Here is a 144,179-nt window from a genome sequence, read left to right as displayed (position 1 = left end):
TAATAAAATACAAAATAACAAAATACAGAATATAGAGGAAAATAAGATTAACCTGCACAACCTTTGAAAACCTTCATGGCTGGTGTGAGGGAGACAAGAGAGAGGAGGGTTATTGTGTAGGACGAATTTCACTATCACTAACAGAATCACTGCTATCTATTGGCTCAATGGAATGTTTTTGTTTTTGTGCAGCTTTAACAAGGAACCTATCCAATGACACTTGCTTTTGCCTCCTTTTGAAGATTTTGCAGATATGTGACATTGCATTGTCATTAAACAGATTCATCGTCCACACTGCTACAGCATTATTCGGGTGGTGCTTTCCTACAAAATCTTGCACTGTTTTCCACATTTTACACATCTCCCTAATTTCATTTTTTAAAAATATTTATTTATTTTTGAGAAAGAGCATGAGCAGGGGAGAGGCAGAGAGAGAGGGAGACATAGAATCTGAAGCAGGCTTCAGGCTCTGAGCTGTCACCACAAAACCCAACACAGGGCTCACACCCATGAACCCTGAGATCATGACCTGAACCGAAGTAGAGGCTTACCCTACAGAGCAACTCAGGCGCCTCTCCCTAATCTCATTTGAGGTGAGCAATTCCTCTGCCTTTCCTCTTCCTCTTCTGCAGATGAGATGGAGATGTAGACTTATAAAATATTCCAATTTTGGCCACTTGCCTACCTCGTTCATACTTCTGATGAACTACTGATTTCCTTCTTAACTTCTACCGCAATCATCTACTTCTTACTGCCTTTCTTTTCAACCTTTTTTTTTGCATGGGGGCCATTGTATACACTCATACAGATGTTGACTGCAGTACAGTATTAATAAACCCTTGTCATATACTGTGTTTAATGTAACTGGCGAGAGAGAGAGAGAGAGAGAGAGAGAGAGAGAAAGAACCATTGGCTCAGTTGTAATCATGTGATTTTTGGCGTCATGTACCATTCATCCTGCAAGACATCACTTGTTTCTCAAGTTAAAATTTATTAGAAATGTTTGCTCATCTTGCAGAACACTTGTAGAACAAGTTACTCACAATCCAGGATTTCACTATGACTGATATACATTAAGGTCCTTCATCTGAGCTTCTCTGTCAGAAATTAGATCTGTTTGATGTTTAAAACAATGGTTTGTTTCACAAATTCATTAAAGAACAATTGGGATACTAAACAATGACGAGTTGAAATTATGTGTTTATAATTCATATACTTGGAGAAAATAGTGTGGCTTGTTTGGCTAGTCAACCATCTAAATGTTATTACATCAGAGAAAACTAGGTGATGGGGATCAAATACAGTCATCATTTCAAAACATTTATAGCTTTAACAATGATGCAAGATTATCTTTTTTAAAGAGAAGTAAACCTTTAGTTCCTTGTCTTACAAATAAAGTTGCCTGAGTCTGTTGGCAAAATAATCTCTTTTGTTAGCAACTTTCATTTGTTCAGTGGAAAAAAAAAAAAAGAAATATATATTAAACTTCTTGAGAATCATTTTTGCTACATTGTAGAACCAAGATTGTAATTTTCTCCAATTTACATATATTTTCCATATAATATTGGGGTAGAGTAAGCAAGTAAGTAAAATGTGAAAATCATAGATACATATCGCAATGGATTTTCACAAACTGAACACGGAAAAAGAAAATATTAAATCCCAAATCCCTCTTTTGCCATCTTCTAATGATTAATTCCCAAGAAAGGGTAACCTCTATCCTGATCTCTAATAATATATGTCCCTTTGCCTGTTTTGAAACTTACACACTTGAAAGTAAATTGTATCTACTCTTCTGTGACCTGATTCTACTGCTCACTATTATGTTTGTGATATTCATACATATTGTCCTTACTGGCAATAGTTTTGTCCTTTTTTACTGCTCACTAGTATGCCCTTGTATGACTGAATAGTTTGTATATTCATAATATTTGAGACAGACAAGTTGGTTCTCTCATTTGGGATTGCCATAAATATATTTGTATTGTACACTTTCTATATAATGAAAAAAATAAAATATAATTTGAACTACATTTGAAATGGACAGAATTGTCGTATGGAGGTATTTATCATAGCAAGCTTATTTTCATGTACGATGGGTTCCTTTCATAATCTTTTCAAGACCATAATTGCCATAGTAACACAGTAATTTACCAATTATAAAATGTTATCCAGATTTCTTCTTAGCACAATATCTAAAATACTTATTTATATAAAGAAGATTATAGAACTTTCCACAAACTGATGTGTTTATCAGTATAGGCTGAACATTTGTTACTGTTTTCTAGCACTATCTTTTGATGCATTTGAATACATTGTGAAGAAAACATAAAGGAAAACATTGATCTGAATCTTTGCTCCAAGGTTTTTAATATGATTCATCTAAGCATAACTTGCCTCATGTATAAAGTACCATCTTTAGGGTTTTGACACAGTCGTCTGTGCTTTTACAAGTAGTATATTGACAGTTATTCGGAAAAACCAATAACCTCAAGTACTTTCTTTTACTAATTATTTCGTAAATAAATGAGCAAACTAGAAAGATAGTATAGTAAATTATAATTCTATTCCTCAAATAATCATCTTTCTAAAACCAATATTTCATATTTTTCTTTTATATATGGCCAAAAATATAGAAATAAATCATGACAGTCATCTACAAGGCCCCCTGCTTCCCACTTTAATATGTTTTCCCATTTAATGTCTTTGGGGCGGCTCTCATTGATTGATTAATTGATTCATTAGGTCAGTGATCTATTATTTTACTTTTATTCAAAGAAGAATTTCTGGGGTTATACTTTGTGGCAGTCTTCATTCTAGATATTAGAAATACACAAATCCTGTAAAGGATTTATTCATTAATATGATATTTATTATAATTTTAAAATGTTCTTAAGCTATATCATTGATGGCTCAGCCAGAACACTAGAGATTTATAATCAAAGGTCCTTGACCTTGAGATCCTGACCTGAGCTGAAATCAGGGATGGCCTGACTGAGCCACCCAGGCACCCCTCCCCTGAGGATTTAAAGTGTTTACCTCACTGTCTGGGTATGTTGAAGACACAGAGTTTGGAATATATTCTCATTTGGAGAATCATATTTACCAAATTTCCCTAACAGAAACGTATTTGTTTTTTCTCTCTGGTTAATTAAATGTTGGGTGTTAAGACTGAAGCTCTTGGATTAGAGAACATAAATTTTGTCTATTCCTTTTACACACCTTGTGGACAAAGCACCCTTCTTTTAAGTATGGCCACCCTTAAAATAAGCATAGTAATAGTGTATTTCTCGTAGTTAAATAGGATGAAATAACTGAAGCATTACACACAATTTTATTATCATAATTTCTGTCATGCTGTAAATTTCCACACAAGGCATTTCTTAGTCCTGACCTTTACTTCAAATAAATAATAGTAACCATTTCTTGGTTATTCATTCTTTGTACTGACTGACTGATGGCACGTATTTTTCCTATAAGGATCTCGCTGGAAGATAATAATCTAACTGGTTTTGTTGGAAACCTAATCTGTAATATCAAACAGCCCAAGCAAAGTTCTGTCAAGGGATAAAAAAGGATGTCTTATTTTATTCATTAGTTCTGTACATCAGCTCTTTGGACACATGAAAAATACCAGTTGGTTTTGCTAATATATATGTAAATTGTTATCTAGGCACAAAACGTGCTGGGTTTCTTGGTGCTGGTGGTGATTAATGTAACCTGATTTATTCGATTTGAGAGAAATGTATTTTCTTCCAGAAGATTAGATCAATTTTAGGAAAACTATTGAATTTACTCTGAGAATGCAGTGCTTCAATTTTTCTTAAATATTCTGTATCCATACTGTACATTCCTTTCAAAGTTACATTAATCTTGAGACCCTGTGAAATACATAGGTAGAAACAAAATCTATTTTGAATTAAATGTGAATCACCTAATTCATTTCTGAGGAATTAGGAGAGGGTTGTAAGATAACTCTACTCTTAAAACATTAACCTAGAATTTTCTTTTCCAAAGAAAAAATTAAGTGTTAAAGGAGTGTACTGCCTCATCCAACGCTATCTTTTTGGGAGAAATATTATTATTTTTTTACTAATTTGCTATGATTTAAAAACAGCAAGAACAAACAGAAATGCCCCTTATAAGATTATACATTGAATCTCATTTTCTACCACCAATCGGAATTTATCTTGAAAAATTAAAATAGTCCTAAAATTATTTAATGATAAAATAAAACTGAGGCAAACTTCAATAATATACCAAATCAACTTCCCTTCAAAAAATTGTATGCCAACTCTTAAAATAAGGCACAGATTATAATGAACAAATTAATGACTGAAAAATGTTTGCTGTAACGTTTTTCATTATTTTCAATAAGTACAGAAATAATCTTTGTGTTTCAGAGCATTTTTCCTATATTCTTATAGAACTAGTAAATTTACAGAAATGTTTTTGTTGACCTTATTTGAAATGAGGAAGAGACAAAGACGGTATAAATTAAGGAAGATTATTATACTCATTTTTAAAAAGATTAATTCAAAACCACAGACATTTAACTTCCATTATGTATGAGACACTCTGTGAGGGGCTGGTGATAGATTCAACAATGAAGGAAATGCTCTCAAGGAATTTGTGGGATAACAGTCAGTGCACACATTTATATACATAGATAATCCTTGATGGGAGCAAATAATTAGTATATCCACCTAAGTACAGTATATATATATATATATGTGTGTGTGTGTGTGTATGTGTGTATATATATATATATATATATATAGCCAGAACCACAGGTCTATAAAAATTAAGTAGTTACAGAATTATAAAACCCATAATTTGCACCTATATTAAGTTTTGCTGTGCTTTTTTCTCCCAAACATATAGTGTTTCAAAGACTTTTTTCTTCTCTAAAAAATATGTCTTAGATTAGCTTTGAAATAAAACTGAAACACATTCTAATTGCCATTATTGCCCATTCTGCTGGTAGTGGATAAATTGACTTATTTTTTTCAATCATAGAATAGAACAAAATATATATTTCTTTCTAATATGTCATGCATTTATTTCCAAGTATAATTTGGAGACGTGAGCCCTAAGGATCCAGAAAGGAAATTGTTAATATTATTTATTATATCCTTAGGGTCATAGATACACAGGGAAGAAGAGAACTAATCATATCAAGAAAGGCTTTTCTCTATGGACCTGACACAATAATGGAGCATCTGATTTCTTTTTGAAAGTATCCAGCCCAAGAGGTTTAGTTGGAACCATTTTTTATTAAAATACTTGGAGGAATTAATGTTTTAGACAGAGAAGATGAAACTTGGAACTTAATTTTGTATACTTGAATTTAAAGTCAGCTTTATTGGTAAAGTAGTAGAAATCTGATAATATGCAAAACTATTGCTTTATATTAGTAGGAAAAACCTGAAGAAATTGTAATAAGACAATGAAGCAGGTACATATTTAAGAGTGAACAGTAACAGCAAAATGCCTTCACAGTGCTTTAAAAAAAAGCCAGTTTAGTTTATAGCACATAGAATAAATCAAAAGAATCTGGATTCCTTCAATATACAGCCAATTAATCTCAATATATCCAATTAAAATTTTAGCTTCTTATCTGGAGGCAAAATAAAGTATAGCATGCATTTGAGAGACTAGAATCAAGTTCGAACATCTAAAATTAAAATCTATGATACTGAGAAATACTTTTATGCCTGTTTTCTCATCTACAAAATGAGGATTAGAAAAAATTATCTATTTAGACACTTGTTTGAGAATAAAATAAAGTACCAAATGTAATGTAGTATAATGCAATATAATTCCTTGTACTCAATGAATGCTATTATCGTGTCTAAATTTTACCTTTGTGTAATCAAGATCTGGTTTATTTCAGTAAATTCTACTAAAGAAATACTTTTTAAATAAATGTAAAATACATTTTTGCATTGATATTCTTTTTTAATATCTTTTCCATTAAATACATATATATTAGAAATATTAATTTCCATGAAAATATATAGACATGGAAGTAAAAGATTTATGATGTGTGTTTGAATATGTATAGTTTCTGTATGTTTCTAGTACTATGGTCTAATTAAAGTTTTTTAAAATTACTTGAATTTTCTTATTAGATGGTTAATTTAGTTTGCTGATTCTGCTTAAAGTTTCCTGCTTAAATATCATCATCACTCCATGTCATCCAGATAATAGTAAACAGCTGAATTTCTGCATTAGTTACAAGTCAGACATAACACAGAAAGTTGTCGGCCAAATATTAGTCTTATGCAATACCAACACCAACTCCTGTATTGCCTGTATATTTCCTACAGAGGAAAATACTAAAGCACATATGAAAGGCACTACTTGAAGCAAGGAAGCAAGATACTATCTATTCTTCTTTACTTGTATCTACATATATTTCCAATATAAAGGCAGTGTTTTGTTTTAAAATAACATCTTTATACTAAGTAGATTCAAATGTATTTTAGTAATAAGAGTCAGAGTTTCAATCAATCAATCAATCAATCAATGTAATATACTATGCTGACAGCAAGGGCATCTCCATTTCTTGACATGATAAGCTTAAAAAAAAAATCACCTGATATCTTCTATTGCCTGGGGTTGGAGAGGGCTGTGCTGCCTATCTCAGGGTGTATAACCATTTCTGTCAACCTTGCCATTTTATTTTTCTATGTGGGAAAAATGCAAGAAAAATTATATCTAATACATCTCCAACAATGTATGCATGCTCATTATTATACCAAAACCAAAGCTGTATCACCTCCAACGTAAAATTTAAACAATAAATGAATTTACAATGAAAATGCAAACCTTAATAATTCAGTTTCTAGGACTATGACTCGAATTCAACGCAATAATTATAAACTGAGAACTACTGCCTGCTGTATTTTAGGAGCTGGAAATAAAAATATGAATAAAATATATCCTGTTCTCAAGAAACCAGTGTAAAAACCTGGCATTTGGATAAATAAATAAAATGGATAGTACATGTAAAATTGTAAATATACGCAATTGTATACATAGTTTTATCTATTCTGAGTGGAGTAGTAGTGAGAAGAGACTGGTCCATCCTGATCAAGGATATCATACAGAAAAGGTAACAATTAAATCAGGCTTGAATGTACGAAAAAGTTTAGGATGGCCATCTGGCTTACTGTTCAAAATAGAAAAAAAAATTTTTTAAGAGTAAAAAGTAAAATAATTATAATTATACTAATTTTGAGCAATTATTTACATACCAATGAACTGATTCTATTAGGAAAAATAATGCTTTTCAAAAATGATTTCCAATATGAAAATTGGTCTTGAAGTAAAATATATGTCAGTAAATTAAGGACAGCTACAATAATTGTAGGATAATTTTATGAATATTAAAAATAGCATAATTCTTATTATATGTTAATGCATTTATTTTTGATTCTTAGTTATATCTGTTTCTAAAATCATCTCAGGATTTTGTATTGACATCATCAGTAAAAATATATTTTCTTTTTAATACAGTCTTTTAGTCCGTCCATAACCTGATTTACAATGTTTTTCACAGTTTGTTTCTATGGTTAATGCATTTAAAATTGTTGACATTTTTTTATAATTTTTCTTTATGGATCATGGTACTTTTGAAAAAATACTTCATCCCTTTTCTATTTGGAAGATAGTCTTCTAATTTCTGAATTGAATATTTTGGTCTAAATATTTAAATAGTTACCAATTTGCTTTTATGCTAAACATTTTTCATAATGACACATTGTTGTACGTCAAAAGCCATCATATAAGATGTCTTTATAATTATTTTGATTGTATATCATGATTAAGTGCTATAAAATCACAGGTCCTCTCAATTTCATCTCATTCCAGTATAGAACATAAATTTCCAGGGGCGCCTGGGTGATTCAGTGGGTTACGGGTCTGATTTCAGCTTAGATCATGATCTCGTGGTCCAGTCCCTGGGTTTGAGTTCCATATCGGGCTCTGTGCTGACAGCTGGGAGCCTGGAGCCTGCTTTGGATTCTGTATCTCCCTCTCTCTGCCCCTCCCCCACTCATACTGTGTGTCTGTCTCTCTCTCTCAAAAATAAACATAAACTATAAATTTTCAATTCAAAATAGAAACTTCATTAAGATATTCTACCCAAGTTCAATTGTAGATGTTCAAATTAAATATTTATTTGGATTCTCATACTTTAATTGTCTGCAATTTCCTGTTAACTATTACAGGGATAAATTTTAACTTCCTTTTTGCAAGGTTTGTTTATAATGAAATTCTACAGAGTCTCCCATGTCTAAAGTTTCTTTGCGGTTCATCCTTTGAATAATTTCAGAGATTTCCCATTGATTTTGAACAAGATTCAAACAAAATGTAGAGAACACAATTACATTAAAAGTTAAATACTGATGACATGATACTCTGCATGGAAACCCAAAAGACTCCACCAAAAAACTACTAGAGCTGATACATGAATTCAACAAAGTTGCAGGATATAAAATCAATGTACAGAAATCAGCTGCATTTCTATCCACCAGTAAGCAACAAACATCACTCATCATTAGGGAAATACAAATCAAAACCACAATGAGATACCACCTTACCAGTGATCAGAATGGCTAAAATTAATAACTCAGAAAACAACAGATGTTGGCGAGGATGTGGAGAAAAGACAACCCTTTTACACTGATGGTGGGAGTGCAAACTGGTACAGCCACTCTGGAAAACCGTGTGGAGGTTTCCTCAAAAAATTAAAATGGAACTACCCTATGACCCAGCAATTGTACCGCGAGGAATTTATCCAAAGGATACAAAAATGCTGATTTGAAGGGGAACATTCACCACAGGGTTTATAGCCGCACTATCAACAATAGCCAAATTAGGGAAAGAGCCCAATGTCCATCAACTGATGAATGGATTATGAAGGTGTGGTGTGTGTATATATGTATATATAGGGAATACTTCTCAGCAATGAAAAAGAATGAAATCTTGCCATTTGCAACAACATGGATGGAACTGGAAGGTATTCTGGTAAGCAAAAGAAGAGAAAGATGTCACATGATTTCACTCATATGTGCAATTCGAGAAATTTAACAGATGTTCATAGGGGAAGGGAAGGAAAAATAAAACCAGAGAGGGAGGAAAACCATAAGAGACTCTTAAATGCAGAGAATGAACTGAGGATTGATGGAGGTGGGGTAAGTGGGTGATGGGCTTGTTGGGATGAGCACTGGATGTCATATGTAAGAGATGAATCATTGAGTTCTACACCTGAAGCCAAGATTATACTGTATGTTAACTAAGTAGAGAATGAATAAATAAATAAATAAATAAATAAATAGTATCCAAAAAAAAAAATCTGTATTTTTAGTGTGCTATTTTCAATTTTTCTCCTTTGCTAAACATTTGCTAAAAAGTCTGTATTTTTAGTGTGCTATTTTCAATTTTTCTCCTTTGCTAAACGTTTCTCCTTTGCTAAACATTTCAATTTTTCTCCTTTGCTAAACATTGTTTATTTTAAAAATAAATATATTAATAGTTTTTAAAAATAAAGTTAATTACTGTTTGAGATAAAGTTGCTAGATTTAGGAAGGAAAATAAAAGACCCCAATAATGTTGATTTTTACTGTGTGATATATGCAATGTTTGGGTCATATTTAACAAATTTAAATTTATTTGATTTTTATCTGAAATTGAAATTTAACTGGCATCCTATTATCCAGCAACCTTAATTACAGTATACTGTTTGATTTATATAGTAATCCTTTGAAAGCTCAGACATTTTCAAACTTCTTTGAAGATGGATAGAAAAAAGAGATATTGCATACTGCTATGCTGATTTGTTTCCTAGCATATATTTAATATCAGCTTTATCACAGAAGTTTTGTACTTTTGTTTCTCCAAAGCAGGGTCAGAAAAATATGCTTCCATATTAAACCTGCTGTGTCACCTGATTTAGAACAGTCAAGCATCTAAGAATGAGGTTTGCATATTTCAATGGTCAGAAAAGTGAAAGAGCACTACTTTGTGACACATTTATAATTATATAAGGTTCAAATTTCAGTATGCATCCATTTTTATCAAAATATATGTATGTTATTCATTTTATGTTATATGTATGGCTATACACATGCTGTAAGAGCAGAGTTCTGCAGTTTAGAGAGACCAAATGATCCTCAAAGTTCTTTACAGAAAAAGTTAGTTCACCTTGCTTTAAAGTGTGCAGGTGGATGAATCTTCCCAACTATAGTTTCTGTTTTATATTGTTAACTATTTCACCTTATTTTGATTCGGTCATATTTCTTAATTGAGTAGGACCTTTATTCACCACAACTTGGTTCTCTACCAAACACTGTGGTATATTATCACTCAAAACCAGTTACTTTCTCTTTATATTAAACTTTTAACTGAATATGAAATAGCCAAGAAAATAATGTCAGATATATCTTTGACTGGAAAAAACCAAACAAAAACCAAAAAACCCTCCAAATCCTCTACTTACATTCATGTTTGGAATGAAAGCAAAAATAGTGCAATTCATTGATAATCTTTGTGAATCTCTAATTATAATGATGTAAAAGTAGAGTCATTAAAATTTTTCTGAAGCTCTGGTTTTAGTAGAACCAGAACGTTAAAGATGGGCAGCACACTTCTTAGGCAGGCACATGATAAATCATGAAATAAAAAAGCATTATATTCCATTCAAAAATCTCATGTTTTTGAGAAGTCCTTATTTAAAAAGTGATAGAGTAATACACCGTTGTCATTGGTACAGTTATTTTGTAAAATAAACACAAATCCAGATAAGGTGGGAATTCATACAGAAAGACTGTTGATTAGGATAATGCTCCTAATTCAGGAACTGCAATTGTCTCAAAATCAAACCAACAAAACAAAACCAAAAAAAAACAAAACATGTTTTTTTTTTCTTTCTTAGATAAGAAACATGTAAGGAGAATTTGAAAAAAAGGGAGAAAGTAATGCATAATTAGTATGGTTTGGCAGGAAATGTGTCTCACTGTGGTCAGGCAATTCTGGGGCTAAGCTCATAAGAGGGGCATATCCTTATTTTAGTGCTTGCCAGCCTCGACGGCAACCTAAAGTCCAGGGATTGGTGTGCATGAGAGAAACCAGACTATGGTTTGGTCAAGACAAAATGGAAGATAGGAAATTGACCACTGTGGATACCTGGTCAACATTAAAATTGACTAATCAATTTTCAAGAAACAAATAATAGTTCATGAGCAGATTTGCAATTTATGCTTTTCATCATGACAAAACACACTACACCAAAGGTTGATGGTAAATTTTGACACACAGTGTGGGAAAATTACATATTCATCATCAATTTTCTTTAGAAATACTTATTAATACATGTTGGAAGGGAAAAATGAAATCTGTTCATACACAGCATAGTAAGTCATGTAGAAAGGCTAAAATAATCTATGTACACAATCTGTGTATTAATTTTTTCTTTTTATAATGGAATCCTCAAATAGTAGCCCTCAGCCAAAAACCAAACCTGGATTTTTAGGCTAGATCAATGATAAAAAAAAATGAAAATGTGAGGCAAGTACTTTCATAATTTTAAATGTCACATATCAATATTAACTATAAGATTGAGTATTGCTAAAATATTAATTCCTCCTGTCAAAGCTATGGATTAAACATTCTCAATCAACACCTAGAAGTCATGTATTGGAATAATGACAAACTAATGCAAAATTGTATGGAAAAGTAAGGTAACTAAGCAAGAGGATTCTGAATATGAAGAATTAAGTTGGAGAACTCCTAAAAATTGATTTCACAATTACCACAATGTTACACTCATCAAGACAGAAGGCTTCAGCTTCTGAAACAAGTTTCAGAGATAATGGAAAAACATTGGAAAGCAAAGGATAAAAGAACGTACAAATAACTAAATACATTAAATTATAGAATTACTTCCTTAAATTTGCCCTTATGAAAAATGGTGTAATAAGCATATGGAAATAATGTTAATATATTCTTAAGTAACAGAATGGCTTGTATTTTTTGCTCCTTTTCCAAGCAGCATACTTGTGTATCAATAAAAAAAATCTTGACTTTATATTCATATTAATACCAAATGTTTCCCTATTGTAAGACTTCTAACATTCCAGCTTTAGTGTATGAGTCAATGAAAAGTGTTAAAACAAGATATACTTTAGATATAGTAATTACTGGGCTCATTTATGAAGTATTTATATAGAAAAATCATACAAAATACTTGTGAATATATTTATGGTGGTAGCAACTATTTGCAATTTCAATAAGGCAAACTCCTCTGAATCCTTAGAAAAATCTAGATAGCTTCTTGACATAGACGTTGAATATTTCTTTTTGGTATTTTTCCTGGGTCCCCACCCACCAATCTTCTCTCAGTTGGAGAAGTCTATCAGCAGTTGATAAAAAGCAAGGTAACAGAGAGAAATTCAGGGCTAAGAAGTAGATGTGTAAAAACACTGATGAGTCCCTAAATCTATTTCTAACATTCTCTCTTGTTAAAGCAATTAAATACATTTTCTTATTTAGTGCTGAATTTCAATCATGTTCCATACACTGCTAAATAATTATTAATTTCAAATTAATTTAATAGAAACTCAAGTCTTTTCATTTATGCAGATTACAAAAGAATACATAATACACATAATAGTAATATATCCCCAATCCCACACGTCAACAATTTAGGAAACATAAGATGATTCTGAAGGGAAAAAAAGGCAGTGGAAGAGCTTATAACATAGGTGTTAGATTCCATTTTTTCTAGATCCGTATAGGTATTGCAGAAGATTATTGATAACAGGAGAACTAGAGCAAAAGGTGTGGGGGGGGGGGGGAGGTCATTGATTTTAATTTTGATTTATATTATTTAGGTTGGATTAAGTTATACTGCCACAGTAATATACACTTTACTCTCAATAACTCTGGTTTTTTCTTATTTCTCACACATGTCAGCGTGTAGGAAGACTGGGAATTTGCTCCACCAGTAACTGAAGGGTACATATTGTAGCTGCATTTTATAGAACGTAGTTCCAGGTCACGATAGCAAGAGAAGAGAAACTCAAAGGTTTTAAATGCATTGTCCCAAAAGTGACAAATGGCACTTCTTTTCACTGACTGTTGACCAGAAACAATCACATGGCTCTACCTAAGTGCAGGAGAGTTGGGAAATAACAGATGAACACATGCATGTTCAGGGACCACCACTGTAATACCTAGTATCCAAGCATATGCTGTCAGGGTTATAAATGGAAGGACTTCTTTTATGTGAGTAAGGGCTTAAATGATACTCTAGTACCTAAATAAATGTGAATGCCATGAAAAATAATCGTGTATTTAAGTATTTCAAAGGTATTGTGCAATTATGTAATAATAATAGATTTAATTACATAATTAGCACAATATTTAATTAGATAATTAGCATAATACAGTATTTGTGAAATTAGCTTAGTATGTCAGTGATGGTTATTGTCCATATTGTCTTCTACATGTTTCCTTTCCCCTAGGGCATAAATTATTTCCAATTTTTTACAGGATCATATAAAACGACTTTCCCATCACTCTCACTAATGCCATCTGGAAAGTTTATCACTTCTTTTGAACCATGTAAGGGGGAAATTAAAGAAGTTGATTATGACAAGAACATGAGTAGTTCAAGGTTATTTGCAGTAATTGCATGTAGTAATTCTTAATTATTAAAGGTAGATGTCATATTAAAATATAATAAATAGTTTATACATTTTATGTGATCATTCATAGGTATAAAATTAATCACTCATTTAAAAATGAAAATACTTCAGGATTTGAAATTTAAATGTTAAGTGTCTATGACATTACTTTTAATAAGTGCAAGAATTAAAAAGATCAATGGTTCCTGAACTTCTATCTTAAAAATTGGAGGAGGAAATATAAGGCAATTTTTAAAATCTGACATTATACCATCATTAATAAAATTAACATGACCAGTAATTCCTTCCATATAAAATTACATTGCAGGCTGACAATAGGAAAACACATAGTAAATTACAGGTTTGGCTAACTCGTTACTTTTAACTTTCATATTATATCACTTATTTTGATGGAAAAGAACTACATTGTAAGTGATTACTAATCAGTAAAACCTGATAATTCATTAAGTAATTAATTAAAAACTTGTCATTTTATTATTTTTTCCATCTCTGCCAAATGGATGAAATAAAATGACTTGCTTTTTGCATTGTAGTCAATGATTAAATAGAAAATAGAGATTTATTCTTAAAAAGACTAAAAAGTGTATGAGGCAACTGAAGGATTTTTGGACATGAAATTGAGACTGTTTTTCAGATTTCTCAACCTGTCACAATGGTTTTAACAGAAGAGGTCATGAAAATCACAGGAAAGTACTCGTGTGATATCATTTAAAGGTAACATTCAAATAATATGGCAGAAATGACTAGTATTCCTCTTACTCTTGGACAGTGATGTTCACAAAAATGCAGTGTTTTCATCTTCATTTCATAAATATTATGCAACAACCTTGCTTCCATTCCTACCTTTGTAAGTTGGACAGAATCCTTGCTTGGCAGCTTCAAATTCAACCATCTTAATTTCTCTGAAAGCTAGTTTCACCATGCAAGTGTTACTTCCTGGGACCACTCACAGAAAAGAAAATCCACTGCATTCAACAGTGAGGGAGAAAAGCACAGTTGGTATTCAAAAATCAATTGTGCCGACATAAATAATTTTTACATATAGAAAGTGATATAGTAGATTAAATTTTAGTACCTAGATACCAATTTTGAATGAAGTGCTAGCAAGAACCAAGCAATGATATAAATAACTAAAGGTTTAAAGAAATGTAGATATATACAAAACTAGTTATCAGCTATTTCAGGTTTGCACCAACATATCCAAAGATTTGGGGGAATGTAAATCAGTGTGTTGAAATGCAATGTTTGTAATAATGTAATTCAGTTTGACTTTAGAAAAATAACGTTTTTATTAAATTATATACTTTTGAATGTGCTTTTAAAATAGAATTTTAAAATGCTCATTCTTTTTTCCTTCCTTTTTTCTTATCCTTCCTTCCCAGCTTCCCTCTCCCTACCCCCATTTGTTGCTCTGCCCTTCCTTTCTCCCTCCCTCCCATCCTTCTCCCTCCCTCCCATCCTTCTCCCTCCCTCCTTCCCTCCTTCCTTCCTTGCCTGCCTTCCTTCCTTCCTTCCTTCCTTCCTTCCTTCCTTCCTTCTTTGATTTCATTCAGGCATTAATTCACTATTCAAAAATGTATTGTGCATGATGTACCACGGACTGTATTAGTTCTTAGGAAAATACAGAGGAAAATGTAAGAATCCATAAGGAACTCACAAGGTAGTTGAATTCACGAATTGCCTTGGAATTCAATTTGAAGAATTTTCCAGAGCAAAAACATGCATGAAACAGCATCCAAGCAAAGAAACTTTATCAAAAATACAGATGCTCCTTTCTATTCCTGATACACATTTCATTAGTTTCCAATTTAAGGCTTTTGTGAATAGTACTGTCATGGGTTCACTTGTACATCTTTCTTGTATATATAGATGTGTAAATTTCTGTTGCTTACTTACCTACTCATGAAATTACTGGTTCATAGTTATCTTTGTGTTCAACTTTTATGGATAATATCAAATAATAGTACCAGCTAGATATGCTACTTTGTGTACTAGATAACAGTGTACTAGTGATCCAGTTCAAAACCTTGGAGACATATGGTAATTTAGTTTTATTTATTTTTACTTCGTTTTTAGTCAGGTGACTGGAAATACAATCATCAGTAGTAGCATTCCCTGAGTTTTGACAAAGTCATACAGTTATCACTACAATCAATATATAGATTATATTCATCAACCCAAAAAGTTTCATGTTCCTGGAAGTCAATCACACACCCCCACCCAGCCACTCATGACTCACCTATTTTTGTCCCTATTGTCTGCATATTCCAGAAAGTCAGATATATTAATTCTACAGTTTAGAACCCTTTGAGTTGAGTTGCATTTACATAGCATAATACAGCTGGGATTCATCCTGAATAGTACAGTACATTTCTATAACTAATAATATATGCTGTTCTACTTTGTGGATATAGCATGATAAGGCTATCCATTCACCAGTTGATTTAGATTTAGGCTATTTCCAGATTTCAGCAATAATACATTAAGCTGCTATAAATACTCATATACAGATTTGTGTGGATGCATATTTATATACTTTTTGTTCTCTTGGGTAAATAGGAGTTCCATTTCTGGTTTATAAAGCAAATACAAGGTGAACTTTATAAGAAACTGCAAAATGGTTTTACAAAACACCCATATCATTTTTTAATTCCCACCTACATTAATTGAGAGTTCAGTTACTCTACATTCTTGCCAAAACATGGCATTGCTAGTTATTTTAATATTATGTCTTCTAATCGATGTGTTGTAGCATCTCATTGTTTTAATTCAGTTTCTCTAATGACAAATGATGTAGAGATATTTTTCCGTATTTATTTTCATTTGTACGCATTCCTTGGTGAAGTATCTCTTTCAGACCCTTTGTCCAATTTTTATTAGTTTATATTTATTTTATTTTAAGAGTAATCTAAATGTTATTGATGCAAGTCCTTTGTCACATATGTAATTTAAAAATATGTTTACTAGTTGTTAGCTTCTCTCTTACTCTATTAACAATGAGTTTCACAAAGCAAAGTTTTTAATTTTTATAATGTTCAATTTATCTTCATAAATTCTAAGGTCACATATATTTTCTTTCATGTGTTTTTCAATATGTTTTATAATTTTCCTTTTTACTTTTATGTCTCCAATCCATTTTATTTATTTATTTTTTTTGGCTTGCAAGTTCAATTTATTTTTCATTCATTCATTTATTTGTTTGTTTTTTTCTCTCTTTACTTACAATTTTAATTTTATTTTTTGTTTTTTTGAGTTTACATCCAAATTAGTTAGCATATAGTGCAACAATTATTTCAGGAGTAGATTCCTTAATGCCCCTTACTCATTTGGCCCATCCCCTCTCCCATGACCCTCCAGTAACCTTCAGTTTGTTCTCCATATTTATGAGTCTCTTCTGTTTGTTCCCCCTCCCTGTTTTGATATTATTTTTCTTTCCCTTCGCTTTTGTTCATCTCTTTTGTCTCTTAAAGTCCTCATATGAGTGAGGTCATATGATTGTTGTCTTTCTCTGACTGACTGATTTAACTTAGCATAATACCCTCCAGTTCCATCCACATAGCTGCAATAGCAAGATTTCATTTTTTTTTTTGATTGCCAAGTAATACTCCATTGTATATATATACCACATCTTCTTTATCCATTCATCTGTCAATGGACATTTGGGCTCTTTCCATACTTTGGCTGTTGTTGATAGTGCTGCTGTAAACGTGGGGGTCCGTGTGTCCCTTTGAGACAGCACACCTGTATCCCTTGGATAAATGCCTAGGGTCATAGGGTAGTTCTATTTTTAGTTTTTTGAGAAACCCCCATACTGTTTTCCAGAGTGGCTGCACCAGTGTGCATTCCCACCAACGATGCAAAAGAGATCCTCTTTCTCCACATCCTCGCCATCATCTGTTGTTACCTAAGTTGTTAATGCCATTCTGACAGGTGCCGGGTGGTATCTTATTGTGGTTTTGATTTGTATTTCCCTGATGATGAGTGATGTTGAGCATTTTTTCATGTGTCAGTTGGCCATCTGGATGTCTTCTTTGGAGAAGTGTCTATTCATGTCTTTTTGCCCATTTCTTCACTGGACTATTTGTTTTTTGGGTGTTGAGTTTGATGAGTTCTTTGTAGATTTTGGATACTAACCCTTTATCTGATATGTCATTTGCAAATATCTTCTCCCATTCTGTTGGTTGCCTTTTAGTTTTGCTGATTGTTTTCTTCGCTGTGCAGAAACTTTTTTTATTTTGATGAATCCCAAAAGTTCCTTTTTGCTTTTGTTTCCCTTGCCTCCAGAGACATGTTGAGTTGCCACGGCCAAGATCAAAGAGGTTTTGGCCTGCTTCCTCCTTGAGGATTTTGATGGCTTCCTGTCTTATATTTAGGTCTTTCATCCATTTTGAGTTTATTTTTGTGTATGGTGTAAGAAAGTGGTCTCGGTTCATTCTTCTGCATGTCGCTGTCCAGTTTTCCCAGCACCACTTGCTGAAGACACTGTCTTTATGCCATTGGATATTCTTTCCTGCTCTGTTAAAGATTAGTTGGCTATACGTTTGTCGGTCCATTTCTGGGTTCTCTATTCTGTTCCATTGATCTGAGTGTCTGTTCTTGTGCCAGTACCATACTGTCTTGATGATTACAACTTTGTAATATAGGTTGAAGTCTGGGATTGTGATGCCTCCTGCTTTGGTTTTCTTTTTCAAGATCACTTTGGATATTCAGGGTCTTTTCTGGTTCCATACAAATTTTAGGATTATTTGTTCTAGCTCTGTGAAGAATGCTGGTGTTATTTTGATAGGGATTACATTGAATATGTAGATTGCTTTGGGTAGTATCAACATTTTAACAATATTTGTTCTTCCTATCCAGAAGCATGGAATCTTTTTCCATTTTTTTGTGTCTTCTTCAATTTCTTTCATAAGCTTTCTATAGTTTTCAGTGTATAGATTTTTCACCTCTTTGGTTAGATTTATTCCTAGGTATTTTATGGTTTTTGGTGCAACTGTAAATGGGATCGATTCCTTGATTTCTCTTTGTGTCACTTCATTGTTGGTGTATAGGAATGCAACCAATTTCTGTGCATTGATTTTATATCCTGCCACTTTGCTGAACTCATGAATCAATTCTAGAAGTTTTTTGGCGGAATGTTTTGGGTTTTCCATATAGAGTATCATGTCATCTGCAAAGAGTGAAAGTTTGACCTCCTCCTTGCCGGGTTGGATGCCTTTTATTTCTTTGTGTGTCTGATTGCAGAGGCCAAGACTCCCAATACTATGCTGACTAAGAGTGGTGAGAGTGTACATCCCTGTATCGTTCCTGACCTTAGGGGGAAAGCTCTCAGCTTTTCCCCATTGAGGATGATATTAGTGATGGGTCGTTGAGATATGCCTTTTATGATCTCAACGTATGCTCCTTCTATCCCTACTTTCTTGAGGGTTTTTATCAAGAAAGGATTCTGTATTTTATCAAATGCTTTTTCTGCATCTATTGAGAGGATCATATGGTTATTGTCCTTTCTTTTATTGATATGATGAATCCCAATAATTGTTTTGCAAATATTGAACCAGCCCCGCATCCCAGGTATAAATCCCACTTGGTCGTGGTGAATAATTTTTTTAATGTATTGTTGGATCCAGTTGGCTAATATCTTGTTGAGGATTTTTGCATCCATGTTCATCAGGGAAATTGGTCTATAGTTCTCCTTTTTAGTGGGGTCTCTGTCTGGTTTTGGAATCAAGGTAATGCTGGCTTCATAGAAAGAGTTTGGAAGTTTTCCTTCCATTTCTATTTTTTGGAACAGCTTCAAGAGAATAGGTGTTAAGTCTTCCTTAGATGTTTGGTAGAATTCCCCTGGAAAGCCATCTGGCCCTGGACTCTTGTTCTTTGGGAAATTTTTTATTACTAATTCGATTTCCTTACTGGGTATGGGTCTGTTCAAATTGTCTATTTCTTCCTGTTTCAGTTTTGGTAGTGTATATGTTTCTAGGAATTTGTCCATTTCTTCCAGATTGCCCATCATATTGGCATATAATTGCTCATAATATTCTCTTATTATTGTTTTTATTTCTGCTGTGTTGGTTGTGATCTCTCCTCTTCCATTCTTGATTTTATTTACTTGGGTCCTTTCCTTTTTCTTTTTGTTCAAACTGGCTAGTGGTTTATCAATTTTGTTAATTTTTTCAAAGAACCAGCTTCTGGGTTCATTGATCTGTTCTGTTTTTGTGGTTTCGATAGCATTAATTTCTGCTTTAAGCGTTATTATTTCCTGTCTTCTGCTGGTTTTGGGTTTTATTTTCTGTTCTTTTTCCAGCTCCTTAAGGCGTAAGGTTAGGTTGTGTATCTGAGATCTTTCTTCCTTCTTTAGGAAGGCCTTGATTGCTATATACTTTCTTCTTATGACCACCTTTGCTGCATCCCAGAGATTTTGGATTGTGATGTTATCATTTTCATTGGCTTCCATATACTTTTTAATTTCCTCTTTAACTGCTTGGTTAGCCCATTCATTCTTCAGTAGGATGTTCTTCAGTCTCCAAGTATTTGTTACCTTTCCAAATTTTTTCTTGTGGTTGATTTCGAGTTTCATAGCGTTGTGGTCTGAAAATATGCACAGTATGATCTCGATCTTTTTATACTTGCTTAGGGCTGATTTGTGTCTGAGTACATGGTCTGTTCTGGAGAATGCTCCACGTGCACTGGAGAAGAATGTATATTCTGTTGTTTTAGGATGAAATGTTCTGAATATATCTGTTAAGTCCATCTGGTCCAGTGTGTCACTGAAAGCCATTGTTTCTTTGTTGATTTTTTGATTAGATGATCTGTCCATTGCTGTGTGGGGTGTTGACGTCTCCTACTATTATGATATTGCTATCGATGAGTTTCTTTATATTTGTGATTGATTTATATATTTGGGTCCTCCCCCATTTGGCGCATAAATGTTTACAATTGTTAGGTTTTCTTGGTGGATAGACCCCTTCATTATGATATAATGCCCTTCTGTATCTCTTGATACAGTCTTTATTTTAAAGTCTAGATTGTCTGATATAAGTATGGCTACTCCGGTTTTCTTTTGTTGACCATTAGCATGATAGATGGTTCTCCATCCCCTTATTTTCAATCTGAAGGTGTCTTTAGGTTTAAAGTGGGTCTCTTGTAAACAGCATATAGATGGATCTTGTTTTCTTATCCATTCTGCTACCCTATGTCTTTTGATTGGAGCATTGAGTCCATTGACACTTAGAGTGAGTACTGAAAGATATGAATTTATTACCACTATGATGCTTGTAGAGTTGGAGTTTCTGGTGGTGTTCTCTGGTCCTTTCCAATCTTTGTTGCTTATGGCATGTGTGTATGTATGTATGTATATTTTTATCTCTTCTCCCCTCAGAAAATCCCCCTTAAAATTTTTTGCAGGGCTGGTTTCGTGGTCGCAAACTCCTTTAATTTTCGTTTGTCTGGGAAACTGTTTATCTCTCCTTCTATTTTGAATGACAGCCTTGCTGGATAAAGAATTATTATTGGCTGTATATTTTTCTGATTAAGCACATTGAATATATCCTGCCACTCCTTTCTGGCCTGCCAGTAGGTCTGCTGCAAACCTGATCTGTCTTCCCTTATAGGTTAAGGACTTTTTTTCCCTTGCTGCTTTCATGATTCTCTCCTTGCCTGAGTATTTTGTGAATTTGACTATGATATGCCTTGTTGATGGTCGCTTTTTGTTGAATCTAATGGGAGTCTTCTGTGCTTCCTGGATTTTGATGTCTGTGTCTTTCCCCAGGTTAGGAAAGTTTTCTCCTATGATTTGCTCACATAACTCTTCTACCCCCATTTCTGTCTCTTCCTCTTCTGGGACCCCCTATGATTCTGATGTTGTTCCTTTTTAATGAGTCAGTGATTTCTCTAATTCTTAAATTGTGCTCTTTTGCCTTAATCTCCCTCTTTTTCTCCTGCTTCATTATTCTACATAAGTTTGCCCTCTATGTCACTGAGTCTCTTTCTGCCTCATCTATCTGTGCTGCTGAGGCATCCATCTGTGATTGCAGCTCAGTTATAGCATCTTTTATTTCATCCTGACTAGTTTTTATGTCTTTTATCTCCACAGAAAGGGATTCTAATCCATTTTTGACTCCATCTAGTATTCTTATTATTGTGATTCTAAATTCTGGTTCAGACATCTTGCTTGTATCTGTGTTGGTTAAATACCTGGATGTCGTTTCTTTGTGCTCTTTCTTTTGGGGTGAATTCCTTCGTTTTGTCATTTTGAAGGGAAAAAAGTAATTAATGAGGGAGAAAAAGTAAAATTAAAAAAATTAAAAAAATATATTAAAAATTAAAAATTAAACACACACACACACACACACACACACACACAAATCGAATAAATGATGCTAGATCCTAGGTGTGTTTTGGTCCGGGTGTTGAAAGTGGTTTGATAGATTAGAGAAAAAAGGGGGAATAAAAAAAAGGAAATCATTTGAGAATTTGAAAAAATGAATACACTGAAGTAGACTAAAATGAAATGATGGGAGGAAAATAGAATTTGAAAAAAAATTTACACAAAAGTAAATAATATAGTGGAAAAATAAGTTAAATAAAAATATTTTTAATAAAAATTAAAAATAAAAATGAATTTTTTCTCTTTCTGTATTCAAGAAAAAAGAAACAAAAAAAAGAAAATCATTTGAAAATTTCAAAGTGAATACACTGTAGTAGACTAAAATAAAATGATGGAACTAAAATAGAATTGGAAAAAATTTACATAAAAATAAATATAGTAAAAAATTTAAAGAAAAATATTTTAATAGAAATTGAAAATAAAAATGAAGTTTTTCTCTTTATTCAAGAAAAAGAAAAGAAACGAAAAAGAAAAAAAGAAAAAAAAGAAATCGTTTGAAAATTAGAAACAGTGAATACAGTGAAGTAGACTAAAATAAAATGATGGAAGTAAAATAGAACTGGAAACAATTTACACAAAAGCAAAAAAATAGTAAAAAAAATTAAAGAAAAATATTTTTAATAAAAATTGAAAATGAAAATGAATTTTTTTCTCTTTCTGTATTCATGAAAAAGAAAAGAAATGAAAAAGAGGGAAAAAAAAGAAAGTTGAATAGATGGACCTGCTAACAGATTGAAATACGAATGAAATTACTTTGTTTTCCCCTAGAAGTCAGACTCTGAAGCACTTTATGATCTGTAAACTAAGCAGGTGGTGAGACTTGTGTTCCTGAAGAGCAAGGTTGGCCCAGTTGGGCAGGGCTCAGTGTAATGGCTCCATTCTCTACTAGATGGTGCTTCTAGCCTACTGGGGTGGAGTATTGTGGCATTCCTTGGTGCATGTGCGCATGCACGGGAGGGCTGAAAATGGTGTCACCCGGCTACCCAGTCTCTAATAACGGAACTCTCTTCTCCCGGATCAGCAGTTGTGCACCCTTCCTCTGTCTTCAGCTTTTGTCTGCTCCCCTCTTTTACACTGTCCGTGACCAAGCCCCAGGTTGTATCTTTCTCCTGAGTTTTGTCTCAGATACAGCTGTTTTCCCTGGCCCCTTACTTCTGAGGGACTGCAGCTTTGACCTGTTATGCCCCTTTGTGGGAGGGTCTCACTGAGCAATGGCTGAATGTTGGCTGCACCCAGGAACGCTTGCTAGACCCTGCTGCTGCAGGTGCCCCGAGCCTGTAGCCAGGTGCCAGCCCACCCCAGAGAAAGTTTACGAGATAGTGTAGCAGCAGTGTTTCAGGGATTATTTGAAAATCACAACACACATCTGGCACCAGTCTTCACCCTTAACGACCTTTTTCCAGCACCAGCAAATGTGGCCGTTCTTTGGGGTCTGCTGGGACCAGGTGGCCTCAATAGTCTCTACCAAATGTCCTTCCAGCAGTAGAACCGCTTTTCCCCGTGTGGTGCAAGAACCTCCTGGACCCCACTGTGCTCCTGGGGATTCGCCCTTCCCACCAGAGGATGGAGCCGGGGGGGGGGGGGGGGGATGGGTGGTGGTGAATACAGGAAAAGCACCCCTCCCCAAAAGCAGCTGGAGAGAAAGTGGAAAATTGGACACAACCACAGGGACTAAACTAAAAAAAAGGGAGAAAGGAGAAAGAAGAAAGGAGAAAGGAGAGGGTTTAAATTCCATTAAGACTGTAAAAAGGGGGAGCACAGAGTCTGCAACACTGCAGGTCAATACCTGGCAGCTCCCTGCCTGCCGCAGCTTCTCGCTCCCCAAGTTCACCTCTCTGTGCCATGTACCTGTTGAATTCTGTGGTTCAGGTTGTGCAGATTGTTGTGTTAATCCTCAAATCAGTTTTCTAGGTGTGCAGGATGGTTTAGTGTTGGTCTGGCTGTGTTTCATGGATGCAAAACACACAAAAAACTTCCATGCTGTTCTGCCATCTTTACAATCCATTTTAATTTCATTTTTGTGTACAGTGGGAGGTATGTGTGTTGATTCATTATTTTGGCATATGGAAATCCAGTTGTTTCAATCTTGTCTGTGGAAAACCCAATCATTTCTTCAGTGAACTGTCTTTGAACTTTATGAATAATCAATTGGCATGTTCGGGTGGGTTCATTTCTGGTTTCTCTCTTCTGTTTCACTAATAAAAGCATTTCCCCTTTTGTGGGTGCAGCCTTTTGTGAATAACACACTTCCTTGGTTATTATAGCTTCATAGCGAGTCTTGAAATTGGATAGTATGAGCCCTCAGATTCTGTTTTTGTTTTTTAAAATTATCTTGGCTTTTGTAGTCTCTTTGCTTTTCTGAGTAACTTTTAAAATCAGATCATGTGTGGGGCGCCTGGGTGGCTCAGTTGGTTAAGTGGCCGACTTTGGCTCAGGTCATGATCTCGCGGTCCGTGAGTTCGAGCCCCGCGTCGGGCTCTGTGCTGACAGCTCAGAGCCTGGAGCCTGTTTCGGATTCTGTGTCTCCCTCTCTCTGACCCTCCCCCGTTCATGCTCTGTCTCTCTCTGTCTCAAAAATAAATAAATATTAAAAAAAAAATCAGATCATGTGTATGTATAAAAGTTTCTTGGGGGCGCCTGGGTGGCTCAGTCGGTTAAGTGTCCGACTTCAGCTCAGTTCACGATCTCGCGGTCCGTGAGTTCGAGCCCCGCGTCGGGCTCTGGGCTGACGGCTCAGAGCATGGAGCCTGCTTCCGATTCTGTGTCTCCCTCTCTCTCTGCCCCTCCCCTGTTCATGCTCTGTCTCTCTCTGTCTCAAAAAAATAAACGTTAAAAAAAAAAGTTTCTTTGCTGTTATATTGGTCGAGAATACATTAAATCTATAAATCAAAGAGCAGAGAGTTGACATCTTAATATTTAGTCTCCCAATCCATGAGCATTGCTTATCTTTCCACTTAGTTCTTTTTTTAAAATTTCTTTTATTTATGTTTTATAATTTTCAACATACAGACACTACATATATTTTTGATTTATAGAAAAGATTTCATTTTTGAATTGCTTTTCTAAATGGAAATTGTTTTTTGAATTTGGAAATTCCATGTTTCTTAGCTTTTTGTTAAAGAGTAATTCTTACCTTTTCAACATGCCCATGTATTGGAGTAGAATAATGTATATATTGCATTATATAGAAATAGAAAATTTTCATTATACTTTAAGAAAAAGTAGAAAAATCAATGTTTTAATTGAATGGAAACTGGCCATAAGTGAATTGTGATTTCAAAAATGGAAATGCTTTTAACTTTTTTTTAGATCTTTGATACAATTTGATGCTCTCTGTATGCAATATATACTGCTTCCTAACAAAGTTATCTGGGTAGCAAATTATTACAAAAAGGAATGTGAATTACTTGGCTTTTAAAACATTTCAAAATGAGCTTTCTTTATCATTTTTTTCCAAACCCCACATTTTCTTTGATAACTGGAAATGGCTCATTATTTTTTTCTTTCACTAAAATAGACATTTATTATGCTTGTTTGCTATACAGCTGACCTTCTCCTGTTCTGCTTTCTATCACAAATCGCATTCCCTTCCAGTCTATAGTGCACCTGTTTGCTGGATAGTTCTGACCAATAGCAGGCATTTGTGGAAGATAAGAGGGGAAGGGGAGAAAAGAAAGTCCTCTGTTGCCTCTTTCTACTCACTGTGGCACACAGTAGGCCATGCCCCATTTCTCATAATACGGCCCTGCTTTTGTATTCTAGTAACTACCGCTGTTCCTCCAGCTCTTAGGATGATAGGAGTTTCCTGCTGGTGCTAATCTCTGGGTTCCCTTTTAAGCCCTTCTCTTGCATGAAGCTTATCGTTTATATTAAATTCTCCCACAGGGAAATGCTGAGAATGGTTTCTGCCTTCTTTCCTGAAACATTTGTGGTGTATTTTTAAATGTGCAATCCTCTTTATTATATCTGATCTAGTATTTCAGGCCCAAGAGCACGGTTAAGAATTTTTCAGGCAAAGGCACATTCCCATGCAGTGATGCCACATGTCTAAGTGATTCTACTGTTGAGTAAATTTGGAGAGGGTGGTATACATATGTCCTTATCTTAGGGATTTACAATGAATTCATTTAAAAAAATAATATTTTTCACTATGAACTGTGTGTCTGTAAAACAGACATGGGGTTTTTGTGAGATATCTCTTAGGGCAGGGTTGAGACGGTCTTTTTGTGCAAGCCCCTTAACCAAGGTAAGAGGGTAGAGATGCTCTATGTTTAACCAGAAGCCTCTCATTTTCTTTTGTAGTGGACATGTATACATTAGGTCATTTCCATGTATTTACTTTCCTTTAGGTTATTAATACCTGAGTCCGTTCTGGAAAACCATGCTAATTACTCTCCTCAGAACATCCTTTTCTGTTGAATTAGGTTTCTACATGTTTATAAAATTAGAACACTAGACTCAAATCTAGGTAAGCAACCTGATTTCTCCAGGCATTGGTGATTGCTTCATAGATGGGCAACCAGGAAGACGAAAGGAGACTTTACTATAAGCCTGGTACAGGACCTCTAACTCATTCACATTTTCTCGTTTAAGAAATGGAGGAGTGAAGAAGCTGCCAGTATATTAACACACAAACACTGTACCTAAAGAGGTAGAGCTAAGACAAGAGTTAGGCAAGAAATGGAAAATATACAAACAAAATGACAACAAAAAACAGGGCTTTGATGAAGTCTTTTTGGCCGTGAGTCAAAACACACATGATGTCAGTATATCCTTGGATTTTTTTTTAAATTCCATGAACTAATAAATATTATTTCATGTAAAGTTACATGGATTCGATTGTTTTTACTTTATTCAAAACAGTAGGAGATTGCAGTGCCTGGCTGGCTCAGTCGGTGGTAGAGCATACAACTCTGGATCTCAGGGTTGTGAGTTTGAGTCCCGTGTTGGGTATAGAGATTACTTAAAATAAAATAAAGTACGATCTTAAAAAAAAAAAAAAAAAAGCAGTGAATGATTTTAACTGGTAGAATGTAATTTTTTCTTCCCTTTTCCCCCTCAAACATAAATACTTAATTTAACTATGTATAGTGTACGTCCATTTTTTCTAGTTAGGATCTATATCTTACAGAGTACCTTAATAAAAATAAGTGCTTTTCTGATTATATATCCATGAATTTTAAGACATATGTTAAGGAAATAACTTTGATTTTATTGTCACACATTGGTACTACAAGCTATAATTTGCTGAATTATAGAGATAAGTCAAAATGAACTAGTACTTCAGATTTCATTAGTTTTCTTCACATGATCACTTGGAAAGATTGTGACAAGATTGAAAACCCCTCATCACGAAGTATTATGAGGTGATTCTTTGCCTAGGTAATTAAATCTGACATGTTAAAATATATATTGACAAAAACTTCCCTTGTGTATAGTTTACAAGTGAAATCTATAAGAAAAAAAATGGAAGAGAATAAAGACAATATTGGGAGCACCTGGGTGGTTCAGTTGGTTAAGTGCCGGCTTCAGCTAGGGTTATGATCTCATGGTTCATGGGTTCAAGACCTATGTCCGGCTCTGTGCTGACAGCTCGGAGTCTAGAGACTCCTTTGGATTCTATGTCTCCCTCTCTGTCCCTCCTTCACTCATACTCTGTGTCTCTCTCAAAAATGAATACACATTCCAAAAAATTTTTTAAAGACAATATTGTTATATTAGAAGATATTTGGCCCTCAGGTATGTGATGCAGATGTTTAATATGTACAATTTTAAAAATTATACCTAAAATGTAAACTGAAACACAGAATTAAGAAAGGCATGTTTACTGTAGAAGTTTTAAGTTACAAAAATTAAAATTATACCAAAAAATTAATGACCCTTAGGATGGTTTATAATTAAATAATTAAATAAAAAAGAGTAAAATAACTTTTTAAAAATTAAAAATGTCTATATAGCTGACCCTATATGTGAAGACGTGAATGCCTGACTATAACTTGAAAATAGTACAATAAGGACATAGGGCCAAGAAGGGAGTATATGCAAAATGTAACCAATAGGTACTTTTTTTTTTTTTTTCCAAAAAGCTATTTTCTGAGAGGGGTATAAACTAGAATGGTTTGGAGCTCCTGGGTAGCTCAGTCTGGTAAACAGTCAACTCTTGATTTTGGCTCAAGTCATGATCTCACTCTTTGTGAGTTCAAGCCCCGTATCTGACTTTGCACTGACAACATAGGGCCTGCTTGGAATTCTACCTCCCTGACTTAATTTTTCTATTTAAAGTATCTACTCTATATTGGAAAATATTTTTTAAACTAAAATCTAATAGTTGATGCTGTTTTCTTCCTGATTCTTGTGATTATTGACTTTTGGGCCAAAGAAGGCTTTATTATGCCTTATATTTATTCATTCTTTAATTTTTGGGGGGGGCGGTATTTTTCTTAAATTTTTTAATGTTTATTGATTTATTTTTTAATTTTATTTTTTTAATGTACATCCAAATTAGTTAGCATATAGTGCAACAATGATTTCAGGAGCAGATTCCTTAATGCCCCTTACCCATTTAGCCCATCCTCCCTCCCACAACCACGCCAGTAACCCTCTGTTTGTTCTCCATAGTTAAGAGTCTCTTATGTTTTGTCCCCCTCCCTGTTTTTATATTATTTTTTCTTCCCTTCCCTTATGTTCATCTGTTTTGTCTCTTAAAGTTCTCATATGAGTGAAGTCATATATTTGTCTTTCTCTCACTGACTAATTTCGCTTAGCATAATACCCTCCAGTTCCATCCACGTAGTTGCAAATGGCAAGATTTCATTCTTTTTGATGGCCGAGTAATACTGCATTGTACATATATATACCACATCTTCTTTATCCATTCATCCATCGATGGACATTTGGGCTCTTTCCATACTTTGGCTATTGTTGATAGTGCTGCTATAAACATTGGGGTATATTATACCTTACATTTATATCACTGTGTTAATTCTTTTTTTAATCATTTTATAATGTATTATTGTTTTAAGGCCACAGTCTATTATTCCCGTCTCTAAAAAAAATACCTGTTTTAGAAAACCCTAGTTTAAGACTATATTTTAAATTCAGGGTAAATCTTTCATACTGTAGCTAAAACCCATTTCCTTAAAGGATAGAAATAAATGTATGTAGTTGGTTTAATTTTAAATTCTACCCCATCCAAATTCTCTTTGTAAAGTATTCTTTTTCCCTTTCCACTCATTTATTAAATGAGTCTTTGAATTTATTTAAAGAACAAGAGTTTAGAAATTAGAGGAAACTTTGTTAGAATATTTGTTAACATTAAATTCGCACAAACCTCTCACAATAAACCTAACAGATTTCTTCTCTTTCGCTGGGGTTTGACAATTTTATTATTGTTTTTACACAACAATGATATAAGTCCTTCCTTTTGTGCTACTTAATACATATAAACTCAAGAGATCTATACTGGGAATTCTATTTTCTTTTTGCCACTGGGACAACATAAAAGAAATAAAATATTCTGAATGTCATTACTCTCCAAAGCATTCAGACAGGGTAAGTAATATTTGCTCTCAATGGTAACATTGTTGGCATTCTCCACAAGCTGCTTGTCTTTTCTAAGTGCCTCAGTGAGAATTTACTTCAGCTTTAATATCTGAATTTATTCTGCATACATGCCCATGCTTTCTACATGATTAGTGAAGGGCTACTGTGGAGAGACTCCTGGGATTTTAAGGAAAAAAGCCTTTGAATAATGTGAAAATAGCAATGGTTTTTGTTTGTAAGTTTAAGAATGACTGCCAAGGTCCATTACATCTCCCAGAATGTTTAAAGGCTTGATGCTCCTCCCATTTTCCTGTTCTCAGATGCTACCTCACAAGGCAATAGGAACCTGTTTTCTTCCTTTCAGTTGAATTTTCTCAGAAATAAGTGGATAATATTAAGTACAGAGGTCAGTATGTTCTTGGGTAAGTGTAATTGCCATACATGCATTTTAAGAATCAGCCAATGCTAAACATTAGAAAAGCTGCCAAGAAACAGTAGCTATTCCAAAGGCTCGTAGAAGTCTCTCAGGAGCAGGAAACTAAGGTTGTAAAGTGATAATTTGACATTCTCGCCAATGTTGGAGCAGCTAGAGTTTCTTTCCAAAGAGCAGCTAAGCTATTTTCCCTGAGCAGCTTCAGGTTGCTCCTAACGCTCTCTGTCTGCTACATGGCTTGTCAGCAGAACCATTTTTAAAATCAAAATGTTTCATTTCTGAATTGCTAAACCCCTGGAGAGCATTGCCACATCAAGAACAAAACTCTTACATTCATTATGGAAAAAGGAGCTCGTCAGCTCAAACAGTGTGACCTAGAACAGAAAAACCTTAACTTCCTGTGGGGAATGAGTCCATACTCATTGTTGGTTCTTTGGGATTGAACTCAAAAATGCCACGATGTTCAGGGATTAGAAGACATAATATAGATCAATAGGTCCTCCCAGATCTGGTTTTAATGATTAATCCCAACTATTAGTTGTCAGACACATTTCATAACCGCACATTTTTATCCAAAATTAATTAAACACATTCCTCACCTCTCATGTACAAATATGAATTATAGACTAACTTCACTCATTTCCGCTAATCTACAGAATTAACTAACACTGAAGTGTTTTTTTCCCAAAGAAGCACCTCTTCTATTTTAAATATTATGAATATGAATGGAAATATGAATAGAAAATTCAAGCTTAATATTCATATTACAGTTCATGTAAAAATTTCATATTAAATATAAACTGAGACAATTATACACATATATGTATGTATTTTTTGCTGTTTCCTGATTATCTGATAGCATTCATTTTTATTTTTTTTTTAAATTATAAATGATATTTTTTATTTTTTAACTATTTATTTATTTTAATGAAATTTATTGTCAAATTGGTTTCCATACAACACCCAGTGCTCATCCCAAAAAATGCCCTCTTCAATACCCGTCACCCACCCTACCCTCCCTCCAACCCCCCATCAACACTCAGTTTGTTCTCAGCTTTTAAGACTCTCTTATGCTTTTGCTCTCTCCCACTCTAACCTCTTTTTTTTTTTCCTTCCCCTCCCCCATGGGTTTCTGTTAAGTTTCTCAGGATCCACATAAGAGTGAAACCATATGGTATCTGTCTTACTCTGTATGGCTTATTTCACTTAGCATCACACTCTCCAGTTCCATCCACGTTGCTACAAAGGGCCATATTTCATTCTTTCTCATTGCCACGTAGTATTCCATTGTGTATATAAACCACAATTTCTTTATCCATTCAACAGTTGATGGACATTTAGGCTTTTTCCACAATTGGGCTGTTGAGAGTGCTGCTATAAACATTGGGGTACAGTGCTCCTATGCATCAGTACTCCTGTATCCCTTGGGTAAATTTCTAGTAGTGCTACTACTGGGTCATAGGGTAGGTCTATTTTTAATTTTCTGAGGAACCTCCACACTGTTTTCCAGAGCGGCTGCACCAATTTGCATTCCCACCAATAGCGCAAGAGGGTTCCCGTTTCTCCACATCCTCTCCAGCATCTATAGTCTCCTGATTTGTTCATTTTGGCCCCTCTGACTGGCGTGAGGTGATATCTGAGTGTGGTTTTGATTTGTATTTCCCTGATGAGGAGCGACGTTGAGCATCTTTTCATGCGCCTGTTGGCCATCTGGATGTCTTCTTTAGAGAAGTTTCTATTCATGTTTTCTGCCCCTTTTTTCACTGGGTTATTTGTTTTTCGTGTGTGGAGTTTGGTGAGCTCTTTATAGATTTTGGATACTAGCCCTTTGTCCGATATGTCATTTGCAAATATCTTTTCCCATTCCGTTGGTTGCCTTTTAGTTTTGTTGGTTGTTTCCTTTGCTGTGCAGAAGCTTTTTATCTTCATAAGGTCCCAGTAGTTCATTTTCGCTTTTAATTCCCTTGCCTTTGGGAATGTGTCAAGTAAGAAATTGCTGCGGCTGAGGTCAGAGAGGTCTTTTCCTGCTTTCTCCTCTAAGGTTTTGATGGTTTCCTGTCTCACATTCAGGTCCTTTATCCATTTTGACTTTATTTTTGTGAATGGTGTGAGAAAGTGGTCTAGTTTCAATGTTCTGCATGTTACTGTCCAGTTCTCCCAGCACCATTTGTTAAAGAGACTTTTTTCCATTGGATGTTGTTTCCTGCTTTGTCAAAGATGAGTTGGCCATACGTTTGTGGGTCTAGTTCTGGGGTTTCTATTCTATTCCATTGGTCTATGTGTCTGTTTTTGTGCTGATACCATGCTGTCTTGATGATTACAGCTTTGTAGTAGAGGAAAAATCTGGGATTGTGATGCTTCCTGCTTTGGTCTTCTTCAAAATTACTTTGGCTATTTGGGGCCTTTTGTGGTTCCATATGAATTTTAGGATTGCTTGTTCTAGTTTTGAGAAGAATGCTGGTGCAATTTTGATTGGGATTGCATTGAATGTGTGGATATCTTTGGGTAGTATTGACATTTTGACAATATTTATTCTTCCAACCCATGAGCATGGAATGTTTTTCCATTTCTTTATATCTTCTTCAATTTCCTTCATAAGCTTTCTATAGTTTTCAGCATACAGATCTTTTACATCTTTGGTTAGATTTATCCCTAGGTATTTTATGCTTCTTGGTGCAATTGCGAATGGGATCAGTTTCTTTATTTGTCTTTCTGTTGCTTCATTTTTAGTGTATAATAATGCAACTGATTTCTGTACATTGCTTTTGTATCCTGCGACTTTGCTGAATTCATGTATCAGTTCTAGCAGACTTTTGGTGGAGTCTATCGGATTTTCCACGTATAATATCATGTCATCTGCAAAAAGTGAAAGCTTGACTTCATCTTTGCCAATTTTGATGCCTTTGATTTCCTTTCGTTGTCTGATTGCTGATGCTAGAACTTCCAACAGTATGTTAAACAACAGCATTGAGAGTGGACATCCCTGTCGTGTTCCTGATCTCAGAGAAAAAGGTCTCAGTTTTTCCCCATTGAGGATGATGTTAGCTGTGGGATTTTCATAAATGGCTTTTAGGATGTTTAAGTATGTTCTTTCTATCCCGACTTTCTCGAGAGTTTTTATTAAGAAAGTTGCTGAATTTTGTCAAATGCTTTTTCTGCATCGATTGACAGGATCATATGGTTCTTATCTTTTCTTTTATTAATGTGATATATCACATTGATTGATTTGCAAATATTGAACCAGCCCTGCAGCCCAGGAATGAATCCCACTTGATCATGGTGAATAATTCTTTTTATATGCTGTTGAATTCGATTTGCTAGTATCTTATTGAGAATTTTTGCATCCATATTCATCAGGGATATTGGCCTGTAGTTCTCTTTTTTTACTGGGTCTCTGTCTGGTTTAGCAATCAAAGTAATGCTGGCTTCATAGAATGAGTCTGGAAGTTTTCCTTCCCTTTCTATTTCTTGGAATAGCTTGAGAGGAATAGGTATTATCTCTGCTTTAAACGTCTGGTAAAACTCCCCTAGGAAGCCATCTGGTCCTGGACTCTCATTTGTTGGGAGATTTTTGATAACTGATTCAATTTCTCCACTGGTTATGGGTCTGTTCAAGCTTTCTATTTCCTCCAGTTTGAGTTTTGGAAGTGTGTGGGTGTTTAGGAATTTGTCCATTTCTTCCAGGTTGTCCAGTTTGTTGGCATATAATTTTTCATAGTATTCCCTGATAATTGCTTGTATCTCTGAGGGATTAGTTGTAATAATTCCATTTTCATTCATGATTTTATCTATTTGGGTCATCTCCCTTTTCTTTTTGAGAAGCCTGGCTAGAGCTTTATCAATTTTGTTTATTTTTTCAAAAACCAACTCTTGGTTTTATTGATCTGCTCTACAGTTTTTTTAGATTCTATATTGTTTATTTCTACTCCGATCTTTATTATTTCTCTTCTTCTGCTGAATATAGGCTGTCTTTGCTGTTCTGCTTCTATTTCCTTTAGGTGTGCTATTAGATTTTGTATTTGGAATTTTTCTTGTTTCTTGAGATAGGCCTGGATTGCAATGTATTTTCCTCTCAGGACTGCCTTCGCTGCATCCCAAAGCGTTTGGATTGTTGTATTTTCATTTTTATTTATTTCCATATATTTTTTAATTTCTTCTCTAATTGCCTGGTTGACCCACTCATTCTTTAGTAAGGTGTTCTTTAACCTCCATGCTTTTGGAGGTTTTCCAGACTTTTTCCTGTGGTTGATTTCAAGCTTCATAGCATTGTGGTCTGAAAGTATGCATGGTCTGATTTCAATTCTTGTATACTTAAGAAGGGCTGTATTGTGACCCAGTATGTGTTCTATCTTGGAGAATGTTCCATGTGCACTCGAGAAGAAAGTATGTTCTGTTGCTTTGGGATGCAGAGTTCTAAATATATCTGTCAAGTCCAGCTGATCTGATGTATCATTCAGGGCCCTTGTTTCTTTATTGACTGTGTGTCTAGATGATCTATCCATTGTAATAAGTGGGGTATTAAAGTCCCTGCAATTACCACATTCTTATCAATAAGGTTGCTTATGTTTGTGAGTAATTGTTTTATATATTTGGGGGTTCCCATATTCGGCACATAGACACTTATAACTGTTAGCTCTTCCTGATGGATAGACCCTGTAATTATTATATAATGCCCTTCTTCATCTCTTGTTACACCTTTAATTTAAAGTCTAGTTTGTCTGATGTAAGTATGGCTACTCCAGCTTTCTTTTGGTTTCCAGTAGCATGATAAATAGTTCTCCATCCCCTCACTCTCAATCTAAAGGTGTCCTCAGATCTAAAATAAGTCTCTTGTAGACAGCAAATAGATGGGTCTTGTTTTTTTATCCATTCTGATACCCTATGTCTTTTGGTTGGCACATTTAGTCCATTTACATTCAGTGTTATTATAGAAAGATATGGGTTGAGAGTCATTGTGATGTCTGTAGGTTTCATGCTTGTAGTGATGTCTCTGGTGTTCTGTCTCACAGGATCCCCCTTAGGATCTCTTGTAGGGCTGGTTTAGTGGTGATGAATTCCTTCAGTTTTTGTTTGTTTGGGAAGACCTTTATCTCTCCTTCTATTCTAAATGAGATTTGCTGGATAAAGGATTCTCAGCTGCATATTTTTTTTCTGTTCATCACATTGAAGATCTCCTGCCATTCCTTTCTGGCCTGCCAAGTTTCAGTAGAGAGATCCATCACGAGTCATAGAGGTCTCCCTTTATATGTTAGAGCATGTTTATCCCTAGCCGCTTTCAGAATTTTCTCTTTATCCTTGTATTTTTCCAGTTTCACTATGATATGTCATGCAGAAGATCGATTCAAGTTACGTCTGAAGGGAGTTCTCTGTGCCTCTTGGATTCAATGCCTTTTTCCTTCCCCAGATCAGGGAAGTTCTCAGCTATTATTTCTTCAAGTACACCTTCAGCACCTTTCCCTCTCTCTTCCTCCTCTGGAATACCAATTATGTGTAGATTATTTCTCTTTAGTGCATCACTTAGTTCTCTAATTTTCCCCTCATACTCCTGGATTTTTTTATCTCTCTTTTTCTCAGCTTCCTCTTTTTCCATAACTTTATCTTCTAGTTCACCTATTCTCTCCTCTGCCTCTTCAATCCGAGCTGTGGTTGTCTCCATTTTATTTTGCAGCTCATTGATAGCATTTTTTAGCTCCTCGTGACTGTTCCTTAGTCCCTTGATCTCTGTAGCAATAGATTCTCTGCTGTCCTTTATACTGTTTTCAAGCCCAGTGATTAATTTTATGACTATTATCCTAAATTCACTTTCTGTTATATTTAAATCATGTTTGATCAGTTCGTTAGCTGTTGCTATTTCCTGTAGATTCTTTTGAGGGGAATTCTTCTGTTTAGTCATTTTGGATAGTCCCTGGAGTGGTGCGGGACTGCGGGGCACTTCCCTTGTGCTGTCTTGAATAACATGCATTGGTGGGCGGGGCCACAGTCAGAACTGATGTCTGCCCCCAGCCCACTGCTGGGGCCACAGTCAGACTGGTGTGTGCCTTCTCTTCCCCTCTCCTAGGGGCGGGATTCACTGTGGGGTGGCGTGGCCCATCTGGGCTACTTGCTCACTGCCAGGCTTGTGGTACTGGGGATCTGGCGTATTAGCTGGGGTGGATCGGCAGGGTGCACAGGGGCGAGAGGGGCAGGCTCAGCTCACTTTTCCTTAGGAGATCCACTTCGGGAGGGGCCCTGCAGCACTGGGAAGGAGTCAGACCTGCTGTAGGGATGGATCCACAGAAACACAGCGTTGGGTGTTCATGCAGTGCAAGCAAGTTCCCTGGCAGGAACCGGTTCCCTTTGGGATTTTGGCTGGGGGATGGGCGAGGCAGATGGCGCTGGCGAGCACCTTTGTTCCCTGCCAAGCTGTGCTCTGTTGTCTGGGGCTCAACAACTCTCCCTCCCGTTGTCCTCCAGCCCTCCTGCTCTCTGAGCAGAGCTGTTAGCTTATAACCTTCCAGATGTTAAGTCCTGCTTGCTGTCAGAACACACTCCGTCTGGCCCCTCCGCTTTTGCAAGCCAGACTCTGGGGCTCTGCTTTGCTGGCAGGCTGCCCTTCCATCCCGGCTCCCTCCCGCCAGTCCGCCTAGGGTGCACCGCCTCTCTGCCCTTCCTACCCTCTTCCGTGGGCCTCTTGTTTGCACTTGGCTCCAGAGAATCCATTCTGCTAGTCCTCTGGCGGTTTTCTGGGTTATTTAGGCAGGTGTGGGTGGAATCTGAGTGATCAGCAGGACGCGTGGTAAGCCCAGCGTCCTCCTATGCCACCATCTTCCCCACATCCTCTTTAATTTTTTATCTATGTTATTTTAACATATTAATAGCAAATGTTTTATCTATATTATTTTAACCTAATAAAACCATCTAATTTCCTAAATTATTGGAATATTGTTTAGTCCCAGGAAGAATTAGTTCATGCTATTTTTTTTTTTCAGAATTTTATGAGAATGCAGAAAGCTATATTCTGCACTGATTGCTGTCAGCCATGGCCATAGGTCAATCAAAGCAGACTTCTCCTGGCTTACCTCCCTCACTCAATTTTGTTTTCCCATTTTAAAGATAGTAGGAGTTCCCTGGCAATTTTCTCAGGGCAGATACTACCAAGAGTGTTAAGGGACATGAAAAAGATGCCTTCGAAAGAAAATATGAAGTATTTTCTGAACATTTTAAAGCTATGTAGGTTTTTGGAAGACTGAGACTAAATCCAAAGCACAGTGATTTAATTCTGACATTTTTCTACTGACCAAGAAGTTAGTCAGTCTGAATTAAACTAAGGGTTACAAGGGAAATGTTAGTCTAAAAATCACATATTAAAGTAACTCAGCTTCTGTGAAATAGCCTTACTGGAACACGAAGTATCAATTATCAAAGGTTTAAAGTCAGCGATGTAGATTGGACTGCAATTTATATGGCTTGCCAAGGTTTCTTTAAAGGACTGACAATGTTTCTCAGCAGTTAACTGTACTAACTTCAACTTTATAGCATTAATTGCTCGTAGAGGAAGTTAGGAACCTTATTATAAATAACTTATTGTAAAGAACAGTTTATTTCAATTTGTTGGGCATGTAGACTTTAAAATACTTTGGCAGAGAGCCCGGATAGCTCAGTTAGTTTGAATGTCTGGCTGTTGACTTCAGCTCAGATCATGATCCCAGGATCAAGGGATTGAGCCTCACGTCTGTCTCTGTACTTAGTGTGGAGACTACTTTGGATTCTCCCTCCCTCTCTCTCTCTCTTGTCTGTCTCCTTCTGCCCCTCCCCTCTGCTCTTGTTCTCTTTCTCTCTCTCTCTCTCAAAAACAAAAAAATAGGTTGATAATAGTTTGAAGGCTACTTTTAAAGAAGTGGTGATAGGATCGATTTTATAAACAAAATAATGCAGTTGAAAATAATTCAGTTATTTATTTCAGGCTAATTTCAAAGATACAAATGCTATCTCAATACTTAGAAGAAATAGCAACAGTGCCCATTATTTCTTATGTAAATCCGTTTCTGTTTTTATTTGGGTTTAAGTAGCACTTTTTTTTAAATTTGATTGTCAAATAGGGTTAATTGTAAGGAACAGAAGAGATTTCACAGGTTAAAGTAAAAGTAATAGAAAAAATTAAATGCTATCAATTCTAATATCAAAAGCCTTCTACATTATTTCTTGTAAGTTCGATTTTCTACTTTTACAATGCTTCCCTCTTTTACAAAGTCTTAATGAACTTAAGATGTCCAGTTAGTATAAGATCAGGCTAATTATAGCCATTTGCAAAGGTAGCAGTGTTCTATGTAATTGCCACTAGCACGATGTTTTATTATTCAAATCAGAAAGCAGAATATACAGAATCATTGTTAATGTATTTAAAATAGCAATAACTTTCTTATTCCCTTTCTGTCCCCTCCTCCTGCCTGTCCTCACCCCATCCTCAGGTAACCGCTGACCCACCTTCGCCACTATACATGAGTTTACATTCCCATGTAAATAGAATCATGCCTTTTGTACATATATTTTGAACATTTACCATTGGATGCATAAATGCTTAGGATTGCTTTGTTGTTTTGCTCAACTGACGTCTAAAATTTTATGAGATGACCTTTCTTCTTCTGGTAATAATCTGTGATCTGAAATTTTCTTTAATATTATTAATATAGCTAACCAGTTCTCTTCTGACTACTATAAACACAGTATATTTTTTCATACATTTACATGTAACCTAAGTATTTTTATTTAAAGTTTCTGTCTTGTAGGCTGGATTTATCAATTCTTGTCTTATAGGACACCTGGGTGGCTCAGTCAGTTGTGTCCTGACTCCTGATTTTGGGTTAAGTCATGATCTCACAGTCGTGGAATCCAGCCATCCATAGGGCTCTGTGCTAGGCATGGAGCCTGCTTAAGATTCTCTCTCCCCTTTTCCGTCTTCCCCTCTAGTGCTTTTGCACTCTCCTCTCTCTCTCCCTCTCCCTCTCTCTCCCTCTCCCTCTCTCTATCTCTTAGTAGATAGATAGATAGATAGATAGATAGAAGGAAAGATAGATACAGATAGGTAGTCGGTAGGTAGGTATGTAGGTAGGTAGGTAGATAGATAGATACTCTTATCTCTACCCAATCTGACAATTTCTGCCTTCTGGTAAGGGGACTTAGATCATTTATGTTTAATATAGCTTTTGATATGATTAGGTTTAGTTCTACCAGCTTACTCTTTGTTTTTTACCTGTTCCATAAGTTCTTTGTCCTCATTTTCCTTAGGTCTGATGTCTCTTTGATTAAGTAGTTTGTTTGTTTGTTTGTTTGTTTGTTTTATGATTCAACTTTCCCACGTTTGTTGGCTTACTGGCTAATAGCATTTTTTAAAATTTTGGTGGTTGCAGGGCACCTGGGTGGCTCAGTCGGTTAAGTGTCTGACTTCAGCTCAGGTCAAGATCTCACAGTTCCTGGGTTCAAGCCCCACATTGGCCTCTGTGCTGACAGCTCGGGGCCTGGAATCTTCTTCCAATTCTGTGTCTCCGCCTCTCTCTCTGCCCCTCCCCTGCTTGTGCTCTGTCTCTCTATGTCTCTCAAAATATAAGTAAATGTAAAAAAAAAAATTAAATAAATAAATAAATAAAAATAAAATTTTGGTGGTTGCCTTAGGGTTTATAGCATACAACTGTAACTCATCACTGTTTAACCTTAAGTAATAGTAGTCCACTCCACATAAAAGAATATTATAGCAATATATTTCCACTTTTCCTAACATTTGTGTTGTTGCATATACTTCTCCATGCATTATAAACTATGTATTACCTTATGTTTATTTTTGTTGAAATATTTTTAAGACATTTAAATAATAAGAAAAATAATAATATATCTACCTATATGTGTACGATGTGGTTTTTTGCTTCCTTGTTCATACCCATATATACATTTGTTATCATTTTTCTTCTGCATTAGGGCTCTTTTAGTATTTCTGCTAATGGTGATGAATTTCTTCAGTTTTTGTATCCTTGAAATAATCTTCAATATGCTTTCATTTAAAAATATTTTTTATTATGTATAGAATACTAAACTGACAGGTCTTCTTTTTCTTTGAGTATTTATTTTAAAGACATTGCTCTACTGTCTTTTCACTTTTGTTTCTAACAGGAAATTTACTCTCATTTTTATCTTTGTTCTTCTGCATGTACTATGCCATTTTTCTCTAGCTGCCTTTAAGATTGTCTCTTTATCATCGGTTTATGCAATTTGATTTTGGGTGTGTGTTTTGCTCTAGTATCATTCATGGTTAGTTTTATCTCTTCCTCTCTTCTCTACTCTTTTAGGAAACTCCAATTTTTTTTTTAAGTTTAGTTACTTATTTTTGAGAGAGAGAAAGAGAGTGAGAGGGAGGGAGAGAGAAAAATAGTGTGCATGCGAAAGAAAGATTGGATGGAGGGGCAGAGAGAGAATCCCAAGCAGGCCCCATGCTTCAGCATAGAGCCAGACATGGAGCTCAGTCTCAGGTTTGTGAGATCACAGCCTGAGCCGAAATCAAGTCGATGCTTAACTGACTGAGCCACCCCGGCACCCCAGGAAACTCCCATTTCATGTATATTTTGCAACTTGAAGTTTTACTGCAGTAACTGAAACTTTCTTCTGTTTTTTATCCCCTCAGTAGAGGGTCTTCTGTGTTTGTTTTATTTTTTATTGTTTTTCTTGCTATTTATCTACTCAGGTTCCTAAATATTTTCTTCTGTAATGTCTGATTTGCTGTTTCCCATCATCGTATATTTCATCCCAGACATTATAGTTTTCATCCCTAGAAACTTCATTAGGGTATTTTTAATGTATATTTCCTTTCTCTACTTAATATGTTTGATCTTTAGCTTTTTGAATAATTGGAATACAATTAGAATAACTTTTCTGTGACACCACAGACTTAGTCTGATATTTCTAAAACCTGAAATACTTCTAAGTTCGTTTTGATAGATTTATTTTTCTCCTTATATGGGCCATATTCTTCTTTTTCATTGCAAATCTAGTAATGCTTTATTGGATTTCCAACTCTGTGAATTTCACCTTATTGACTTTTGGATATTTTTTTTTATTCCTAATAGTATTTTTAAGCTTTATTCTAGAAGACGGTTAAATTACTTAGAAAAAGTTTCATCTTTTCAGGTCTTGTTTTTAGTTAGGTGTGAATAAAGCAGTGTTTTGTTTATGGCTAATGATTACCCACTACTGAAACAGAACCCTTTGTGACTCGTGTGGGCTGGGAACAATTCGATTCTGGCTCTGGAAACAGTTGCTCTTCCCAGTACTATATGAGCAGCAGTTGCAATTCTCTCTTACCATCTTGTATCTCTAATCCTTTGGGGTGTGTGCTTTCTCACCACTGCTGGTTAACACGCATGCATGTGGTTACTTTTTTGTCGAATACTTGAGTGTTCCCTCTGCAGATTTTCAGAGTTCTCACTCTTTTTACCTCTGTACTCTCCATGACTCTGCTATCTGACCTCTACCCACTTGTCTTGCTAGATTATCAGTTTTGTCTACTAAACTCAAGGAGAACAACATGCTCCATCTGCCCCCACCCCCACAAAGCCCTTCACTGCAGCCTGGAAACTTTCTAGGCAATAAGCCAGGGTAATTGTAGAGCTCACCTTACTCATTGCTCTTCTCTCTGGATTACTGTGCTTTGTTGCCAGAGGTCATAGAGTATTTTGCAAGCTGTTACTTCATATTTTTTTCTGTTATTTTAGCTGTTTCATGTGTATTGATACATCTGGTCTCTGTTATTCCACCATGATTTGAAGCAGAGGCATCACATTAATCAATTTCAATAAAATCTTTAAAAGTGACACCCATAGTAGTAAAGTCATTTACAGAGTGAATTAATATTCTAGCCAGAACTTTACTTCATATGTTAGCGTACACATCAGTGATGGTAAGTTTCATAGGTCAATTTGACTGGGCTAAGGACTTCCCCAATAGCTGGTAAAACATTATTCCTGGGTGTGTGTGAGGGTTTTTCTAGAAGAGTTTAGCATTTGAATCAGTAGACTGAGTAAAGATCATCCTCACCATTGAGGCTAGGTCATCCAATCTGTTGAGGGTCTAAATAGAACAAAAAGGCTGACAAAAGGGAGATTTGCTCTTTGCTTGGGGTTTTCCCTTTTCTCTAACATTTGCATTCTTGATTCTTGGGACTAGCACTTCCAACATCTGCTCCCGATTCCCAGGCTTTTGACTAAGACTGAATTACACCACCAGCTTCCCTGCTTTCCCAGCTTTCAGACAGCAAATCAGGGGCCTTCTTGGCTCCCATGATTATGCAGATAAATTCCTATAATAAATATCTTATCCGTATATCTATACTACTTCTACATCTGTATCTATATCTGTATCTTATACTTTCTGTTACTCCGGAGAACTCAGACTATAACAGCGTCCTAATCACATCTTACTTCTGAAAGAGTAAGTATTTGTGAAGAATCCTTTAGTGATGACAGAATGGATTATGCTGCAGTGTTCAGTGTGATCACAATTCTAGGAAAGTTACTGTACCAGGAAGCTGAAAAGTGAAGAAATTTGGTCTGTTGTGGAATAAAAATAAAATATACTAGCAAAAAATAGAGGAGGAAACACACAGAGAGAAACTCAAAAATTATTTTAGACTTTAAACCTGCTGAATCTACTACCTTTGTTTCAAATATTCATGAATATTATGAAGGAGAGAGAGAGATAAAAATATAAGTACTTTTTGATAAGGAAAACAAAGGCAAGTGAAATGCAGCTTAAATTAAATCTCCTTACAGCCTACAGTCCACTGATAGACACCTGAAACATGCAGAGAGTGACCTTCCTCAAGCAACTCATGGCTGCCTTACTACCTTAACGTTTTTATTTTATTAAAGACTAAAAGACCTTATCTTAACTGCACCAAGCCCCTCAAGATAAAGCCTTGCCTGCAAATTCCATAGAGACTTACATTATCCCTAATCCCTACTAACTTAAAAGTATATAATCATTCACTCCTCACAACCTGGCTGCAGCTCTTTCTGCCCACAGGTCCTGTCCCCGTGCTTTAATAAAATCACCTTTTGCACAAAAGACGTTTCAAGAATTCTTTCTTAGCCATTTGCCCAAGAATCCCATCACTTTCTCCATGCCCTATAGAATTCATCTTCCGAGGAAGAAATAATGTGTCACATTTTGGAGATGTTAGCAGGAGTTAACTAACAGCATATATTCTCAGGAAATCTTTAGTGTGAGAAGTCTTCTGAGAATGCCCATCGTGGGCACTCCTTTTGGCAACTTTTATGTAGCCCCAAGTCTGTATTATGTATGAGTCTGAAGTGACCTGAAATGACCTAATGAAATAACAGAAAACTTTAATACAATCCATACTAAATTATTACTTCTAATATTTATCCTGATGCTAGGATGGAATTTTAAGTAATTATTTTAATATTTATTTGAGAAGGTATTATTTAGGTTTATAGAAACTAATTTGTCATTGTCATGGATTCTCAAAGTATTGATACATAAGAAATAATCTCACTACATATATAAAAGCAAAACAATTACTTTCTAAAATAAAAACTGGGTGCCTGCGTGGCTCAGTTGGTTAAGCATTGGAATCTTGATCTTAGGTCAAGTCATGGTTTCACAGTCGTGAGACCTAACCCTGCATCATGCTCTGCACTAACAGTGTGGAGACTGCTTGGGATCCTCCCCTCTCCTTCTCCTTCTGCCCCTTCTCTAATTGCACATGCACACTCTCTCTCAAAATAAATAAACATTAAAAAAATAAAAAATAAAATTATGTAGAAAATTATTTTCTATATAATTTTCTATATTTTCTATAACTAAAAATATATAGAAAAATTATTATGTACCTTCTAAAATATTTTGTTTCTTTGGGAATTTCAGCATATATTTTAACATTACATGACCTAAAATTTTTGTCATTCAAACTTTCATGCAATATAAAAGCCTTCAAAATATAATTTCTATTTCTTCTCTCCCATATTCTCTGCTAGTTTTGTCATTCATTATACTCTCAAATGTTGTTATCTCTCCACAATAGGGATACTATTTTTTTAAGCAGTTGATTATCTTTAGAACAATGAAGAAGAATTGTGTGTTTTAATTCTTTTTATCCTTTCTTGTGCTCTTTATTTCATTATCTGGTTTCAATTTCCATCTGTTTTCATACTCTCTTTGCTGTAAGAAATTTCTTTTTAGCATTTATTTTAGTGCAAACCTGTTGGCTGTGAGCTCTTTCAGCATTTCTCTGGAAATGTCTTAATTTCATTGTTATTTTTGAGCTATATATTCCATGGGTATAGAATTGTAGGTTGACTATTTTGCTTCAGTTCTTCGTTTTTGTTTTTTTGTTTTGTTTTGTTTTTAACATTTTATATGACTGGCTTCTGACATGCATAGCTGCTGATCAGCAAGTCATTGGAATAGTTGTTCTGTTTGCCTCTAGGCAATGTTCCCTTTTTTCCTCCTGTGGCTGAATTCAAGATTATTTTCTTTTTGTTTGGCTTTTAGCAGTTTAGGTATGATTATTCTTGGTATGTTTAATTTCATTTCTGTTTTAATCCTTCTTGGGGGGTTCTGAATTTACTGATGTATGATTTGTTATTTTTCAATAATATTCAAAATTATCTGTCATCTCTTCACATTTTTTCCCCTGTCCCATTCTATCTTTCCCTCTGAGTCTCCAATTAAATATATTTTAGTCCATTTTATAATATCACTTAATTTTTGTATTTTCTATGTGTTTTTGTTTTGCTTTCTTTTGATTTGTATTCACCTATTATAAAATATACTGTTTCTTTTCTCAGTTCTGACTAGTTTCCTAATGAATGTGCTGATGTAATTCTTCATCTTGCTGTCATGCTTTCATTTATTTCTAGCATTTGCATTTGACTTATTTTTCTGTCTCTGCATAAATTCCCCATTTGTCTATGCAGATGTCTATTTTTCCCCTGGATTCTTTAACATTTTAATCATTAGTATTTTATAGTACGTGCATATGAATTCTAATATCTGTGTTATCTGAGTCTAATTCTGTTGATGTCTTTATATCTTGGCAATGTTGTTTTGTTTTATTTGTCTTGCTTTTATGTGAGTCTCCTAAACTCTAAAGGGAGGCACAACATCCAGTGTAAAAGAATAATAGATCATGAAATACATATTTATACCCAGGGCAGGGGAGGAGTCAATATATTCAGTTGTTGGCGTGGGTTGGGTTTTGCTGTAGTTGTGGTAACAATCAGTAAACCATATCATTAAAACTCCTCCAGCAGTAGACTACTACTATCTTGTGCCCAGTGTGTGGCCCGAAGCTTTGGAGGGGATATGTCAGTGCTCTTGTGGCATGTTAGCTTTCAGCAGTGTGTGTACCCCTTCGTCACAGAGAGGCTCTCCACATTCTCTTACTCCTCTAGCCATAGTACACCATTGCTGGGACTAGGCGCAGAATCCATGTTGGAGGCAGGTGGATGATTCATGGCTTTCAGAAGCCAGCCTGAGAACCAGACTCAGAAGTCAGACATTCTCAGCACTCCCTAACTTTCACTCCCCTGGGAGCCAAATTATGCTTTTTATCTATATTCCATTTCTGCAATAAAAACATTTCTTATCCCTCCTTCATCCTCAGTGGTAACAAGCCTCTGAATTGGGTCTTTGGAAGTTTCCTTCTCCACACATAAGGGGAAACAGTTTATCTTGTCCTTTAGCAGGAGCAGGGTCCCCTTTGCCTGATACCACTGGCTGAAGGTGTTCCCACTCTCCACAGCAGGAGCGCATCTCTGCATTTATTAGTTCAGGATACTGGGCCTCAAAGTATTTCCTGTCCCTCTGATGGTGCGGAAGTATTTTGCTTCTATACCTGCCCCTCCCCCCAACAGAGCAGTGATCCTTTTCCTGGACCCAGAACCAGAGGAAGGGAGAGTAATGTGGGGCTTCTTGAGCTTCTCTGCAGGCCGATATGTCTTCTCCCACTCTCCCTCTGAAACAGTCGGCTTTCGCCTGGGTTTGTGGTACCAGATCATTTCCTGCCCTTCTCTCCTAAACTTACGGTTTTTGATTCCCAGAAGAGAAGCAACTGTTCATATAATTACATATTTTGTGTCTTCGTTTTTCTTATTTCAATAATGATAAGTGGAATTGGATCATTATTTTCAACTTAAATTTCTTGCAACTCCAACATTTAAGTTACTTAAGTCCCGGTTTGGTATTTCAGCACTAAATCAATTACATATAGTCATCAGTTATGTGAATAAAATGTGTTGATTGAGAATACGGGTGCCAATATATTTGGGATATTAACATTCTTAGCACCATACAGCCCTGGTCCAAAATGTAAAAATCCTATCTAGACTGAACAAAAAATGGCCCCTCAAACTATTATCTCCCTTCACCAAAACACCACTTTTAATGCTTACAATCTCATGCTTGGATTATTATGACAACTCCATACCTTATCTTCCTCATTTTATGTTCTCTGCCTTCATGATCAATTCTACCTTTAGATTCTTTCCATCACTTTCAAATCCCAAGTGAGTGAAAACATTTCCAATAATTCCCTCTGATGCCACAAGGCCTTACATCATTTTTCTATCCTTTTTCCTCAAGTTCACTTATGAATTCTGATATTAAAATATCCATGTACAATTTTTTACCCTGAATGTAGGATATTTTCAATCTGAGCATGATAGTGTCCTAACCTGAAAATACATTTTTCTAGAGGCAGTTAAATGTCTTACATATATTTTTTGTTCACTCGTGGGCAAGCATGAAGAGAACAACATCATTATTTCAACTCCATTTTTCTATCTGTACTAAAAGAGTGGTAAATATTTATTGAGAAATTACTATGTGCCAGGGACTGTGATTCATTTGATATATATCACATTTTAAGAACTGAATAACTAGATACTCTTATTCCTCTTGTATTATAAAAAAGAATATAAAATCACAGAAATATTAAATAATTGTCCCAAATAGCATAGGGAAATTGGAATTCTGAACTTTACACTATGATGGACATTTGATGATAGGAAAATCATTGCCGGCTAAATGTACTTATCAAGCTGTCCTAGATGTTAGGAGGCCTCTGTGTTGCTAGGATCAAGTACAGTGCAGCTTTGAGGTTGTAGTTAACGTGGAAGATTTTTTTTTTAAAGAATAACTATGTTTATAAGTTTTCCTATGCAAAACTTGGCTAGAAACCCAAAGCTGCTATTCTTTTCACAAAATAGCCCTTTTTGAGAAATGCATGTTAAGAAATCCTTGTTCATAAAAATGTTGGCATGACATAGAAGTGTAAATTTAAATAAACAGTTTTAAGGGATAAAATTTTCTATATCATATACTTAAACTTATATCCTTTATTTGACATGACATTGGAATTTCAAGTCAACTTAAACTCTTCAGCAAATTAATTTATTTATGATTCTAAATTTATATTGAAGATGCAAATGTTAAATAATATCTCTAGTTTTAATTAGATTAACAGAAAATAATTCTGATGTTTAGTTACAATGACAGAAATAGTCTCTCTCCCCCCCATCTTTATTTTTCTAGGTTATTTATAATCCTATAGCTATGAAGCATTTTTGGAGCTCAGCAAATGCATCAGTCATGAAAATTAAGTTAAATATCAGAGGAACCGCTTCATCTAAGATGAAATATTTTGTTATTGCGATTTAGGTTAAATATCTAAATACGGTTTATAGAGGTTTTATACTGATATATGGGCACTAAACGGGGAAAGGGTTCCCCTGAGAATCTCTGCTTCAAGTCAGGAATCTCAACCACCTTTATTCATGGGGGCCCTGGGAGCTTGGCCATGCACAGAGATCTATCTGAAAAAAAGTTGTGAAGGTTATAACTTTGGGAAAGATGCTTAGGCCTGTCAGTGTTTCTGTATTTTCCCCAGAAATTTTCCTCCAGAAGGGTATGACACTTTATGAGAATGTTTCACTTGAAGAAAACAAATATCAACATCTTCCGATAAATTATTTTTTTAGGAGCAAAGCTTTATTCCACATTAATTTAGTTGGCTAACACTGTAGCTAACATTGCATGCCCAACACATTGTTTTTAATTCTGTAAAGGGACATGATAATTGTGTGGAGAACCAGTTGTCTTTTTAGTGGCTTACAAAGAAGTTAAAAAGAAAGGGCATTAGAAGAACTTTTTGATCTTGTAAAAGATCATTAAACATAAACGGAAGTTTAGATGATTGATTTGAAGGACCAAAATCTTAAGAAAAAAAAGTGTGTGTGTGTGTGTGTGTGTGTGTGTGTGTGTGTGTGTGTGTATCAGATAAAGAAATCAGGTCAGCGTTATTTCACTTGCATTCGATTATTTTAATGTTTTATTTATATGATATAGGCTATATGATAATTCAATGTTGGTCTACTTAGTGTGTTTTCACACTTCCATTGCTATAAATAAAAATACAGCAATAATAAAATCGGCCAGTTTTATACCTTTTTCCTAACAAATCTGATTGATGAAAGACAACTGTATAGCTTATGTTTTCACTCTACATTGGAAAGTCTTAGACTACCTTATCTGAAATTAGTGCTCTTGAAATGCTAAATGTGCAAAAACATATATAAAATATTATCACCAAACTCTATAAAGTATATTCTATATCTACGTTGGGTTTAGATTTTTTATTCTCGTAAAAGAGACATAATGTAATATTTACTTTTTTAACCATTTTTAAATGTATAGTTCTGTGACATTAACTATATTGACATTGTTGTGGAACCATCACCACCATCCATCTCTGAAACATTTTTATTCTCCAACTAAAACTATTGCCTATTAAATTTTAACTCCATTCTCTCCTTCCCTCAGTTCCTGATAACCACCATTCTGCTTTCTGACTCTGAATTTGACTGCTCTACGTAACTCATATAAGTGGACTAATACAGTATTTGTCCTTTTGTTACTAGCTGATTTCACTTAGCATAGTGTTGTCAAGGTTCATCCACATTGCAGCAATTGACAGAACTTTCTTTCTTTTTAAGGCTGAATAATATCCCATTGTATGTGTATAACACATTTGTTTATCCGTTTGTCAGTAGACACTTGGATTGCTTCCACCCTTAATTATTGTGAATAATGGTGGTATCGATATGATCTGTTCAAGTCCTTCCTTTCATTTGTTTTGGAGATGTGTTTGTAGTTTTAATAGAAAGTAAAATACAGTGTTTTAAAATAATAAAAAAAGCACAATGATAGCAAAACAATAGAAAGTAGGTTATAGGAAAAGAAAGAAAAGGGATTGAAACAAAAGTCAATAATCAGTGTAAGAGAATTCCAAGAGGAGGAAATAAGGAATGAGAATACCAACATAGTTGGTATTTAAAGGTAGTTAGAATAATATAGAGATAATTTTATACGTAGTGATGCATCTACCTAGGAGCTGGTATTTATATTTTTATTATTCCAGTTTACAAAGGTATATGCAATCTGAGAGATTTGTAACACTTTTAAATAAACTAAAACATGACTTGTGTTTGTATATATTGTCCTTAAGATCCTGCTGAGTGGTAATGAATGAAATTATAACTTAACTATATGATAGCACAGTCATTTTCCAAAACTTAGAAAAAAAATGTGCATATATACCTAAACACCTATTTTTGAGCTTCAATTCTAGCATCCGAAATTGTTACTTAAAATGACCTGGCTATTGGGGCGCCTGAGTGTCTCAGTTGGTTAAGTGTCTGACTTCAGTTCAAGTCATTCAAGTCACGATCTTGCTGTCCTTGAGTTTAAGCCCCACGTCAAGCTCTGCACTGACACCTCAGAGCTTGGAGCCTGCTTTGGATTCTTTGTCTCCTTCTCTCTCTGCCCCTTCCCCGCTCACATCCTGTTTGTCTCTCAAAAATAAATAAACATTAAAAATTAAAAAAACAAAAAACTACCTGGCAATGAACAGTAAGAGAAAAACTTAAAATAGCAATAGCATTTATATAGTATCAAAATATGTAGTACTTAGGTATAAATCTGAAAGAGGTGGAGAATATCTGTACACTAAAAGTACAATAAAAAACTCTATACTGTTTAGAGAAATTAAAATGATTTATGTATTTTAAATTTTATTATATTTTTATTTAAATCCCAGTTACTTAACACACAGTGTTATGATAGTTTCAGGTGTATAATATAGTAAGTCAACACTCCATACAATATCCGGGGCTCATCACAAATACACTTCTTACTCCCCATCACACTCCTTTAACCCATCCTTCTACCTTGCCGCTGGTAACAATAATCAGTTTGTTCTCTATGCTTAAGAGTCTGTTTCTTGATTTGCCTCTCTCTCTTTTTCTTTACCCTTGTTCATTTGTTTTGTTTCTTAAATTACATATATGAGTGGAATCATATGGTATTTGTCTTTCTCTGACTGACTTATTTCACTTAGCATAATATTCTCTACCTCCATCTGCATTATTGCAAATGGCAAGATTTCACTATTTTTTCTGGCTGAGTAATTTTCTATTGTGTGTGTGTGTGTGTGTGTGTGTGTGTGTGTGTGTGTGTGTCTGTGTATCACATCTTCCTTATCCATTAATCAGTTGATGACCATTTGGGTTGTTTCCATAATTTGGCTATTGTAGATACTACTATTGTAGTAGATGATACTGCTGCAAACATCATAATTCATGTATCTTTTTGAATTAGTATTTTTGTATTCTTTGGGTAAATACCTAGTAATACAATTGCTAGGTCATAGGGTAGTTCTATTTTTAACTTTTTGAGGAAGCTCCATAATGTTTTCCGAGGTGGCTGTACCAGTTTGCATTCCCACAGTGTAAGAGGGTTCCCCTTTCTCAACATCCTCGCCAATACCTGTTCTTTCTTGTGCTATTGATTTTAGCCATTCTGACAGGTATAATGTGATATCTCCGTATAGTTTTGATTTGTATTTCCATGATGATAAGTGATGTTGAGCAATGATGAACAATAAGTGATTGATTCATGTGTTTGTTGCCCATCTGTATGTCTTCTTTGGAAAAAAGTCTATTTGTTTCTTCTGCCCATTTTAAATGGGATTATTCATTTTTTTGGGTATTGAGTCTTATAAGTGCTTTATATATTTTAGATTCTAACCCTTTATCATATATGTCATTTGCAAATATCTTTTCCTATTCGGTAGGGTGCCTTTTACTTTTCTTGATTGTTTCCTTCACTGTACAGAAGGGGTTTATTTTGATGAAGTCCCTTGCCTCAGGAGACATAGCTAGAAAGAAGTTGCTATGGCTGATGTCAGAGAGGTCACTGCCTGTATTCTCTTCTAGGATTGGTGTTGTTTCCTGTCTCACATTTAGGTTTTTCATCTATGTGGAATTTGTAAGTAATGGTCCAATGTCATTCTTCTGCATGTTGCTGTCTAGTTGTCCTAGCACCATTTGTTGAAGACACTGTCTTTTTCCCATTGGCTGTTCTTTCCTGTTTTATTGAAGATTAATTGACCATATAGTTGTAGGTTCATTTCTGGGTTTTCTACTCTGTTCAATTGATCCATGTATCTATTTTTGTGCCAGTACCATACTGTCTTGATCATTATAGCCTTGTAATATAACTGAAGTCTAGAATTGTGGTACCTACAACTTTCCTTTTTTTTCAATGTTGCTTTGGCTATCTGAGGTTTTTTGTCATTCCATACAAATTTTAGGATTTTTTTCTCCTTGCTCTGTGAAAAATGCTGTTGCTATTTTGATAGGGATTGCATTAAATGTATAGATTGCTTTGGGTACTATAAATATTTTACCAATATTTGTTCTTCCAGTCCACAAGTATGGAATGTTTTTCCATTTCTTTGTATCGTCATCAATTTCTTTCATCAATGTTTTATACTTTTCAGAGTACAGGTCTTTCACCGCTTTGGTTAGGTTTTCATAGGTATCTTAGTGTTTTTGGTGGAATTGTAAATGGAATTTATTCTTTAATTTCTCCTTCTGCTTCATTATTGGTGTATAGAAATGCAACAGATTTCTGTACATTGATTTTGCATCCTGTGACTTTACTGAATTTATTCTGGCTGTATTTTGGGGGAGTCTTTCAGGTTTTCTATATAGAGTATCATGGCATCTGCAAATAGTGAAAGTTTTACTTCTTCCTTGCAGATTTTTCATATATGGCCTTTATTATGTTTAAGTATGTTCCCTTTAAACCTACTTTGTTGAGAGTTTTATCATGGATGTAGGTTGTACTTTGGTAAATGCTTTCTTTTCTGACCTCAATACTATGAAACTAGAAGTCAACCACAAGAAAAAATTTGGAAAGACAACAAATACATAGAGGTTAAACTTAATATGGTACTAAACAATGAGTGGGTCAACCAGAAAATCAAAGACGAAATAATAAAGATGACTGAAAACAAATGAAAATGAAAACACAATTATCTGTCACTTTTCAGTTCTAAAACGGGTCCTAAGAGGGTAGTATATAGCAATACGAGCCTACCTTATGAAGTAAGAAAAATCTTAGATAAACAACGTAAGTTTATATTCAAAGGAGCTGGAAAAAGAACAACAAGTGAAACCTAGAGCCAGCAGAAAGATGCAGATAATAAAGATTAGAGCAGAAATAAATGATATAGAAACAAAACAAAACAACACACACACACATACACAACAGAACAGAAAAATAAAATCAGGGTTGGTTATTTGAAGAAATTAACAAAACTGATAAACCTTTAGCCTGACTTCTCAAAAAGAAAAGAGTAAGTACCTAAAATAAATAAAATCATAATGGCAAGGGAGAAATAACAGCCAACACCACAGAAATACAAATAATTATAAGTGAATATTATGAAAAACTATGTGCCAACAAATTGGACAACCTAGAAGAAATGAGTCCATTCCTAGAAACATGCAAACTACCTAAACTGAAACAGGAAAACATTAAAATCTTGAACAGACTAATCACCAGCAAAGAAATTGAAACAGTAATCAAATATCTCCCAACAAACAAAATTCCAGGGCCAGATGGCTTCCCAGGGGAATTCTACCAAATATTAAAAGAGGAGTTAATACCTATTTTTCTTAAACTATTCCAAAAAATAGAAAAAGAAGGAAAAATCCCAAACTCATTCTATGAGACCAGCATTACCTTGATATTAAAACCAGTAAGACTCCAATAAAAAAGACAACTACAGGCCAATATCCCTGATGAACTTGGATGCAAAAATTCTCAATAACATACTAGCAAACCAAATCCAACAATACATTTAAATAAAAAGTTATTCACAACAATCAAGTGGGACTTATTCCTAGGTTGCAAGTGTGGTTCAATATTTGCAAATCAATCAGTATGATACACTACATTAATTGAAGAAAGGATAAGAACCACATGGTCATTTTATTAGTTGGTTTTCTTTGTTTTTTATGTGTCTTCTTTTTAGAAATTAAGAAGCTGATTGTAAAATTCACATAAGAATTCAAAGGACCAACAATGCCAAATCACTTTGAAAGAAATCAGTGAGATGTAGAGAACTAACACCACCTGGTTTCAAGGCTTATAAAGTTACAGGAATCAAGACATTACAGTACTAGTGTAAAGATAGACCAAAAGGAACAGCAGAAACAGACCAGAAGTATATTTTGTATATGGTCACTGATTTCAACAAAGCTTCAAAGACAATGCATGGCATAAGGCTAATATGTTAAACAAATGATGCTGAGTCAATTATATATCTATATGTAAATTAATGAGTGGGGATTACAAAGGGGAGCCAGGAAGTTTCTGGGGGTGTTGGACATGTTCTTTTTGTGGAGTGATTGTTTAATGGGAATATACAAATGTCAGTTTCCATCTTGTACGCTTGACACATGGGCAAAATGTGTTATGTGTTAATTATACATAAAAAACTATGAAAATGTCCTCCAGATATACACTTAATAGATATTTTCTTGTGTATAAATGAAAAATTCATATATAAAAAACAACAAATATGTAGTCCATAAAGCCAAAAGATAAATACAGGCAAGAGGTGTTACTCCCAGAGCGTTTTAGTGCATGCTGAATTTCTTACGATCGAGGGGTGTCCATATGTGTGGAAGCAATGGAAAAGAAAAAGATTTTTGTCAGGTAGGCATGATTTCTATCTAATGAAACAGGTAAACTGCAAATATTATGACTCCTGGTCTTGTTACACACTAACTGTGTTTATAACAAGCTAAATCATAACTTTGGCTATAAACAGCCAGCTTCTTAAATGTTTCATGGAATGGTTTTAATGTGTTATGGAAACCTCATCACTTAGTCAGGTACCGTTTCGGGTAAGTGCTTATTTTATGTTTCCATTAGTCCCAACTTTACCTGTTATAAAGTGATATCTTAACAAATAAAATAATTAAACAATACCTGGTATTGGATCATTTGCAATGTTTCAACTGTATGCATTTCATTTCAAATTTTATTAAGGAGAGCAAATATACAGTGAATTTTATAAATGTTAAGGAAAGCCGGACTCTTGAAAAATGTAAAAAACTGGGCTGCAGGTAAGATTCCATGCTAGTCTCCTTCTGTGTAAAGCATCTAATTTAAGGGAATTTTCTTTGAATCTGTGGCATAATGAATAGTGTCTTATACTTTGGTAGTGAGTACATCCTTAAAAAGCATTGTAATCAGAATGCCAGTATGTATGGATCTATTATTTTGTCTGAATTTTGATCAGCATGAGAAACAATAATACTTTTATATTATTTTGTTATAGTACCAAATTGCAATGCAGTAACATTCACTTTACACTTTGGGAAAAACAATTTCAAATTTCCAGCTTCCAGCAGCTTTTCTGTTATAGCTTCAAATACAATATCTTACCAAAAGCCACAGTCCTTACAACTTATAAACTATGCATTTTTTTCTTTAGACATATTTTTAAAGTGCATGTTAACTCCACCCTGTCATGTTTTAACACAGACCTTTAGCTTTTTGCATTTATTATTTTTAAAAATTTTTTAAATGTTTATTTATTTTTGACAGAGAGAGAGAGAAAGAGAAAGAGAGAGAGGGAGAGAACATGAGCAGGGGAGGGGCAGAGAGAGAGGGAGACACAGAATCCTAAGCAGGCTCCAGGCTCTGAGCTGTCAGCACAGAGGCCAACGTGGGGCTCAAACTCACAGACGTTGATATCATGACCTCAGCCAAAGTCAGACGCTCAATCCACTGAGCCACTCAGGCACCCCTTTGTATTTATTATTAAATGACAGATGTTCATTGAATCAGTCTCCTCTCACATATCACATGGTGGATAAAACAACTATGTGTATCAATTGTACATTCTGCAGATTAGTCTATTTTACAAGGTAGTCTATAATTTATAGATTAGTGTATTCAATCTTTATATTTACATTTGAATAGACTATAATAGTGGTAGCTATGAGATACGTTATGAAAATAAAATCAAAATGAATTCTCCTTTTTAGTAGTATGGTTAATTACATAACTTATGCACTATCCCAAATAAAAAAGTACAAACAAAATATCGAATGTTGTACCTATACATATATATGGATGTGTTTGTAATCTATCTATCTGTATTCATTATCTTTTATATATCTAGGTATGTGTGCATACTATTTGTATATATAAATGTACATATATTTTAAATAAATATATACATATAGTGTATATGTGTGGTAATGTTTGTAATGTTTGTGTACATATAATAATGCATTGTGAAGCTGGTACGAAAGTATCCATAGGACCCCAATTACAAAAATTTTTGGAGGTACAAGATCTCTCTGTACTTTTATGTTGGAGGAGATCTTGGGCTTCTATTTTCCTGGTTGCTTGGAGAACTGACAACAGGATATTCATAGGTTTTCCCAACTGAAGTGTTTAATACACATAACCATAAAGCTCAGACTTTCAGTGGAATACATTTTCATGGACAAGATAAATGAGAAATTTACCTATGTCATAGAAAGAGACAACAAGAAAATATATCTCTACCTTGGAACTGAGTAGGAGGAAATAAATTACTTCTGAAATTTCTAACCATAAGATAGCCCATAAGCAGGAGTTTTTGTGCAACTTCATGCTCCTTAGTCTGAAAATCTTAAGCAAAATAACAATAATAATAAAATAATAATAATAATAATAATGATAAAAGTACTTGCAGTTTGATAGTACTTCAGGAAGGATTATTACCAGCAAATCTTAAGTTCTCTCTGGAGAAGCTTAACTTCCACCTACTTCTAAAAGAATTCTTATGGATAAACTTAAAGAAAACAACAGCATAGTTAAAGCAATAACAATTCAACATAAAAGAATCATATGACAAGAATTGACAAGATATCTCAGAATTACATCCACAAAGACTTTAAGAAACAGATTTTTCAGACACTAAATATGAAAAAATGTGTTTATATATTCAAAAATAAAAGAAAAACTTGAAAATGTAAGCATGTACAAGAGTCCATAAACAAGAAGATTTGAAATTAAGATAACAGTTAGAAATTCTTGATCTGAAAAATGTAATTATTGTAAGCAAAGCACAATGTGGAATTTTTCTTCCAAGTAGGAATATAGTATATCATAGCATGCATGCCAACATTCCAACTGCAACAACTAAAAAAAGTGAGATAAAGTTAAACAATATTATAGTCCTTAGGGAGCCATGACACCAGGAAGAACTAAATGATTTTAAAACATCGGACAGGAAAAACTCTTCTAAAATGATGTATTATTTCTATGTACTTTTTCCCCTTGGACATTTGCTTATCTCAGGCATCATTAAAAATTTAGCTTTAGCTTGGGAAGACCCCTGATGGGGTTAAGAGAAACCAGCAAATCTTCGGGTGGTTGCAAGTGACTAGAGACAAATTGTAAAGATGTAGCAAATTAAAACACTGCTTTCCTCAAGGCTCATTTGTGTATTTGTAGATCTACTTGGGAGGCCAGAAAGCTAAGCCAAATGTATAGGAAAGGCAGAATGAAATCTTCTACAGTCCCTGGAGTCTCAGATAAGAAAATACCAGCCAGAGGGAGGTGACCTGCTTGGAGCACATAGCTGGTTTTTCACTCAAGAAATCTGTCACATTTTGAAATTGAGTGTTCAGGAGTCTGAAGAATTAGACTGAACATTTGAAGGGCAAAATTGAATTTCTCACAGTTTTTAGGGCTAGGAAGAGACAAACCTGTGACTTTTTAAATTAAAACCTAGGAGATTCATGTATCAGAAAACAAGGTTAAGCAGCAGTTCACTACTTTTCCTAAAACGTCAAATAAAACACAACAAAACCCACTAAGTGTTTTGAGACTACCAATTCCTTATTGTCTTAATATATGAAAAGTCAAACCTTTTCGGTAAATGATAATGTGGTCAAGAGAGTCTTCTGTGTGTAAAGTCCACCAGACAACCTAACATAGCTAGATACATGAAAAGGCAAGACTGTAGCAGGACTGTTGCACAGAGAGGTCACCGAGGCTTTTCTTTCCATAAAGCACCTTTATTCCTGCTGGCACCACTCAGTTGGGTTCATACTCGAAGAACTGAGCCCCAAATGCCCCGTGGCATAGTTTTTTATTTTTCTACCTCTTTGTCTCCCATATATGGTAACACATAAACATGCAGTCTGATTAAGTGGTCTCATGTTACAAGGTCATGAGGGATGTTGTCATGTACGTGTATAGCCAGGTTGCCTTGCGTGTGGTTTTTCTGTTTTTTCCTTAGGGAGCGGACCCTATCACACAACCATTACTAAAAAATAAGAGGAAATGTAAACGATAGAGGCAGGCCCACAAATGACTGAGAGGGGTATTTAGAAGATAGACTTTAAAATAACTTTGATATGTTCATGAAAATAAAGAAAAATGAATAAATTAGACGAATACATAGATCAATTCAAAAGGGAATTTAACTTTAAAAAAATAATCAAGGGGCGCCTGGGTGGCTCAGTCGGTTACGCGGCCGACTTCGGCTCAGGTCACGATCTCGCGGTCCGTGAGTTCGAGCCCCGCGTCAGGCTCTGTGCTGACAGCTCAGAGCCTGGAGCCTATTTCAGAGTCTGTGTCTCCCTCTCTCTCTGACCCTCCCGCGTTCATGCTCTGTCTCTCTCTGTCTCAAAAATAAATAAACAAAAAAAATTAAAAAAAAAATAATCAAATAGGTAATTTTGAAAAAGAGGTAGAGAACCATATCAGACCAGGATAGATGAGCAGATATTAGACTTGGCCTCCTACTCTAAATATAAGGAAATTAGAGAAATTATATTTCAACATTGGGCAGCTGAAAAGGTCATACAGGGATCACCTAATTTCGGTCTAGAAGGACTTTCCAGACTTCAGCACAAGAAGGGAGGATGCATGGTAATCTCATTGAGTTTAAGAGGCAGTTAGGAATTTGGAAAGGCAGCGCTGGCTAGATTTTCAAGAAAAGAGTACTAAGGAAGAAAGAGGTACCTAGAGGACAAAAGGCTGGAAATCTCCATAGATTCCTCTCGAAAATGTTACCAAGTGTGATGATAGGAAGAAACATCACATAGCTTCACAAAAGACTACAGGGCAGGGAGGGGTATAAACTGAACAATATGGGAACTGTTCACAGAGCTGAGAATCTTCTAAGTTCTAATCAACACTAAAAATACACATTATCTGGGGCAATTTTGCACATGCTTAATGGACTGCAGACAATAAAATGTACAGAGAAATTTTACAAAGATACTTTAAAACAAGTCCAGTTAATCTCTCCATTGGAATATGTGGGACATATAAACAGAGACTTTGTCTTATTTCTTTTCTGACTCATCAATAACTTTAATATTGCCTTCTACCTACCTTTTAGAAATTATTGTGTGAAGCAAAAAGAACTGTACTGTGTTATTTGATAAACATATTCAGCCATTTCCAGTACTATTATGGGCTGTCTTTCCTATTCTCCATTACCAAGTTCCTTAAAGAATGCTAAACTAACTAAAAAATAATAATTCTCAGAAAAATTAAGTGACTTATCTAGGTCACTCAGATATTAATTGCAAACCATGGTTCAAATTCATGGCTTGTGAAAACTTACCTAGAAATGTTTCACTACATCATGCTTTCAGGCCAGATTATATTATGTGTACGTCTATCCATAAGCAAATCTAAACTATTGGTTCACCTAACAAGCACATCCAAATCAAAATGGCAATTTTCAGCCTATTACTACTGTCATACAGGAGAACATGAAAAGCCTGTTCTAAATTATGCATATGTGTGTGTGGTGATGTTTGGCTAAAACTCTTGCATTTTTCCATATATCCTAAAGAAGATAAACTTGCAATTTACTTTTCATCCTCTCTGTATGAATGTGTATGTTCCATTATTAAGTTAGTAAAAGTTGTTTAATGATGTTTTACTTGATAGGCACCTTTGTTGTTTCACATCATAAGTAAGTTATTGTTGATAATCTCTTCTATTTATGACATCAACTGAATTTTTTTTGTATTTGCCTATTAGGAGCACACCATATATGATAGCCTTAATTTTAAATTTTTTTAATGTTTATTTATTATTGAGATATAAAGAGAGACAGAGCATGAGGAGGAGATGGGCAGAGAGAGAAGGAGACACAGAATCTGAAGCAGGCTCCAGGCTCTGAGCTGTCAGCACAGAGCCCGATGTGGGGCTCAAACTCACAAACCGCGAGATCATGACCTTGACCGAAGTCGGACACTTAACCAACTGAGCAACCCAGGTGCCCCTTGACAGCCTTAGTTTTAAAAATTAAATATATATATGTGTATGTGTGTGTGTGTGTGTGTATACATATATATGTATATATATATGAATTTTTTGAGCAAATTATTACAAATTATGTACCTAGTAAATGGAATTTTCATTTTTAATAGTTAAGTAAATTTAAATCTTTAGGAAATACATATACTATTTGTTAAAAAAAAAAGAAAAACTAAGTATCTGAAATTTTTATTAGCTGATTTTAAACAAATTGTATAATTATAAATTGAGGAACATCATGTGTATTACTGCAAAAATGAGTTTCAGAAATATGCACACATTGGGGCACCTGGGCAGATCAGTCAGTTGAGCATCTGACCTTGGCACAGGTCATGATCTCACGGTTGGTGGGTTGGAGCCACGTGTTGGGCTTTGTGCTTACTGCATAGTGCCTGCGCCACGTGTTGGGCTTTGTGCTTACTGCATAGTGCCTGCGCCACGTGTTGGGCTTTGTGCTTACTGCATAGTGCCTGCTTTGGAATCTCTGTCTCCACCTCTTTCTGCCCCTCCCCCACTCATTCCCTCCCTCTCACTCCCCCAAAATAAATAAACTTTAAAAAAGAAAGATATATGCACACATCAATAAACTAGGAGAGAAAGGTGAACACAGTTGACACAACAGCTTTCTGTGAAGGTCACTGCTGTCCAGAGCAGTTGTTTTAGGCACCTCTGTTTTCTTTCCACAATGATAACATCTCCAGTGTTCTTCCCAAATATCACTGGAGATGTACATTTGTTGCCACTCATTTTTTTTCTTCTTTTTAACATTGTCTGCATCAACACTGTTTTCTTTTTACATTGTCTACCTAACCTTGCTATATTGCTCACCTGAATTATTGCAAAAAATGCTAGCATTTATGTTTGACCTCTAATGTTTGATTTAATAATTTGCTACCTGCACGACTGCCAGAGTTAACTTCTTAAATCTTGTAACGTTTTTCTATTGCGCATGCCTTTCAACAGTCCTGCGTTCCATGTTGATAAGAAGCCCTAACTTCTGTGTCGGGCAAATCAGGTGAATCGAATGTTATTTCCACCTACCATCCCAGTACACCCTTCATTTGTTACACTTACTCTCCTCTTCCTTTACAATGTTCCTAGATTTCTTATAGTAGTTTATTTTATCCCTCCAAGAGTAGTTTCGGGCAAGCATGAAAATTAGTGACCTGGTGCACTCATCTATATTTTTTTCTCCACTGTACTATTATTCAAGGTTGATAAGATATGTTGTTTGTATACCCAAATGTATTTAATGAACAGCCTACAGTAAGTGCTCACATGAAAGCTTTTTTTCAATTAAATACTTAATATGTGAATATACATCAAGAAAGTTTGAATGTGTGCACATAACATGCACATATTGTCACATAGTTTTAAAAATTAAAACCTGAATAAAATTTCCACAGTTAATCCTCTTGTTTTCATCAGTGTGTTCCAGTGAATTACTTTACAAGACATTGAACTGAAGCAGTAGTAATTTTTCTAGTTACCTCACCAATTTACCTAGTCACTAAGTATTGAAAAGTCATACGAATCATAATATTAGGCATTATTGATTTTTCAGAATTTTGCCAAAAGTAATAAAGTATTGTTAACATCTTCACTGTATCTACTGCCATTCTTACCATAGTACTAGAATTCAGAATTCTCCTTAGATCTTCATATATTTTCAGAAACTGTAAACATGCCACCAATGATGGACATGATATGTAATGAGGAAAGCTCGTTTCCTTGTGTCTTAACAAGTGATTCGGCAAAGGATCAATTATCCTAAGCAATTTCAAGACTATAACCAGCCCTAATGTCCCTAAAGTGAAGTATATTGGAAATTCAGCAACATTTAATTTGATGATAAACCAATTTAACTTAGAATTTTCTGGCTTCCATGTCTTTCAGATTTCAACAATTTCAACAATAAATAAACTTTGTTTTCTAATAGAGGATAATGGGGGGGGGGAAGGGGAAAAAAAATAGTCTGGTTAATTCAACAGAGAATTTTGATCATATCTTTCTCATTTTACACAAGTTCTCCGAACTGGAAATGTTCTATCTTCATACTTACAAAAGTATTAAAAATGTTTAATTAAGATGAAATAACTGGGGTGCCTGGGTGGCTCAGTCACTTAAGCAACTGACTCTTAATCTCAGCTGAGGTCATGATCTCACAATTTGTGAGGTCAAGCCCCACTTTGGGCTCTGTATTGATGGTGCAGAGCCTGCTTGGGATTCTCTCTTTCTCCCTCTGTCTCTGCCCACTCTCTCTGTCTCTCTCTCTCAAAATGAATAAATGATTTTTAAAAAATGATTAAATAACCAAATGACATAGTTGCCCTTCAGAAATTTTTCCATCTCATGTATTTTCAGAGATGGAATAAATATATGCATTTTAAGTGTAAATACATATGTGAATCTCCTCTTTAACACTGTCTTATGGTTTCTAAACATTTAATAAGTATTTTATTTTATTAAACTTTTATAGCAGAAAATTTGCAAGGTTCGTTCAGATAGTTCCCATTACCTGAGTCAGTTTGAGAATGCACTAATTAAATGGATGACAGCATCCCTAAATCCAATGTTGGTTCTTTTCTTTAGAATAGGGCTGATGGTAGAAAAGATAGTCCCAGGATTTGGCTTATTAATAGCAATGGGGATGACAGATCCCCAAAGTAGTAAATACCAGATGGGAGCACATAACTTCCAGAAGCCATGATGCTACATTTCTCATAGCAAATGGCAAGGTTGGAGAGACTGCGATGGGCTGTACCTACAGAGAGTTCTGGAGATAGTTAATATAACATGGTATTCTGTCTCAGGGGCAAAACACATGAAACAAATGAAGACACTACTTAACATCTACAAGTGAAAGAAAACACACATTTAGGAGCAAGAAGTTTAGAGAAATTGCCCTAATAATAAATCGCAATCCATTTTTCAGTTACTTAGCTTAGGTCAGTATTCAGATAGAGTTTGTTGACTGAAAGTAAACTCCTAAGAGGAATGGCCCTACAACACTACATCACGTATATCTTATAATGATTACTCCAGCCCTGCCCCAAAGAGACCTATAGCCATTTACTTAGTTGTATTTATTGTGGGCAATGGGTAAAAACCAGGACATTTCAAGACTGTTTGCACAATGAGTCTGAGTTGACATCGATAACCAGAGATCTCAGGCATCAACCCCATACCCTCTTGTAGTAGAAGTATATACGGGTCAAGTAATAACTGAAGTTCCAGATAAAGTTCACTGGCTTAATGTCCCACTTATAATTCTGACACTGGATCCTTGGCCTGTGGGATAAGAGCTGTCATAGTGAGGAAGGCCAAATGGAAGCCTCTGAATCTGTTCCTCCCACCAGTCAAGATAGTGAATAAAAATAATATGCATGCCAGAGTGGGAGGAAATGGTGATGGTGGGTATAAGTACCACCTTTAAAGATCTAAATGGTGTAAGGATGGTTGTCCTTATCATATTTTATATTTAATGAACCAGTCTGGCTCCTGTAGAAACCAGAAGGATTCAGGAGTATGAGTACTTAACCAATTGGCAATTCAAATCACAGCTACCCTGTAGAACACAGTCTTGGTGCTCAAATAAATTAGTAAGACCTCAGATGCATGATATGTGGCCACTGATATGGCAAATGTATTGTTTTCTATTCCTATTAGAGAAAAGAAACTAATAGTATTCATGATTTGAATGGACAACAATATGCGTTCACAATTTTGACCAGGGTTTACGCCCCTGGCTATTCCCCTCTGTCATAATATAATCACAAAACATCTAGACCACTTACACATCCCGAGAAACATCAAAACATCACATTAATGTACTACACCAATAACATCATGCCTTGGTATACTAGATGCCATGGTAAGACACCTGAATGGCAGATGGTGGGGTAAAGTCAGGGATTTGCACTTCAGAAAAAAAAAAAAAAAATTGGGAGCCAGTACTTAAGGGCAGGCATAACAGAACAATCCCTCCAAAGTAAAATACAAGTTGCTAATTCTCTAAGTTTCTAAATGTTGGTTTAAACTTGATATATGTTCTTTTTTTTTTCAATAAAGTCTTAGAATAAAAATAGCCATATTCTTACACTTAAAGGCAGAGTGAATCTTAATCTGATCTAACAAAAAATATGTATATGCAGTCTACTTATCATTTTCTTGTTCAATGAGCTTTCCCAGCTTGGATATCCAAATACATATAATTTAAATATATTAAATGAAATTATATTTAAATTTAAATGAAATTTAAATTTGGATGACTCCAAATTTAAACAAAATTTAAATATATTAAATGAAATTATATCAAATTATCTTGATTTTATTTTATTTTTTTATTTTGGTTAAGTTCTAAGCAAAAATTAAATTTACTTTGACGTTTTCATCTGTTTTGTCTCTTAAAGTCCTCATATGAGTGAAGTCACATGATATTTGTCTTTCTCTGACTAATTTCACTTAGCATAATACCCTCCAGTTCCACCCACATAGTAGCAAATGGCAAGATTTCATTCTTTTTGATTGCTGAGCAATACTCCATTGTATATATATACCACATCTTCTTTATCCATTCATCCATCAATGGACATTTGGGCTCTTTCCATACTTTGGATATTGTTGATAGTGCTGCTATAAACATGGGGGTCCAGTGTCCCTTTGAAACAGCACACCTGTATCCTGTGGATAAATGCCTAGTAGTGCAATTGCTGGGTTGTAAGGTAGTTCTATTTTTAGTTTTCTGAGAAACCTCCATACTGTTTTCCAGAGTGGCTGCACCAGCTTGCATTCCCACCAACAATGCAAAAGAGATCCTCTTTCTCTGCATCCTTGCTAACATCTGTCATTGCCTGAGTTGTTAATGGTAGCCATTCTGACAGGTGTAAGGTGGTATTTCATTGTGGTTTTGATTTGTATTTCCCTGATGATGAGTGATGTTGAGCATGTTTTCATGTGTCAGTTGGCCATCTGGATGTCTTCTTTGGAGAAATGTCTATTCATGTCTTGCGCCCATTTCTTCAGTGGATTATTTGTTTTTTGGGTGTTCAGTTTGGTGAGTTCTTTGTAGATTTTGGATACTAACCCTTTATCTGATATGTCATTTGCAAATATCGTCTCCCATTCTGTCGGTTGCCTTTTAGTTTTGCTGGTTGTTTCCTTCACTGTGCAGAAGCTTTTTATTTTGATGAGGTCCCAGTAGTTCATTTTTGCTTTGCCTTGCCTCTGGAGATGTGTTGAGTAAGAAGTTGCTGCAGCCAAGACCAAAGAGTTGTTTGCCTGCTTTCTCCTCGAGAATTTTGATGGCTTCCTATCTTACATTGAGGTCTTTAATCCACTTTGAGTTATTTTTGTGTATGGTGTAAGAAAGTGGTCCAGGTTCATTCTTCTGCATGTCGCTGTCCAGTTTTCCCAGCACCATTTGCTGAAGAGACTGTCTTTATTCCATTGGATATTCTTTCCTGCTTTGTCAAAGATTAGTTGGCTATACGTTTGTGGGCCCATTTCTGGGTTCTGTATTCTATTCCATTGATCTGAGTGTCTGTTCTTGTGCCAGTACCATACTGTCTTGATGATTACAGCTTTGTAGTATAGCTTGAAGTCTGGGATTGGATGCCTCCTGCTTTGGTTTTCTTTTTCCAGATTGCTTTGGCTACTCGGGGTCTTTTCTGGTTCCATACAAATTTTAGGGTTACTTGTTCTAGCTCTGTGAAGAATGCTGGTGTTACTTTGATAGGGATTATGTTGAATATGTAGATTGCTTTGGGGAGTATCGACATTTCAATAATATTTGTTCTTCCTATCCAGGAGCATGGAATCTTTTTCCACTTCTTTGTGTCTAATATTTGAAAGTTTTAAAAGAAATATTTTTTAAAATTTTATAGAACCTCAATTTCATTTGTTTGATCTCTCTGTCCCATCTATTCCATGAGCCAAACTTCACTTTCAGACATAGTTTAGGAAGACTTTGATGCCTCACGCATATTAGAAAATGCATTTTCTGAACAAATATTGAGCAATGACCAGGCAAGGCTATTTTTGTATTCATAATGGCTATTGGAAACACAGCAGACACACACAAAAATATGAAAACGTAGTTAGTATGAAGCTTTATCCTAAGTCTAATAGTCAAAAGAAAAGACTTAATCTTGTTACTGGTTGCACATTCAGAAGCGGGCATGTGTTTTGTATCTGTTCTATGTGTAAATGTCAGTTAATGCACATGACAAGACTGGATTAATGCAATGTGCTGGAGAATACTCACACATGTACAAGAGGGATACCCAACAGTGCCAATTATCACTGGTCCAAAAAGTAATTTCACTAAATGACAAAAAATTCTGGATTTTTCTTTATTGATCCCATAGAAAAGCATGGCCCATATTGTCTTAATTATACCAGGAACAAGCATCTCCTCTTCTATAAGAGAATCACTTTCCTTGTTCTCCCACTGGTTTCTTTGTCTATGATCAGAGAATGTGTAAATTATCTTTGCAACTACATAAATACATTTAAAGTTAGGAGTCCTTTACTTAGTAGTTCTTGCCAAAAAATCAATTCTATTTTTACTCATAGCTATGCTTTCCGTGCTTTTTGGAAAGAAATACTTTTGCTGAAAATTCTAATGCATGCAAATTATAACATGGGTAAAGAATAGTTTTGTATAGAATTATGACCTAATCTGTACTTGAAACAATAAAGTCTCATGGTCCTTAAAAAGAGTATTATTTGGAGCTAAGCAGCACTTTCTTTATCAAAATAACTAACACTGCAGCAATACTTTTTAATATGCATAGCAAAGTTAGCTTTCTCACACCTCAACCCTATCATAAGCAACCAAAGTCAACTGTGAAAATTTAAACACATTTTCAGATATTAGTGTTTAAAGCATAGACAACCATACCTGTGATACCACCTGAGCTATCCTACCTTGTTACCTTCTGCCCCACCCTTTCTATTGTCATTGAGCTATCAACAAGTGGTCCCTTGGTGGCCACCTTGGAGAATCCAAGTATGATAGGCATCAACATGAGTGACCCTCTCCCGAAATTTTTGGAATTTCAGGTTATTTATTTATCTATGGAGATAATGCCTGTGTCCTCAAATTGCGATTTTCTTTTTTCTTTTTCCAAAAATGTATCACCCTGTGCACTGCCAGCCACTTTAGAGATGTCCCTGTGCAAACCATTGCATGAGTTTTATTTAGTTTTTATTTATTTTTAATTTGGGGGACTAAGTAGAGGAACTGATAACATAACTGATTGTTCCTTCTTTGGATTTCACTTTCATCTGTTCCTCATGCCTCTTTTCAAAATTATATTTAAATATATAAATATGTAATGTATATTGCCTGGTGCAATACAGGTGCCTGGATGGCTCAGTTGGTTATGCATCTGGCTTTTGATTTCGAGTCAGATCATGATCTCAGGATTCGTGAGCTTGAGTTCAGCACCAGGCTCTGTGCTGACAGCATTGAGCCTGCTTCCAATTCTCTCCCTCTCCCTCCCTCTCTGTCCTTCCACCATGTGCACATGCTCACTCACTCTCTCTCGCTCTCTCTCAAAATAAACCTCTCAAATAAATTTCTCTCAAAATATATGAAAAATATATATTTTAAAGCTTATATCTATAGTGTGTATGTATTTGTGTTCTCCTTTACTGTGTTATCAGCAGAGAAGGCAACTGAATACACATAACTCATCTTGAGGATTTTCTCCCTGAGCACAGAATGCTGTTTAAATTCTTATATATATGTATAGATTTCACACTCAGGCACCTGGAAAACTACCCCCCCCCCACCTTGTATGTAAGAATCTTTCCATTCTCCTCAAGCCTTGATATCAAGTGTCACTAGTTCTGTCATGAGGAACTATCCTATTTCCAAATTTGCCTACACAGATCCAAAAAAGTGCTCAGCAAAACAGATTCCTTCATGGCTTCAATATCTTTCTCCTTCTGAATAGAGTATGAGATGGAAAATCAAACCAATAAACAGTGACGAAACATTTTCTATCACAACGGTATAAACTGTAATCTTGAGATGCTTCTCCAATCCTCTACCTATCTCTGAGAACTACAGTTCTACTTCAGAAGCATGTAGATCTCAGGGGTTCTCTTCTCTGTCTAGACTCTAACTCTGTATTCTGTCATAGTGTGTCATGTTTCATTAAGCCTTGCTCTTTGTATGAGGAATACATCTCCCGATTGTATTTTTAAACTACAAGGATTTTGTTTTCTAAACTCCCTCTGGTAACCTGACCTTAGAACTTAAACCAGTCCCTCCCTCTAAATATTAAATTCCAGGGGCACCTGGGTGGCTCATTTGATTAAGCGTCTGACTTTGGTTCAGGTCTTGATTTCACAGTTTATGGGTTCAAGCCCCATGTCAGGCTCTGTGCTGACAGCTCAGAGCCTGGAGCTGCTTTGGATTCTGTATCTCCCTCTCTCTGCCCCTCCTCCACTCACGCTCTGTCTCTCTTTCTCTCAAAAATGAATAAATGTTAAATTAAAAATAAATAAATGAATAAATGTTAAATTACCAATTATTATAAGTTGCCAGCACCTCTTTATAAAAATCTGGACAATTACCTTGATGATCTAATAAATATTCCTTTTAGATATTTAGGCATCTTATACTTGAACTGGTTAAAAATCAAATTCATCAGTCTGTACTCAATAACTCTCCTATAATCCTGACTTTGTATTAAAGTTCTAAATATCCCTATACTTAAAATTTCAGAATACCCATTGGCACCCAATTTTTGTCCTCATATGTGATATCCAGCACTTTCTTCAAATCATTTGGTGTCTAAATCACACTATCAGATATATAACAATATTTTTTCTCATTCCAGATACGTATTTGTGTTTTCCTTTACTCTGTCATCAGTAGAGGAAGGCAGATGGGTACACATTACTCATCCTCAGGATTTTCTCCTTGGGCACAGAGTGCTATTCACATTCTTAGAGGAGGAAAAGAGCATTCTAAGATTACACTGAGCATTCATTTTTAATTGGGGATATAATAGATGCTTGGAATATATTGCCTTATTTAAATTTTCTAGAAATTGTAAAAGATATATAGTATTATTTCTTTACTTACAAATGGCAAAAAAAATAGGTGTGAGGGAAGTGTATTCATTTGCCAAGGTTGCCATAACAAAGCACCACAAACTGGGTGGCTTAACCAAAAGAAATGTATCTTCTTATAGTTCTGGAGGGTAGGTAGTCTGAGAAGAAAGTGTTGGCAGGGTTGGTTTCTTCTGAGGATGGTACTCTGTCTTTAGCTTGTAAGGAGCCATCTTTTTTGTCTTCACGTGGTCTTCCTGAGCATGTCTGTGTCCTCATCTCCTCCCCTTACAAGAACTTTAGTCACATTGGCTTAGGGCGCACCTGAAGGACCTCATTTTACTTTTTAAAATACCTTATCTCCAAGCACAATCACCTTCCGAGGTAGTGGAGGTTAAAAGGGGACACATTGTGGGAGGGGGCACAACTTAGCTGATAATAGGAGGTCTTATCCTCAACAAACTGTCAAAGAATGGTAGAGCCACAGAGTCATAGATGTATGCAACCATGCCTCCTGGTAATCGGTAAGGTATAGGTTAGGAGTATTTAAGAGAAAAGTAAACTATCAATTATATCTTAGCATAAATGCACTGGGGATATGTCTACCAATTATATAATAACAATGCCTGTCTTAGCAAATGGAGTTTATACTTTTCTACAAAACTAAAGGCCAGAATGAAAGCACTGTTTTCTTTTTCATGTGCCTCCCCAAAGAGGACAATTCTTCAGATGCTTCCTCTGTTAGTCTCCCAGACTTATTGAATTTTGCCTTTAATGTAGTAATTCAGGTAATTATGCAGATCTCAATCACTTTTCCATTGAGCTAAAACAGTTTTTATTTTTACTATGACATGCCAATACATTTTATATCAAATTTCAAAACTTAGGGTTATAAACTGTAGCAGGATTTATAACAGATTATAATTGCTTATATGCAATTTTTATTACAAATATGTGGCCACAATATTGGTGTTTATCTCATTTCTTTTTTAAAAAATTTTAAAATGTTTATTCATTTTTTAGAGAGAGACAGAGCATGAGGGGGGGAGGTGCAGAGAGAGAGGTTAGAAACAGAACTTGAAACAGGCTCCAAGCTCCATGCTGTCCGTACAGAACCTGAAACAGGGCTCAAACCCACGAACCGTGAGCTTATGACCTGAGCTGAAGTCAGACTCCTAACCGACTGAGCCACTGACATGCCCCTATCCCAACTTTCAAATATAGCATCTAATGAGAACCAATGAGTATTTGGGAATTTGTATTGGGTACTTTCAAGAACTGCAAAGAGTCTGAGATTTTTACCTTATTTAGCTCGACACAGTTTCATGGATGCTGGTAAGAGACGTGAGACTCTTGGGTCAGAGACAAAGATTTTATACTCATTGCACAGCAAGCCCCATGAGCTTCATGTTCATAGTAGTTCTTTATACCTCATAAGTCCCATAGGGAAGACTTGGACAAGCCCATGTGGGTAGTGTGCATACAGTAGATTTGTGTCACTGCTGAAGAACTCAGTACAGCTTATGAACCTTTGATAATAAGCTTCAGTAAATCTGCCTGATCTTTACCCTGCAGGAAGATATGAACAGAAAAAAAAATCTTCCCTTTAGTCTGGAAAGTGACACTATTTCTATCATCTTGGTTTTCGCTCTTCAATCATTCTTGAAATGATAATGTGAAAGAAAAGTTGTCAGTGTCTCTGCTCGCAAGATGTGTGTAAATGCAAGAAAACCATAGAGAATTGTGTTCCATTAAATTAATAAGAAAAGGGATCTCGTATCTGCTCATTAAAAGTCATGCATCATCTAGTATTTTTCATTCTGAGTAAATTTGTTTCAAAAATAAATAGCTTATCTTTAATTTAATGCTGCTTTTTAGGCCAGGCATGAATGATTTCCAAAGCAAGTCATTTCTGAAGTGTTCAGCCAAAAAAAAAAAAAAAAAAAAGTAATATGGTACAACTTCAGTAATTGCTACAAAAGTTATATTTTACTCATGTATACTTACGCATAAAAGTCAATAAGAGTTTCCCCACATTTTAAAACGTATGTGTACATCTAATGCGTCATTTAGTTCAACTCTTCATCTGAAAGGTAATATTTGGATAAGGTCATGTGTGAGCCATTTTTGTTCAAATAATGTTCTTACATTTAGTTAGAGCATAATATCAAATCCCTATTTATTGAGGAAGTACGTTCCTTATTTTGTCTATTTAGTAGTGAACTGTAATTTGTAACTAATTAGATATGTGGGAAAGAAAGCTACTATTTTCCCTGTTCCTGTGTACATATACTCTAATTTCATGTTGATTTTGTAATGGGGTGTGTGTATGCCATGCAATTAGATGCTGTCAACAAAATTGTTCTTTACTTAAGCTTATGAGGTCAGCAATGTAATTGCTGTAATGTGGTTGACCAAAGGAGTCAACTAATTGGACAGTAATGAATGATGCAATATCCCATTATTTCATCAAGGATGAAATTCCTTGAGGCTAGAAAACTTTTTTGTTTCTCATTTGTTTGTTTTGAGAGTCCCTACAAAGCTTTTATATCGAGAGGAGAAATTTGTTTAGTATTCACTTCTGGTTGGTAGAAATATTTGTGATTGTTTTCAAGTTCTGAGAAGGTTTTCTAGCTGGTTGTAATTAACAGGCCTCGTTTCTTTATCTGCCTCCAGTTCAATGACAACTTAACATTATATGATGACTAAGCAATGTATCAACATGTTGCATGGACAGCTTTATGTTTGGGTTTTTTTTCATGTGAAAGTGGTTTATTCTGAACACCACTATGTTGCCTAAAAGTAACTCTTTTAATAACATTTCCAAAGAGTTCCTCCTGTCCCTGTTACCTTATATAGCAATTTATAGATTAAGGAAATTTTTATCATAAACATCTTCCCAAATATATTACACATTAAAAGATTATAGGTTATTTGACTTTTATATATCTAAATCTCATACAGAGGAAAGAGATACTTTTAAATTCCTCATTTTTTAAAAAAATTCAGTGTATTTTTAAATTATTGGAACTCAATCTGATACTATAACTTTGATCTAAATCTGCTAGGTTACCCAGAAGCAGAAATGTTACAATCTTTATGTGTTTTATCACGTAGTTTTTATCGCTTTAATATGATAATGGGTCATTCTCCACTCAACCACTGCCAAAGCATGACATTTTTACAATCCCCATTACCTCAGCAGTACACTTAAATTTGATTTATAGCTACTATTTTATGGCATGTTTGTCCTTAGGAGGCACTGAGCAATGAGATAAAGAATATTAATGTGATTGGTTTTCAGAATAAATGAATATCTTGGTTGTCATAGTCTGGAGACACAATGCTGACAGCAACAACAAAAATATCAAATTGCCAAGCAAGAGAAAACCAACATTTTGCTTATTCACAAATGTAAAAAAAAAAAAAAAAAAAAAAAAAGAGAGAGAGAGAGATAGGCTAACGCAGAAACAACTGGGAAAAGATGGATGAGTTATAAATAGAAATTCTAAGAAGAAAGGGAGAATACAAAATGGCATTATATAAATGACAGAAATCATACCTCTTTTTCTCTCTCTCTCTCTCTCTCTCTCTATATATATATATATATATATTTATCAATACCTCTACTGATATATGTATATATATACATGATTTATAAATATCTCTATCAATGCTTCTATTGATATATATATATATAGATATATAGATAGATATAGATACACACACACATACATGATTTACATGCAATATGACAGAATGAAGAAATGACAACTGTATCTGGTTTAAAAATATGTGGAATCTTGAACAATTCTGAGTTGTAGTTGTCAGGGAAGTGGAAGAAGAGAAGAGTTCACCTAGAAATAAGCCATGTCTTTCGAAGCATTTTTTTGAACTCTTAACACCTTTTCTCTTTTCATGTTCTCCTACTTTGCATTCATATCCATGTCTAACTATATATGAGATTTTTATCTTTACATTGAATGTTGACTGACTTAAAAGTGATCTGCGTATCATTGCCTGAATTGTAAATGAAATGTCTGTGATTTGGAATTATTTTATGTTTCTTGTAGTGGATTGTTAAGGGTTATTTTTCATTTATTCAACTGGACTAATAGTCATTGACTTCAGCATACTATATGTTTAGATATCTTATTTGTAGTATTCATAATCAGTAGGAGATAGAGTCTGTATTTGTAGTGTATGTTATGTTACAGGGAGTAACACATCTGATCAAGGGTGAATGAGGGATAAAAGTGAAAATGTAAAGTGGATTACAGTAAACTAATGCACAATTTATCATTGGTTTCCATTTTAGCATTGATTTCAACATTAGTTTTTATTTTGATCTCATAATCTGTGATGAATAGACATAGCATACATCTGAATATCTTTTGCTAATTTAAACTATAATTGTGGAGTCCTCACCCTTGAAAAATATAATATGAATTTGACAAGATCATATATACATATATATGTGTATATATAATGTGTATATATATATGTATATATATGTATATATATGTATATGTATAGATATACATATGTATAATATGAATTTGACAAGATCATATATATATATATATATATATACACACACACCTGTGTCTATTTATTATTTGTATCTACACACACACTAGCACAGGTCTGAGGCAGCATGCTTATATATGTCTATATCTCTATATATACGGAGAGAGAGGGAGGAAGAAAGAGAAACAGGAAAAGAGACAGAGACAGACAGAGATATATAGCAATATATAGACACAGATCTATGCAGATATATATGTAAATCCCCTTACTACTACATAAGCTTTAATTTTTTTTAAGTTTTTATTTAAATTCAAGTTAATACACAGTGTAATATTACTTTCAGGTGTAAAATATAGTGATTCAACACTTCGATACAACACCTGGTGCTCATCACAGCAAGTGCACTCCTTAATCCCTCCTCCTCTCAGGGTTACCTTTCCTTTTTTAAAAATGTTTTACTTACTTTTGAGAGAGAACATATGAGTGGGGGGTGCAGAAAAGGGGACTGAGGATCCGAAGTGCGATCTGTTCTGACAGCAGGGAGCCCAGTACAGGGCTGGAAATCATGGCTCAAACTCACAGCTCAAATTCACGAACGATGAGATCATGACTTGAGTAAAAGTTGGGCACTCAACGAGTTGAGCCACCCAGGCATCCCTCAAGGTGACCTTTTCCTAAGGACACATAAGAACATTCATACTTGATTATGCAAGTGAACTTTTTTCCCCTGGATATAGATCTATGTCTACGCTTTTAGGACTATGAGGTTAGAATGTATCCATGGTTAGCTCTGATTTCTAACAGTTCCAGGCATATTTCTTTATCAGATATTAATGTTATAATTCAAACCTTTTTTTTAAATTTTTAAAAATTTTATGGTTTATTTTTATTTGTTTATTTTTTTTAAAGTACATTATTTATTTAAATTCAAGTTAGTTAACATACAATGTAGTATTGATTTCAGGAGTAGAACCCAGTGATTCATCATATACATACCACACCCAGCACTCATTCAAACAAGCTCCCTCATTGACACCCATCCCCCATTTAGCCCATCCCCCTAGCCTCCTCCCCTCCAGCAACCCTCAGTTTGTTCTCTGTATTTAAGAGTCTCTTATGGTTTGCCTCCCTATCTGTTTTTTTCTTATTTTTCCTTCCCTTCCCCTATGTTCATCTTTTTTGTTTTTTAAGTTCCACATATTACTGAAATCATAAGATATTTCTTTTTCTGACTGACTTATTTTGCTTAACATAATGCACTCTAGTTCCATTCACATTGTTTCTCATGGCAAGATTTCATTCTTTTTGATCACCAAGTAATATTTCATTATATGTATAATTTATATATTATATAAAATACAAATTATATTAAATATATATTAACATTATATTAAAATAGGATATAATATATTTTGTTATATATGCATATATTTTATTATATATTCTATTAATATATATTAATATATTAAAATTATATAAATCACATCTTTTTTTTTACTTTTTAAAAATTGTTTATTTAATTTTTGAAAGAGAGAGAGAGCAAGTGGGAGAGGGACAGAAAGAGAGGGAGACACAGAATCTGAAACCAGCTCCAGGCTTTAAGCTATCAGTACAGAGCCTGATGCGGGGCTCAAACCCATGAACCATGAGATCATGACCTGAGCCAAAGTTGGTTGCTTACCCTACTGAAGTCACCCAGGTGCCCCTGTATCACATCTTATTTATGTCCTACGACTCATCAATTGCACTACTAGGTATTATCCAAAGTATACAAATTGCTGACTCAAAGGGGCACATGCACTCCGATGTTTATAGCAGTACTATCAACAATAGCCAAATTATGGTAAGAGCCCAATGTCCATTGAATGATGAATGGACAAACTAAATTTATTTAAAGCAAATTATATAGGGTTCAAATTTAGACCCAATAGTATGACTGTTTTATCATATATAAACTTAACAATAGTTTTGGTTGAAAAGAAAGTACCACAGGTTTTTGTTTTTGCTTTTGCATTAATTTTTTTTTTTTTTAATTAGAAACTATAGGCATACCTGGGTGGCTCAGTCAGTTAAGCAACAGACTTTTGATTTTGGCTCAGATCATAATCTCAGGGTTTGTGATATGGAGCCCCCTGTTGGGCTCTGTGTTGACAGCAGGGAGACTGATTGGGATTCTCTCTCTCTCATTCTCTCTTCTCCATCTCGGCTCATGTTCTTGTATACACACATACACACACACACAAACACACTCTCTCTCTCTCTCTCTCTCTCTCTCTCTCAAAATAAAGAAACATTAAAAAATTAAAATGTACAGAAGATAGTTTAAAGCACTATAGAGTATCAATTACCCAAAATAAATAAATGTTGACATTTTATGTTTTCACATGATATTTGAATATATTAAATATTGCATACAAAGTTTAAATAACTTTGTTTCCCTCCCTGAGTTCACTCCCCTGTATTCTAGCGGCACCTGGGTGGCTCAGATGGTTGAGCATACAACTTCACCTCAGGTCATCATCTCATGGCTCTGAGTTCAAGCTCCACATTGGGCTCTGCACTGACAGCTCAGAGCCTGGAGCCTGACTCGGATTCTGTGTCTTCCCCACCCCCTCTCAATCTCCCTCTGCCCCACCCCCTCTCAATCTCCCTCTCTCTCTCTCCCTCAAAAGTAAATAAATAAAACATTAAAAAAAAAGAACAAGGTATCCTACAAGTCCATCTTTGTATATTTAATATATAAAAATAGACACATAAATGATAATAGTTACTAATTATATTCCTTGCTGCCATTTATTTACTTTTGAAAATTTTATATATTTATTTATTTTAATATAATTTATTGTCAAGTTAGCTAACATACATTGTATACAGTGTGCTCTTGGTTTTGGGGGTAGATTCCTGTGTTTCATTTGTTATTAAATATTTAGTGTTTATTTATCTTAATATTTCCAGTATTCTGCTGTGTTGAACAGATTCCCTTTTCCACTTTTATCTTATACTGGCTTCAAGGTCATCTATTTCTCTTCTATAAATGGTTAGTTTATAAATTTTAACTTTTTTTTTATTTTAGAGAGTACAAGTGGGGGAGAGGGGCAGACGGAGAGAGAGAGAGATTCATTTTTTAATGTTTATTAATTTATTTCTTTTTAGACAGAGAGCATGAGTGGGGGAGGGACAGAGAGAGAGGAGAGAGAATCCCACCCACACAGCACAGCTCCACACCCAGCACAGACCCCACTTTGGGCTTGATCTCATGACTGTGAGATCATGACCTGACCCAAAATCAAGAGTTGGATGCTCAACAAACTGAGCCACCCCAGCGCCAGTATATTTTTTCAGTGTCAACTAATGAATTTTCTTTTCTTTCTTCTTACTTTTCTTTTGTTTTTCTTTTTTTTATAATTATATCCAAGTTAGTTAGCATATAGTGCAACAGTGATTTCAGGAGTAGGCTCCTTAATGCCCCTTACCCATTTAGCCCATCCCCTCTCTCACAACCCCTCCAGTAACCCTCTGTTTGTTCTCCATATTTAAGAGTCTCTTCTGTTTTGTCGCCCTCCCTGTTTTTATATTATTTTTGCTTCCCTTCCCTTGTGTTCATCTGTTTTGTGTCTTAAAGTCCTCATATGAGTGAAGTCATATGATATTTGTCTTTCTCTAACTGACTAATTTCGCTCAGCATAATACCGTCTAGTTCCATCCGCGTAGTTGCAAATGGCAAGATTTCATTCTTTTTGATTGCCAAGTAATACTCCATTGTATATGTATATACAACATCTTTATCCATTCATCCATCGGTGGGCATTTGGACTCTTTCCATACTTTGGCTATTGTTGATTTTTATCAAATTGTTCTTATCTTACTATATATAAGGATCTTAGAATATAAATCTGATCACCTTTCTCCATGTCACTCTTAATCCCCATCACCTATTTCACCCATCTCCCTACCTAACTCCCCTCTGGTAACCATCAGATTGTTCTATATAGTTAAGAGCATGTGTATGGCTTTCTCTCTGTCTCTCTCTCTCTGTCTCTCTTTTCTTTTGCTCATCTGTTCTATTCTCAAATTCCACTTATGAGTGAGATCATATGGTATTTATCTTTCTCTGACTTATTTTGCTCAGCCTTATATTCTCTAGCTCTATCCAAGTTCATGCAAATGGCAAGATTTCATTCCTTTTATGGCTGAATAATATTCTGTTGTGTATATATACCATCTGTTCTTTATCCATTCATCGATCAGTGTATACTTGGGCTGCCTCCATATCTTGGCTACTGTAAATAATGCTGTAATAGACACAGGGGTGCATGTGTCCCTTTGAATTAGTGTTTTCATAGTTTTTTGGGTGACTATGCAGTAGTCAAATTACTGGAATGTAGGATAATTCTATTTTCAATATTTTGAGGAAACTCCATACAGTTTTACACAATAGCTGTACCAGTTTTCGTTCCCACTAACATTGCATGAAGGTTTCTTTTTCTCCACAACTTCGTCTACATCTGTTGTTTTTGTGTTTTTGATATTAGTCCTTCTGACAGGTGTGAGATGATATCTAATTATGGTTTTGATTTGCATTTCCCTGATGATGAGTCATGTTGAGCATCTTTGCATGTGTCTGATGGTCAACTCTATGTCCTCTTTGGGGAAATGTCTGCTCATGTCTTCTGACCATGTTTTTGATGGATTATTTGTTTTTTGGGTGTTGAGTTGTATTGGTTCTTTACATTTTTTGGATACTAACCCTTTATCGGATATATCATTTGCAAACATCTTCTGTCATTCAGTAGATTGCCTTTTAATTTTGTTAAACTTTTTTATTTTAGTGGGGTCCTAATAGTTTATTTTTGGTTTTATGTCCTTTACCTTAGGAGACATGTCTGGAAAAATATTGTCACAGCTAATGTCACTGACATTACTGCTTCTGTTCTCTTCAAGGATTTTTATGATTTCAGATCTCAGATTTAGGTGTTTAATCTATTTTTAGTTTATTTTTGTGTGTGGTGAAAGAAGTGGTTCGGTTTCATTGTTTTGCATATGGCTATCCAGTCTTCCCAATACCATTTGTTAAAGAGACTGTCTCTTTCCCATGGCATATCCTTGCCTCCTTTTTCAGAGATCAATTGACCATTTGGTTGTGGGTTTATTTCTAGGTTTTCTGTTATATTTCATTGATCTACATGTCTGTTTGTATGCCAGTACCATACAGTTTTAATTACTAATGTTTTGTAATATAACATAAAATCTGGAATTGTGATACTTTCAGTTTTGTTTTTCTTTTTCAAAATAGCTTTAGCTATTCAAGGTTTGTGGTTTCATAAAAATTTTAGGATTATTTCTTCTAGTTCTGTGAAAAACACTTTTAGTGTTTTGATAATGGCATATTTGTAGATTTCTTTGAGTAGTATAGATATTTTAATATTATTTAAGTCACACGTTCTTGGTGTGTTAACCAACTAGCCCAGGTCCAGTGGTAACCTAATTAGTGCCCATGCGCCATGGTGGCGATTGGTAGATATTATCCAAACATTGTTAACATCAGAGAATGTAATAAAATTAGTAGTAAAAAAATAAAATAGTAGTAATAAAGTTAAAATTCTTCACTTCCAGTGACAATTTCTACTCAATTTCCTAACTTATTTACCATTAAGCTGTAAAACTCTGTAACGGATGCCTGGGTGGCCCACTCAGATGAGCGTCCTACTTCAGCTCACGTCATGATCTCACCGTTTGTGGGTTCAAGCCCCGTGTAAGGCTCTATGCTGATAGGTTGGAGCCTAGAGCCTGCTTTGGACTCTGTGTCTCTCTCTCTGCTCTCAAAACTCTCAAACTCATGCTCTCTCTGTCTCTCAAAAATAAATAAACATTAAAATAACAACAATGACAGAAAAACTCCGTATCCAAATACAAGTTCTTTGAGGGAAACAATATACCCAATCAATCTTTGTATCACTCAATATCTACTACTGTGCCTAAAACAAGGTATATAATTAATCTATGTCTGTTTAAATTAATTGAACCCAGCTTCCTTATCTCCCAACCTCAGAACCTCAGTTTTTTTCTGCAAACGTTGAAAAATGATTATACAAGTAATACTAAAGGATTAGATAAGTGGTAGAAAGATTTGTTAGTAATTATTTCTAATTTTTAAAAAATATTTATTTTTGAAAGAGAGAGAGAGAGCGCGCACGCATGCATGAGCGGGGGAGGGGCAGAGAGAGAGGGAGACACCGAATCTGAAGCAGGTTCCAGGCTCCGGGCTGTCTGCAGAGTCCGACCCAGGGCTCAAACTCATGAACTATGAGATCATGACCTGAGTAGAAGTCAGATGCTTAACTGACTGAGCCACCCAGGTGCCCCAATATGTTAATAATTATTAAGAAGAAATGGACTACTAAGAGCTATCATATTATAGTGAGTAAATTAAAATAAACATGATATTTAATATCTGAGGACCTGGAAATGATTCTAGTCAAATCATTTTAAATTCCCAACTGTTATATTCTTATTTTAAAATAAAAGTATTAATAATGCTCCCCATGTATAAATTTTAAAGTTAGTGTGAGAAATGACTTTGTGAATTCTATGATTCTTGTTAAGTGTTAAGTTGGATCTGTCTTACAGCGTGCCTAACCATATTATTTACTCCAGGACCACTTGTATTATATAAAAAGAGGACATCTGTAGCAGGCACTGCTTAAGTCAAAGCAACTAGACAGTGAGGGACATACATCTTGCGTATATTTCCATATGGCCAATATTATGGCCATAATAGGACATCATTAGTCTTGCCACACTCTTATTTAAAAGCTGCTTTAAAAAATGGTCCTACCTCTCATAGGTATAAGCATTGTTATAACTTTAAGTTGCTTTTACGCTGTGGTCTCAAACATTAAGGTTTACCGAATCACCAAGAAGTCAGGTTAAAACTCACACCCCTGCCCTTTCCACTCACTCTGCAGTTTTTGGTTCCATAGCTCTGGGATAGGGCTCAAATATTTCCATTTCTGAAAGATCCCAAAGAATGCTGATGCTCATGGACTGGGAAGTGCATTTTGAGAATCTCTGCTCTCAGGCAAATATGGTCACTTTGGTAAATTATTAGGAGGTAACAAATATTAATTGCCCAACAACGTTTTAAGAATTTTAAGTGTCTTAGCTCAGGGACTGTTGGCAACAACTATATAAAATAGTTATGCAATTTATTTACATTTAAACAATTTCCCTAATGGTATGTAGCTTATAAATGCCAATGCTAGGATTTGAACACAGGGATTCTGGCTCCAGAATCAATTCAGGGCTCAAGAATCCATGTGCTATATCATCACATTAAACTACTTTTCAAGCATCGGAAGAATTGATACGAGGAATCCTGTCACTGAACCCTCCTCCCATGGCCTGTTTCTCTTCCCTCTGATATTTCTAGCTCATCTGTGCTCTGGATTTTACATTACAACTGGAATGAATTTTTTTTTCCAAATTTTTATCAACCCTTCATTGCCTGCCTAGGGCAATAGATTTTAAGTCACATACTAAACCTGACTGTGACCAGAAAATTATTATTATTATTATTATTATTATTATTATTATTATTATTTTAGATATATTTTTTTAAGTGATCTCTCCACCTGATATGGGTCTCAGACTCACAGCCCTGAGATCAGGAGTCACATGTTGTCCAACTGAGCCAGCCAGGCGCCCCCGACCAGAAGACTATTAATTCCCACGCTTGTCTCTATTCTTCATTTTTGTCATGTTAAATTTTGGTAATTCCAAATAATATTTCTGTTCTATTTTTTTTTAATAATTCAATCCTATGTCCTTTTTTGCTAGTGGTTCCAAGACTTTTCCCAGGATACCCTGCTGGCTCATGCTCTTATGCTTCTGCTTTGTCTACCTGATGAACTACTACTTATCTCTATGACCTTAAATGAGTCATCTCCTCTATGAAACCTGAACCTTCTCCTTCAGGCAATCATTTGTTGCTGATTCTTAGTCTGTACACATAGATTCTGCAAGTCAAGGGCTAGTGTCAGATCAGTGTGGCAGAGAACTAGCCTAGAAAAGAGATTCGGGTATCAAATGGCAAATGTTTATTTATTTTTTATTTTTTTAATGTAATTTATTGTCAAATTGGCTTACGTACAACACCCAGTGCTCATCCCAACAAGTGCCCTCCTCAATGGCCATCACCCATTTTTCACTCTCTCCCCTACCCTCCCATCCACCCTCAGTTTGTTCTCTGTATTTAAGAGTCTCTTTTTTTGTTGTTTTAATTTTTTTAATGTTTATTTATTTTGAGAGAGAGAAGGAGAAAGAGGGAGAGAGAGGGAGAGAGAGGGAGAGAGAGAGAGAGAGAGAGAGAGAGAAAGGATGAGCTGGGGATGGGCAGAGAGAGAGGGAGACACAGAATCTTAAGCAGCCTCCAGGCTCTGAGCTCTCAGCACAGAGCCCGATGCAGGGCTTAAACTCACGAATCGTGAAATCATGACCTGAGCTGAAGTCGGACGCTCAACCGACAGAACCACCCAGTTGCCCCTGTATTTAAGAGTCTCTTGTGGTTTGCCTCCCTCCTTTCTTTTCGTAACTATTATTTTACCCTTCCCTTCTGCCATGGACTTATGTTAAGTTTCTCAAGATCCACATATGAGTGAAAACATAATATCTGTCCTTCTCTGACTTACTTCACTCAGCATAATGCCTTCCAGTTCCATCCACATTTCTGCAAGTGGCATGATTTCATTCTTCCTCGTTGCCAAGTAGTATTCCGTTGTATATATAAACCACATCTTCTTTATCCATTCATCACTTGATGGACATGAAGGCTCTTTCCAGAATTTGGCTGTTGTTGAAAGCGCTGCTATAAACATTGGGGTACAAGTGCCCCTATGTATCAGCACTCCTGCATCCCTTGGGTAAATTCCTAGCAGTGCTATTGCTGGGTCACAGGGTAGATCTATTTTTAATTTTTTGAGGAACCTCCACACTGTTTTCCATAGTGGCTGCACCAGTTTGCATTCCTACCAACAGTGCAAGAAACTAAATGTGAGACAGGAAACCTGTCTGACCTCTTTGACCTCAGGCACAGTGATTTCTTACTCAACATGTCTGCAAAGGTAAGGGAATTAAAAGCAAAAATGAACTATTGGGACCTCATGAAGATAAAAAGCTTCTGCACAGCAAAGGAAACAATCAACAAAACTAAAAGGCAACTGACAGAATGGGAAAAGATATTTGCAAATGACATCACATAAAGGGCTAGTATCCAAAATCTATAAAGAACTCACCAAACTCCACACCCGAAAAACAAATAATCCAGTGAAGAAACGGGCAGAAGATATGGATAGACAGTTTTCCAAAGAAGACATTCAGATGGCTAGCAGACACATGAAAAGATGCTCAAGGTCACTCATCATCAGGGAAATACAAATCAAAGCCACACTGAGATATACCACCTCACACAGGTCACATTGGCCCAAACTGTGAATGTTTAACACAGACATGGCAGAGGCTCTCTACTTTCCCTTGCCATCAAACTTTCTTCCTTCTCCTTTTGTCATTTTTCTCTCCAGACTTTTTTTTTTTTTTTTTTGGCAACTCCTCCTGAACATTGATAAGGCATAAGATTTGCTGAAAACAATTAAAAAAAAATAAAAGCAATCTCTTGAAAGGACTGTTTGGTCAGGATGGGATTGTGTCAGAGATACCGAGCAAGAGGCATGAAAAACTGGGATAATGCTCAATATCCAAACTCCAAGCACAAGCGTTCTAGCAGTTGTAGATGAAAACTGATACTTGAGCCCTATCACCAGAACAATTTCCCCTCTAGGCTCCGCATCCTATAGAAGTTCAGCCCTGCTTCTACTGGGAGAGCACCCGCTACGCAGGTCTCCCTCATGTACGTTCATGCATGAGCTGAATGAAGCCTTTAACATCTTTTTGAGTTGCTCAAATTCTTTTGACAAGAAGAGAACCCTAAAATTTAATCTCAAGGGAGCTATTCAATAGCTGATTCATCTAGGGAAAATTAACCCACACTTGAAAGTTTTGATCATTATCCAATAAAGTATAGGTTAGAAAATTAGACACTATGTGTAAAACATGAGGTAGGTGACTCCCCTTACCCTTTATTTCTCAATTATTCCATGTATGATAATTATTTAAACACTTATGTTTTTTTTTCCTATTACTGGAACATGAGTTGTTAGGAAATTGAAAAGAATGGGTTTATTCATTTTTTGGGGTATAATGATCACTTACCACATACCTGGTATGAAAGACACAGCAATAAGTGCTGTATATTTTCTGAATAAATACATGAGCTGTGGGGCATTAATCTCTGCCATATACACACACACACACACACATACACATATATATATACACACACACATATATATGTATATATATATGGCATATATATATGCCATATATATATGTATATATATATGGCATATATATGTATATAATACATACATATACATACTTGCAGCACATATAACCATTTAATAAAAGAAAATACTGAAAGTACGAATTAGATGTATGTTTCTAAAATAAGTGTATGTAACTTATTTTGTGGGAAGAATTGGAATGTCTTATTTAACCTTCATCTCTTCCTGTCCCTTTTGGTAAAGAAGACACCTTTCCAATAACCAGTGCCAATCCTTCCAGTCCTGCCCCCAAATTCACAGATTCTTCTTCATTCTCGTTGTTGAGAAATGAACACATGCTTCTTTCTAACCCTGTCACTGTACAGACGAGCACATGTCCGTGAGGAGGAGGATACGACCATCCAAACAGGGCTGGGAAGGAGGTAGCATTGAAAAGCTGCTCACTGGCACTTGATACTTTCCCCAGGTCATCTCATCTCTCCCTATGTCTTCAGTGACTGTATAAACGTATAGGGCGGTTAATTTCAGAATCTATTTTTCCGGTGCTCCCAACCCTTCTGGATTATAATACCAATTTTCGATTTGAACACATTCTTAATTAGACAGTGAAACCAAGATTGATGAATCAGCAAATGTCAAATTTAGTAAGTCCAGGGGCACCTGGGTGGCTCAGGTGGTTAAGCAACCGACTTGATTTCAGTTCAGGTCATGGTCTCAGGGTCGTGAAATCAAGCCCCGCCTCGGGCTCTGCGCTGAGCGTGAAGTCTGCTTGGGAGTCTCTCCCTCCCTCTCTGTCTGCTTTTCTCTCTCTCTCTCAAAATAAATAGATAAATAAATAAATAAATAAACTTAAAAACAACTTAGTATGTCCAAAACGGAACTCATATTTCTCCCTCAAATATGTTCTTCGTTAGAGTTTACATCTTGTTAAGGGAGTTTTTCTAGGAATCCAGCTAAATCTTGGGGGTCATCACGACTCCCTCTTCATTCATGTCATCGATTAGTCATATTATCTTCATATTCCACCTCATCAATATGTCTAGATTCTGTCTCTCGCATACCTCCACTACCTTGCTTCAGACCTTCGTTATTTCTTACCTGGCATTTTACGGTAATTCCTTAACCAGTTTCTCTGCTTACATGTAAATATGACTTTAATTTTATCCTGCTTCTCATTTACTATAATGTAATGTGCACTCCTCCTCCCTCTGTCCCTTTTGGACAGAGCCTGTGTTCTGGCCGTATTTATCTATTTAGGATTCCCTGAATGTCCTGTGCCCTTTGACAAAGTATGCCATTTATGCAATGTTCTCATTGCTTGGCCTATTTTACATTCACATTCTCTTGCTGGCAAGGTTTCTAATTACCCTTCAAGGCTCAGCATTAATGTCACCTTTCTCTGATATCTTTCCTGGTACCCTTGATAAGATTAGTTTTTCCTCCCTCTCTAATCTCAAGTAATCTATACATATACCTACTATGGAGCCTATCAACACACATTGCCATTTCTTTATGCGTCCTTCACTCTCTCCCAGTTAGACAGCACTGCTATTCTTCGAGGTTCTGCCTCGCATGGACTGTACAATTCTTTTTCCCCTCGGGGAAAAGCAGATAGCTTCAGATATAGTAAGCTCTAAATTAATGTTTGAAATGTTTTTGAATGCATCAACACATTCCTACTTTCCTGTTGCACATAGTGCGGCCAAACAGTGAGGCTCTTGAAAACCTGTACAATTTTTTAAAATAAGAAAATGTACATATATTATGTTATTACCAAATATTATTTCTCTAAAGGAATATCCCTTTTTATGTGTGTAATAAATGGACACCTTTCAGACAGAATCATATTAATATCATTTCACCGACATTGATTTTTCAGTTGTTCAGACCTCTGTGCTGATGCATTGTCTATATTAATATGCCGGATATATTTTATAAATTTTTATTATACTCAAAATTCCTATATTAAGTCCTATTATTGATATTATATTGTAAGCCATAAAATTTCACTGGAGTTTAAAAAAAACAAAAAAAAAAAACAAAAAAAAAAACACAACAGTTCCTGAGAGTTTGACACATAAAATTATAATCCTATCTGCTGAGTTAGACTTCATCCCACTGACTGATAGCCCAAAGTAGTTCAGACCGCAAATAGGAGGCAAATTGTATCCTACAGCAAACTGAGCTCTGGATCTGCTTGGACGAGACCCACTTTGCCGGGCACCAGTGCCTGATGGTACTTGAAACATGTGCTGTGGACTGTGGCCTGTCGCTGCTCCTGAATGCCGCCATTTTGACAGGCAGCACCACCTCCTATGGTCATGGACCCTGCAGCTAGATATCATTACATCCATCAGCATCAGCCAGGAAGGTTCACCATTTCACTGCTTACAGGGAAGAATTTCAACTGTTTTGCAGAGCACTGGTGCATCTTACGAGGTACTGTGTGTTCCTAGGCACCCTCACGACTGCTTACTACCGTTGCTCCTTCTTTCTTCAATGCACCAAAACTCCTGCTGAGGACTAAGAGGCCTGCCGGGAATCACTGTATCTGGGTCCAACTGTATCGTCTGAAGCATCCAGGTGTTTGGGCAGCACAGACACCAGTGCTGTGGTATGCTGCCAGCTTTCACTAGGCATTCATTGCCCTGCTGGGGTTTCCCAGGTGGGAAGGAGAGCGTGTACTCTGGAGACTTCATTTTCTTGAGGCCGAGCTGCGTTCCTCAGGGAAGCACTAAAAACCCAACAGTATAGGTCCAAGCAGTGTTAGTGGCATTCCTTATGCTGTGGTGTCGCACAGCTGTATGAACAATTTGGTATCTTCTCCTGTTCTTGCCTCGTTTCTTCTTCCTTCTGTGATCTGTACTCACAGGAGTTCTTACAAGTCAAGAGACATTTAATTCTGAAACTTCATGCCATAAGTCAGACTCACTCCATCCTCCATTTTTCAAAAGTTCAGTATTTACTAAATGTTGTTCTGTGACACATTCTTGATCAGATAAACTAGGGGGAACATGGCATACTAACAGCTTCATCATGACATTTATTACACACACATATGCCTGTAAAAATCTCTGTGAAATGCTGTAGTAAGGGAATCAGAAAGTCTTTGTTTAATCTGTCACATTTCATAACTTACAACAGAATTTTCTGTGCATGTGTGGGTGTGTGTTTGTATGTGTAAGCGTATTGATAGAGTCTGTGTCTGTGGACACATTGGATTAGTAGGACATTTATTTATTTATTTATTTATTTATTTATATTTTTAATGTTTATATTTGAGAGACAGAGAGACAGAGTGTAAGTAGGGAAGGGGCAGAGAGAGAGGGAGACACAGAATCCGAAGCAGGCTCCAGGCTCCGAGCTGCCAGCACAGAGCCTGATGCGGGGCTTGAACCCACAAACTGTGAGATCAGGACCTGAGCTGAAGTCTGACGCTTAACCAACTGAGCCACCCAGGTGTGGACTAGTAGGACTTTTCTACGGGGCCCAGTTGTCTTCTTGACAATTTGCTCTTCTAAGACTAATCTCTCATAGGAATATAACCAATCTCTCCTGGAGAAAGACTTCTTAGAGTTCTGTCCCACAGTCACTCACCATTTATTGCTCAGACATGGTTAAAACTTAAGAACTTACAGAAACTGGGATTTTCTCTGAAATTTTAAGAACATGTACTTTCTTTCTTTACACATGGACACATGCACACATGTATATGCATGTATGTGTATATATGTATGTACGTACATACATGTGTATGTTTGTATTAATATGTATATACACATATGAATATATTCATTTATACACACAAACACACATATGTGTACCAACATATGCAATGTATGTAAATACACATATATAACATTTGCTCTTTGGGGAACTACACAAAGCAATAAAAAGTTTTTTGTTGTTGTTGTTTATTTGTTTATTTGTTTTTCCTGAAGCTCACTATTACTTTGATTCTACAGATGAAGGAAAGGCAAAAGAAACAAAAAAACAAAAAACAAAAACAAAATCACAATTCAATAGGATTTTACTCCTGTAAAACTCATGGGGTTGAGAGATTGCAATTTCAATCCATTTAATAAATCAGTCTTTCCTCTGCCAAATGGATATCACATCTTTAGTTAGGTTGTACTTCCCATCATCAAGGAAGAAGAATGGTCTCTTTGATCCCATGCCAGCCTGGAAGGCCTGGAGTGCAGCCTTTCCACAGATGTCCATTTATAAGATGCATCTGTCCCCACATCCCAGCCTGCCAGCTGGCCTTGACTAAGCTAGCTGGCAGTGTGTACAATCTCAGGCTGCTGGCCAGCAGGCTACAGCCCCAGTGCACTGGCTTCTAAGCCTTATGGCTCATATCCCCTAGGGGACCAAAGAAACTTGGGAATGCTAGAGAAATATTGGCTCCAGGGAAGTCGCTTCTCATTATAGGAATATCAAGAAATATTGAAAGTTCAACATGAATGTTGGCATATTCATCAGGGACAGTTTCAAAAAAGTAGTCCAGACTAATTGTTATAAGGTAGCTGTATGTCTATCAAACCTTAGCATGGACGGCATTCTGCCATGACTTTGAGGAAAACGTCAAATGCATATGATAAACAAGAAAGGCAGAGATGTAACAAGCTTCCAGTGCTAGTCAGACATGAACAGGTGGTGTTTCTCCAGAGAGATTTCGGGGTAAGCCTCACAGAATGGTTGGCTCAGCATTCTTAAGTTTGAGCCCTGCCTCATCTTCTGTTTTGCTGAAGAGCCAGAAACCACTGAACTGGAATAAAGTCCAAGGTTACCTTGACCATTCTATTAGTGAAGGCACTCTATAAACTATTTCAGGCAGGTGGATATTTATGTTACACCCTAAGCTTCCAGGTGGAATATATCCTTTTTTCTTTACTGTCTTACCTGCCAAAGTTGCCTGAAGAGAGTGTTCAAGAAACGCCCCAACCCCGTCTCTGCATTTGATAATCATATGCAGGTGAAGATTCAATGAAGACTGGTTGAATTTTATTCTCTCGCTTGCTTGGGACATGAAAGAGACCACTGTGTGCCAGCTGGAGGCTGGAGAAGCTGCATGCAGAAGGCAAATACCACGTTTCAAGATCTAAGCCCTGTTTACACTAAATTTTCTGCCCCATTTTCAAATGCCATACTAGTCTAATCTTACTTTCGGATTAACAGTTGGGCTTTTGTCATTCGAAGCATTAATAAGCACACTATGCAAACAACGAGCATTACAAGCAGAACCATAGCTTTGGCGAAGCAATATCTCTTTTTAACACAAACACATGTGTCCTTTAATCCTCTGTCTTCCGTCATCTGGCTCCCTTATTTCTCAGGTTTCCTGATGGCCAAGGTGGTTTCTGGTTGGGTTGTCCTCCCATTTTCAGGGACTCTTACCCTCAGTGGGCCTGTTTATATTGCCACACATTCAGTTGCGGTTGGTTTTCCCTTGTCACAGAGATGAGAGAAAGCAGATGGACCACTATTATTAGACATTGACAATAGCTAATCCCATCTTTGGCCCACCTCCAGAGATAGACCTTGGAACACCTGAAGGTTTAGATTGCAGAAAATCACATCAGAAAGAATTTTAAAGATTGCCTTAACATTGAATAAAATCTCTCTGCATTTCTTTAGGTGACAGCCACTTTGGCACCAATATTCGGTCACCTTTGTGGTGTCTGTGAGGATGACATGTAGAAAATTTTGTAAAGAATTTGGGGACAGCATAGTTTGTTGTATAAAACTGAGAGAGATATCTTTTATTTTACATACAAGGCCCCCATGAGGAAACTACCTTGTCATATGCTTAATGTTTGTAGTGTCATGAGTAAAATTATCTTTTTCTAGGCCAGCAAACGTTTTGTTCTAATATTGACAAAATGACACTCTCTTTCACTGAACATTAGTGGAGCCCTCTTAGTCTGTAGAGGATGATGTAGAGCTGTTTTCCCTGCTCGTCCCCATTCCTATCTATAAGCACAGTTATAAATCCTGGAAATAACACAAGAGTGAATCAGAGAAGAAAGCTGGGAAGAATATGGATGCCTGGGGGGAGTGGGGGACGCCTGGGTGGCTCAGCTGGTTAAGTGTCCGACTTCAGCTCAGGTCGTGATCTCATAGTTTGTGACTTTGAGCCCCGAGGCAGGCTCTGTGCTGACAGCTCAGAGCCTGGGGCCTGCTTGGGATTCTGTGTCTCCCTCTCTCTCTGCCCCTCCCCCTCTCAGGCTCTCTCTCTCTCTCTCTCTCTCTCTCTCTCTCTCTCTCAAAAATGAATAAACATTAAAAAAAAAAAAGAATATGACACCCAATTTTGGACCCCAGGACTGGGGGAATAATAGAATAGAAGGGTACCTTACATACCCCCACCCAACAGAAGGAGAAAATCTAGATCTGATGGTTCCTTATCCCTGCTGTAGGAACAAAAGGCAGCTCAGATAGATGCATTTCTCCTGTAGATGAAACAGGAGTCCCTCTGACATTGGGTGACCTGACACCACCTGAAAGGAGGATCAACAGGGAGAGATAATGAAAAGAAATGGGCAAAGAAGCACTCCTTTTCTCACCAAGCTTGAGGATTCCCTTTTGTGCTGACAGACAGAAGTGGGAGGGTGGAATGGGCAGAAGATACTCAGCCACAGCAGTTGGGTTGGCCCAGAAAGCCTCTTAGTCCCTTAGGACTGGGACTTCTCTTTCACACCCAGGAAGAGTGAGATGCATGGGAAGTGTCAGCAAGATGGACCCTCAGAAACAAGCATCCAAGCCCAGGAAGTCTCTTAGGCCCCAAAGTGAGATTACCCTTTGCCACCAAAGGAAATATGATTATTCAAACTATAGAAGCTCCTCTGACCCCTGTGGGTAGTACTAACGGACATCACTGAGAACCCCAGCAGCATCAGATACCAAAGAGAAAATAAAATTGCAAAGACTCTGAAAATTAAATTGTCATTGGAACCACAGCATACAAATGTAGGCTAGGACCTGCCTGCTGAAGCCTCACAGGGTGGCATCCTCTTAAAATAAAAGATTTAAATAAATCCAGAGTTCTAACATCATATAAAAGATGTCCAGTATAAATTAAAAATCACCCATTGTGCCAAGAACCAAGAAAATAACAACTTGCATGACAATTAACTGATGTAAACACTGAGATGAATTGTATTGATGAAATTATCTGACAAGGATTTTAAAGAAGCCGTAGAAGAAAATTTTCAACAACCAATGAAAAGATATCTTGAAAAAAAATGAAAAAAAAAGAATCTCTTAGCAAATAGATGTTGTAGAAAAGCTACAGAGAGAGAGAGAGGGAGGGAGGGAGAAAAGCTACAAATGAAAATTATGCAACTAAAAAAAATACACTAACATAGTTTTTAAAAATTCAGTTTGCTGAGTGACTTTGTAGGAAAGTGAAGATGACAAAGAATAGAATAATAAATTGAAGGAAAGATCAATAAAAGGTACCCGATCTGAACAACAGAGAGGAAGTAAAATTGGAAAAACAACAATAAGAACAGGGCTTCAGTGACTTTTGGAACATCAAAAGATCCAACATTCATATCATGAACACCAAGGAGAAGAGAAAGAGTGTGAAGCTAAAAGAATGTTCAAAGAAATAATGGCTGAAAACTTCCCCCATTTGACACAGGACACACATCTGAAAATTTAAGAAGCTGAGGGAACCCTAAAAAGGATAAAATCAAGGAATCCATGCCAAAACACATCATAATTAAATTTCTGAAAACTAAAGATGTCCTCTAAGAGCTAAGGGGAATCAATATATTGCCTATAGGAGAACACAAATTCAAATGACTCTGGATTTGCTGTTAAAAAACCGGAGAGGCCAGAAGAAAGTTACAGTTTTTTTTCAAACTCTGCAAAGAGGAACTGTCAACTATGAGTTGTATATCCACTAAAACTATTATTCAAAAATGAAGAAGAAATATAGACATTCTAAAGCAAAGTAAAATAAAAAGACTCTGTCACTCGCAGAACTGTCTTTCAAGTCTGGCTAAAGAGAGTTCTTGAAGCAAAAATGAAATGTTTATAAAAAAAAAAGAAACTTGTAGTATCAGGAAGAATAAGTAGTGGAAAGGACAGATATTTGTATATGCAATAGACTATATATTTTCCTCATGAATTTTGTAAATTACATTCTATGATTAAAGCAAAAACATCACCCAATACTCAAAACAATATTATTTAAGGGACACCTGGATGGCTCAGTGGGTTAAGTGTCCAACTCTTTACTTGGGCTCAGGTCATGATCTCACGTTTGTGAGTTTGAGCCCTGCGTTGGACTCTGTGCTGATGGCGTGGACCCTGATTGGGATTCTGTCTCCCTCTCTCACTGCCCCTCCCCCACTGGATCTTTATCTTTCTTGAAATAAATAAAAATAAACTTCAAAAAAAGCAATATTATTTAAAAGTGAGGAAGCTAAATGGACTTCATTCCACGCTTCACTTGAAGTGTAAACTGTAGATGTCGGAAGATTGCATTAAGTCATATATGTAATGAAAAATATGCTGGAATGCCCAGAGAAAGTATACAAAAACACACAGAGATATATACCAAAAAAAAAATTCACAAATAAATCAAGCTCAAATAGATGAGGCAAGGAGGGGCTCAAGTAACCCACAGGAAGGCCGGGAAAAGAGAGAGAGAGAGAGAGAGAGAGAGAGGGAGAGGGAGAGAAAGTGAGAGAGAGATAGGAAAAACAGAAGAAAAAATTTTTACAAGGGGAGACTTAAGCAGTAACATAATAATATTAACCTTAAATGCATATAATCTAAATGTACTAATCAAAAGACAGAGATTGGCATAGTGGATAAACCCACTTGAGTTCTAACTTGGACTTGACAAGGTTTAAGGTTCACACCTCTGTGGAAATCTGCTATTCCAATCTTTAGACTTTTCAATCTTCCTTCTATAGGAGGTAACCACCTCTTTATATATTGCCAAAGAAGTCTCCTGGTTTTCACACTTCACCTTCAGTTGGCAATTAATCACCCTCCGTTTTTCTCTGCCTGTCTTCGATGCATTAATTCCACCCAGCAAGTGCCACTAACTTCCACTGTATTTAGAATTACTACTTTTATTTAGCCCTTGTAAAGCCTGTCAGTGCATTCTTTGCATTGGAATCCTTTTACACTCTGTTACCATTAAAAGTTTTTGAAAATACATTGTGACAGATTGCCAAAGGTTTTCAGGGCTGCACCTGTCACTCATAATGTGCTCCTCACTGTCATCCAGCCAATAAGTGATCTAATTCCCAAATTCCGTTTTAGAGTTTGCTTTCCTAGACCATGCCTGACCTCACTTGTTGTAGATCTCACTTCCCCGGGGGGAAGATGAGGATTCACAGGCAAGAGGTATACTGTGGAGTGCCTCAGGGTCAAGACTTGCGAGGAAGTGAAGGAAGAAATATTGGGCAAAGGTAGGCGCTCATCTGTGACGCAGTTTTAACAAAGATCTCACGTAAGCCTGTTCCTAATGTGTCTTTGAGGTCAGGGTTTATCCCTTTCACTCCACACTATGGATGCTCATTTGACATGGACTGCTCTCCGGAGGGTTTGTGTCCTACGAGAAGAGTCTTTCGCATGGAGAGTTGCAAAATAATTCACCTTGGCCAATCAGAAGCAACATTTCTAGCTGCTCAGCATTTCAGTACTGAAGGGGATCCTAGTGATGCACTGTATCCCCCATGGTACGCCATTAGAGCTTAAAAGAAAAAAAAAAAAAAGAATGGAGAAATTGTACAAAGGTAAACAGTAAAAGAGGATAGGAAAGCTAACAAGCCTCCAGAAAGTGATTATCATGATCTCTTAGCAGAAACAAGAACACTGTAGAAATAATAGCGTCACTTTCCTGATCCAGTCTTTAGGTAGCTGGCAGGACCTGAACATGGTAGTGTCCTTTAAGCAGGAATGATAAAATAGGATCTGTAAAATATATTCATACTTAGCACAACCACTTTAGAGGACCAGGGTTTCCATATTGCCCACCATTTAGAGACAATTCGGATCTCATTCTGTCTAGTCTGAAAAACTGTGGAAGACATTGACTTTCTATGGTGAAAGATCACCGGGGAAGGTGAAAAGAAACAATTAAGTGTATCTTATTTATATTATTATGCATTCTTGCTGTATTGTGATTTATGTTTACTTGATAGCTTGTACTTTTCTTTAACATTATTTTTGAGAGAGCACAAGCAGGGGAGGGGCAGAGATAGAGGGAGACACCGAATCTGAAGCAGGCTCAGAGCTGTCAGCACAGAGCCTGAGGCGAGTCTTGAACTCATGGACTGTGAGATCAAGACCTGAGCCGAAGTCAGACGCTTAATGGACTGAGCGGCCCAGGCGCCCTGATAACTTGTAAAATTAAGAAAGTCCCCATTGTGTTTTGGTTTTGTTTTGTTGTGTGTTGTTTTGTTTTGTTTTTTGGTAATAGTGATAGGGTCTGGAAAAATGGAATGTCTTTGAAGAACATTTCTCTTTAGATACCAGAAGACAATATCAAGAAGAAAATTTCACCTTATTCCATCTTAGATACTGAAATTTGGTATTACATTTATTTGTTTCTTAGCTGCTTAGATCATACAAATAATTTCACAGAGTTAACAGTCTTAAATTTTCAATTTGAAAATGTGTTCTCAAATAGTATATACTTACTTGGAATTCAACGTCCAAGAGTAAAATGGATGACTTTTTATTACTTTATTATCAATACAATTCATTTTAATGAAGGTCGAACATGGCACATATTTATATGTAAGTGTTTAGTAAGTTCTTTATTCAGTCTTGTGAAATTACAAGAACACCACTGGGAACAGAAAATATTCTGTTGCGTTAGAGAAGTTGCTCATAGCTTTTCATTATGTCCCAAATGTTTTATTACCCTACCATCACTTTCATCATTGAATGGAATAATATATTGAAAGCACTTTTTGGAGAAAGGAAGCAAAACTACTCAAATTGGATTTTAAAATAAGATAGTTTCAATTTATTCCAGATTTCTATTAGAGAGTGAATTGAGTTTCATAAATGTGAACTTTTAAATAAAATTTTCAGAGTGGACAATTATTGCTTTTTCTGCCAGAGGCAATACGAATTAGCAAGCTGTGGCCTTATTTAACACCACATTCAGCCGAGGACTCATTGCCTCCTTAACAGCACCCCTAACAAATTCAGATATTGATTCTACAGAAAAGGTGTGGTTGTAATTCTAATTCTTAGCTTTGAACATGTGGTCCCTTCTTATTTCCACAGCACACAAGGTTACTAATGATTCAATGAACATTAAAAATAAGGTAAAATTATTGAATCCAAATATGGTATTTCACTTTAGCTTGTGAAGTCAGGTTCGTCTTATGTGCTTTCAACCTAGACTTAACCAATGCAGATTAGTTAAGCCTAAGAAAAACTGAGCCTTCGGGCACCTGAGTTTCTCAGTTGGTTAAGTGTCTGACTTTGGCTCAGGTCATGATCTCATGGTTCAGGAGTTTGAGCCCCAGCCGGGCTCTGTGCTGACAGCTCAGAGCCTAGAACCTGCTTCAGATCCTGTGTCTCCCTCTTTCTGCTCCTCCCCTGCTCATGCTCTGTCTCTGAAAAAATGAATAAATGTTAAAAAAAATTAAAAAAAGAAAAACTGAGCCATTGTTTTTGAACGAGGGTGAATATTTTTGTTGTTGTTTTTCTTAGAAATGGAAATAAAAACAGAAAAAATATTAACCTTGAGCAGAAAGATCTATATTCTCATTTTTTACATAAGAAATCCCAAGGATACTGGATTATCCCAGCTCCTTGCCAAGTGGGGCAGTCACAATATCACATTTCTTTAAATGTTTGAAGGAAAGGTGAATATAGCAAGCTTTTAGCTAAGATTTCTTAAGGTTAGCATGGGCCCTTGCTTTCCTAGTGCAAATTTTAACTTAAGAAAAATTTACTATTTTTCAGCCATAGAAACCAGAAATAAACATTTTTGCCACTGAATTTAGTCATTCCTTCTGTTAATGTTATGCATTGTGACAGAATTGCTGCTGAAATATTTAAATTATAGCTCACCAAAGGGCTATTGAAGGATAGGTATTATTTGAAAAAATAAATAATTGTTTCATCTTACTTCAAGAAGTCAACAGAAGATTCATTTCTAAAGCAGCAATTTTTGAACCTTAGCACAAGTACTGAAATAATAGGTACAGGGGAAAGAACAGCATGTGTTTGTTAGTATAAGAAAGGACTTGGTCAGATTCAAGGAGTGGTCTATCCACAGAGGATTTGGAGTCCTTACCACTTTGAAGTCCCTAACTATTTAAGTACAGGTTGAGCACATGAGGATACATGAATACTACAAGGAGCTTGGATATCTGTGAAATGAATTCCATACAAGTACTTAAACTACCTTTTGTAATATGAATTTTGTATCCAGTCTGAAGCAACTTGTAAATCAGAGCTGGGGTTAGGGTAGGACAAAGATAAAACAAGTTTATTATATGCTTTGCTGGTTTTAAACGCACAATGAAATTGCTTACATTAACAGGCCTGTTGATTTGATTTCTCTAACAGAAATTCTTGTGCTTCTTATTGATTAAGTTTTATATATTGATTTGAATTTCGGGTAATAGTGTTCTTGTTCATTAAAGAAGGTTTAATTTAATTACTCCAGGAAAGTCTAAACTCTGTGTTCCAAGTTTATTACCATTCTCAATTACACACTCCGCACAGCTGCCAGAGTGACCTTTATAAAATACAAAACTAATCATGTCACTTTCCAGCTAAAAACCCTTCAAGAGCTCCCCATAGTCTTCCAAATAAAGTTCAAATTCCCTAGCTTGGCCACAAGATAGTTCATGATCTAACTCTTGACGGCTGCCCTTTCCTGGCTTCCCAAGGAGTAGGGGCAAATTAGGAAATCTGCCATGCTATTTTTAACATTTATACTAAGCATTCCCCAGTCTTTCTGAAACTGTTTTTATCCCTACACCATTTGTCCTGACTTGCAACTCATTCGATTCTGCCTTTATTTCTTTTTAAAGAAAAATGTTTTAATGTTTATTTATTTTTGAGAGGGGGGAGAGAGGGAGGGACAGAGAGAGAGAGAGAGAGACGCAAAATCGGAAGCAGTTCCAGGGTCTGAGCTCTCAGCACAGAGCCCAATGTGGGGCTTGAACCCACCAACCATGAGATCATAACCTGAGACAAAGTTGGACCCTTAACTGACTGAGCCACCCAGGTGCCCCTCTGATTGTGCCTTTAAATCTTTGGAACTTCAACACTCTCTCTTGTGTTGTTTACTATTCTCTATTTTGTTTCCGATTTCCCTCTTGACTTGTTCCATTGCTGACTCCACCAGTAAAACTCCTCCTCACTCTGGGCCTTGCCTACAGACCCGGTTCCTCACATTCCCTTAAAAGGGTCATTTAGATGCTGTCTTCAACCTTATGTTTCTGACTCCACTTCAAGTTCCAAATTTACAACAGAGTTTGATACTTGTTGAATTTTAAAAACATCTTTTCACTTTTATATCTTAACATTTGTTAATCTCAATGTTCTGAAAATTTTTTTCCCTTCTTTGTAGAGGGCAACATGTTTAATATCTCCAATAATAACTTTCTCAAAAGGACACCCACTTTGATCATTCTTTCAAGAAATATTTATTAAGTATCCATATGCTGTATCCTCTTTGTTGGGGATACTGCAGAGAACAAATTAATGAAATATCAAACTAATGATGCTTATAGTATCACATTGTGCCAGACCTGCCATGCCTCTAAATTAAATATATGTGTTCATTGATGGCTTTAGGAAGATACAACCTGATAACAGATTGCAGAATCTGATTGCCTTTTTATTATCCCATCACTATTCCCATATGTAAAAAGAAGTCCCTGACATAGTATAGGTGATGTGTATTATATATCTCTGTGTCGATATGTGTTGTACATTGTGAGTGATGTTTGGAATGAAGCTCAGTATGATGAGACTTCACGTGAAACTTTTATTAGTGATGTAACTCTAGGCGTTGAAGAAACCGTGAACTTCTAGGTCATAATTTACAAGTGCAAATGACAAAATAAGTGCTATTTATCCATATAAAAACCTGTGAATTGTGATTATAAAAAGAAGTCTTAGTGACAGGATTTTAGAATCAAAGGTTTCATCCATAAATTTTATACTTTGAGTTCAATCCTTTAGGTTGTCGTCCTGTCTCATATTAGATGCGGTAAGGGAAGGGGCATTGTCCAAATGAAACACTATTAAGTATAGACTTTTCTTTGCAGTATGCTTCCAGGATAATTTCGGTAATCCATTTTCACAAATCAGGAAGCCCGGCTATGTCTGAACTTTTCCTTCATAATCAGTTTATTTGGGTTAAAGGAGTTTTCTATCAAGAAGTATATCGTTATTTATAGTCATTATGCCACCTTCAGTTACCAGCAAACTGACACGAATGTATTTAAAAAATGTTTCCAACATGATACCTAGAAAAGAGCGTATGCATTTAAAATAACTGAAGTGTGAAGAGATGGTTAGAGAGCTTGTTGTGAGTCATTCAGCAGGTGCATGTCTCTGAGATTCCAGCTCTGACGGGCATTACACAGTAGAAGCATGAGAGCATGTTTCTTATGTCAGTATATAATCCCCAAGGAAAGATGGCATCAGTAGCAGAACAATATGCAAAGATGACTGATTCAGACAGACCTAGGTTCAAGCCTGTTGCATGCCATGTAAAAACCTCAATATATTTGGTTAATTAATTGCACTCCCAATCCACCGATGCATGCAGCAAATAGTAATTGAACACTTAGCATTGTCAAGGTCTGTCTAATTGAAGTTCATATTCTAGCAGGAAAAATAACCCATAAGATTTAAATAGACTTAGTACAGTTGTGATGAATATTATGACAGAGGAATGTAAAATATTATGATTGAGGATAAAAAGTAAATTAGTCAGGGCCCTCATCTCTAACCTGTGTTTAATAGATGCAGTATACCTACTTCATAGGGTTCATATATATTACATATATTACTGCGTTTAATCATACGTATAATCATATTTATATATTATATATTTATAATATTATTTATAATAAATTATAATAAACATATATAAACAATTATGTTATATATATATATATATATATATATATATATATATATATATATATATAAAATTCACAATGTTTTAGCACTTTTCACTTGGTAGATTTTCAAATACAGAACAGATAAATTATCAGGGATGTGAGACTCAGATTTGGGTAGCAAACATCAAATGATCAGTTAATGACTAAACACTTAGGATACAGGGGTGAGAAATTACTTGGTGGAGATTTCTATGTTCATTGGAGACTTATAGCACCACCATCATGAGCAGAGTTACAACAGCCTTAACAATGTAAGTTGCCTATTATGGCCTCTAACGTTAGGCAAGTATCAAAGTTAGCGTTTGTGGATAAATTACCTACAGGGGGAATATGAGCATGATGAACCTATGAGGGAACAAAATGAGAAGATGAAATATATAAACATGAATAAAACTCAAAGAAGCTTAGGTTTTGCTATAACAATTTTAAAAACCTTGAAAATCTCAGTGACTTAAAACAATAAAAGTTTAATCAAGTTACATATCTATTAGGATGTGGCCACGGCTTGTGCTTCAATCTGGGAGTCAAAGTAAAGGGAGAAAATATCAGCTCTTTTAAGTTATGCACAGAGGCGATACATATCATTTTCTGTCATATCTTATACCTAAAGCAATTCATATGGCCAAATGTTCTGTCCTTCCAGATGGAGTATAAAATTTTCTCCAAGGGGGAGGAGAGAATAAGTATAAGCAATATTACTGTCTACCATGAAATTATAAAATAGAATTTTCATGATACAAACTAACAAAATTCAACTCTTCATAAACTATAGAATTCACTCTATTATTTCTTCATAATTTCAGTGGTTAAATATTGCTTGATGACTTTTAAAGAAGTTCAGAAAAAACAAAGTAAAATATATCTTTTCATGCTGTTCTGGACCCACAGAGTGCAAACATTCCATATGGCACCAGGATTGTTTCTTAATGTTTGGTGCATTGGGGATCTTACTGATTGACATTAGGCAGAATGTATGAATATGACCTTGGGAAAATATTGTGAATTTATTTGCAGAAGTTATAAGAAGATTATTTTTCCATTTGAATTCCTGTTATTATCTTTTCAAAACAATAAGAATGAATTATAATCATCTTTTATAAATAAACTGAGGTTTGAGTCCTGGTTATACAACTCTTCCATAATGAATTCATTTGAGACTATCCACTATGAGATATGGGATTAATATGTCTAAATGTAATTATAATTATTTGAGAAAAATAATATGAATATAATAAAGATGAAGTAAAATATAAATATTAACTGCATTTCAAGCGATTTTGATAAAAATATCTTTTCTCATTAAAAGATGTATTTTTAAATCAATTTAGTAATACTGTGTGTTCAATCAAGATTCAGGAAGCTAAAGCTAATTGGTAAAAGCAAAGTGTAAACTATTTCTAACTATACATTTAATATAATTACCTAAAATATGAACTTGTGCACATTACTTAATTTCTTCACTTGTTTCACTTCCTATGTCTACTTCTATCCTTTTAATCTCTTCTTGTTATTGAGCCAACTACAGAGGATATTTCAGGTGTTCAGAGAGTCGAGAGCTAAACATTATTCACTATAGTACATACATTTTGCCTGAAATTAATTTTTGTCGAAGATAGTTTTAAATGTTGGAGAATTATTCAATTATGTGTACCTGAGTTCACTGTTTCAATTCCAGTTCTGTCCTTGTGTGAATCTCTAAAACTCCCTAAGCCTCAATTTGCTAGCTTAAAAAACGATTAAGATAATTAAAGAAATAATTTTATACAGGTATTTTGAGAATTAACATAAAATACAATCCAGTAAGTGCCTGACACATAGTAGGTCTTTGTAAAGGAAATGATTAGCAGCCAACCTTCAAGTCTCTTTTAGCGGACTCTCTAGGAAGTAAAGGAAAAAACATATGGTCAAATTTCTTATAAATCTTCAATAACAGCTCCCTAGAAAACTCTCCTCATCAATGGAATGCTTTGACAAGACATGCCTAGTTTGGAATACTTAAGGTACATAAACCGAAACTGTAGATTTGTGGCACTTGACTTTCTGCAAAATGTCAAGCAACATGGATCAGTCTGAAGATAAAATGGAAATTTTCATGATCAAAATCACACTCTTTTGATAAGCAATGAAAACATATGTCAATTAGAAATCTCAAATTTTAATCTGAGCCAGTGCAAATCCTAAAATGCAAGGAAATATGGAGGAGACATTATGGTGGTCCTAGTCTACTCTGTTTTGTATGTGCCTGTAAAATAATTGTCCTTACATTTGTTAGTAAAGCTTGGTCTCAACGTTGTATCTGATTCTTGCGAGGCTAATTTTACAACCTAATCCTTTGTGTTGTATCAATATTTAAAAAATAATTATTATTTTGCTCCAAATTAGAATACTATAGACATTATACAAGAGAAACAAGTGGTGAATTTTGTACTTTAACATGTAGAAATCATGTCATTGTCCCAATTTCTTTTTCAATATAGTTTTATACATAATTTTATAACAAAACTATAAAAAACTATAAATGGGAAAATCATTCAGGGGACAGTGAGTCAGACTGTATATAGCAGGAGGCCTTTATCTTCAATCAACACAGATATTAATAAAGAAAATCATTGATCATTCATTTCCAGATTGTTATATTATCAATGCAAGTTGGCCAAAAGATGTAGTATATGATTTTGTCATTTTAAGTGTTTCTGTTTGTTAAATATATTTATAAATTAAAAGAGGGAATGAAATGTTCTAAATTAAAATTAACTACTTGATAAATATTGGATGCTTTTGCAGAATCATATAAGTAAGCATCTTTATTCATATCTATTAACAGGTTTTTATAAGATGATAATAAAGCATATGCTGTCGATACACAAAATATTACCTGAGAAGAACAATATTTAATTATCTACATTGCCAATAGGAAAATTATTATTCATGTGGTTAATTTAAGGGGACTTGCTGCCATTATTTAAAACCATATTCTTATTAATGTTAATATTTTCAGTTTATCTAAAACATATATTAGCTGAATTGTGAATGGGACGATATTTATCCAATTGTGTAAAGTTATTTTTTTCTTGTGTCAAGCTAAGATCCAATCAACCAAAAAAGAGCTTAGGCTGGCATTCTATATTGGTATAAAATAATACACTGTATGTCATATTACATTGATTAAGTTTTGAAATACGTTGTGTATGTTATATTTTAAGGATAAAAACATGCACCTAGCAATATTACCAAATATAGATACATAGAGAAATACTGAAAGGAACCACAAGAATCTATTCATTATATTGCTTGAATCCAATGATATAATATGGGCTTCATCTACCTTCAGGAATACACTTAACAAATATAGAGGCAATTTAGCATTTTCCCAATTCACATCTAGTACAATATTTAAGAAGATTTCATCTAATTGAACACATGTTGGAACAAATTTAATAAAAGTGTTCTTGTAAATGCTTCAATGGCTAGATGGGAGACAAGCTAGGCAGGCAGTGAAGTGAACATCATTCTGGTTGGGCTCTCCAGGCAAAGAAGTCATTTGCAAGATGTTTTGACTGCTGAGAATGTCAGCCATAATCAATCTTAGAGATAGAAGGCGGCTGCAAATGGGTGAGGTAATGTTCAAATTCATGGAAAGATGACTAGTCATAATAAAAAGAAATGGATATGGCTCTACCGCCATGAAAGAATTCGAGAACATTTAGGTTCACAAATGGTAAATTTCTATCTTATTGGAGAAATGTAGTCAATGTAGTTATGTAACATCACCTTCCAGAGCTGTGTGTATCTACCCTACATCCTTTAGCTTTGGGGAAGAACACATATTGTAAAGAAGCACACTTTAATACAAGCAGTCTCGATTCTTAATAGAAATACAAAAAACATAGACTTCCTATGTATCTTTTTTTTAAAACAATAAAGTTGTATTTTTCTTTAATGTTTAATTCAAGTTTCTTATTTAATCGGATCATTCCCCGGAAGGTACAAAACTAATATATCCACCTTTTGTAGGTTTATCGGGGAAAACATATTGGAATCTGACTGCTTCACTAGGATAGGGGAAAAGCAGTTCAGAATATAAACAAGTATGTGAAACATTTAGTCTTATTATATTCAAGCATTTTAAACCCCTGCAGCTGGACTTGGGTAAGCATGTTTCACAGAACAGATAGCAATGATTTTAGAATATTATCAAGTTTTGTTTTGTAGAGAAATATTCTGTTTTACTTAATAGTGCATTTTCTCAACCATTTTGAAGACTGTGTGCAAACAGTTTCACCTAGTTTACAGAGAAAAAATTTACCTAACCTTCAACATTAATTCAATCCACATACATTGCATAAGTACTTGGTATAAGGTTCCATCCTGGGAATTGGAGGTACAAAGCCACAACTAATCCAGGTCAATAAGTAGATGAAAACACAGTTGTGGAGGAGTATAGCTCTCATCTGCACTACAAAGAGTGGCAAATTAATGATATACTGCTACAGAAAGGTATTCACACTTAGTCACTGGAACCCTCAAGGAGTTTCCTTTTAGTTTTGCACTTAGGAAAATACTTGAGGCCAGATGGGGTGGTGTATGGTGGAAGGTGGGGGATAGAGGAGAAAGAAGGTAAGTGGTACCTTATCTTTTTTCCCCTCCCCTTTTAATAACATAGACTCAAGCCACTCTATCTATTGCACCTCTGTCTATAAATGGACAGAATACTATTGTAAGGAAAAGATAACCCTAGACCACACACTAATAAAAGCTATTCTGATCATTGATAGAGGGCTTCTGCATTATTCTATCTTGTCTCAAGATGTATGTTAAAGAAAATCACTAGTAAACATTTAAGTGTGAAAACTTCAATGCCAGTACTCCCATCTTATAATGGCAAAGCTGCTTCAATAATGTTCTTTATAGGTTTTATAAGTGAAACTTGCGTAAAGTTCTACACTTTCCAAATTAGAAGGTAATTAGTGCATTATCTCTACTCTTTATCAGCCATGACAAGTCCGTAGACTTCTTTCTCAGAAGGAAATTTGAGAATTGGCTTACAATGATTTTCTTTAATCTGATCTCATTGATTACAGACATTCCTCAAAATTTGTGGCACTCATAGTTTCTTAAATGAATGGAAGTTTTGTTTTTTTTTTTTTCCTCTATACACATTTCTTTGGTCATTTCAGTGTATTTATTTATTTATTTATTTATTCATTTATTTATTTGTTATTATTATTTTGTTTTGTTTATTTTTTTTGTGGGGGAAAGGTGGCAGCGGTTGGGTTAAGAAAAGGGGGCTTCTTTTGTCTTATTTAGATTTTGTTGTTGTTGTTGTTAGGGAGACAGTGTGTGTCTAAGTCCCCCCTATACAGAAATAAGTAGCTGTGAAGCTTGAAGCAATTCAGCCAAAATCTCAATCCAAAGCAGTATTCTCTGTAAAATGGCCTAGAAAACTAAAACTCACAGAGTTGAGAACGGTGATGTTAGAGATCTCCCCAAACTGGGCAGTGTTACCCAAACTGACACTTAACCCGTTTTTCCTGCAGACTTCATTGCTTTGAGAGACAAAAGTACTGCGAGCTTGATGTCCAATCAAGTATACTCCTTTGTATGACAAATACAGAAAACAGTTTCTGGTATGGCAAGATACAGCAGAAAGAACTTCTGGTGCCATGAAGACCTGATTTCAAGTTGTGTTTTCACTATTTAATGGTTGTGTGTTTTTGACAATCTGAAACGCCTTAACTCCAAGTTTATTCATTTCTAAAATTAGAATAATAAAAAGACTCCAGTAAGTTTTTAAGTTAGATAATGTAGAAACTACATAGGCTATAACATTTTTTATTTCATGAACATAACTTATTCAGCTGTTTGGGTTAGCCATATGAGCATATTTTTAACAACGAGTACAAAAACATCACTGTGGTTATGTGGATAAGTTTAATGTATACAATGGCTTAACAACCAATTTTGCTCTTAATCCTGCCTTCAAAATTAAACAAAAAAAAAATAGCATCAGCCATATTAAATTGTGGCATATCAAAGGAAACACTCAACACTTGAATTCATATTTCCTAGAAAAAAATTGTTTTTATTTAATAAGAATATATACGCCTTCAAGTTTACACTTTAACTTTCTTTTTTCCATTTTAAGGTGTAGCAACATATCAATTCAAGTTGAATATGAATGTTGACAACTGCATTTTTACAAATAGAATATTTCTACCCAAGGAGAAAAGAGAGAAAAATTAGTTTTAGAATTTCATTATTGCTGTGGGACACAGAAATACATTTCTGTGGCTATGGGATTTCATGATGAATCATTGCAAGAGTTGATTGAAAAATAATATGTGAATATACTAAGCAGGATGAGTGGTTTTAAGAAAGAAAGTATTAAAGTGATCCCCTATATGACCTGAATATTTCACTTTAGGGTTATTTTTTCATCACTTCTAAGATATTAGCATACAAAAAGTAATGAAATACACTATGAAGAAAATCAAGGCAAAGAGTTCTTTTTTAACTTTAATACTTTTATGTTGTCCTCACTATAAAAAATGAACATTAATGTAACAATTCAATCCTTACGATCAGTTTTTTGGTCGGAGCTTTCTGCTATTCCAATTAAACAAAAGCTGTATTTCTTTCCTCCTTCCTCAGACAATAAAATAAGTGTGCATTTTTGGAAATATTCACATTGTTTATGAAAAATGCACATGAATAACTAATAAAAGGGATTTTTAAAAAGCAACTTGTGGGAAACCAAATAATTTGCATTTTCCCTAGGGAATGTTGATTAATTCCTTTTTTTTTTAAATTTCTTGGAAGTATATGTTGTTACTTCTCACTCACTCTACACTCTGTGCCATTGTTGAACATCTGGCTTTCTTGGAATTTCATTCTACTTTCTACATGACGCTTCTCCTTTCTCATTCTTCCCCTACGTTTGTGATTATGTATCCAAATCTTCCTTGATAGCCGACCTTCCACTACCAAGTTCCTAAAGTATACATAAATCCAACAACCATGTATCATGATTCTCTTCTCATCTGTCTGTTTTGTAGCTTTTTTTAAATGAAGATTATTTATGATTTCTTGGATGATCTTCTCTAATTCTGTTTCAATGATCATAATTGTAATTATTTACTTACATATCATTGATTCATAAAGAACTGTGTTTCTTGGTTATAGAATTATTATGTTTTCTTTAAGTTTATTTATTTAGAGAGAGCACAAGCAGGGGAAGGACAGAGAGAGGGAGAGAGAGAATCCCAAGCAGGTTCCACACTGTCAGCACAGATCCTAACATGTGGCTTGAACTCATGAACCGTGAGATCCTGACCTGAGCAGAAATCAAGAGTCGGATGCCTAACCAACTGAGCTATACTGGTGTCCCTGGAATTATTATGTTTTTATACTTCTAATTCAAATCCAGAAAGTTTACAGGATTGTATCCATTACTTCGCCTTATATTTAGTAAACCCATTATTCTCTAAAATCAGTGCTTTGGTAATCTTGGTTATTTGGTTTTTGTAGTCTTGTAACCAAGCTTCCGGGAAAAGAACTGTATTTTTAAAACCTTAAGTCCTGTTACTCCTTAATCATCCAGTGAATTACTTTGTTTTCTTATTATCATAATAATCTATTATAATAGATTATTATTAATAATCGGACTTTCTTCATTTACATGTAATTCCATAAATGTCCTAAATTCTCCATCTCCCAAGTTTTGGTGTGACGTTGGTGTGACGTAACCCTGCTTTTCTGATTTGGTCTCGTTGCCCCGCAGGCAAATCTGCGTGGTGGGCTTGGGAAATCTGTGTGGAAACTCACAAGCCTATTCTGGCATACAGTGAAGTTTAAATAATAGTGCTAAAAATACCAGAAATTAGATAAAAGTTTAACATTGATCAATATCTAATATTGTGAGCATTCCTTAAGTTATTTAAGTATAACTAAGTACCTTCACCTGCAAAATGAGATCACTGAGTTAGTGATCTCGGTCTCATCAACTGAAGATAGGAATCACTGTCCCATCCCCCCAAAATTAGAAAATTCGATATAAGATAATGCAAGGAGGGTTTATTATTTTAAGCTATTTATGAAGACGTAAGTGTGTGGAAATGATAAGGTGACAATAGTCATACGTTACCTCACCTGGGCTTAAAAGGGAGCAAATAATTAGTCACTCCACCCCGAGTAATGTTATATGGCCACTTTAAGGCTATTTGTAGCAAAGAACGTAAAATCGTAAGAAAACCAGAGGTAATTTCTTTGATATGATCCAGTAGGAAAACTTTGGGTATTAAAGAAAGCTGAAGAATTGAGAGTTCATTTTAGGGATGCTGTGCTGTGCTGTGGTTCTAATATTTTTTATGTAGATATTGAAAACTGTGTGGCTCTAGTTATGCCTTCTGTTCTATCTTAAACTTGGCATTAACTCCAAAATATATTATAAAAATTTCTTAAAGTCTCTGTCACGTGGATGGCACATGTTCAGAAGTGACACTGATTTTTGTGGCTATTATATTTATTTTCCTGTATGATTTCTCTCCTTTTGTGAAACACTGTCTTTATGAAAATAGAAAATTTGTCAATAAAAGTATTTGCGTTAAAAGAATACAATTTACATTCAGGTAAAAGACAATGAAAATTGTGAACATAGCTTTCTCATAGAAATGGCTCCGTATCCTAGAAACAAAGTTAAAATTACTTTAGGTCAAGGTTTGTCATTATTTTCACTGCTGTTTTTGAACCACTGGAAGTTCTGGAAGATTAAATATGCATTATGCTATGTAGTCTGCTCGTCTTAGTGGGTCAAGGTACTTAAAAGAGAATCTTTATAAATACTTAGAATTGTCTAAAGTTCTATTTTTGTATCTGAAATTAGGGAATGGGAATCTAAGAAACAAATGAATTGATTTTCAAGAGTATAGTCAGGGTAGTGTCAAAAAGAAGAAACTTTTAAGCATTAAGTTATCATGCCTTGGCTTAAACATAAAATGTTAAAGAGAGTGCCGGAAGATGGCGGCGTAGGAGGACGCGGGGCTCACAGCGCGTCCTGCCGATCACTTAGATTCCACCTACACCTGCCTAAAGAACCCAGAAAACCGCCAGAGGATTAGCAGAAGGGAGTCTCCGGAGTCAAGCGCAGACGAGAGGCCCACGGAAGAGGGTAGGAAGGGCGGCGAGGCGGTGCGCGCTCCACGGACTGGCGGGAGGGAGCCGGTCCTCAAAGTCCTTCAAGACTTTGTAGTCAGTGTTTTTACTTTTTACTTTTTTTTTCATGAAGCAGTTGAGTAATAGTATGGTTGGATTAAAATATTAGCTTCAATTTTCTTTTTCTTAACAGTAATTTCTGAATATTGCACTAAATTTCTGTTGTAATGAAAGATTTAAAATATGTGGTACTTGAATGAGGAAGAGAATTTTTTGGTACCAAAAACAATGTAATCAGTTAAACCGTAGACATAGAAGCTATACCATCTTAGATAGAATTTGATGTTTGATTGATCTTACTTTATTTTGGTAATCACTTTTTATTGCATGTCTTTGTATAGGATGCATCCCAAATAATTTATGACTTTCGTATTTAGACATTATCTTAGCCTTGAAGCATCCCCTACCGCCACCTTTAGAGCAGACTAGATAAGTGGTTGTATTCAGGTCCTTTGTCAGGAAGTGAGCCTAGGAAACAGGAGTGGGGATCTGAGGATAGAAAAATAGACAAAAAGAAAGCCATTGTTCTAGAGTTTTTCACAATTGTGGGCAAATGCAGCTGGATCCTTTCAGAACCTTGAGAAGAGCAGTGTTGAATGCCACTTAGAATTTTCTGCCTAAATGATTGAACAGGAGATCTATCCAAAGGCAATAGTTGGCCTATAGCAAAATGAGTGGTCTTGCACCTTCAGGTTGCACTTGTCTTAATTGCCTATTGGAATGTTCCATGCATCCTAAGCATCTAAATCAGAAAAGCTCTAGTATAGTTCATCTGTGATGATGGGTGAGGTGCAATCATTCTATACCTGTGAATTATTGCTACAATGGCAAGAACAAAAAGTGGAAGGGGAAATGGGGCAGAGTATATCACATTATTATACAAAGGATACAGCATGATGATAAAATCACACTTATCACATGATGTTTCTTTTTTTTTAATATTAAATTTATTGTCAAATTGTTTTCCATACAACACCCAGTGCTCATCCGAACAGGTGCCCTCCTCAATGCCCATCACCCACTTTCCCCTCCCTCCCACCCCCCCATCAACCCTCAGTTTATTCTCAGTTGTTTAGAGTCTCTTATAGTTTGCCTCCGTCTGTCTCTACCTTCCCCTCCACCATGATCTTTTTTTCCCCTTCCCCTCCACCATGGTCTTCTGTTAAGTTTCTCAGGATCCACATAAGAGTGAAAACATATGGTATCTGTCTTTCTCTGTATGACTTATTTCACTTAGCATAACATTCTCCAGTTCCATCCACGTTGCTACAAAAGGCCATATTTCATTCTTTCTCATTGCCAAGTAGTATTCCATTGCATATATAAACCACAACTTCTTTATCCATTCGTCAGTTGATGGACATTTAGGCTCTTTCCATAATTTGGCTATTGTTGAAAGTGCTGCTATAAACATTGGGGTACAAGTGCCCCTATGCATCAGCATTACTGTATCCCTTGGGTAAATTCCTAGCAGTGCTATTGCTGGGCCATAGGGTAGATCTATTTTTAATTTTTTTAGGAACCTTCACACTTTTCCAGAGCGGCTGCACCAATTTTCATTCCCACCAACAGTGCAAGAGGGTTCCCGTTTCTCCACATCCTCTCCAGCATCTATAGTCTCCTGATTTGTTAATTTTAGTCATTCTGACTGGTGTGAGGTGATATCTCAGTGTGGTTTTGATTTGTATTTTCCTGATGAGGAGTGACTTTGAGCATCTTTTCATGTGCCTGTTAGCCACATGATAAGTTTCTAAAGGATATGAAGCCAGTCTTAACAGCTTTGCAACCTAGTGAAGAGGTCACTACATACATGCAGATTATTATTTCCCAGGCTTTACTCCCTATGCCTTTTTCAGATTAATATTTCTCTAAGAGCATTCTGGTCACCTGCTAAGAGACCTTACATGCATTTTCTTTAAAACAAGATAAAAGTTCCTTTCTTTAGCATGACATTCAACTTGTTTAAGAAAGTGGTTTTCATATACTTTCCCAACATATTTCCAACTCCTTAGTCACCCACCTCCCTTTGCCTTTCCTTTTCCTGTGCAGTAACATACTAACTTATGTATGTTTGGAAAGTTGAAGACAGTATCATGAGTGCATCTTGAAAAAACAGTTCAAATTCAGTATCTTCCTCATGGTGAGTAAATGATATTTTCTGAAATTTGAATAAATGCAGTAGAGAAATAGGGAAAATGCTGTTTCTTTTCTGTTTCATTGTTCGGTCTTTCTAATAGACTTATTACCTTCACTGTCTTTCTCCAGGTATTTATAATTTAGATAATGGTTGTGGTCTTCATTGGTATTTCTCTTTCAAAGACATTCCAACAAATCTCTTGCTAAGTTATTTCAAATCAAAATGTTATTCTGCATGTAAACTGTGCAGAATAACAGGGTTCAATACTGTTCCTAATACCTTTGGTTGAAAAACATAGATTTTCAATGAAATAATGAGATATACCTTGAAGATTGGAGAGCCAACATTTTGTGTAGGCTGTTTAGAGCAGGGTCATGATACATTTCAATCATATACATCAAGAATAAGGAAAAAAAACCCTTCAGTCTTCATTGGTATATGAGGACTTCAGAATGCTTGGTTCACTGACTTCATCTTTCACATAACATTGCCTGGGATCAAGAGATAAAACATTTAGCAAAGTAAATGAAGAATGGAAGAAAACTACAAAATACACTGGTCCTAGTGTATAGAATATCACCTGGAAGCTAACATCCTGGTAAAGATATGGAAGAGTCCTTTTAAGATGTAATTGAGGCGTCAGCTTGTGAGATCATTCCCTTTGTGAATTAGGCATCATCCTCTAGGAGATAGTATACAATCTAAAACAATAAAATTGTTCCTTGATGGCAGTGAGTAGAATGCATGAGTCCAAGAACCAAGAAAAGGAAGTGACAGTGACCGTGCTTACTCTCATTCCCATTCATGCTTGAGAATTTGTCCTTCTCCCCACCCCCACATCCCATGCAAATCTATGCACTTCTAACTATGGCAACACTTTCACCAGCAGATGCTCAAGGGTTCCATTTAATTTTACTGGTGGTAATCTTAGGTTCCTTGATGCAAGAGAAAAGCAGTCACAGAAAGGAGTTGTCATCTCCTGGCTATGTTAAATGGTAAATAAACAGTATAACTGACATAGATAGATAGATAGATAGATAGATAGATAGATAGATATAACTGATCATTAGGCAGAGGTTGAGATGCTGTTATACAATAATGTCTTTAGTGACAAGGTGATTCATGGTAGTGAGTTTTGTTACTTACCTTTCCACTTTGAACATTAGGTAAACAAGCGCAGCAGTTACAATCTTGGCAGGGCAAGGTGACAGTTACGGGTATCTGTATCTGTGGTTGAGTCATACCAGTATATAGTAATCTGGTCTTCTATAATCTAACGTCGGTACTGATTAAGGGTGAAAGGAAGTTATAATGAAGAAGATCTAGAATAATAGAGGAAGATGACTGGTATCAACTAAGTCACCAAGACCAGATGCAGGGACAGGTACACTAATTTATCCTCCTTCCTTTTCTAAGTTTACCTAGAAAAAAAGAGTAACATGAATCCTGGAAGAGTTTTCCCAGGCAGATTACTGTATTATCGGGCATAGGTGGGTCCTAAATGGGCAATGAGTTGAATCTTGTAGATGATGTATTTTCCACAAAGATCTTACCTAAGGACTGACGTACTTCTTCCAGCTGTCAGAAAGGGTATGTCTTTATGGTACACAGCTAATTCCTTCCCCTGGAATTGCTCTTCACAGCCTTACTCACCATTAAATCCTCTCCCCAGGGACAGCCTACATGCAATAACTAGTCTACTCATTCACTCCCTCCTGGGTGTTGCCCAGAGCATTCTAAGTAAACATCCTTTAGGCAAATCCTTGTCTCAGAGACTTTCCCAAACACAAACTAAGACAAGATTTCTAAAAAATGCTTGCGGTACCTTTTCATACTTGGCATATATTTGTCTCAATGTTAGAAAGAAACCTCTCTCTTGCACACACCCTTAGAATGAACTACATCATCTTCATGATTAGACTCCAATAATCTCCAAATAATAAAACTCTCGTTAATAGTTATAGCCTCATTCTATGATTAAGGGCTTGAATATCGGATACTATTCCCTGTATCTTCATCCTTCCATATAATTTTATCTGTCTTCAACCTACCTTTACTTATGTAACCAATTTATACTCTTCCGTTAGGCTGCCTCCTTTAAGAGTCTTTCCCTAGCTTTTACTCTAACTTAAATATATCATATGTAGTGAAAAAATATCATGAAGACTCCTCTAATAGTATTTTAAACATTATAGTTGTAACAGATATAGTTATTACCCTGGTGCTATATGTGCTCCTTAAGGCCAGGGACCAAATCAGAAAGAGAGAAAGTAAAGTAATTATATTCTTGTGGGCTCAGGAATTGAACTACCTTTAATCTGTTGTGAGAAATAAGAGGCTTAATAGTATAATTTCAAATTCATATAAACCAAATCTGTACTTCCAGTACCTAGTTAAATGTCTCTCAAACAAATGATTATTTGTTGAATAGATTAATAAATGAAAAACTAAATAAATAATTGGTTGATTGAAGAAAGGGTAGACTAAAAACAAAACAGTGAAGAATAAGATTTCCAATTATGGTCATATTTCCATAAGACTGATATGTTTATAAAAATATTTAATCTTCATATTAGCTTTTTAGGTTAAAGATTATTATTGCCATTTACTAGCTGAAAAAAATACATTTCAAGTGTGTAAGTAATTTTCCAAAAGTTATAGCATATATAAGGTCCTAATGTAATTCTTTTCATTCTAATTATTTTATAGATTGATAAAGGGATAAGGATGTGTGTGTGTGTGTGTGTGTGTGTGTGTGTGTGTGTGTAAGAGGACAGTGAGTTGAAGAGTGCAGAGTGAGAGTTGGTTATGGCAAAGGAAATAGAAAGAATGAGATGACTTCAAGTGGTATATTGAAGGCAGACTCAGTAAGATCTATTGGCTAGTTATTTCTCAGGAGAAAAGGCTATGAACTAATCATTGACAATAATACATTTTAGCCTGGGACAATTGGAGAATAGTCATTCAATTAACAGAACTACAGGAATCAAGGTTTGGGGGTGCCTGGATGGCTCAGTCAGTTGAGCATCCGACTCTTGATTTCAGCTCAAGTCATGATCTCTGGGTTGTGGGATCGAGCCCCCTGTTGGGCTCTGCACTGAGAATGGAGCCTGCTTAAGATTCTCCCTCTCTCTCTCTCTCTCTCTCTCTCTCTCTCTCTCTCTCTCACTGTCTCTCTCTCTCTCAAATAAATAAAATTGAACAAAATATTTTTAAAAAAATGAAAGAAAGTTTGGAGTTGGTTGCTGGTTTTAAAGTCATTCCATTTTCTCAATGGAAATTCAGGGCAAGAGTTCTGGGGAGATGAGTTATAACATTGATACTTAACATTAATACACCATATATTAATGTTAAAAGTTTAACAATGTGTGTTTTGGAAGTTTTGACCATAAAATTTATTTGTGTTGACTTCAAGTCAAAGACAGTCAATGCACTGAAAGTAAAGCAGGTTGGAGCCAGGAATGTAATTGTGGACTTTTTCATTTGAAATAATCATAGATGATACACAATCAGTATACCTATCCTGACAGCAAAAACTCATAATGTATGAGTGTGTTTGAGTGTAAATATTTTTTAACCTAACAAGAGTAAACTAAGTTGTTTTTTCATCATCTATTGCCTATTGGCATTTTCTAGAATCATGTTTCATTTGACCTGGATAAAAAATCATTATTATGTTGAAATTGCAACATATAAAGCATAACCAACTTTTCAAAGAAGAAAAATATACCGGCCACAAAATAAATAAGGAAAACTTGCATTTTTCTAGTCCCTTTTGGCTTCCTCATAAATCTGTATATTAATACTGATAAAACATAGAATCAGGATATTCTGTTTTTCTTTTTATAAATATTACCTTGTTAAAGTTCACTTCAGCCTTGTGGTTCACTTTAATATCATATGGAAGACTGTTATTTATATAGTTTCATTCATTTCATTCACATGACACCTGTATCCTCTACACTCAATCTATACCTAAGAATAGAGTAAAATATGTCACTTACTCAATGTGAATAGCCACATGACAGGTTTTTAGAGGAAAAAAAACAAACTTGTTTTCCCCCCAAAAGAACTTAACAGTTCAAAAGAAAAGACTTAAAAATAACTGTGGGAGCTGTTTTTCAGTAAGTGATAGCAGTTACCTTCTACCACACAGTGATCTGACATTACATTTCTCAATAAGGTTGATTCTGCATTGCCCTGAGAAATTCCAGAGCTGATAAATAGCAGAATTCAGTGATGACCATGGACTGGTCGTAGACACTATGACCGCCACAGGGCAACCTTCTCCACTCTTACAGAACTTTACCAATTGTGCCAGGGTGCTTGATAAGAATTATAACTGACTCTTCTGATTACATTTTAGTTGGTGACGTTTTTAGTCAGTATATCACTGTTCTGTCTACATTCTTACAAATACGTGGATTTATATTTTGAGACTGTATTGCTCCTAGAAGCAACCACTGTTGGTAGTTTCAAACAGACCTGGGTCTTCCACTTATCAGCTCCAAAACCTTGGACTTCTTTTAATAATTACAAGCCAAAATTCCTCAGTAATAAAATAGTGATTATAAATTGTCTGCCTAATAGAATTGTGTTGATTAAAAGTAATTGCTTCTATAAAGCATCTAATTCACAGCTTGGCCATAGCAGAGGACTAACAAATGTTAATTATTTTTCATTAATGCCATTATAGTTATATTAGAAAGGATATTTTATTCAAGAAAGCAAATATATTTCTTAAAACTTAAAATTTATGATAGAATACAAATAAAAATCTAACTCTGTTTTTAATTTAGTATTTCTTGATTTTTGAAAAATTAAGACATTTATGGACTTTAGATGATGTTGACGTATTGCCAGAAGTTGAAAGACATTCTGTGGCTAGTAGATTGCATTAAAATAATGAAAACACAATTTGCAAGGAATATAAATCATATTTAAACACTCAAAAATAATTTATTTCTCTAAGCTTTTAAAAACTATTTAACTTCATTTACACTGCTTCCATTGCTTTGTCTTGTTCATTATAATAAGCTTACTGCACAAATGAACATTAATTCAAAATTACTATTGAAAATATTCAACATGTCCCTGGATAACAACTTATTAGGGTAAATTTTATGTCTATAGCTTCATGTTATGGTTGCATTTACTGCACTTATGGAAAATACAATTATCTTGCCTAAGAGCATTTCAGATCTGAGATTTTTAAAAAAAAATAATGTCTGGCTTTTTTTTTAAATATTGTTTCTACTAGGTAAAACAATTTTGCCTCTAAAATCCAGTTACATGTGACAAAAGATGCTAAAGGGCAAATATAATTTTGAAGGCTATTTGTGGTATATCAACATATAAGTACGTTCTAACTTTCACTTATTAACCATCTTAGAGAGAACAGAGAATAATTGTAAATATGGTAAAGACACTGACCGTAATAGAAATATTAGGTTGTACATTTAAGGAAGAATAAGACATTAAGATTTTGGAAATGGGAATTTCCAGACATTTTCCAATTCTTACTCAGCCCTGGACTTTGTGTGGTAGAGAATGGGTAAGAAAACAGAGAGGAAATAAACAAAGGTGTGAGGTTGGGATTAGCTATCAACCCAAGGGCCTAGTCAACTGTATTAGCAGAATGATGCACCAAAGGTGTCCATGCTACTGGCCCACCAAAGAGGTCCCTGGAAGCTATGAATATGTTATGTTACATGTCAAAAGGGATTATGCAGATTTACTTAAGATTACATACCTTAAGCTAGAGTAGCCACCTCTAGTAAGTTTAAAATACAACAAATTCAGCATTCCTCTTGAATTATATAATAATACATTTCTAAAAGTTCAATTTATATTATAACCAGCAAGAATGTAAAAGAGATTTATGTTTTTCCTCCAACAATTATAGTGATTTTTTTTTCACCTGAATTTCGGGAGGGATGCTGAAAGGTCAGAGAGGAAGTAGAAAAATTCTTGATTACACATCAGTTATCCATGTATTGAACTGCTTCTAGCAAAATTATCTTCACCTAGTTAAAGCCACTGAGAGTCTCTAATGCTTGTGATAACTAAAAACATACCTCCCCACTTTTCTAAAACGTTTCTTGGAATCACAGCTACCTTAAGTGAAAACCACACTGGTAAGTAATAAAAGAAATGCACAGAAAAAAAAGTGGCCATGCTTCTGAAGTATCTGACAGTTTAAATCATGAAATATCCATACTAAGGCAAAATAAATATTTACAAAATTTTTGAGAAACATTCTCAGATCAAATTAGTCTTCCCTGTGTATGATAGCCCTCACTGCAGTTTATAGTAATAAATTGAATGATTTAAGACGAATTGTTTTAATGTCAATGATTACCTTAAAATGGTATAAAGTGCTCCATTTTCTTACCTATTTTAGGAATTGAACATTTTCTGTGTAAAGAGACAAAACTGACTGGAGCTTAGAAATATTTTTATTTTTCTAGAATTGTTAAAACACATGAATTTAAATATGTGTTCATATCAGCTGTCAACCTCACCCCCTCTATCTTCACAAACCCAATTCTTTATGTGTTTATTTTGTGGCCTCTGAAGGCATTTGGGTTACATCCTTTGCAATCCCAGATCACAGAACACATTTATGATATCATTATTTTGTTCCTTGTTTTTTTTTTCTTTTAGGGTTATTGTAAGGATTCAATGAGATCATTCATGTAAAGAACTTGCACAAGGCCTGAACACAGAGTAAGTCAGTGAGCATTGGCTTTTTATATGGTATTAGCTATTACAATTAATGTTTCAGTGTATATGTCTACTGCTCATCTTAAAGTAAACTTTATTGATCATCTTTGGTTACTTGACTAATAAAAATTTGGTATTATTTTTAGGGTTATTCTAAATTGCTGGGACAACCCCTATATTTTTTCCTTAGATAATTTTAACTTAATGATTGAGAAATGTTTTAATGACCTGACTTTGATATTTTTTTAGATAACTTTAAGACTTAATGCAGTTGTCATCAGATTTCTATGGTGTTCCTTTACGTGCATTAGCTGTCCTTGGTCCTCTTAAATACAGTGTCATGATGATGACTTGGTTTAGTGTATTTTGCCTTGTGATCTCATCATGTCCTTTTGATGGGATACTTTATTTAGCAAGTCTAGAGAGAACCGATTACACAATTTTCACTAGACAAAAAGTCAGTTTCGGTGTATTACACAGAGCCATATTACATCACTAGTCGGATTTACCAGAATCTTTTTTGGTGACCCCCTATTTGATAACATGTAAAATTAACCAATTTTCAGGCCATTGCTGTCATCTTTGGCCTTCTTGCTTTTGCTGTCTTTATGATACATTTAGGTACTCTCAGAAAATAAATAGTTTATACATCTTTGGGAACTCAGCCACACCCAACCAATCTTGACTCAGAAAATCCTTTTGCTTTTTCTGATAATGACTTTCATCCATATTTGCTGTTTCATCTTTGAAATTTTATGATAATCTTTGCAGATACCTGGTTCTCATTGATGTTCTTTGATCTTTTGTAAGACTACTATATGAAGAGATGGATTTATTTGTCCAGTGATATGTGGTGGTTTTCATTTTTTGTTTCCCCATAGGTCATGATGCTTTGACAGACATGAGAAATTTTGCTCTAATTTCTACTGGTCACATCTCTCCTTGTTCAGTCCCCCTTGGCCAAAAATTTTCAAATTGGCTTCAATTTCCAAAAATGGTTCTGGAGATTATCCACATTGGTGTTTAGGCATCAATTATTTGAGTTGGATTTAGAACCTTTAGTTATAATGCCTTGTCATTAGCAACTCTTTGGTGTTCCTCTCCATTTCCCTTGCCATGACATCTAATTGGTCATAACCCTTTACTTGCTATGTAAGGTGCCTCAGAAGGTCCACTTGCTTGGTCAGATACTCAAATTCTAGTAACTGATTCTGATCTATTGTGCACATCTGCTGAAGACAGTCTTCTTACATTCAGTAGCAGGCTGGAAATCTTGTTGGAGTCCTGGAGGTCACACAACAGGTTTGTCCTCCTTCATCTTAAACTTTACCAAGTTCCCTGCCACCTCTTTGATGGTTTCTGGAACTGTCAGCTCAGCTGCTGCCTCAGATAAACTCAAGCCCTCAAGCTTCACAGAAGCTGCACCTGGGTTGGAGTTGCTTGATGGGCTTCCGGCTTTGGTCTGTGCCACCCATGGGATCTTAATTCCTCCTGCCCATCCCTCACTACACAGTTAGGCGCAGTGAGCCACTTTGGCTATTTTGTGATTAAATGAGAGCACAGATAAGCTGTTTGGTTCTATGGAACCAACAAAAAGCAGTGTTTTGTTTTGTTTTCCTTGTCAAGTCTGGGAAGAAACATCGTCAGCCTGAGTTGGAATTCTGGAAGGGGGAATAAAACTAGGAGTCCTTACATCTGGATTCTGATCTACTGATTTAGGTAAGGTGTCCTTTAAATCAGAAATTCTGGGGCATCTGGGTAGCTTAGTTGGTTAAATGGCCAACTCTTTATTTTGGCTCAGGTCATGATCTCACTTTGGTGAGATCGAGCCTCGTGTCAACAGTGCAGAGAGAGCCTGCTTGAAATTCTCTTTGCCCCTTCCCCTCTCTCTGTCTCTTTATCTTTCTCAAAGTAAATAAACTTAATTAAAACACACACACACACACACACACACACACACACACACACACACACACAAACCCAGAATTTCCCTACATGGTGACAGTGAGTATTTGTAATCTTAATTTTTCTTTCAAATTTTTATTGGATATTCTTTAAGATTTTTATTGGATATTTTCAATATAAAATGTATCAAAGCTTATATAACAAGAATTTTGTGTTTTAAAAATTCTTCATATAACTTAGACAAAATCACGGATTTGTGAAAACAGTGATATTTTAGAGGGTACAACAGACTGCAGTTCTTGGGTTAAATTAAAAACTGGTTGTTTTTCATGGCCTGTGACAGTGAGCTGGATTCCAAGTAAAAAATTCCAAAGACATCACATATCCAAAATGAAGATAATGCCCAGTGACAGTTTGATTAGTCTTTCTCATGCAGCAAAAGAGGGAAAGATGTATTATTTTGGGCACAAGTAATTAAGTCTCACTTAGTGCTCCTGGTCAAGGTCTGGGAAAGGGTATTAACGGTATTAGAAGAACAAAAGAAAAAGTGTACCAGGTAGAGACTAATGCCACCTTCAATTTTGTGATTGTTGTAGACGGAAAAACATACAGCTTGAGCAGCCAAATCTGCAGACTATCCATATGTGTCCTGAACTTACCATAATGGAATTCAGCTCTGTGATTCAAATCTGGGAAGTTCATAACATTTATTTCGATGCTGGGATAAGTTTAAGTCTGGTTCACAGCAAAACGCTAGCGTTCTCATTTTGTACCTTTTCAAAATCAGCTCACTTTCTTTACTTACATTTTCTCTAACAATGTCCATTGTGGTTTATTAACATATGCATTTTCTTGCTAGAAGATAGATGCCGTCAGATGATAACTTTCTTTGTGGGAAGATCTGTATGATTTGTCCTTTCTGTAATTAGTACATGTAGAAAGAGTTTAAGATGCTTCATGATTTTCAAAATGAAATTATATTCTAGTTTACCTGAAATATTAAATCATAAGATATGTCTCTTATTCTGAGTGACAACTTAATGCTTATATTTTACCCATTAACACAAAACCAACAAAATTTATAAGTTATATACATCCCAACTAATGATGTATTTTTGCATGTATTTTGTCTTTTTTGCATGGTGTTAGTTCTCCATCACATACAATTGAGTGGGTCCACAATTTAATGTTCAAACTTGGAATCAGATTTTAATACTAACAGTGGGAGAAATTACTACTATTTCAGATACCCAGGGAACTAGCATGATCTTATACATTAAAAAAAATAGATATTTGTGATCAAGGACAGTATGCCCTCATTATCCTAAGAAGTGTCCATGACCAACCTAACCTGTGAAAATTTCCTCAAGCTTCACACTATTCTCCTTATGCTCTGTACTCACTTTATTTATAATTGGAACTAGCATATATTACAATATAGCTATCCCCAAAAGCACTGTTCTAAGCGTTTTTACAAATATTAGTTTATTGAATACCCCAAACAACATTGGGACATTATCATTTGTGACTTACAATCTAGGGCATAGACACGCAGAGACATATTAATGTGTCCATTGACTTACAGCTAAGCTAGTAAGTGGAGGGAGGGGATGCCAGCCTTTCCTAGCAGTCTGTTTCTAGAATTTGTACCCTAAGTAACCATACAAAACTATCTGTACTTTCATACAACTTGTTGTTACTATGCATATTTTGTGTGTGTTTACCTATTTATTTTCTCTCTCTGCCCAATGGGATGTGAGTTCTACGGGAGCACAGATTTTACTTTTTTTTTCTTTTTACTGTTGACGCTCATTAATTAGAATATTGTCTGGCTTATGATAGACCCTCAGATATTTGTAGAATGAATCAGAGAATGAATAAGCCATTATCAACTTTACATATACATTATTTTTACATGTATATGTTTTGATAATGTCATATTTATGACTTGAGAGCCCGGAGCCTTTCTAATAGGTCCACGTGAAGTAAAACGTGAATCCAAAATAATTCCATAAATAACATGAAACTGAAGGTAAAACCAGGTGGACAATCCCACGTGACTCAAAAAGACTCCTTTTAGGTTAAAAATGAGTTTCTGAGAAAAAGTCAGACCCTTGAGACTTCTGAAGTAGCAGTCTTCAAAGTGTATTGTGTGCTCATTTTGGCATTAACAAAGGAATACATACAGATTCTGGAATAAATTTTAATTTTTTATCTCCGCCTTCTTAAATTCCACTTGTTTGTAAGATTTTAATGAACATATGAAGCTACTTTACATGCAGAATTCATAAGTAAATTGATACAGATTTTCAGGGGGGGAGTGTGCCTAAAATGTGGTGATTAGATGACAAGTTAAAGTAGTTCTGAGACCACCTTTAATTGTCACCCGAAAAAAAAGCCACTTAAAAACTTGGCAATCTCCTGGTATTTCATTGCCTCAGTAACCTTTCTTATCCGGTACTTCCTCTCACCGATCTACATCAGTGAGGCGATAGCTTTGTGCAACCATTGTTTTCTATCCCAGATCTTAGAAGGCTTGAGACAACAGAAATTCTGGGACCTGGGTCTATGAACCCTCCTTATATGACAGCAGCCTGATCATCATCTGGATGATCTTCCCGTATCTGGATGTTTGAAGTTAGAGGATGGGACAGAGGCTGCAAAGCGAAAGGAAGAGGCAAAGGGAAGAAGTGCCCTCATGTGCATCCCGAGAAAGAATCTGCCTCTCATGTCTTTTCTCCAAACACCTTACCCGTATCTTGTCAGTGGTCACAGGTGACTTCACCAACAGGCCACTCTCATAATATAATTATAGGAAAAAAGCTAAAACTATACATTCTCTGGGAAATACACTGGAATGAGCGATTTTTAATGAACGTAAGAATGTCTCTCAGGTGTCTTTATGTTCTAATGTTGGTTGGCACCTGGTGTCACACGGAACCTGACATGAATGCAATAGATGCTAATGAGGGAGTGGGAAGGAAATGAAGGATCAGACAATAAACATTCATTTTGCAGCACTGTGCCTAGCCTTAGCTGACCTTCATGAGGACTGATAGAAAGAATAGGCAAAGACTTCCATATCTGGTTATGAATCGTAGATAAATTAATCTTCATCTCTCTGAGCCTCACTTGCCCCAATTGTAAATAAAATAGGCATAAAAACAGTCTCTAAAGTTGTTTTAAAGACTAAGAAAGTGTATTTAAAATGCTTGTAATACTGCCTGATAAGCATTAAATAAATATTATTTTTTTGTTGTTATGTTGTTTTTTCAATATGAGAGCCAGCTTGGAAGCTAAGGTATAGATCCACTAGTATTTCCACATTAAATTAATGCTTGGTATCATGATGAAACAGAACATTCTTAAAATAATTTGTAAGTCCTGTTTCTTTTAAGCTATCAGTGACAGAGGCTATATTTATTCATTTGCCTAAATTCACTTAATTTCTCATTTCTGATGACTTGGGAAAGAAAATATTGCTATGAGCAGCTGTCCTTTGATTTTTGTTTTATGATATTTCTAAAAAATAAATTTTATATTATTTGTATTAAAAATTCAAAATATGATGAATTAATTGCAATACTTCGGCTTTACTTTTTGTTTTCTAAGAGACCAGGTTCCCAGATATTTAAAGTTCATGTACCATTTACAATTTATCAAACATGCATGTTACTTAAAAACTGTATATAGGGGCACCTGGGTTGCTCAGTTGGTTAAGCGTCCGAGTTCAGCTCGGGTCATGATCTCACCGTTTGTGAGTTCAAGCCCCGTGTTGGGCTCTGTGCTGACAGCTTGAAACCTGGAGCCTGCTTCAGATTCTTTGCCTCCCCCTCTCTCTGCCTCTCTCTTTCTCTCTCAAAAATAAACATAAATAAATAGCAAAATATATATATATATTTAAATTTTATATTTATATATTTATAAATTTATATATTTATATATATTTATGGTTGGCATGTTTAAAAACTGTTAATGTAGCTTGTGGCACAAATAACAACAGTTCCCTTACTCTTAATCTATAAATTTAAGCTACAGCACTGAGATAAAGTTTGGATGTTTGTTGCCTTAAGAAAATAACGCATCCTCCACTATCCTTAAATTTCTTGTGGCAAACAAAGAAGACCATGCTGAAACATTCAGATTTTCAGTCCTCTCATTCTTGGGATGCAGTTGAAAAACCTTATTATTATTTTTATAATTTCAGTTTATTGTGCTTCTTCTGAGATATACTCTACTGACACAAAGGACATGGGCATATCCTAGTAGATGACTAGCTATTCCCTTAAATGTCCTTAACAATTCCTGCAAGAGACCAAGGGAATCCAGGATTCTATATCAGTTCAGCATTTTATAGAATATATATAAACATGACTTCTGGTTCAAATATTACCTAACATGGTAGATTATTACACATATTTTTTCTAAAATTATAATTTAAATTATATCTTCAGGTACATCTGGATAAGATTAAACAAACTTCCATAAATCTCCCTAGTAATGATCTGTCAGAACTCCTGTACAACTGGTAAAAATAAGCATCTGCTTCTTCCCAAGTCAAAACTGTATCTCCAAAATTCAGCTTTATTGTCTTGTAAAAACATTTACTGAACGCCATAACTATCTTTGTACTATGTCCTCACATTATACTCTCTACCAAGTTTTATCCCTATTTTCTAATCTGCCTGAAATGGCTCTAATGAAAATGAATTGAAGATCATGTCTGCTAATATTGACTTTAATTGAATATTACTGTTCAACCAACAGAACATTTTTTCCATTTGTAGGTATAATGTATTACAAGAAATACTTCTATATCCAAATAATGCGTGTAATATCAATTTTAAGTAAATATGAAAATAGTTTATCATATATGTAGATGGGAAATGTCTTGGTTATGAAATGCTATCACTCTCAAGATGTTTCCCAGAAGAGTTTATTTTAACATTATAATTCATTTTTTAAGCTTTTCAATGTAAATTTGATTTGAATCCATATAGACCATTATATTAATTATACTAAATTAGAATAAAGAAATTTTCTAGTTAACATAAAGTAAAATACAGGAGAAAATAATTACATGGAACACACTAAATGCCTAAGGTAGCTTTTCTATTGAAAAAAATAAAAAGTGTTTCAATTATATTCTATACCAGGACTCAAGTTCATGTTGTGAATTTCTACATTTATGGCCTTTCTATAGGTATGTAATAAATTACTACAAGCTTAGTGGCTTAAAACAACACACACTTATCATCTTATAGTTTCATGTGTCAATAGCCTAATCATAGCCTAGCTAAATTCTCTGATCAGTGTCTTAAAGGCTGTAATCAACATTGTAATACCTCTTCTAAGCTCACTGGTGTCATTTAAAAATAAATCCTGCCTTAAATAAAGAGAAACTTTATTGCCTATTGCCATAGGGAGAATGCTTCAATCTCAGGATCTATAGAGTGTCTCAAAATCAAACAGGGAAAAGCTTGTCTTTTATAGAGAAGGGATAATAGAGTAAGCAGAAACTTTATTTTATTTTTTATTTTTTATTTTTTTATTTTTTATTTTTTAATATATGAAATTTACTGTCAAATTGGTTTCCATATAACACCCAGTGCTCATCCCAAAATGTGCCCTCCTCAATACCCATCACCCACCCTGCCCTCCCTCCCACCCCCCCATCAACCCTCAGTTTGTTCTCAGTTTTTAACAGTCTCTTATGCTTTGGCTCTCTCCCGCTCTAACCTCTTTTTTTTTTTTTTTCCTTCCCCTCCCCCATGGGTTTCTGTTACGTTTCTCAGGATCCACATAAGAGTGAAACCATATGGTATCTGTCTTTCTCTGTATGGCTTATTTCACTTAGCATCACACTCTCCAGATCCATCCACGTTGCTACAAAAGGCCATATTTCATTTTTTCTCATTGCCACGTAGTATTCCATTGTGTATATAAACCACAATTTCTTTATCCATTCATCAGTTGATGGACATTTAGGCTCTTTCCATAATTTGGCTATTGTTGAGAGTGCCGCTATAAACATTGGGGTACAAGTGCCCCTATGCATCAGTACTCCTGTATCCCTTGGATAAATTCCTAGCAGTGCTATTGCTGGGTCATAGGGTAGGTCTATTTTTAATTTTCTGAGGAACCTCCACACTGCTTTCCAGAGCGGCTGCACCAATTTGCATTCCCACCAACAGTGCAAGAGGGTTCCCGTTTCTCCACATCCTCTCCAGCATCTATAGTCTCCTGATTTCTTCATTTTGGCCACTCTGATTGGCGTGAGGTGATATCTGAGTGTGGTTTTGATTTGTATTTCCCTGATAAGGAGCAACGTTGAATATCTTTTCATGTGCCTGTTGGCCATCCGGATGTCTTCTTTAGAGAAGTGTCTATTCATGTTTTCTGCCCATTTCTTCACTGGGTTATTTGTTTTTCGGGTGTGGAGTTTGATGAGCTCTTTATAGATTTTGGATACTAGCCCTTTGTCTGATATGTCATTTGCAAATATCTTTTCCCATTCCGTTGGTTGCCTTTTAGTTTTGTCGGTTGTTTCCTTTGCTGTGCAGAAGCTTTTTATCTTCAAAAGGTCCCAGTAATTCACTTTTGCTTTTAATTCCCTTGCCTTTGGGGATGTGCCGAGTAAGAGATTGCTACGGCTGAGGTCAGAGAGGTCTTTTCCTGCTTTCTCCTCTAAGGTTTTGATGGTTTCCTGTCTCACATTCAGGTCCTTTATCCATTTTGAGTTTATTTTTGTGAATGGTGTGAGAAAGTGGTCTAGTTTCAACCTTCTGCATGTTGCTGTCCAATTCTCCCAGCACCATTTGTTAAAGAGACTGTCTTTTTTCCATTAGATGTTCTTTCCTGCTTTGTCAAAGATGAGTTGGCCATATGTTTGTGGGTCTAGTTCTGGGGTTTCTATTCTATTACATTGGTCTATGTGTCTGTTTTTGTGCCAATACCATGCTGTCTTGATGATGACAGCTTTGTAGTAGAGGCTAAAGTCTGGGATTGTGATGCCTCCTGCTTTGGTCTTCTTCTTCAAAATTACTTTGGCTATTCGGGGCCTTTTGTGGTTCCATATGAATTTTAGGATTGCTTGTTCTAGTTTCGAGAAGAATGCTGGTGCAATTTTGATTGGGATTGCATTGAATGTGTAGATAGCTTTGGGTAGTATTGACATTTTGACAATATTTATTCTTCCAATCCATGAGCAGGGAATGTCTTTCCATTTCTTTATATCTTCTTCAATTACCTGCATAAGCTTTCTATAGTTTTCAGCATACAGATCTTTTACATCTTTGGTTAGATTTATTCCTAGGTATTTTATGCTTCTTGGTGCAATTGTGAATGGGATCAGTTTCTTCATTTGTCTTTCTGTTGCTTCATTGTTAGTGTATAAGAATGCGACTGATTTCTGTACATTGATTTTGTATCCTGCAACTTTGCTGAATTCATGTATCAGTTCTAGCAGACTTTTGGTGGAGTCTATCGGATTTTCCATGTATAATATCATGTCATCTGCAAAAAGCGAAAGCTTGAATTCATCTTTGCCAATTTTGATGCCTTTGATTTCCTTTTGTTGTCTGATTGCTGATGCTAGAACTTCCAGCACTATGTTAAACAAGAGCGGTGAGAGCGGGCATCCCTGTCGTGTTCCTGATCTCAGGGAAAAAGCTCTCAGTTTTTCCCCGTTGAGGATGATGTTAGCTGTGGGCTTTTCATAAATGGCTTTTATGATCTTTAAGTATGTTCCTTCTATCCCGACTTTCTCAAGGGTTTTTATTAAGAAAGGGTGCTGGATTTTGTCAAAGGCATTTTCTGCATCGATTGACAGGATCATATGGTTCTTCTCTTTTTTTTTGTTAATGTGATGTATCACGTTGATCGATTTGCGAATGTTGAACCAGCCCTGCATCCCAGGAATGAATCCCACTTGATCATGGTGAATAATTCTTTTTATATGCTGTTGAATTCGATTTGCTAGTATCTTATTGAGAATTTTTGCATCCATATTCATCAGGGATATTGGCCTGTAGTTCTCTTTTTTTTACTGGGTCTCTGTCTGGTTTAGGAATCAAAGTAATACTGGCTTCATAGAATGAGTCTGGAAGTTTTCCTTCCCTTTCTATTTCTTGGAATAGCTTGAGAAGGATAGGTATTATCTCTGCTTTAAACGTCTGGTAGAACTCCCCTGGGAAGCCATCTGGTCCTGGACTCTTATTTGTTGGGAGATTTTTGATAACCGATTCAATTTCCTCGCTGGTTATGGGTCTGTTCAAGCTTTCTATTTCCTCTTGATTGAGTTTTGGAAGAGTGTGGGTGTTTAGGAATTTGTCCATTTCTTCCATGTTGTCCAGTTTGTTGGCATATAATTTTTCATAGTATTCCCTGATAATTGTTTGTATCTCTGAGGGATTGGTTGTAATAATTCCATTTTCATTCATGATTTTATCTATTTGGGTCATCTCCCTTTTCTTTTTGAGAAGCCTGGCTAGAGGTTTGTCAATTTTGTTTATTTTTTCAAAAAACCAACTCTTGGTTTCGTTGATCTGCTCTACCGTTTTTTTAGATTCTATATTGTTTATTTCTGCTCTGATCTTTATTATTTCTCTTCTTCTGCTGGGTTTAGGCTGCCTTTGCTCTTCTGCTTCTATTTCCTTTAGGTGTGCTGTTAGATTTTGTATTTGGGATTTTTCTTGTTTCTTGAGATAGGCCTGGATTGCAATGTATTTTCCTCTCAGGACTGCCTTCGCTGCGTCCGAAAGCATTTGGCTTGTTGTATTTTCATTTTCGTTTGTTTGCATATATTTTTTAATTTCTTCTCTAATTGCCTGGTTGACCCACTCATTCGTTAGTAGGGTGTTCTTTAACCTCCACGCTTTTGGAGGTTTTCCAGACTTTTTCCTGTGGTTGATTTCAAGCTTCATAGCATTGTGGTCTGAAAGTATGCATGGTATAATTTCAATTCTTGTAAACTTATGAAGGGCTGTTTTGTGACCCAGTATATGATCTATCTTGGAGAATGTTCCATGTGCACTCGAGAAGAAAGTATATTCTGTTGCTTTGGGATGCAGAGTTCTAAATATATCTGTCAAGTCCATCTGATCCAATGTATCATTCAGGGACCTTGTTTCTTTATTGACCGTGTGTCTAGATGATCTATCCATTTCTGTAAGTGGGGTGTTAAAGTCCCTTGCAATGACCACATTCTTATCAATAAGGTTGCTTATGTTTATGAGTAATTGTTTTATATATCTGGGGGCTCCGGTATTCGGCACATAGACATTTATAATTGTTAGCTCTTCCTGATGGATAGACCCTGTAATTATTATATAATGCCCTTCTTCATCTCTTGTTACAGCCTTTAATTTAAAGTCTAGTTTGTCTGATATAAGTATGGCTACTCCAGCTTTCTTTTGGCTTCCAGTAGCATGATAAATAGTTCTCCATCCCCTCACTCTCAATCTAAAGGTGTCCTCAGATCTAAAATGAGTCTCTTGTAGACAGCAAATAGATGGGTCTTGTTTTTTTATCCATTCTGATACCCTATGTCTTTTGGTTGGCGCATTTAATCCATTTACATTCAGTGTTATTATAGAAAGATACGGGTTTAGAGTCATTGTGATGTCTGTATGTTTTATGCTTGTAGTGATGTCTCTGGTACTTTGTCTCACAGGATCCCCCTTAGGATCTCTTATAGGGCTGGTTTCCTGGTGACAAATTCCTTCAGTTTTTGTTTGGGAAGACCTTTATCTCTCCTTCTATTCTAAATGATAGACTTGCTGGATAAAGGATTCTCGGCTGCATATTTTTTCTGTTTAGCACACTGAAGATATCGTGCCAAGCCTTTCTGGCCTGCCAAGTTTCAAAAGAGAGATCAGTCACGAGTCTTATAGGTCTCCCTTTATATGTGAGGGCACGTTTATCCCTTGCTGCTTTCAGAATTTTCTCTTTATCCTTGTATTTTGCCAGTTTCACTATGATATGTCGTGCAGAAGATCGATTCAAGTTACGTCTGAAGGGAGTTCTCTGTGCCTCTTGGATTTCAATGCCTTTTTCCTTCCCCAGTTCAGGGAAGTTCTCAGCTATAATTTCTTCAAGTACCCCTTCAGCACCTTTCCCTCTCTCTTCCTCCTCTGGGATACCAATTATGCATATATTATTTCTTTTTAGTGTATCACTTAGTTCTCTAATTTTCCCCTCATACTCCTGGATTTTTTTATCTCTCTTTCTCTCAGCTTCCTCTTTTTCCATAACTTTATCTTCTAGTTCACCTGTTTTCTCCTCTGCCTCTTCAATCCGAGCTGTCGTCGTTTCCATTTTGTTTTGCATTTCGTTTAAAGCGTTTTTCAGCTCCTCATGACTGTTCCTTAGTCCCTTGATCTCTTTGGCAAGAGATTCTCTGCTGTCCTGTATACTGTTTTCAAGCCCAGCGATTAATTTTATGACTATTATTCTAAATTCACTTTCTGTTATATTATTTAAATCCTTTTTGATCAGTTCATTAGCTGTTGTTATTTCCTGGAGATTCTTCTGAGGGGAATTCTTCCGTTTGGTCATTTTGGAGAGTCCCTGGCGTGGTGAGGACCTGCAGGGCACTTCCCCCGTGCTGTGGTGTATAACTGGAGTTGGTGGGCGGGGCCGCAGTCTGACCTGATGTCTGCCCCCAGCCCACCACTGGGGCCACAGTCAGACTGGTGTGTGCCTTCTCTTCCCCTCTCCTAGGGGCGGGATTCCCTGTGGGGTGGGGTGGCCCGTCTGGGCTACTTGCACACTGCCAGGCTTGTGGTGCTGGGGATCTGGTGTATTAGCTGGGGTGGGTAGGCAAGGTGCTCAGGGGCAGGAGGGGCAGGCTTAGCTCGCTTCTCCTTAGATGATCCACTTCAGAAGGGGCCCTGTGGCAGCAGGAGGGAGTCAGATCCGCTGCCGGAGGTTTGGCTCTGCAGAAGCACAGAGTTGGGTGTTTGTGCGGAGCGAGCAAGTTCCCTGGCAGGAACTGGTTCTCTTTGGGATTTTGGCTGGGGGATGGGCGGGGGAGATGGCGCTGGCGCCTTTGTTCCCCGCCAAGCTGAGCTCTGCCGTCCGGGGGCTCAGCAGCTCTCCCTCCCTTTGTCCTCCAGCCTTCCCGCTTTCTGTGCAGAGCTGTTAACTTCTGACCTCCCAGACGCTAAGTCGCGCTTGCTGTCGGAACACAGTCCGTCTGGCCCCTCCGCTTTTGCCAGCCAGACTCGGGGGCTCTGCTTGGCCCGCGAGCCGCCCCTCTGCCCCGGCTCCCTCCCGCCAGTCCGTGGAGCGCGCACCGCCTCGCCGCCCTCCTACCCTCTTCCGTGGGCCTCTTGTCTGCGCTTGTCTCTGGAGACTCCGTTCTGCTAATCCTCTGGCATTTTCTGGGTTATTTAGGCAGGTGTAGGTGGAATGTAAGTGATCAGCAGGACGCGCGGTGAGCCCAGCGTCCTCCTACACCGCCATCTTCCAAGCAGAAACTTTATTAGGGAAAAGGATAGTGGTGGCATGAGCAGGGAGAAAAAGCAGGATGCTTCAACAAGAAGTGCGTTTTTTGGAAGTTGGTTCATTCTTGGAATGAGCTGTTAAGGGAAGATGTTCTGTACCTTAGTGCTTACTTAACCTTGGTGGGGACCCAAAGTGCAGGGGCCCGAGGGGAGGAGAAAAGCCTGACTGGAGTTTGGCCAAGTCAGGTCAATAGATAAGTTATACATAATTGTGAACATTTGGCTAGGGTCCACCCCTTGTTGTTTAAAACAAACAAAATCTGCCCTTAAACATTGCTATGGTTAGAATCTAAGTCATTGTGAAGTTATTTGCAAAATGGTTTTTAGCGTTAGGCTGACGTTCAAGTTCCTTGTTGGCCTTGAAGGGCTGGTTAAATAATTATTAAATATTTAATACAGGAATAAAAACAAGATTTGAGATTTGAAGGGGGCTATTTTAGAATCTTTTAGAAGATTGGACCTTTAGATGATAGAATGAAGACAATGGTGGAGGTTCAACAAATTTCCTGGTTTACAGTCTGAGTATTTTTGATGATACCATAGACATTAGAAAAGTTTCAGGTAATGTACACAACAGTCATTTCTGACCATTACCATACAACCATAAGAAGCCACAACCATATCTTATGCCACACCATTTTACAGAAGCCACAACCATATCTTATGCCACACCATTTTACAGAGCCAGTCACCAGAGTTCCTATAGTTCTCTAGCAGTGATGTTGGTTTCAGTAAGATTGTCCATAGTCCTGGTTATTTTCTAGAGCTGCAGTCACAAAAATTGCTCAAACATGAAATGCTGTAGTAGTTAAGCATTATAGATTTATTCTCAATCTCTCAGACTCTTGTTCTAGGCTTCTTGAGAAACTAGTGAATACAAGAAGGCCACATCACCCTTATGGAACTATAGTTTTGTGCCTAAGCTTATAGGTATAACACATTTTTTGACCTTTGAGATCATCTCTTGTCTGGAAAACTTAAATCAGAGGAAAGGAAGTAGTTAAGTAAGAAAAGAAGTCAGTTTTTATAAAGATTAGATAAGGGCTGATTAGATTAACTAGATAGTAGGTTGCAAGCCACTTAATAGGCAGATATGTATATGTACAGTTGCCACAAATAAAATATGTTTTATCAGAGGCTATGCAATGCTGATGAGGATAATTAGACATAGATTTATATTTGAGACATCGTATCAGCTCTTTTGATGGAGACATTGCCCCATCTAATCGGCAAGAGAATTATCAGATTTTCATTTGCAGGGTGGACAGTTCCAAATGTTCCAGGTAAATTATGGGATCATCAGGATCTATTAGATGTTCTTAGATACATAGAACAAGGCAAGGGATGTGTACTCTGGCCTCCTATATTAACAGAGTAGGTATTGGCAGAAAATTAGTTGCAATTGCAAAAACTTAGGTCCATTGAAGGGACCCTTGGTTATATTAAACTAGAAGCATAGATTGCTCTTTTGAAAAGTATTGAAGAATATTCCTTTTCAAATCTACAGTTAAAAGCTAAGTACCCTAGTGTCAACACAAAGAATGCCCTTAAATTGAAGACAGGTTTAGGAATTTGGGGGAAGCTGAGGCTTCCAAAGGAAACATAGTACCTGATCAGCAATCAGAAATAGTAGTATAAGATTGTGAGACAAGTTGAATGAAAGAATGCCATAGATTCTGGGATCCTTGGAGAGAGACAGCTCATATATTAAAAAAAAAAAAAAAAAAAGGTTTTGTGAACAAATTTGAGCAGAGCAATTAAGTTTTTCATCTAGAACCTGATGAAAATCTTTCTAGGTCTACCTCACATAACAATATATTTATTTATTGAAATTACCATTAAATTAAAGAGTTATGGTTAAGATCAAAAAAAAAAAAAAAGGACACCTGGGGGAGACGAGAGGAGATGGGAGAAGAGGAGTAAATAATATAATTTAGGTTTCTTCATAGAAGATTGAAGTGAGGATAAAGAAAATGGATACAGCAAAGGACAGTGAAAATGGTGAGAGTAGGAAGTAGAAAAGGGAATCATGTGGTGTGTTGTTCTGACATCTTGGATGGAAAATTGTGACCTCATGATTTCATCTGCTGGGTCCAATTTTTCAGGAAGATTTCTACATCATGATGTTACACGCTTGTGGGGCCTCTTGGGAGAGAGCCTTAATTTTACGTTGCCAGTTGGGGTGAACTTCCATTCACACTAGCTTTGGTATCTTTTAAGTTGATAGACATGAATCCAAGGCTGGAACAAAGAAAATAATTCCTTGAATACCTTGGATGACTTTCCTCATGAAATGGGTCCCTCTAGTTTTTCTGATTAATTTGTGGATCGAAGGCATAATCAAAATCTAGGAGGGCCATCCAATGGTTTGGCTTTCCAGGATTGCTATAAATAAATAAAAGATGGCAAGATAAGAACTGAGAAAGGTAGATAAAAGGTAAAACAAATTGTAATGAAACTAGTATGTGGAGGCTAGCAGTATTTATTAGCTTTTTAAAATTTCTTATAAAATAGTGTTTCTGAACTAAGGCAATTATTTGGGGATCTGGGACCAAATCTAAACATTTAGGTATGAAACACATAAGCACAAAAATAAAGTGCTGTGGCTGATATATTTTGACCAAAGGATGGAAACTGTAGACATTAAGAAAACTAATGAAAAGCTTTGAGGGGCCAGATGTTAACTAACTTTGAATTCTAGACTGTGGCATTTGAGCTTTTCAACTCACTAATTATGATTCAGACTCTAAATTAATCATCTGTAATTGTAAAATGATCCATTTAAAATTGTTCAATTTAATAATTGTACAACAATGAAACTCACTGACAATAATGTAAGTTCTCCATGTTACAATCCAAGTTTCCACATCTCTTTACCACATACATTTAGATAAGGGCTGATCTTAGAAAAAAAATTGTGAAGTGATAAACATTACCTCTGGACCACTCACTACCTGATCATCTTACTTTTTCAGCAAAACTTGGTAAAGATAACTGATTAAAAAAAAATTAAGGTGGTATGCTATCTGTATTTTCAATACATATGTAAAAATGGTAACATTTTATTGCATTATTCTACAATATGGTGTTTAATGAATATGTACAATCTAATTTTTCATGCATTTAAATTGACAACACATCTTGCATATATTAGAAAACTTGAGTGCACTGGTTTTTCAAGACAATGAAACAAAAGTCATTCTTAGCTTGATATTTTAAACCTGTATAGAAAATTTTGTCTCCAGAATTTTAGAGGCTTTTCTCAGTGGAAAAGAAAATCGGGGTTTCTTTGGTGTTTTTCAGATGTCAGGACTCATTGAAATTGTAGGCAACCACTTGAATCATGTATTTTCATGTGCATTTGAATTGTAAAGTATTGATGCATCTCCAGAAACCAGAGGTATTGTGTTGATAAGTGGTATGGTAAAATTTGCTTCTGAACCAAATAGTGGCAGTTTGGGAAGGAGATAATCTTATTCCAATTGACTTCATATAGGTATTTTCCTTAGGCTACCATGTTGAATTCTGAAGAGATAAACATTTCTCAGAATGCATAAACAACAGCCATATTGTACAAGTTCACTTGGAATATTATTTGGAATTGCAGACTTTTAGAATGAAGAAAATGAATTTAACTTTCTGTTGGAGAAACTAGGGATATGATCTTTAAAATTCATCACAAACAAGATGAATACATACTTTGTTGCTGTCTGCACTTATTGAACTGTTTCTGTTCAAAACTAATGTAGCAATCATCATGAAAATAGTTTTTTTCTTGACATCCTTGAGAGTTAGGGATCATTATTTGGCCTACTTAAGGCCAATGAAACGTGAGGAAAGGTCTAATAGGAAAGTTCAGGGATAGCCTTTGCCAAAATTTAACACACAGATGCTAGAGAATTCTTCACTGGCACCATTGCTTTTCCTTTATTTCTTCCTTGTACCTGGTTAAGTGTCTAAAGTTACATAAGCTATATTCTTATCGTGAGTAGAAAAAAATTAATGATTAAAATATCAACAGCTATATATGGTCCACTTAGAATCTGAAAAGAGCCTAGTTTCTTGGTAATGTTATTAAGTGATAAGCTAAACCTGACATAATCAACCTTCAGACCTCTTATTAAGTAAATATAAAAAAAATCTATATCAGTTATGCCTCTGTTCATTAGGCTTCTAATGCTTTCAGCTAAGTGTGTCCTAGTGATGCAACAGTCCAAGGAAAACAGGGACAAAATTTTAATAACAGAACGACAAATAGCTAAAGGGACTTTGACCTATGGAAACATTAATACCGATAACGATCAGATGTTGAGAAAGAAGGCTGGAGCCTGGATCCATAAAAGAGTGAGTTAAAATGAGATGCATTTGGGAGATTGAGTACATCAGATATAAGAGATCAAACCTTGAATCAAATTTAGGTTTCTAAGAAATTATCCAGTCATTTAAGCATCATTATTTCATCGTACCTGAAAAATTATACAAAAATATAAAGTTTATGTATACACACATAATCCTGATTTCTTATAACTGTAACTAACTTGGCTCATGGAATAATTTTCCTAACCTCAGCACTTCTCATCTATACTCACTCTCTCTATTGTTCCTAATAAATGTGTCAGTATTTATATATATTTACAATTCATTTTCATCCTGTAAGGTGATATTGGGTTTCTAGGAGACCTACAATGTACGATGTAGCATTGAGTAAGGAGTGATTTAACTGGCAGTCCGTGGTTATACTTTCTCCCTGCTAGACTCCACTCAAATCTAAGTCATCTTGAACTCCCTTTGTCCCTATGTCCTTAGCTACTTATAATTTCTGCTCCTTGATAATATCTATTTGTTGAAAAAACTCTACATTTTCCTTTTACAAATTTTGAAGGCCTTTTAAATTTCTTCCAATCCTTTCAGCTACTTATATATTCCTTTTGAAGGCCTGGAATTTTCATAGTTTCCCCTGTACTTCTTAAGGAACTGTTTCTGACAAATGAAATATTGTGTGACTTTCAAGATTTTGTTCTGCTAACAATTTTCAGAAATTTTTTAAATGTTCAGAAGCAAAGAGTTCTACTTTTTGATCATCCTTTTCTTAAAAATACTTTGAATATACTTTACTGATTTAATTTTGTTGACAAGAAAGTAAGGGGGAAGGGGTGCAGGTAGCATCAATTGAAGAAACATATAGCTTAATACCAGATAGTTAGCCTGGTCCATGTACCATGTACCAGGCACTTGGTTAAGCTTAAAGGTAAATCATATGCAGCATCTGACCCTCAGGTCTTTACAATTGATGGAGAAACTCAAACATATAAACAATACAAACCAATTAGTGGTAAGACATAGATGTATGATTTTGCTGTAAATATTCTGAAAGTGTTTACTGTTAATAGAGTTTATTTATTGTTAATTTAAGAAACTGTTGTCTTGGCATATAGTATTCATACTGGTGATTATCAGACATCATCATAAGAGTTGGAGAAAAGCTAGTCAAGTACCTCTGTTCCCTCTTTCCATATTTCTTACATTCCAGTTATTAACATGAGTTATTGAAGGTTAATGGAGATCTTTATTTTTTAAGTCTATTGATTTATTTTGAGAGAGCAAGAGAGCACAAGTGAGGAAGGGGCAGGGAGAAAGAGAGACAGAACCCAAGCAGGCTATCAGTGCAGAGCCCAGTGAGGGGCTTGAGCTCACGAACTGTGAAAATGGAGCTTTTTAAAAGGAAACTGATACTGTGGGAAAGTGTGTGGGTAGGAAAAACAAGGTGAAAGTCAAATTTAGAAAGAAGATACATATGTGAAGGAGAAAAAGCAGAATCAAACTAAAGGTAAACACATTTGAATAGAAGGTAAAGTAAAACTAAGAAAAAATGCAGCTGCAGAAATAAGAATGACTGAAAAAGAAAACCTTTTGAACACTCAATTATTGAAATATTTCAAAACAATATTCTTATAGAGAAGGTAGTTTAGAGCTGGAAGATTTATTGCCACCAAGACTGGAATACGGATCCTGAGCAGTTTGCAGAAAAGTTATGTCTTCCCTCACGTTTCTTATCTTTCAAAACCAAGCCCACATGCATGCTCTCTGCAGTTTTCCAGTCACACCTTTTCCAGTTTGGTTAACTGTACCTCCTTTATAGTCCCATAGTATCAGACTTACTTTGGACAAGTAGGAGGGGTCCTAGTCTAGCTCCCTGTTTTGACAGAGCCTCTCTCTGGCTTTGTTCTGGAGCAAAGGAGTTCGTTGTCAAACGGACTTATCCTTTGACCAGTCTCTGGGTAAACCATTAGAAAATCTCTATCCGCTGGGTGCTTGGCTGGCTCAGTTGAGTGTCTGACTCTTGATTTTGGCTCAGGTCATGATCCCACAGTCATGGGATGGAGCCCAATGATGGACTCCATACTGAGCATGGAACCTGCTTAAGATTCTCTCTCTCTCTCTCTCTCTCTCTCTCTCTCTCTCTCTCTCCCTCCCTCTCTCCCTCTCTCCCTCTCTCCCTCTCTCCCTCTCTCCCTCTCTCCCTCTCCTTCTACCCCCTCCCAAGCTTGTGCATGCTCTCTTTCTCTCTATTAAATTAAAAAGAAATAGGAAGGAAGGAAGGAAGGAAGGAAGGAAGGAAAAGAAGGAAGGAAGGAAAGAAGGAAGGGAGGGAGGGAGGGAGGGAAAGAAAGAAAATCTCTGCCCTCAAAATCCCCAGCCTGGTTTTGGTCCTTGTGCAGCCCACTTTTCCCCACACCATCTTATCAGAGAGGTAGACTGGTGGAGCTAATAAGTGTAATATACATACCTGAAGAATAGGTAAGGGATAGTTATTTGGGTGGGTGTAAAGGAAGCCCTTGTAATCTGTGGAATGAACTTGACGTAGTAAAAGAGGGGAAGCTGCCGTCTGCTCTCACATACTACCATGTCCCTATGTAGAATTGCAGGGAAGCTCAGTAATTCTAAATTTGAATTTTATCTTAAAGGTCAAATTCCTTTAAAATACTTCAAAGATAATGCTGGCCAGAATAGAGGCCTGGAATACCTTGCAGCAGAAGTTGTCTCTCTTGGACTGAATGGGGCTATTTGGAAAGCACCTAGACCCTAGAGAGTAGCTGCGGGAGAGAGGCAAAGGTCACACAGAAGCCAGACTTTGTACAGAGGATAAAGAAGTCTGCATATCCCCTCACCCAGAGAGGTATTTATTTTGTGAGTTCCTCTCGTTATTAAGGGAATAGTGTGAAGCAGCAAGGAGAGACTAGTTAGCAAGCAGAAATACTCTGTTCTCTTCTCTTTCAACTGTAACCCAACAACAACTGTAGCTTCTCTGAAAAGGGGATCACTTTTTGGAAGGTAAAACAGAAAAGTTAATCTTGAAAGTTGTGCAAGGCTATCCACCATTATTGTGGCATGAACTGTTGCCTTAAACATAATTAAAAAAAAAATTTGCTGGGGCGCCTGGGTGGCTCACTCGGCTAAGTGTTCAACTTCGGCTCAGGTCATGATCTCATGGTCTGTGAGTTTGAACCCCACATTGGGTTCTGTTGCTGCCAGCTCGGAGCCTGGAGCCTGCTTTGGATTCTGTGTCTCCCTCTCTCTCTGACCCTCCCCCATGCATGCTCTGTCTCTCTCTGTCTCAAAACTACGTAAAAGTTAAAAAAATATATTAAAAAAAAAAAAAAGAAGAGAATTTCCTTCCTGTCCTGCATTTTTCTTTTCTTCCATGTGGCTGGGAATTGGAAAAACTGGAGCAGTGTCGTGGATGCAAAGATAGAAGCACGTGCTGAAGATGGCAAAATTATTTTGCAAACCTTGGGATCCCTTCCTGACTTCGGACTGTTATGTGATGAAAAAAAATCTTTAATTTTAGCCATTGTTTTCTGTGATTTTTCTGTTGCAGCAACTTATTTATTTATTTATTTATTTATTTATTTGAGAGAGAGCAGGCATGCATGTGAGGGAGGGGCAGCAGGAGAGGGAGAATCCCAAGCAGGCCCCACTCTCAGTGCAGAGCCAGATGTGGGCTCAGTCTCACGACCATGAGATCATGACCTGAGTCAAAAGCAAGAGTCTGACACTTAACCAACTGAGCCACCCAGGCACCCCCAGCAGCTTATTCTATACCCCACCTAATTACCATCTAGCTGACACAGTATCGCGATTCCAAGGGCATGACTAAACCTTTTGAGGTCTGAGGAAATGCCAGGCTACATACATATTAAGCAAAATGGAGTTTTGTGATATGAAGTGAACTTTGCACAAGTTTAAAGAACTACATAATCCTTAACTGGCCTACAGCAATTACATGTCCCTTCCTGGTTCAGGAATCCTTGTGTTGTCACCTAGCAAATCTGGGGAAAAATTATTATTCTGATCTATTAGATACAGGCACAATAGTTTAGACATGCAAATAAAAGGATACATTTTATAGGACTTGCTAATACAAAAATAGGCCACATAACACATACTGCATTGTTGTTTGGGTGTTTTTCTCATTTTGGATAGTTGGTATCTTCAGTAAGTAGAGATTATTGATTAAATAAAAGAAAAAAAATTGGTACTCCTCAAAAAACTTTATCAACCTTTTCCTCTTTTCATTTAATAACTCTTAATTATTTCCTGAAGTGAAAGTTTACAAAATAAGATAGATGTTAATGTGAAAGAGTTTCCTGGAAAATTCAAAATATTATACTATATTCCCCAATATATTAAAATAAAAGCCCAACAGCCAAATTGCTTTAAATGAATTTTCTTTTTCCTTTGGGAAATCACTGTGATTATTTATTTGAGTGGGAATGATGCAATTATTTTTATCATTGCTGTTTTACAAACCAAAAAATTATACTATATGGAAACGTAAATAAGAAGCTTCTTTTTTGGTAGAAAGTTTTAGGTTTTTCCTTCCACTTTGCTGAATGTCAACACACAAAGAGAAATACCAACTTTTCATGAAGTAGATATTTTATCCACAGTAAACGAACATATCGTTAACAGAATCATAATAACCCAGATTCCAATATAATTATACTTTAAATTAGTTACATTTATTTATCTTATGCATGAACAGATTAAAGAAAACTCTATCCATAATTTAGACTGCTTTACATGATTACCATCACAAAATTGTCTTCTTGGCAAAGAGAATATTTTATTGCATTAACACCTACATATTTATATACATGTATGTTTGAGTTAGAAAAAAATGATTCCTTTTGTCATTTAGGAAAAATTTCAAATTGAATACTTTCCCTTTTCCTATAAAAATTGAACTCAAATTGAAATATGCCTCCATTATTTAGGAATTGTTGTGACTAACAAGAAAATATTTATAATGAAAAAACTTTAAAAGCCCAGAAACTCTTAAAAAAATATTAGATCTTCACTTGCAACTGGAAACTGATTTTTATATAATTTTAATATTCATTAATATCTCTCTGACATTCAAAATACTTACCTATGTGTGGGCTCCTTATTTCATCTTCCATAATGCTGTTTACCTCTATTAACAGCAAACACACAACAGTGATAAGGAGAGGAACTGGCTCTCAAGGAAGAAATACATCACAGGTGGCTGTAAAATCTCTTGATTATCTGCCCAGTGGCTGCTCCTCAGATTATCCCTTGCCGATTATTATTTGTAGGTAGTTGATTATTAAATTAATCCACTTGGGCTGGTAGCTTATTCTGAACATTTTCTCTTTTTTTATCTCAGTCTTAAAACCACTGTCACATGGTTTCTCTCATCATTTTATTTAAATGTGTCTTACTAAGTTGAGTAGTAAACTTTCCTATATATATATATATATATATATATATATATATATATATATATCTAAAACATTAAATATATACACATATATATTTAATGTTAATAAATAATTTGATATATATAAACATTATATAGTATATATATTATATATAACATTAAAATTATATATATAATATATATAATTTATTTAATGTTTATTTCTATTTGAGAGAGAGAGAGAGAGGCAGGGGAGGGGCAGAGGGATACTGAGACAGAATCTGAAGCAGGCTCCAGGCTCTAACCTGTCAGCACGGAGCCCAATGCAGGGCTCAAACCCATGAACCATGAGATCATGACTTGAGCCAATGCTGGATGCTTGAAGACTGAGCCACCCAGGTGCCCGAGTAGTAAACGTACTTACTTACATTCGCCTTTCTTTGTTTCTTTTCTTTCTTTTCTTCCTTCCTTCCTTCCTTCCTTCCTTCCTTCCTTCCTTTCTCTTTCTTTTTCTTTCTTTCTTTCTTTCTTTCTTTCTTTCTTTCTTTCTTTCTTTCTTTCCTTCCTTCCTTCCTTCCTTCCTTCCTTCCCTCACTTCATTCCTTCCTTAAATATGAGTTATTGTCAAATTGGCTTACATACAACACCCAGTGCTCATCCCAATAAGTACCCTCCTCAATGTCCATCACCCATTTCCCTCTCCCCCTCCTCCCCATCCACCCTCAGTTTGTTCTCTGTATTTAATAGACTCGTGTGACTTGCCTCCCTCCCTCTCTATTTGTATCTGGTTTTTTTTGCCCCATTCCCTTCCCCCATGGTCTTCTGCTCAGTTTCTCAAGATCCACATATGAGTGAAAACATGATATCTGTTCTTCTGACTGAATTATATTCTATGGAATGAATCTCATTTGTTCTTTGCCATATTTGGTGATTTACCATTTCTACCTTAAAATTCTGTACTCTTATTTTCTTTACATATGTGTAAACATTTCTTCTTCTCCTTACGTTTCTCTTCCTCTTTCTTCAGCTTCTCCATTTCTCTTTACCCGCTTACTCCTCCTCCTCCTTCTCACACATCGGTCTCTATGCACTATTGCATGTCCTTACATGTACTTACTCCTTAGTATTTTATATTCAGTTCTGTTCTTCTCAGTCCTGATTTAATTTTAGGCTATCAGTTACCTTGTTTTTACCATTTACTTCCTTAGAAATTTGTTTCCAGAACAACATATTTCATGGATTTATTAAGATTTTTAAAACTATATATTTAACTCTCTATCATACATTTTTGTACGTTGACTGACAGGCATTGTAATCTTAACATGTCTCAATGGAATGTGTCATCTTGATCCATCCTTTTCTAAACCAGTGTTTTCTTCTGTAGTGAGACACCTTAACCTCATCACCCAGTTGGGAAGCATCAGTGTCTCTTCTTTTTCTCATCCACACCAATTAATTATAAAACTCAACTGATATTGTATTCTACATGTCTGAAGAAATATTTCCTCCTCTTTATCTCTGTTACTAAAGTCATGACACCATTAATTGTCTGATGTTCTGTGTCACCTGCCTAAATTGTCTTTATGTTGCCTGTAATGTCTCTCTCGAATTTATCCTCCACAAATCACCCAGTGAATGCAGATGATACCATACTTCCCTATTTTAGAAAACAGTAGTTGCTTCTGTGAACCACAGTACAGATGTAACTACCCATCCTTTATGTGGCTTCTCTTGATCTTTCTAATCATTCTTACCTTACACTGCTTTCTTTGGCAAATTGAAGAGCCTGGGATTTCTCACACATACCGTGTTTTCAGTTTCTCTTTCATTTGAATGACTTCTCTTTCAAAAACCTCTTAAACTAGATCAATATTGCTTATGGTTTAATATTAAACTCAGGTGCCATTTCCTCTAGTAAAATTTTTATGGTCAGAAGCCCTGCCCCCACCACCATAGAATAGGTTAGAATAGATTTTTGGTTGTTTTCTATAAAATTACATAATCTGGGAATAAAATCAGTTTTTATTCTTTTTAAGTACAGGTTCCACTTACTCATTTTCCTTACTTGCCTTATTTTCCTAAGTCCTTCAGTACAATGCTGAATAAAAGTGATGAGAGTAGATAATCTTGCCTTTTTCCTGATTTTAGCAATATGATATTTAGTCTCTCCCTGCTAACTATGATGTTAGCTCTAATTTTCCCATTTTCGTATGTTACATTGTCATATTTCTATTCCTAGTGTATTAAAAATTTTATTATAAATGCATATTTGATGTTGTCAAATATTTCTTCCTCCAGTTAGATGATTTTAGAGTGTTTGTTCTATATTCTTTTGATGTAGGTTGGAACGTTAATTGATTTTCTGATGTTAAACCAGCCTTGCATTCCTGGGACAAATTCCACTTGATCGTGGTTTAGCAAGTTAACGGTTCTGTTCCACTTTCAGTCAAGGACTAGTAGCTTACACATTTACTCTCTTGTCACTCCTGATAGTGTGTGGCTTTGCACATGTGTATATGTTCTGCACCACCAGGGGTGTGTGGTCTTAATATGGTAGTTTTTTACTTCTTTCTCTGTACCTCCTTGTTAAATTTCTGGGAGGTTTACAGTTTTAAAGTTTGCATGGACTAGCTGCGCTTAGATTTTAGCTTACACTGATCATTTGCCGCTGAGATCTTTATTTTTCCCACAATGTTCTTGGACATGAATTTTCCATGGGCAGCTCCAAATAATATCAGTCTGTTAGGCTGGATTGTGGAGCTGGGGTGGAGTGAGTTGGGGTAAGAGTTGTCTCTGACTAAAATGGCAGCAAATCATCTCATCAAGATTGAGTAGATTTTCTTGAATAAATACTTCTATATTTTCTTCTTGTCTTTTGCACAATGTATATATTTAGCATAGGTGGTTTAAATGGTTATTCCTGACAATTTTGTCAAATTACACTGTTGTTTTGAGGATAAGAGGGTTTGTCAAGTTTTTCACACAGTCTTTGAAATAGCTAGTTCTCATGAAGTAAAGGGACAGTTTGTTTGGGTTCTTGTGAAAATTTTATTTTAAGGATATTGAGATGTTTGTAAAAAATTTGCCAAATAATATAATAGTTCCAGATACTGTATTTTCTGGAATTTTTCATATAGTAGGAATTGTGAAAAATGTTGCAATGAACAGGGGAGCACCGATATCTTTTTGAGGTACTTATTTCATTTCCTTTTGTTTGAAATTGCTGTACCGTATAGTAATTCTGATTTTAGTATTTTGAGGAAACTCAATACTGTTTTCACAATAGCTGCACCAATTTACATTCCAGTCGGATTGATTCTTGTATATTCTTATTAATTACTGAACTGGAATCATCTTAATGATTAACAGTTATATATTTGTGTGGCATAACAAACAGTCTTTACTTTGGAATTTTCAAAATTTTAAGATATGATAGACTGTTCTTCTGGCAATCTTGATGTAGTGGTATTATTTTATATAATGTTTTTCCTGTGTACTTTTTTAATGCTGTAAACATTCTAATATACAGGTATTCCTTCCCATGTCCCCATTTTCTATTATTATTTCAACCATGTGATACAATGCATAGTAAATTACTCATGTACAGATGATATTTAATATATCTTCACATTTTATATGCATTTCAGATTACAATTTTTTTGTAATCAATAAAGTACAATACACACAGCTGTGGTCCACCTTCTGTCTTCTTTGACAGCCAATATCCTCCCTTCTCTTTGTAAACTATGTTGAAGTTTGCTTATCCAATACATGTTTATGATATAGATATATATGTATATATGACTATTTTCATATATACATATGTACTCATATATATTTCATATATAATATATATGTACTCATACACATTTGTTTTGTCTTCTCAAGCTCATTGTATGCTACCTTCCCTTTATGGTCATATCTTTTTTTGATCAGGTCCAAACATTTCCGTATCATTAAAGCATGTGATTTAATTGGGACCAATAAGATAGGTGAGCTTCCTGGTGACCTTTCATATAGTA

Source organism: Panthera onca, chromosome D4, assembly GCF_046562875.1.
Source record: "Panthera onca isolate mPanOnc1 chromosome D4, mPanOnc1 haplotype 2, whole genome shotgun sequence".
NCBI lineage: Eukaryota > Metazoa > Chordata > Mammalia > Carnivora > Felidae > Panthera > Panthera onca.
This window is presented reverse-complemented; position numbering follows the sequence as displayed.